At 34.7% G+C, this 144179-nt stretch overlaps 2 protein-coding genes and 2 pseudogenes across 13 annotated transcripts in view; 3 read left to right on the top strand and 1 right to left on the bottom strand.

Annotated features, from left to right (window-relative positions):
* The first annotated feature begins 1142 nt into the window (after window positions 1-1142).
* LOC120608470 (C4b-binding protein alpha chain-like) lies at window positions 1143-94748 on the top strand. The gene is made up of 16 exons (XM_039870261.1): window positions 1143-1220; window positions 2064-2255; window positions 12688-12870; window positions 20110-20298; window positions 20600-20702; window positions 23424-23509; window positions 24330-24527; window positions 44529-44711; window positions 48894-49082; window positions 49385-49487; window positions 59023-59108; window positions 59947-60144; window positions 79455-79637; window positions 91949-91999; window positions 93441-93472; window positions 94001-94748. The coding sequence occupies exons 2-16, from the start codon at window positions 2171-2173 to the stop codon at window positions 94016-94018; spliced, it is 1887 nt and encodes a 628-aa protein (XP_039726195.1). The 5' UTR covers window positions 1143-1220; window positions 2064-2170; the 3' UTR covers window positions 94019-94748.
* LOC120608610 (uncharacterized) lies at window positions 38240-38355 on the top strand (annotated as a pseudogene).
* Window positions 94749-106546: 11798 nt separating the features above from the next.
* LOC120608473 (membrane cofactor protein-like) overlaps window positions 106547-144179 on the top strand; it is a 46479-nt gene continuing 8846 nt past the window's right edge. For 8 of the 12 annotated variants that reach the window (XM_039870275.1, XM_039870279.1, XM_039870281.1 and 5 more), the window contains exons 1-8: window positions 106547-106687; window positions 125393-125581; window positions 125907-126009; window positions 132718-132803; window positions 133649-133846; window positions 141076-141258; window positions 141626-141670; window positions 144093-144140. In XM_039870275.1, the coding sequence (XP_039726209.1) occupies window positions 125425-125581; window positions 125907-126009; window positions 132718-132803; window positions 133649-133846; window positions 141076-141258; window positions 141626-141670; window positions 144093-144140 (820 nt within the window). In that variant the 5' untranslated portion in view covers window positions 106547-106687; window positions 125393-125424. The remainder of the gene's footprint in view (window positions 106688-125392; window positions 125582-125906; window positions 126010-132717; window positions 132804-133648; window positions 133847-141075; window positions 141259-141625; window positions 141671-144092; window positions 144141-144179) is intronic. The other 4 variants (XM_039870284.1, XM_039870285.1, XM_039870276.1 and 1 more) reach the window with 2 other exon arrangements.
* Window positions 126006-131757, bottom strand: LOC120608469 (ubiquitin-60S ribosomal protein L40-like; annotated as a pseudogene).

Genomic DNA, 144179 nt, shown 5'->3' on the forward strand with positions numbered 1-144179 from the left:
CCACTGTGCTAAGAGCTGAAACTGGCCAAAATTAGTGCATTTTACCCATCCAAGTCTGTTCCTGGAAGTTGCAAGTCTTCATCAGGCTCCAGAGTTCCAAAACAGTTACATAGAGAGATTCTAGCACTGCAATTGTTGTCTAGGTGGGGAGACACATTCTTGTTGTTTCCTATCCTGCCATCCATCATCCCAGAATCCTCTCCTAATACATTATGGTATAGAATCAATGAGTGAGCCTTGGAGAGAAGTCAACTGGAAGCAATCATAGGCAGTTTCACGGATTATTTTGTAGTTTAATAAGTGAAAATATCCAGTCAATAATTATAGAGAGAGAGTTTGTTACACACGTTGAGTACCAAAAAGTCTTTTAAGACATAGACTCTCCTCAAAAAGTCATAGTCTTATTGAGAAGCACAATATATACTGAGAGCTGTTAAAGGAAAGTAGTAAATGAGAAGTACCAAAGAAATAGATTTATTCATGATCATTACAATGAGAGTCCAGAGGAGAAGAGAGTACTGTGAATGTAAATCATCAGAGATTTCATCGAGTAGTTTTCCTGAGCTACTCTTAGGAGGATATTCTGAAATATATTAATAAGACCTAAAACTTGTCTAGCATTCACCATGTTCCACATGCTAACTCATCTAATACTCAGAATAATCCCACAAGGTTGTTACTATTATCCCCTTTTCATAAATGTGAAAACTGAGAAACAAAACACTAAAGAACTTGCTCAAGTTGAAAAAGCAATTCAATCCAGCGGAGCTGGAACTGGAAACCAGTCAGGTGAACTCTAAGGCCTCATCTTTCTACTCAGCTGTTGTCCATACTGCATAGAATGGCACCAGCAAAGGCAAAGAAGTGAATGTGTGATGTGATTGCCAGAGACAGCAAATACCTGAGTCACAACGGTGACAGATTTATTTAGATATTTTCTTCTAGGCCAATGTGTGTGCAAAATCTCTTTATTTCATTAAATTGCAGATTTTGTTAGAACATTCAGTATATGTTATGTAAGAAATTTATCCCTGAAACTACTGTAATGCAGAAAAACATCTATATAGATGCTTTCTTCATTATGTGCTTTTTGTAACAGATAAGAACAAAGTAATCCTTTATTTTTTCATTTAGTTATCACTTACTCGGAACAAAGCTTCTATATTGTGAACTTTCTGGAAGTAATGTAGATTGGAGTGATAATCCCCCAGCGTGTGAAAGTAAGTATTCTCTCTTTAAAATTTAAAGCAGCAGTTCTCAAACTTTTTGGCTTGGGGACCCCTTTACACTTTTAAATTGTAAAGAGCCCACAGAACTTTCCTGCAATTGGATTAGGTCTAATAATATTCCTTATATTGGAATTAAAACAGAGATGTTTTAAAATAATTATTTGTCAATTCATTTGTAAGAACCGTAAGCTCAATACATGCCAACAAATGCAAGTGGTTTTATTTTTCATAAAAATATAGTATTTTCAAAACAAACAATGAGAATTATGGCTTGTTTTATATTTTTTTAAGTCTATTTAATATCTTGCTTTAAGGAAGACTTCTGGGTTCATTGTGTTACATTATCAAACAATTTGAAGCCATTGGAGAATTTCACTGTAAACTCTTAAGAATGAAAGTGAACAAGACAATAATATCTTGGTATTACTGTGACCATTGATTTAGGAATGATATATTTATAAATTATAAAATATTTCTCAATCAACTCTGAGTTGTGTTTTTAAACATAAGCATATTGTTTTTTAAATTGTCAGCATCTCTTATGATGAGAAGTCTTAACAGGGCTTTGCAGATAAATACAGGTGTTTTATATAGGTATCTTATATAGGTATTTAAGAAAATGAGATTTCTTCTAAAAGTTCATTTCTCCATTAATGGTTTGAATTGGGATAATACATTTTCTTATAGAAATTTTCTTCTAAATGTATACTGAATTCACAACTATTTTGTAGAAATATGTCAGTGAACGTATTAAAGGCAGTTCACAAGACATTACTAATGCTGTGTTAATACTCACTGTTTCATTGGCCTTTCCTCTTTTTTTTTCTTTTTAAGAAATTATATGTCGAGCACCTGGAAATATAGCAAATGGAAAATACACCAATAGCCACAAGCCTATCTTTGACTATAATGAAGTAGTAACTTATAGCTGTAATCCTTCAATGGGACCAGATAAATATTCACTTGTTGGCGAGAGCAAACTTACTTGTCACGGAGTATGGAGTAGTGACCCTCCTGAGTGTAAAGGTAATAATATTTCCACTCCTTCATTCTCATTTTAAAATAGAGTGGGAATACTTTGTAAATACTTTTATTAACAAGTAAACAAAACACCCATATATGCTTGCTTCTCCTGGTAAATTCGTTTCTCATTTAATTTAATATGGGTCAAATAATATCAAAAATAGTTCTATTTATAGAGTCACCCACTTCTCCCCCCAAAGGTTCTTAGCATTCTTGTTTATACATTGTGTGTGTGTGTGTGTGTGTGTGTGTACGAATTACTTTTTTTGCTTGAAAGCATAAAAAACACGCACACACTGGCTTAAAAATAAGAAAGTTTTATCTCTTAATACAAGTAGTATGATAGTTATGGCTAGATGAAGTGGTACAGTAAATTGTAAAAGACCACCCCACTCACCAATAAATAAGATTGAAAAACTCTGGACAAAGCATACAGGCATGCCTTGTTTAATTGCGCTTTGCTTTATTGTGTTTCACAGATGTTGCATTTTTTACAAATTGAGAGCAAGACCCTCACCAGCAAAACAATTGTGACTTGCTTTATTCTGATATTCACTTATTGCTGTAGGCTGGAACAAACCTGCAATATTCCGAGAATTATCTGTACTTTAAAAATAATGTTTATGGCATGAGAGTGTGACCAAAACCAGGGAGACACTGGAGGGTATTTGACACTTGAAGGAAAGGAACCACTGAACAAAAGCAAAATATTTTTGTTTTCAAGTGTATATAGAACAATCTTTACTATCGTATATTAGACGATAAGATTATTTATTTATTTTTTATTAGGGTAGCATTAGTTAATACAATTTTTTAATTTTCAGGCGTACATTATAATTTGACATCTGTATTTTCTATTGTGTTTACCACCCAACGTCCAGTTTCCTTCAGTTACCATATTTTTGAATTCTTTTACCTTCACCCTCCCCCTAACCCTCACATTTGACCCCCTTTACCCCGTCTACCTCCCCACTTCTTCCCCACCCCACTAGTAACCATTAGTCTATAGTCCATGTCCATGAGTCTCTGTTTGATTGTCTTACTCATTTGTTGCTTTTAGGTTTATATCCCACATATAAGTGATATCAAGTGATTTTCAACTTTTTCTGTCTGGGTTATTTCACTTAGCATAATTATCTCGAGGTCCATCCATGTTGTCGCAATGTCAGTATTTCATCTCTTCTTATGGCTAATATTCCATTGTATATATATACAGCACCTTCTTTACCCAATCATCTATCATAGGACACTTTGATTGCTTCCATGTCCTGGCCACTGTGAATAATGCTGCTATGAACATCAGTGTGCAAATATTTTTTTGGATATGGGTTTTCAAGTCTTTGGGGTAAATACCCAGTAGAGGGATTGCTGGATCATATGGTAGATCAGTTCTCAGGTTTTTGAGGAACTTCCATACTGTTTTCCATAGTGGCTGCACCAATTTTCAGTCCCACCAGCAGTGTACGAGGGTTCCTATTTCTCTGTATCCTCTCCAACATTTGTTATTACCTGTGCTGTTGATTATAGCCATTCTAAAAGGTGTGAGATGGTATCTAATTGTGGTTTTGATTTTCATTTCCCTAATAGCTAGCAATGTTGAGCATCTTTTCATATATTTGTTGGCCATTTGTACGTCCTCCAGAGAGAAGTGTCTGTTCAGGTCCAATTCCCATTTTTTGATTGGATCATTTTTTTGTTGTTATTGAGTCATATGAGTTCTTTGTATATTTTGGATATTAGGCCCTTATCAGAGGTGTTGCTTGCAAATATATTTTCCCATTCAGATGGTTCTCTCTTTACTTTGTTGATGATTTCTTTTGCTGAGCAGAAGCTTTTTAGTTTGATGTAGTCCCATTCATTTATTTTAGCTTTTACTTCCCTTGCTTTTGAGGTCAAATTCATAAAATCCTCTTAAAGTTCAAGGTCTTTGAGTTTAGTTCTTATGTTTTCTTCTATGCAATTTATTGTTTCAGGTCTTATATTTAGATCCTTAATCCATTTTGAGTTAATTTTAGTGTGTGGTGATAGACAACCGTCCAGTTTTATTCTTTTGCAGGCGGCTTTCCAGTTTTTCCAGCACCATTTATTGAAGAGGCTTTCCTTTCTCCACTGTATGTTTTTGGCTTCTTTGTCAAAAATTACTTGCCCATATAAATATTAGTTTACTTCTGGACTCTCAGTTGCATTCCACTGGTCAGTGTGTCTGTTTTGCTGCCAATACCATGCTGTTTTGATTACTGTCTCTTTGTAGTATAATTTGAAGTCAAGCAGAGTGATGCCTCCAGGCTCATTCTTTTTTCTCAGGATGGCTTTGGCAATTTGGGGTCTGTTGTGCTTCTATACAAATATGATGATTTTTTGTTCTATTTCTTTTAAAAAGCTGATGGGATTTTGATGGAGATTGCATTAAATCTGTATAATGCTTTAGGTAATAAGGTCGTTTTAACTATGTCGACTCTTCCATTCTAAGGACATGTGATATCTTTCCATTTCTTTATATCTTATTCGATTTCTTTTGAGGGTCTTGTAATTTTCATTATATAGGTCCTTCACATGTTTCGTTAAATTTATTCCTAGGTATTTTTTTGTTGCAATTGCAAAACGAATTATTTTTTCACTTCTTTTTTTGACATTTCATTATTAGAGTATAGGAAAGCTATGAATTTTTGAACGTCGATTTTGTATCCAGAGACTTTACTGTATTTGCTTATAGTTTCTGATAGTGTTCTTGTGGAGTCTTTAGGGTTTTCTATATAGAGAATCATGTCATCTTCAAATAGTGACAGTTCGACTTCTTCATTTCCTATTTGAGTGCTTTTTATATCTTTCTCTTGCCTGATTGATTTGCTGGGACCTCCAATGTTATGTTGAATAACAGTGGCAATAGTGGACAGCCTTGCCTTGTTACTGATCTTAGAAGGAAAGTTTTTAATTTTTCACCATTAAGTATAATGTTGGCCAAGGGCTTGTCATATATGGCCTTTATTATGTTAAGGTACTCTCCTTCTATATCAATTTTGTTAAGTGTTTTGATCATAAATGGATGCTGTATCTTGTCAAAAGCTTTATCTGCATCTATTGATATGATCATATGATTCTTATTTTTTAATTTGGTTATGTGGTGTATCACATTAATTGATTAATGTATGTTGAACCATCCCTGTTTCTCTGGGATGAAGCCCACTTGATTGTGGTGTGCAATCTTTTTAATATGTTGCTGTATTCGGTTCGCTAGTATCTATCTTATTTAGGATTTTTGCATCTGTGTTAATGGGAGATATTGGTCTCTAGTTTTCTTTTTTTCTGTTATCTTTACCAGATTTTGGTCTCAGGGTGATATTGGCCTCACAAAATGAGATGGGGAGTATGGCCTCCTCTTCAATTTTTTGTAATAGTTTGAGGAGCATAGGTATTAAATCTTCTTTGAATGTTTGCTAGAATTCACTGGTGAAGCCATCTGGTCCTGGATTTTTACTTTTTGGTAGGTTTCAATTTACATGCTGCTGATTGGTCTATTTAGATTTTCCAGTTCTTCTTGATTCAACGTAGGAAGGTTCTATTTTTCTAAGTACTGGTCCATTTCTTCTAGGTTATTAAACTTGGTGTATATACTTTTTCATAGTATTCTTGCATGATCCTTGGTAATTCTGCGATATCAGTTATAATTTCTCCTCTTTCATCCCTGATTATGTTTATTTGTGTCTTTTCTCTTTTTTCTTTAGTGTCTAGCCAGGAGTTTGTCAATTTTATTAACCTTCTCACAGAACCAGCCCTTTGTTGCGTTTATTTTTTCTATTTTTTTTTTGTTTGTTTGTTTTCAATTTCATTTATTTCTGCTCTAATTTTGATGAGTTCTTTCCTTTTGCTGACTTTAGGCTTCATTTGTTCTTCCTTTTCTAGTTTTTAAAGATGAAACATAAGGTCGTTGATTTGGGCTCGTTCTTGTGTTTGGAAATAGGCCTGCAATTATATGAACTTTCCTTTTATGACCGCTTTTGCTGTGTCCCAAAAGTTTGATATGTTGTACTATCATCATTTGCTTCTATGTATCTCTTGATCTCTTTTTTTATTTCTTCTCTGACCCAGTTATTCTTCAGTAACATATTTAATCTCTATGTATTTGTGTTTCTTCCTGATTTTTTTTACAGATGATATCTTGTTTCAAAGCATTATGATCAGAGAATATGGTTGGTATGATTTCAACCCTCTGATATTTTTTGAGGCTCTCTCTGTGTCCCAGTGTGTGCTCGGTTTTTGAGAATGTTCCATGTGCAGTAGAAGAATATATAAGCAGCTGTTTTGGGATGGAAAGTTCCGTAAATGTCAATTATGTCCAGTTGGTCTAATGTGTCATTTAAGGATGTTATTTCCTTATTGATTTTCTGTTTGGATGATCTGTCAATATCTGTCAGTCGGGTATTTAAGTCCCTTGTGATGATAATGTTTTGGTCTGTTTCTCTCTCTAGTTCTGTTAGTAATTGCTTTACATATTTTGCGGCTCCCTGATTGGGAACATAAATATTAATAAGTGTTATGTCTTCTTGGTGCATGATTCCCTTTATCATTATGAAGTTTCCCTCAGTATCTTTCCTTACATTTTTATTTTGAAGTATATTTTGTCTGATATTAGTACTGCTACTCCCGCTTTTCTCTGAATGCCATTTGCTTGAAATATCATTTTCCACCCTTTCACTTTCAGTTTATATTTGTTTTGGAACCGAGATGTGTCTCCTGGAGGCAGCATATGGTTGGGTTTTGTTTTTTGATCCAATCTGCAAGTCTGTGCCTTTTTATTGGTGATTTAAGTCCATTTACATTTAGGGTGATTATTGAAATATGAGGTCTTCTTAGTCATTTCGTCTTTTGCTTACTGGTTGTTCAGTGTTTCCATTGCTCCCTTCTCCTTGTGTTTCTGTTTTCTTTATTTTGGTTGAGTTTTGTGGGTTTTGCCTCTGGTCTTTCTTGTTTTATGTTATTTACTTTGGTTTTGAATCTTTGGTATGTGGTTACCATTATGAATATGTAAAGGATAGTTATATATATACTGTTGTCCCTTTTCTTTTGTGCATACCTTATCTCCAGTCCCCTTTACGATTTTGCATCTTTGAATTTCCACTTTTTCAGTCATTGTTATCTCAGTTGGTTTCTATGTATGCTGAACGTTCATTACTATCTTGGTATAACAATTCTCTTATTATTATTTAAGCTTATAATGCACTGTTCTTAGTAAGGATTGCACTCCTCTGCTTCTATTTGTCTGATAGTCACTTTACTCCTATTTATGTTTTGTTGTTGTTGTTGTTATTTTGTTTTAGGTGAACTGATGCCTTTCAGTATTTCCTGTAGTGCAGGCTTCGTAGTGGAGAATTCCCTCACTTTTTGTATGTCTGGAAAGATCTTAATTTCTCCTTCATATCGAAAGGAGAACTTAGGTGGATACGTTATTCTACGCTGGTAGTTCTTTTCACTTAATAGCATAAATATTTGATCCATTCCTTTCTGGCTTGTAAGGTTTGCGCTGAGAAGTCCAAGGATAATCTAATGGGTTTACTTTTATAAGTTATCATTTCTTTCTCCATGGCTGCCCTGAGAATTCTGTCTTTGTCGTTGATTTTTGATTATTTAATACAATGTGTCTTGGTGAAGGCCTTTTCGGTTGATATAATTGGGTGTTCTGTTGACTTCTTGAATTCCAAATTCTAGCTCATTCCTTAAATTTGGGATATTCTCATCAACTATTTGTCTGAAAATGCATTCTAATCCAGGTTCTTTTTCCTCGCACTGAGAATGCCCATTATCTTATGTTTCCTATCCTGAGAGTATCAGCTAGTTCTTGTATTTCTCTTTCATTATTTTTCATTCTTCAGTTTCTGTCTTCTGCCTTCTGATCTATTTCTAGATTTCTGTCTTCAATATTGCCATTCCTTTCCTCCATTTGGTCAACTCTATTTTCCAAGCTTGCTATTTCATTTTTCAACTCTTGCAGTGTGTTTGCTTATCTCCAGAAGTTCTGTTTGGTTCTTTTTGAGAGTTTCAAACTCCTTGCTCTGCTCATCTAGTTGTTTTTCAATTCCTGAAATTGTTGATTTGAGTTGTTTTGGATCTCATTGAGTTTTTCAGAAAACCATCCTGAATTCTCTATCACTTAAGTTGCATATTTCTATGTCTTTAAGCTTGTTTTCTGGGGATTTTTCTCTTTCTTTCTGAAAAGACTTGTCACCTTAGTTGTTCATGGTGTTTAATAGGCTCTTTCTCTGCCAGGGCATTAATGGAGATGTATTCTGCTTTTTTTCCAGAAAGAAGATTTATTATATAAAGGTCTCTCTTTAGCCTGTTGCAAAGAAGGCACTTTTGGTTTCCAGTAGGTGGCATCTAATCTTCCTGGGTCCCTGCTTTTTATAAAGCTTTTAAAAAGCATTTTTATTTGCTGATCAATATTTAAACATGCTCGCTACCCTCTGTTTCAGTCCCTGTCAGTGTTAGCAACAGTTTTTGTAGCATTTGCTCATATTCCCCTGGGGCTATGCGATGTTCCCTCTCGAAGGGTATGGGGAGAGGGGCCATTTGGGTTGGGAGTTCAGGGCTGTGGCTCGGCCTTGGATAATTTTTTAATTTAAAAAATTGAAATTCTTTACAGTACAGAATTTTCACAATGAGATGAACATAGAAATCAAAACAAAGATATCTATAAAATCCCCAAATATTTTAAAATTATGCAAGACACTTTTAACTGACCCATTAATAAAGGAGTCACAGGGGAAATTTGAAAGTGTTTTGAACTGAAGAAAAATGAACATGCTATATCAAAATATACAGGTTTTGGAGAGACAGCAGAAACATTGCTTAGAAGGATATTTACAGCATGAAATACTTATATTAGAGGAAGAGGAAAGTCTCAGATCAATAATCTCAGCTTCCACTTTGAGAAACTAAAGAAAAAGAGCAAATATAAACCCTGAATGAGGAAACAGAAGAAAATAATAAAGATAGAAATCAGTGAAATTTAAATAAAAATGTAGAATCAATGAAACCAATAGCTTGTTCTTGGAGTTTAATAAATCTATACCCAATCCGATAAGAAAATAGATGATACAGATTGCCAATATCAATAATGAGAAAGAGGAGTCACTAAATATCCTAAAGACATTTAAAAGATAATAAGGGAATAACGTGTACAACATTATGCCAGTAAGTTTGACACTTAAATCTTCTCAGAAAGAAATGCAGGCCCGTGTTGTCACTGGGAATTTACCAAACACTTAAGGAGTAAATGATAGCAACTCTACACAAACTCTTCAAGAAAATGCAAGAGGAGGGAATACTTTTCACCTCATCTCGTGAGGACAGCATTGCCTCAATACCAAAACCAGACAAAACATTACAGGAAAATTAAAGCAATATACATTATGAACATATAACAGAATATTCTTAGTAAAATATTAACAAATTAAGTCTTATCATATGTAAAATTAAGACTACATCATAATCAAGTAGAATTTATTCCATGAACATAAGGTTGTTTAAAATTCAAAGTTAATCAGTATAATTTGCCTTATGCAATAAAAGCATTTGACAGAATTGATCATTTTTCATGGTGAATTTATCAACAAACAAGAAATAGAGAAGACCTAACTATTTCAACCTGATTAAAGGCACCTACAAGAATCTCACAGCTAACATTATACTTAGTGGTAAAAGACCAATTTATTTTCGACTGAGGTAGGAACAAGACAAGTGTGTCTACTCTTACCCCTTTATTCATCATCATATTTAAGGTTCTGTTTAGTACAATAAGGTAAGATACAGATCAATAATCTCAGCTTCCACTTTGAGAAACTAAAGAAAAAGAGCAAATATAAACCCTGAATGAGGAAACAGAAGAAAATAATAAAGATAGAAATCAGTGAAATTTAAATAAAAATGTAGAATCAATGAAACCAATAGCTTGTTCTTGGAGTTTAATAAATCTATACCCAATCCGATAAGAAAATAGATGATACAGATTGGAAAGGAAGAAATTAAATAGATTTTGGAAAGGAAGAAATTAAATAGATTTTGTTTACTTATGACATGATTGTCTATGTGGAAAATTTGAAAGACTGAATTTTATAGGGTTGCACTACACTAGCTCAACATACAGAAAACAATGTTTTCTCTATACACTAGCAATAAATCATTAGAAATTTAAATTTTTTATTGTGGATTGATAATTTTTTAGCATTTTTAAATTTATTGGGGTAACATTAGTTAGTAAAATTATATAGGTTTCACATGTACAATTCAATAATATATCGTACGTATATTAATTGCATTATGTATTCACCACCCAAAGTCAAATCTCCTTCTGTCGCCATATATTGGACACCCTTTACTCTTATCTAACTCCACTGTCCAACCTTCCCCTCTGGTAAACACTAAAATGTTGTCTGAGTCTATGAGTTTTTGTTTGTTTGTCTTTGTTCCTTTCAGTTTCATATACTCAACCATAAGAAAAGATGAAATACTGGCATTTGTGACACATGGATAGAAATTTAAATTTTTAAAGTACTGTTTACAGGTGCTCCAAACTACATTAAATATTTGCCAATAAATCTAACAGTAAATGTGCAAGATTTCAATGGTAAAAACAACTAAACACTAAAATAAATTAACCCATTTCCTGTTTGCCCCAAGTGCCATGAGGAAATGTTAGAAGTGAAGAAACTTTCCTATGTCTATTTGGTAGTAATTCCATAGTTAGCGTTTGCATTTGTGAAACCTCATACAGCTGTACACTTAAAAGGATGAATATTACTGTATGTAAATTATATCCAGTAAAACTAACTTAAAATCATTAATGTGGCTACCAGCATTTACAACAACATGAAAAAAATCAGCAAACCTAACTTCTGAACAACAGAATCCAACATGAATCAGAGGGAGTGAGTTACGGACCTGCGGAAGAGTAGTTAGCAGTCAAACATACACGTGTTATTGGAGTTACAAAAAGAGAGGAGAAACAGCCATCTAGATAATTATTTGAATAAAAATTGGCCAAAAATTTGAATAAAAATTGGCCACAATTGAACCAGAACAACAACCCCACAAGTCCCGGAAATTCAGTGACACAAGGAGGATAAATTTTTAAAATTTTACAAAGAAATCCTCACTAAACTACATACATCATAGTGAAAATACTGAAATTAAAAATTAAAGTAAAAGAAGCCGGTGAGAGGAGAGAAAAAAAAATTTACATTGACCCACCCCCCGTCACCCTAAGTGTAATGACTTCTCACTTCTGTTAAGGAACTGTGGAAATACTGCGGAAACTAGAAGACAATAATATTTGCTAAAGTCCTGAAAGAAAATAAAACATATAACCTAGAAATCTCAGTCAAGGGAAATCTTTCAGAACTGAAGGTGAAATAAAACCATTTTGAGGTTAAAGTAAGAAAATTTGTCACTACCCAACCTGCACAACAAGAATTGCTAAAGGAAGTTCTTCAGAGTGAAGGGAGAAAATACCTGATGGAAATTCACATCACAGGCAACGAGGAAGAGCACTCTTCTGGTTTAAAAGGCTATACATCATGGGCCCTTTTCTATTGCTCAGATTTAATCTCATGAGAGGTTCTCCTGCACTCACATCCCAGCCCAGTGTTCTTTGTGCTTTTTCCAAATTCTGCCAAACACATTACTGGATCCTGTAATCATTCTAGAAGGGCATGGCCAGCATTTTACTTCTTGAGAAGTAGAGTAGAATGGGAAATACCAGAGTGTAGTAAAATGAACTCTAAATATTAATTTTTAATTTATCTGAGGCCTTTGGGATTATATACTACCTTACAATGTAAAATATGGTGTTGGAGATCTAGGTTATAACCCAAAAGTTTTCGAAAACATGGCCCTAACTCCACTGGCCTTTCTATTTCTTGAACATCCCAGTTCATGCATGTTGTTGCTACCTGAGGACTTTCTTTTTCCAAATCTTTGCCTGGCTAGCTTTTTTCCAACTTCTACATTTGAGCTCATGTATTACCTTCTCAAAAGAGTCTTTCCTGCTTTATAAAATGCAGGAAACTGTAATCAGTGTCAGCATAAAATGAAAAAAAAAGTAATAATAATCTCTAGAACTAAAATGTACACCCTTGCTTTTCAGCTTCCCTGGAATTGTTATCTGGTCATCAGAACTTTCTCAAAACCAGTCAGTGATGAGGGGGGGAATGTAGGAAAACAATAAATTGTAATGACGATCTGTTCTAGGTGGAAACAGGTTATTAGATTCCTCTAAATCTGTATATGGATTTAAATTGCACGAATAGTCTTTTTAAAAAAAAAAAAAATTCAATATCCTTCTATTCCTTCTCTCTTTGTTCCTAGTGGAAATTACTAGTTTGCACTAGTGGCCTATGTCAAAGCAGCTTTTTATTAATTCTGGAATTTCTCTACTTTTCAGTGGTCAAATGTCAATATCCAGTTGTCGAAAATGGAAGACTGGTATCAGGATTTGGAGGAAAATATTACTACAAAGCGCAGATTGTATTTGAATGCAACCAGGGGTTTCACCTTAAAGGCAACAGCACAATTTTCTGTGGTGCTAACAGTGTATGGGAGCCTGAGATGCCAGAATGTATTAAAGGTACAAAAGGTGTCCCTTTCCTTCTTTCTTTATTAGATTTTATTTCTTTGACATTAAATATCAATAATATAAAATAATTGAAAACCAACAGTTTTAGCAATTAACTCTGTCATATTTATTTCCATGAAAAATGTATGACATACAATTTACAAACAACTCTGCTGTTATTTTGTATTTTTCATACAGTCTTGGTATGTCATGTATATCACATAGGAGTATAAATTTCTGGTTGGCATTTTTATGCTTTTGATGATTGTTTTAATGTCCATACTGCTGATCAGTCAATTTAGATTTTCCTGTTCTTCATGATTCAGTGTAGGAAGGTTTTATCTTTCTAAGTACTGGTCCTTTTCTTCTAGGTTATTAAATTTGGTGTGATATACTTTTTAATAGTATTCTTATATGATCCTTTGTATTTCTGAGATAACAGTCGTAATTTTCCCTCTTTCATCCGTGATTTTTCTTTTTTTAGCCAAGGCAACTTTTGGTTGACCTCACAGATTGCAAGGACCTGTCAGCTTACGCTCCCTTCTTTCTTTTATTTTTTATTTTTTACCCCTACATCTCCTGGTCTTCCTAGGTGGTCTCCCATCCAAGTTCTGAGATCAGACAGGATCAGGATTCAGGGTGGAATGGCCATAGACCTCTTCCCTGATTTTGTTATTTGTGTCCTTTCTTTTTTTTTTTCTTTAGCGAATCTAGCCAGGGGTTTATCAATTTTATTAACTTTTTCAAAGAACCAGCTCATTGTTGAATATAATTTTTCTATTGTTTTTTTGTTTTCCATTTTATTTCTGCTCTAATTTTTATTATTTCTTTCCTTCTGCTGACTTTAGGCTTCATTTGTTCTTCCTTTTTTAGTTTTTTAAGATGAAGCGTTAGGCTATTTCTTTAGTCTTGTTCTTGTTTTTTTGAGATAGACCTGTAATGATACGAACTTTCCTCTTATTACCGCTTTGCCGTGTCCCAAAAGTTTTGATATGTTGTACTATCATTATCATTCATTTCTATGTATCTCTTGACTTTCTCTTTATTTCTTTCTGACCCAGTTATTCTTCAGTAGCATGTTGTTTAATCTCCATGTATTTGTGTTTCTTCCTGATTTCTTTCTGTAGTTGATATCTCGTTTCAAAGCATTATGATCAGAGAATATGGTTGGTATGATTTCAACCCTCTTATATTTGTTGAAGCTATCTCTGTGTCCCAGTAAGTGCTCGATTCTTGAGAATGTTCCATGTGCAGTAAAAGAATGTATAAGCAGCTGTTTTGGGATGGAAAATTCTGTAAATGTCAATCATGTCCAGTTGGTCTAATGTGTCATTTAAGGATGTTACTTCTTCAATGATTTTCTGTTTGGATGATCTGTCTGTATCTGTCAGTGGGGTATTTAAGTCCCCTACTATCATAGTGTTTTGGTCTGTTTCTTCCTTTAACTCTGTTAGTAATTGCTTTACATATTTCGGGGCTCCCTGATTGGGAGCATAGGTATTAATAAGTGTTATGTCTTCTTGAATCATGATTCCCTTTATCATTATTATCAGTATCTTTCTTTACATTTTTATTATGAAATCTATTTCATCTGATATTAGTACTGCAACTCCCAATTTTCTCTGGGTGCCATTTGCTTGAAATATCATTTTCCACCCTTTCACTTTGGAACTGAGATATGTCTTCTGGAGGCAGCATATGATTGGGTTTTGTTTTTTGATCCAATATGCAAGTCTATACCTTTTTATTGCAAGTTCAGGGTGATTATTGAAATATGAGGTCTTCTTATAGCCACTTTATCCTTTGCTTTCTGGTAGTTCGGTGTTTCCATTGTTTCCTTGTCCTTGTGATTCTGTTTTCTTTATTTTGGTTGGCTTTTGTGGGATTTCTCTCTGGTCCTTCTTGTTTTATGTTATATACTTTGGTTCTGAATTTTTGGCATGTGGTTACCATTATAAATATGTAAAGTATAGTTACGCATATACAGTCGTCCCTTTTTTTCTGCGTGTGCCTTATCTCCATTCCCCTTGGCAAATTTGGATCTTCCCTTTTTCTCTCATTGTTATATCAGTTTGTCCCTATGTATGCTGAACATTCATTGCTATCTTGCTATAGCAAATTTTTTCTTATTTTTAAACTTATAATGCCCTGTTCTTAGTAAGGGTTGCACTCCTTTGCTTTTATTTGCCTGATAGTCACTTTACTCCTAATTATGTATTTTTTTGTCATTTTGTTTTAGGTGAGCTGACCCCTTTCAGTATTTCCTGTAGTGCAGGCCTTATAGTGGAGAATTCTTTCAATTTTTGTATGTCTGGAAAGGTCTTAATTTCTCCTTCATATCTAAAGAAGAGCTTTGCTGGATACATTATTCTTGGCTGATAGTTCCTTTCATTTAATAGTTTGAATATTTGATTCCACTCCTTTATGGCTTGTAAGGTTTGTGCTGAGAAGTCCAACAATAATCTAATGGGCTATCCTTAATAGGTTACCATTTTCTTTTCCCTGAGATTTCTATCTTTGTCATTGATTTTTGATAATTTTAATACACTGTGTCTTGGTGAAAGCCTTTTCGGTTTGAGATGGCTTTCTATTGCCTTCTTGAATTCCAAGCTCCAGCTCATTCCTTAGATTTGGGAAATTCTTGTCAACTATTTGTCTGAAAATACTTTCTAATCCGGGTTCCTTTTTCTCACCTTCGAGAATGCCCATTATTCTTATATTTCCTCTCCTGATGTTATCAGCTAGTTCTTGTATTTCTCTTTTATTATTTTTCACTTTTCACTTTCTCTCTTTTCCCTTCTGATTTATTTCTAGATTTCTGTCTTCGCTATCACTGATCTTTTCCTCCATTTGCTCAACTCTATTTCACAAACTTGCTATTTCATTTTTCAACTCTTGCAGTTTGTTCTTTATCTCTAGAAGGTCTATTCTGTTATTTTGAGAGTTTCATTCTCCTTGCTAAAGGACTCAGTCTGCTCATCTTGTTGTTTTTTCAGTTCCTGAAATTGTTGATATGATTTGTTTCTGATCTCATTGAGTTTTTTCAGAAGTATCACCCTGAATTCTCTATCATTTAAATCACATATTTCTATGTCTATAAGCTTATTTTCTGGAGATTTTTCTCTTTCTTTCTGAGATGCCTTGTCACCTTGGTTTTTCATGGTATTTAATGGAATATTTCTCCTCCTGGGCATTGATGGAAGTGTATTCTGATTTTTTTCCAGAAAAAAGATTTATTATTTAATAGTCCCTAGCCTGTTGCAAAGAAGGTGTTCTTTTGTTTTCTAGTAGGTGGCATCTAAGCCTCTTGGATCTCTGCTTTATGTAAAGTCTTAATAATGTCTATTTTCTTCTTCTAGATGTTTAAACACGCTCACTACCCTCAGTTTCAGTTCCTGTCAGTGTTAGTGACAGTTTCAGTAGCATTTGCTCGGGTTACCCTGATACTTCGCAGCGTTCTGTCACAGAGGTTATAGGGGTAGATGCCGTCTGGGTTGGGGAATCGGGGCTGCGGCTTAGCATCGGTTTTGAAACTCGGGCTGGTAAAAATCAACTGTTGTGTCTCTGCCATTCGTGCTTTTCTGCCATCCCCATTTCTCCGCCTTCTTCTCTGATGACTGAACACTGCCACTGATCATGTGGAGCTCACAGCACTCCCAAGCTGGGCTATTCAGGGAACTCTCCGTACCTTCTCCCCTCCCCTTCCTCCTACAGGTAGCTCCACCAGCTGCAGAGGCAGCTTGTTTCTCTCTGTCCACCGCCTGACACCAGAGGATCTAACCTATAGTAGTTCTTATGCGCAGACTCCATGCTCAGACATGCCAGTGTGCAGTTTGGGTGGTTTTTGTTGAGTTTAAGATGTTCAGCTTATTGTTGTTTCCAGGGAAAAGATCCCGGACCCTCTCTCATTCTGCCATGTTTCTGACGTCTGCATCCGTATCGCTCATTAAGGCCATGGGAATCGGCTCTGGTTTTTTAATATGTATGTTTTCTTTGTCATTCACTTTGCTCCTTATTCACTTTAAAAGTGATGTGCTGACACAGGTATCTTCCTGTGACCATTTCAGTTCTTTTTATATAGTACCATTCAAACTGGGAAATTTCTTCTGTCTCTAGAGCAAGACCCGTATTTCTATCACCAGCTTCTCCCACCTCGTACAATTATTCTTTCTACTTATGGGGTATTTTTATTTGGCAACAGAAAATAAATTTTATAGTAACTAAAAGGCAAGAAAAGTCCTTGTTTATTGAAATGAAATAATTGCATGGGCTGCTGATCAACTGCTCTGCCTAAGACCTGAGAGATTATTTTGGTATAGAGGAAGGAATTGTCTTCCTGACTTCAGTGCTGCTACCTCGGGTTGCCCCTTGGTTGCAGCAGAAGCAAGGGACAAGATCCCCCCTTATCCACAATTTCCCCTTCTATGGTTTAAGTTACCCACAACCATGGTCCAAAAATATTAAATGGAAAATTCCAGCAATAAACAATTCATAAGATTTCTATCGCACACCTTTCTGAGCATCATGATGAAATCTCACACTGTCTATCTCATCCCACCCGGAAAATGAATAATTTATTTGTCCAGTATGTTCGCCTAACTTCATCTCATCACATAGGCATTGTACCATCTCACATCATCACAAGAAAAGAGGAGAGTACAGTACATTAAGATATTTTGACAATGAGAGACCACATTCATTTAACTTTTATTATAGGATATTGTCATAATCATTTTATTTATCACTAGCTACTTTGTTAATCTCTTAGTGTGCCTAATTTGTAAATTAAATCGTATTGTAGTTTCCAAGAATCCAGTGGGGTCATGGAAGGAATGCCCTGTAAGTAGCAGGGAGCTACTGTTGTGGGAAGAACATTATACTGGAGAGACTTTATTCTGGGTTTTAGTCCGCCTCGACTTACACAGATGAAATCATTTCTTTGGGCTGAAATCTCATATCATTTAATGAGGGTTGTGCATACAGTGGGATAAGGAGCAGGACAGCCAGGTTTCATTGGGCTTCTGGTTTTAGTCAGATACCGTGATCTTCTGAAGGCGCTGGTCTGCTCAGGGGTATGTGTAACTGTGTCAGAAAATAAAGTTTAATTTTGCAGCGGGTAAAGAGTGCTTAAACAACTTTGGCAAGTGCAGAGAAGGTGAGCAGTTCTCTTGATCCATAGTAGGAAACTATTTCACTTTCCTGAAACTCACCTGGAACATTGGGGAATTTTCTGAATGCAGCCTATCATATTATAGAATGTCATCTGTGGTTAATGTACAGCTTTGCAGCCAAATAATAATTATATTTCAACTATCTAGAAAAAAATAATTCAAGATGCTATTTTTTTGGATCTGAGAATGTTTACTTTGAACATCCCCATGGGAAGAAAATTCAATGTTCTGAGCAAGGGAAGAAATTTACTTATTAAAAAGTGTGATATTGGACTCAATAATTATAGTGTAAAAGCTTATAATCAACTGGATGCCAACACCAAATTTTAAACTCTGCACATTGCTGAAAGCATCTTTCACGATGTATGTTACTGGGAAGAAATACTTCAAATTAGCCAGTGACCTTTCCTAGTGGATTAAACTAGCCGATTGACCTTTCTTTTTCCATTCAGAGCACTGTGTGTAAAAGCCATATAAGGATCCTCTTATATGCTTTCAAGACAGTTACTGAGATGAAATTCATAAAATGAAGGATACTTGTATAATTTAATCACAAGCTTGCTGTTACTTGACTTCCTTCTCGGTGGTTCTAGGAACTTCTAGAATGTTGCTGCTATCCATTTGTAGCTGAACAGAAATATACAGCATTTCTAGCCCATGTTTGTTTTCTTGTTGAAAGTGAGAATGTCTGACTGAGTGTATTCAGTAAATGTAATGTTATTAATGATCCTCACCTCTGTGCTAATCCACTTTTTAAACAATGCTTTTAATTACGGGGGCTTTTGGTTGGCTTTTTTATTTTGTTTTGGGCAACTGATTGAGGAACATTCAGATATCAAGGCCAGCACAGTGGAAATGTTGAAAACATTAGTCCAACAGGTGGATATCAGGGCACGATGGAAATGAAATGTTGGCCTGTGTATATAGAGAGAATTTTAGAATCTAGAATACGATATGAAATAAGAGTAAAATTTCACTTGTTTAGAGTTCTCTTGACCAGTCTCTCAGTCTGAAGTTAATACCAATCCAGGGGGTAACACAGGAAGGTACCTCAAGGATTAAAATAGATCTACCTCTTTTCTTCCTATGTTCTTAACCTTATAAGAGAGGCTGGGCATTCTTTTAGCCCTCAGAATTTTACTAGATGTGTGTCCATCACATTATTTTCAATAATGGTTCTAACGGATTTGTTAGGTTGTCAAGCCCACAGATCATTTAAAGAGGGAGGAATTTCTGGAGAAGAAATGCAAAATAAAAACAAAACTTTTGTTTTTATTACTAGGAAGAACAAAACTACCAGAAAAACACATCCAGAAGTAAAGAGTTCAAAAAGTTTAGCAATGTAGTAACTTTATTGTTATATTCAATACGCATATATTCAATACGCAGCCCAAACAGCCACCTCAGGGAACTTCTGAAGTCATGCATGATCCTTTGATCAGTGAAGGAAGATAAATTGTATTTAAAATACTGTTAGTTATAAAATTTAATATTTAAGTGACATCTATTCTCTTATAAAATGCTCAGCTTACTGATATGAAACATATCAAATGAAGTGTTATATTTTGAAATACTTTAGTCCATATTTATTTTGACTTTTGAAATCTACAATGCTTTTATAGTGATCACCTCTTACCATAGCATTCCTTGACCACTCTCTGGGTACAGAGTGTAGCAGAAAAGGAAGGCATATGATCCCTGACCACCAGGAGCTTACCTTCTGAGAGAAGACTGAGCCTGAAGTGACAAGTCATCACCAGTTTTGTGTCTCAAACTGTGGACGTGTAGTCTGACTAGAGTACTATATACTGTGGAAGTCTTCTTAGGGAAAAATCAAGTATGAAAGGCATTTAGAAAAAATGGGAGAGAATGCATATCTATAAATATATTTTACAACTAAAAATATTAATTTTGTTGCTTCAGTTTACTGTATTGAATATTCATCTCATTCTCTAACAAACCACAACCTAAAAATATGTTATTTAAAGCAAGCACAGAACATCCTCCACCACTTGTAGTCCCTAGCAGATGAAGAAGATAAAATAGTTTTATTTTCATATTCTTATTCTGTTATGTCCAGGTGCCTGTGGTGATCCACCGAGATTTGAATCTATGATGCTCAATGGTCTTCCTAAAACTCTTTATCATCCTGGGGACAAAATAGAATATCAGTGTCGCCTTGGGTACAAACGCATTCTGCCTTTTCTTGCCACTTCTGCTGTTTGTCAGCCTGATAACACATGGACACCTCTCCAAGAAGCTTGTGCAAGTAAGCAAACAAAACTTTTGTTTTTATTGGTCTTCACACTTTTAGACTGCATATTTCACTACTTCAATAATGATTTTCTCATGAGAATGTAGATTTTAGATAGCAATATCTTTGAAAATCAGTCCAGAGTCCTTTTCTTGGCAATTGGTCTTCAGAGTAAATGTGAATCTTAAGTTTGGGCTTTTAATAGTTAAAGACAGACAATATTTCCATGAACTCAGAAGAGTAATGTAGAATTTTGATTTTGATCTAAATCTGTTTTGAAATTGTTTTGACACAGATTTTTGAAATTTTCTTCTAGAAACATTATGTCCATTCCTAGGAGACCCCGCAAATGGCCAAATAATCTATGTAAACAGAACTTTTCAGTTTGGTTCACAGGCTCACTATGTTTGCAATGAGGGGTAAGTAAGTTGCTCCTTAAGAAGAAGGTAAATATTACTAATTTAATATTTGTTTTGCTTCTCTTCTTATGCATTCTTATAATTTCGATTCGTTTTGCTTTCTCTGTGACAACTTTACTTGTAACTGTTGTGTCCAGAATAACCAGACCCAATTTGAGTGCTCTTAACCAGGAGACAGTTTATTAGCCGGCGGCTGTCCTTGCAAAGGAGCAGCCACGAAATGCCAAGATACAAGGTTTTTAAGCCCCAAATCCCATTCCTCATTCTGTCTTAAACACAAAGGTCCATCTTTCTCCTATTCACTACCTGTCAACCCACTGGCCAGGTGTGCAAGCGGGAAGTACAGAAGCAGAAAGCTTGTGTCAGAATGTTATGTTCCTATGGGTGACCGCCTATGTTCCCATGGACAATAGTTGGTGTTCCCATGGGCGATGGCCAAATAGTAATTTTCAGCTTATATACAATTGATTATTTTTCATGCCACGCAAGCAAGCAGGGTTACACAGGCTAAAATTGGCAGTTAGCGTATGAGCTCATTGTTACAAGTTTCATGATTAACAGAATGTGGTTAGGGGTTCCAGAAACTAGGCCTAAGTTATAGACTTCCTTTGTCCAGTTTCAGGTTTTAATTATTCTTTAACCCTTTCACATTTCAGCAGGCCATTACAGTAACTAATCAACTCTTTGACTTTCTATGGAGACTGAAAAGATGTATAATGAAATAGAAGAAATTTAAATTTCAGGAAAGCAAAATTGTATAATACTTACTATATGAATAATAAGCTTATCATTAGCATTAAAAATGTAATAGTCATGACTACTTTATCCTTAACAAGTGCACCTTGTTTAAAATGGCCAACTCTCAAAGTTGATGAAGGGCTTATAGAAATCAAAGTAGAATTGCCAGTCAAATATATTCTTACACTGAGGTAACTTCTTCAGGTGTTACTAGATGAAAATAGACCTGATTAGCCTGGGACTTAATATTGATCAAATCTGACAGTTGGAAAACCTTATTTTTGAGAGTGCTACAGAGGAATGAAGCATCTCTAAAAGAGGAACTGAGCACTTAATAGTAGTCTTGTTCTATAGGAGATTAGGCAATTATGAAAAGTGTGCATGTATAAAACACTATAAAAATGCAACAGTTTTTTATATTGACTTGGTATCCTGCTACTTTGCGGTATTCATTTATTCTAATAGCACTGTGTGTGGTTGTGTGTGTGTGATGTGTGTGTTGTGTGTGTGTGTGTGTGTGTGTGTGTGTATGGCATCTTTAGGGTTTTATACATATAAAAAAGATATTCTTCTCTGCAAACAGTAATAATGTTACTTCTTCTTAACAAAGTTGATATCTTTTATTTCTTTTTTTCTTGCCTAACAGCTCTAGCTAGAACTTTTACTACTATGCCACATACAAATGGTAAAAGCAGGCATCCTCTCATTGTTCCTGATAATAGAGAAAAAGCTTTTTAGCTTTTCACCACTGAGTATGATGTTTACTGTGGGTTTTTCATGTGTGGTGTTTACTATCTTAAGGTAGTTTCTTTCTGTTTTAGTTTGTTGAGTATTTTTATTATGCAAAAGTGTTGCATTTCATCAGATGCTTTTTCTACACCAATTGAGATGATCAAGATTTTTTTTCCTTTTCATTCTATTGATATGGCAGATTACTTTGATCAATTTTCATATGTTGAGTTACCCCTGCATTCCAGCAGTAATTCTTACTTGGTCATGGTGTATAATCCTGCTGAATTCTGTTTGCTAGTAGTTTGTTGTGGATTTCTACATCAGGATTCATAAAGGACATTGATCTATACCTTTTTTTCCTTCTAGTGTCTTTGGCTTCAGTGTTCTGGTAACGCTGGTCTCAGGATATGTTCAGAAGGCTTCCTTCTTCTGCAATAATTTGGAAAAGATTGAGAAGGATTGATATTAATTTTTAAAAAAATGTTTTGTAGATTTCACCAGTAAAACCATCCAGGGCTTTTCTTTATTGGGAGTTGTTTAATTAATGATTCAATCTCCTTTCTAAGTATAGTTTTACTCAGATTGCATATTTCTTTCTAATTTTTGTCATGATCAGTTTTCTGTTTCTAGGATTTTTCCATTTTATCTAGGTATTCAATTTGTTAGGTAAAGTAGTTCACAGTACTTTATAATATTTTGTATTTCTGTAGAATAGGTATAAATGTCCCTACTTTCATTTTTGATTTAGTAATTTGAGTCTTTTCTAAATTCATCTAGCTAAATTATTATGAATTTAGTTGATCCTTTTTAAAACCAACTTTAGTTTGATTGGTTTTTTCTAACATTTTTCTTTTCTCTATTTTGTTCATCTCTGCTCTAATTGTCATTATTTATTATCTTTGGCTAGCATTTGATTTAATTCTTTTTATCTAATTCCCTAAATTGTGAAGTTAAGTTGTTGATATCAAATCTCTCCTTTTTTATTCTGTTTATAGCCATAAAACCCCACTTTTGACACTGCTTTCACTATATCTTGTAAGGTTCATATATTGTTTTCATTTTAATTCTTCTCAAAATATTTTCTAATTGCCATTGTGATTTTTTAGTTGGCATGTTCAATACACGTCATTTAAGAAACTTCTCCCTCAAATGACTATAGAGAAGGAAAACATCCATTAAAAATTTTTCTTTCTAATTATGTGCTTCTTGTTAACTCATAAAAAAACAGTAATCTTTTATTTTCTTATTTAGTTATCACTTACTTGGAACAAAAATTTTATATTGTAAACATTCTGGAGATAATGCGGATTGGAGTGATAATCCCCCACAGTGTGAAAGTAAGTATGTATATTCACTCTTTAGAATTTAGAGCAACAGTTCTCAAACTTTTATGCCTGGAGACCCCTTTATGCTATTAAATTAACAAAGACCCCACAAAACTCTTGTGCAGGTATGTTAAGTTTTTTGATATTCACTATATTGGAATTAAAACAGGTTTTCAAAATTATGTATTAATTCATTGTGAGGAATAATATGCTCAATATGTGTTTAAAAAAGTAACTTTTTATGCAAAATCAAAATTTATTTTAAAAATATGGAAATGGTGGCATTATTTTACAATTTTCAAATGTCTTCAATACCCAGGCCAAAGGAAGATCTCTAGATTCAGTTTCTTGCATTATCAAACAATTTGTAGACACTGGAAATTTCACTGTACACTCTTAAGGAAGAAAGTGAAAAAAGACAATAACATCCTAGTAAAACTGAACCATCAATTTAGGAATGAATATATTTATAAGTTATAAAGCATTTCTCAACTAGCACCAAGTTGTGTTTTTAATCAAAGCATATTGTCTCATTAAATTGTCAGCTTCTTTTATGATGAGAACAAGTCTTAACAGGGCCTTGCACATAAACAGAGTTATTTCAGATAGGTATGTTATATAGGTATTTAAGAAAATGGGATTTATTGAGTGGTTTGAATTGAGTTAATACATTTTCTCATAGAAACATTCTAAATGGATATTGGGTTCACAGCTACATTGTAGAAATCTTATGTTAGTGAATGTATTGAAGGCAGTTTATAGGGCATTGCTAATGCTGTCTTCATCTTCCACCTTTTCCTTTGCCTTTCCTGTCTTCTTTTTCCATTCTAAGAGATCTTGTGTCAACGACCTGGAGAAATATTCAATGGAAAATATACCAAAAGCTACAAGGCTACATTTGAATATAATGAAGTAGTAACTTACAGCTGTAATCCTTCAGAGGGACCAGATAAATATTCACTTGTTGGGGAGAGCAGGCTTGCTTGTTCTGGGCATAATGTATGGAGTAGTGACCCTCCTCAGTGTAAAGGTAACAATATTTCCATGTATTTTCTTCTAATTTGTAAATAGTATAAAAACACTTTGTAAATACTTTTATTAACAAGTAAACAAAACAGCCATATGTGTTTGCTTCTCCTGATCAGTTGGTTTCTAAATTAATATGGCTCATATATAATCAAAAATAGTTCTATGTGTAGAGTTCTTCACCTCTCACCTCACATGTTGTTGGCATTCCACTGTATACATTGTGAATTTCTGTGAACACGTATGAATTAAGATTATTTTTTGCTTAAAAGCGTCATAAAACACACACTGGCTTGAAAATAAGGAAGTTTTATCTTGTCAGACAAGAAGCATGAGAGTTCTGGCTAGAGGAGATGACAGATTAAATGGTGAAAGACTAACCCTCTCACTGATAATATTAATAAACTCTAGACAAAACATACAGGCATAACTTGTTTAATTGCACGTTGCTCTTTTGCGCTTCACAGATGTGTTTTTTTTATGAATTGAAAGCAAGACCCTCACCATCAAAACCATTACAACTCACTTTATTTTGATACTCACTTTATTACTGTGGTCTGGAACTAATCCACAGTATCTCCAAGGTATGCCTGTACTTAAAAAACAATGTTTAAGGCATTAGAGCATCACCAAAGTAGGGAGACACTGTAGGGTATTTGACTCTTAAAAGAAAGGAACTGCTGAAGAACAGAAAAATATATCTTCTTTTCAGGTACATATGGAACAATCTTCAATGACATTTCTAGGCAATAAGATATTTTTTTGATTCCAAAAAATTGAAATTATTTACTGTACATTATCGGATCACGAATGAATGAATGAATGAATGAGTGAATGTAGAAATTTAAAATTAGATATATGCAAAAGCCCCAATATTTGAAAATTGTGAAAGATACTTCTAACTCACCTATGAATCAAAGAAAAAGTCACAATGAAAATTAGAAAGTGTTGTGAACTCAATAAAGGTTAAAACACAGCATATCAACATATCAAAATTTCTATGCAAAAGCATAGAAAGATATTTATAGCATGAAATACTTATATTAGAAAAAGAGAAAGTTCTCAGCTCAATAATCTAAGCTTCCAGTTTAGGAAACTAAAAAGAAAGAGAAAATTCAACCCCAAAGAACAAAACAGGAAATAATAAAGTTAGAAATTAATGAAATTGAAAACAGAAAAAAATAAAATCAAGGAAACCAGCACCTGGTTATTGGAAAAAAACAATAAAATGGATAAATCCAAGGCCAGTCTCAATTGAAAAAAAAAGTTACAAATTAGCAATATCAATAACAAAAAAGAGGACATCAGTATATATTCCGGAGACACATAAAGGATTATAATGAACTAATACAAACGACTTTATGCCTATAAATCTGACAACTTAAACCTCCATAACAAGAGAACTGTCCTCAGTGTGGAGAATACTACCAAATATTTCAGGAGTAAATAATAGCAGCTCTACACAAATACTTCAAGGGAATATAAAAGGAAGGATACTCTGACCTCATTTCATGAAGACAGTATTACCCTGATACCAAAACCAGATAGAAACATTGCAAGAAAGTTACAACAATGTCCATAATAAACATAGAACCAAAACTTCTTTTTTTTTCTTTTTTCCCAGCTTTATTGAAATATAATAGACAATTAGTTGCTTGTATTTACATTGTACAATTCAATGAGTTTTTTTCAGTTATAGTTGGCATACAATAATATACCAGTTTCAGTTATATAGCATAATGATCAGAGATCCACATAACTTGCAAAGCAATCACCCCACTAAATCTAGTACCCCATTTCCCTCTTACAGATTTATTACAACATTATTAACCATCTTCCCCATGTTACAGTCTACATCTCCATGTCTATTCTGCAACTATTCATTTGTACCTCTTAATCCCTTTGCCTTTTCTGCCATCCCCCCAACCCCCTCCCATCTAGTAGCCCTCAAAATATTCTCTGTATCTATGATTTCATATCTGCTTTTGTTATCATTGTTGTTTATTTTGTTCACATATATGTGAAATCATGCACTATTTGTCTTTCTCTATCCGATCCGTTTCATTCAGCGCAATACCCTCTAGGTCCATCGAAGCAATATCTTTTTCCACTCCCTTCCTTTTAGTCTCTTTGTGTCTTTTAATCTGAAGTGAGTCTCTTTTAGGCAGCATATGTAGGGTCTTGTTTTCTTATCCATTCAGCCACTCTATCTTTTGGTTGGAGCATTTACTTCTTTTCCATTTGAGGTACTTGTTGATAGGGATGTAGTTATTACCATTCTTTATTCCTGTTTTTGATACATGTTTTTTCCTCTTAAAGAAGTCTCTCCAACATTTCCTGTAATACTGGCTTGGTATTGATAAATTCCCTTAGCTTAAAAATATATAAACAGATCAAATTCTGTCATATAAAAAATAAGAATGCATCACAATCAAGTAGGATTTATTTTAAAGGATGCAAGATTGATTCAAATTTAAAAGTTAATCAGTGAAATTTACAAATCAGGAAACAATAACGAAGAAAAGATATATGATCATCTTAATTGACACCAAAATAAGCATTTGACAGAATTCATCCTCTTTTCATGATAAAACCCTGAAAATAAGAATAGAAGGGAACTAACTGCCTGAACCTGATAAAGGCACCCACAAGACTTCACAGCCAACATTATACTCAATAGTAAAAGACTAATTTACGAAGGTTGGAGCGAGACAAGGATGTCTACTCTGACCACATTCAGCATTGTGTTGGAGGTCTTATACAGTATATTAAGGTGAGAGATAGAAATAGGTATACATATTGGAAAGGAATAAATAAAATATTCATTCACTTATGACATGATTGCATGTCTAGAAAATTTGAAAGACTGAAGTTTTAGCAAGGTTGGAAGCTACAAGTTCAATGTACAGAAATCAATGTTATGTTGTACACTAGCAATAAACCATTAGAAATTGAAAAATTGTGAGTACTATTTACATTTACAATAGCTTGGCACTACAGAAAATATTTTTCAATCTAACAATATATGTACAAGATTAGAATGGTTAAAAACAACTAAATACTTAAACGAAATTAAATAAAACATTAATAAATAGAGAAAAATTCAGTACTCAGGAATTGAAAGAATCAAGACGACAGGCATGTTCATTCTCTGTAAACTAATCTATAAATTGAGCACAATCTCAGTAAAAGTCTCAGCAGAAATTTTTATAGAAATCGACAAGCTGATTCTAAAATTTATAGGAAAAGACAAAAGAACTAGAATACTCAAAACAATTTTGAAAAAAAATAGAGGACTCATTCTACCTGGTGTTGAGACTTATTATAAAACATATTATAAAGCATGTAATCAAAACAGTTGTGGTATTTGTGAAATTATAGCCATAGCATACAATAGACAGAATAGAGAATCCAGAATAGACTGTGAAATGTCTCTAGTTCATTTCATCACAGGTGTACAAACAATTCCGTGAAAATATGGTAAAAGTACAGGCACAATTGCACATCTATATGCAAATAAAATACCCAAAACCCCATGTTATCACCATATACCTTTACTCAAAATAGATCTTAGACTTAAATTTAAACTTAAAATTATAACACTTTTACTGGAAAACATAGAAAATATTTTTGACTTGACTTGTCCAAAGATTTTTTAAATACAATCCTAAAAGCATGATCCTTTAATGAAAAATCTTAATGGATTGGATTTCTTAAAACTCAAAACTTCTGCTATCAAAAGACATTGTTATGATAAAAAAAAATGAGCCATAGACTGGGAGAAAATATTTGCAAAATTCATATTTGTTAATGGACTTGTATTTACAATATAGAAAGAACTCTCAAAACACAATAATATAAAAAACAAATCAATTGTTAAAAATTGACAAAAGATCTGAATAGACTTATTTCACCAAAGTGAATATATGGTTGGCAAAAACAGTACATGAAAAGTTGCTCAGTGTGATTAATAAATATAGAAATGTAATTTAAAATTGCAATGAGATACCACTAAACACCTACTAGAACTTAAAAACAAAATGAAAACCTTACTAGACCATGTACTGGGAAGAATATAGAGCAATTAGAACTCCCATACAGTGCTGCTAAGATTATAACTTGCTGTGACCATTTTGGAACACAATTTAGCTATTTCTTATAAAGTTAAACTATACTTACCATACAGCTCAGCAAATCAAGTAAATTAGAATATGTCCAAATAGAAACCAGTATGAGAATATTCATAGCAGCCTTAGTCATAATCACCCCACATTGGAAACCACATGTCCTTCAGTGGTGAGTGGCTGAACAATCATGGTACAACCATACAATGGAATAATACTCTGCAATAAAAAGAAATGAGCTTCTAATCCATGCAACAATAGGAATGAAATACATTGTAACGAATGAAATGCATTGTAATGAGTAGACATCGTTGTCTCACTGATAATATTGATAAACTCTAGACAAAACATACAGGCATACCTTGTTTAATTGCACGTTACTCTATTGCGCTTCACAGATGTTGTGTTTTTTTATGAATTGAAAGCAAGACCCTCACCATCAAAACCATTACAACTCACTTTATTTTGATACTCACTTTATTACTGTGATCTGGAACGAATCCACAGCATCTCCAAAGCATGCTTGTACTTAAAAAACAATGTTTAAGGCATTAGAGCACGACCAATGTAGGGAAACACTGTAGGGTATTTGACTCTTAAAAGAAAGGAACCACTGAAGAACAGAAAAATATATTCTCTTTTTGGGTGCATATGAAACAATCTTTGATGACATTTCCTAGACAATAAGATAATTTTTTTAAATCCAAAAATTAAAATTATTTACTGTACATTATCTGATCACAAGTGAATGAATAAGTGAATGAATGTAGAAATTAAAACAAAAATATATGCAAAAGCCCCAATATTTGAAAATTGTGAAAGATACTTCTAACTCACCTATGAATCAAAGAAAAAGTCACAATAAAAATTAGAAAGTGTTGTAAACTCAATAAAAGTTAAAACACAGCATATCAACATATCAAAATTTCTGGAATACAGCAAAAGCATTGCTTAGAAAGATTTTTATAGCATGAAATGCTTATATTAGAAAAAAAGAGAAAACTCTCAGCTCAATAGCTTCCACCTTAAGAACGTAAAAAGGAAGAGTTATTTAAGTTGAGAACAAGGAAACTGATGGAAATAATAAAATTAGAAATCGATGAAATTGAAAAGAGAAAACAAATAGAATCAATAAAACTAATACATGGTTCTTGGAGAGCAATAAAATTGAGAAACCTATAGCCAGTCTTTCAAAAAAAGAAGATAGAAATTTCCAGTATCTAGAATGAAAAAGGGGTCTTACCTATATATCCTAAAGACATTTAAAGAATAATAAGGTAGTGACACAAAAAATTTTATGCCTATAAATTCGACAACTTAAATCTTCTCACAAAGAGAACTATAAGCCCCATGTTGTCACTGTTAATTGCACCAAACATTTAAGGAGTAAATAATAGCAATCCTACACAAGCTCTTCAAGAAAATACAAAAGAAAACATTGCCCTTGATATCAAAACCAGACAAAAACATTGCAGGAAAATTAAAAACAATATCCATTGCTAACATAGAATCAAAACTTATTAACAAAATATTAACAAATCAAATCCTGTCATATATAAAAATAAGACTACATCATAATCAAGTAGGCTTCCATGAATACAATATTGATTCAAATTCAAAAATTAGAAAACATGGCGGAGTGAGAGACATCATCAGATCTCTCTCCTTCAAACAACAAGCTGAATATCTAAAACTGAACAAAAAACACCCAAACTGCACACCAGCGCATCTGAGCATAGGATCTGCGCATAAGAGCTACCACAAGTCAGAACCCTGGGTGTCCAGCGGTGGACTGGAACAAATAAAGACGCTGCCTCTCGCAGCTGCCAGAACTTCTTGAAGAAGGAGGGGGAGAGGTGAAGGTGCGGCAAGTTCTCTGATCAGCCCTGAAAATGCTGGGACTTTTCTACCCGAAAGTGACAGCAGGGCTCAGAGATCAGTGCAGAAAGCAGAGAAGTGGGACTGGACATCAGAGAAACAACAGTTGATTTTTACCAGCCCCAGTTGCAAAAACAAGGATGAGTTGTAGCCCGTGACCCCCAATCTAGAGGTCCCCGCCCCCCATACCCTCCAAATCGGAGCACCGCAGAACCCCAGGGGAATCTGAGCAAATGCTACCAAAACTGTTGCTATCACTGACAGGGACTGAAACTGAGAGCAGCAAGTGTGAGTAAATATCCACAAGAAAATAAAATACATTAGGCTTTATATAAAGCAGAGATCCAAGAGGCTTAGACGCCACCTACTAGAAACCAAAAGAAAAGCGCCTTCTTTACAGCAAGCTAAAGAGAGACCTTTATATAATAAAGCTTCTTTCTGGAAAAACAACAGAATACACTTCTATTAATTAATGACAAGGCAGAGAAATAGTCCATTAAACACCATGAAAAACCAAAGTGACAAGGCACCTAAGAAATAAAGAGAAAAACCTCCAGAAAATAAGCTTACTTACATAGTAATATGAGACTTAAGTGACAGAGAATTCAGGATGGTACTCAGTGAATTCCGAACTGAGTCATATCAACAATTTCAGAAATTGCAAAAACAGTTAGATGAGCAGAGCAAGGAGATTGAAACCCTCAAAAAGAACCAAATAAAACTTCTGGAGATGAAGAACAATCTGCAAGAGTTGAAAAATGAAATAACAAGCTTGGGAAATAGAGTCAACCAAATGAAGGAAAGATCAGTGATATCGAACACAGAAATCTAGAAATAAATCAGAAGGAAGAAAAGAGAAACCAAAGAATGAAAAATAATGAAAGAGAAATACAAGAACTATCTGATACCATCAGGAGAGGAAACATAAGAATAATGGGCATTCTTGAAGGCAAGGAAAAGGAGCAGGGATTAGAAAGCATTTACAGACAAATAGTGGAAGAGAATTTCCCAAATGTAAGGAATGAGCAGGAGTTTGGAATTCAAGAAGTCAACAGAACACCCAATTATCTCAGCCAAAATGGCGTTCACCAAGACACTGTATTAAAATTATCAAAAATCGGTGACAAAGATAGAATTCTCAAGGAGCCAGGGAGAAGAAAATGGTAATGTATAAAGGAAAACCCATTAGATTATCATTGGACTTCTCAGCAGAGACCTTACAAGGCAGAAAGTAGTGGAATCAAATATTTAAACTATTAAGTGAAAGGAACGACCAGCCTAGAATAATGTATCCAGCTAAGCTCTCCTTAGATACAAAGGAGAAATTAAGAACTTTTCAGACATATAAAAATTGAGGGAATTCTCCACAATGAGGCCTGCACTATAGGAAATTCTGAAAGGGGTCAGCTCACTTGAAACAAAATAACAAAAAAAAAAAAAATTTGGAGTAAAGTGACTATCAGGCAAATAGAAGCAGAGGAGTACAACCCATACTAAGAACAGGGCATCATTAGAGAATTGCTGTGGCAAGATAGTAATGAATGTTCAGCAGACATAGGAACAAACTGAGATAACAATGAGAGAAAGAGGAGGATTCAAAGATCCACATTCTCAAAGGGGAAAGGAGATAAGGCACACACAGAAGAAAATGGACAACTGTATATCTATAACTAACTTTTTCACATTTGTAATCATAACCACACACCATAGAATCAGAACTGAAGTATATAACATAAAACAAAAAGAATCAGAGGCAAAACCCACAAAAACCAAACAAAATAAAAATAAAATTAAAAATTAAAAAAAACAGAAACACAAGGACAAGGAAGCAATGGGAACACTGATCTCCCAGAAAGCAAAAGGTAAAATGGCTTTAGGAAGACCTCATATTTCAATAAACACCCTAAATGTAAATGGACTTAAATCACCAATAAAAAGGCACAGACTTGCAGATTGGATCAAAAAAACAAAACCCAACCATATGCTGCCTCCAAGAGACATATCTCAGCTCTAAAAACAAATATAGACTCTAAGTGAAAGGGTGGAAAATGATCTTTCAAGCAAATGGCATTCAGAGAAAAATGGGAGTAGCAGTGCTAATATCAGATGAAATAGATTTCAAAATAAAAAAGGTAAAGAAAGATACCAAGGGACACTTTATAATGATAAAGAGAATCATGCACCAAGAAGACATAACACTTACTAATATCTTTGTTACCAATCAGGGAGCCCTAAAATATATAAAGCACTTACTAACAGAATTAAAGGGAGAAACAGACCAAAACACTATGACAGTAGGTGACTTACATACCCCACTGTCAGATATGGACAGATCATCCAAACAAAAAAATCAATAAGGAAATAACATCCTTAAATGACACATTAGACCAGCTGAGCATAATTGATATATACAGAACCTTCCATCCCAAAACAGCTGTTTATACATTCTTCTCTAGTGCACATGGAACATTCTCAAGAATCGAACACATACTGGGACACAGAGATAGCCTCAACAAGTATCAGAAGGTTGAAATCATACTAACCATATTCTCTGACCATAATGCTTTGAAACTAGAGATCAACTGCAGAAAGAAATCAGGAAGAACCACAAATATATGGAGATTAAACAAAATGTTATTGAAGAATAACTGGGTCAGGGAAGAAATAAAAAGAGAGATCAAAAGATAAATAGAAATGAGTGATAATAATAGTACAACATATCAAAACTTTTGGGACACGGCAAAAGTGGTCATGAGAGGAAAGTTCATATCATTACAGGCCTATTTCCAAGAACAAGAATGAGCCCAAATAACGCTTCATCTTAAAAAAGTAGAAAAGGAAGAATAAATGAAGCCTAAAGTCAGCAGAAAGAAAGAAATCGTCAAAATTCAAGCATAAATAAGTGAAATTGAAAAAAAATAGAAAAAATAAATACAACAAAGAGCTGGTTCTTGAAAAGGTTTGTAAAATTGACAAACCCCTGGCTAGACTCACTAAAGAATAAAGAGAAAGGACACAAATAAACATAATCAGGGATGAAAGAGGGGAAATTACGACTGATATCGCAAAAATACCAATTATCATGCAAGAATACTATGAAAAAGTATATCACACCAAATTTAATAACCTAGAAGAAATGGACCAGTACTTAGAAAGATAAAACCTTCCTAGACTGAATCAAGAAGATCTGGGGAATCTAAATAGACCAATCAGCAGTATGGAAATTGAAACAATCATCAAAAACCTACCAAAAAGTAAAAGTCCAAGATCAAATGGCTTCACCAGTGAATTCTAGCAAACATTCAAAGAAGATTTAATACCTATACTCCTCAAACTGTTCCAAAAAATCGAAGAGGAGGTGATACTTGCCAACTCATTTTATGAGGCCAATATCACCCTGAGACCAAAATCTGGTAAAGATAACACAAATAAAGAAAACTACAGACAAATATCTCTCATGAACACAGTTGCAAAAATCCTAAATGAGATACTAGCGAACCGAATACAGCGACATATTAAAAAGATTACACACCAAAATCAAGTGGGCTTCATCCCAGAGGTACAGGGATGGTTCAACATACACAAACCAATTAACGTGATTATGTTTATACACCACATAAGCAAATTAAAAAATAAGAATCATATGATTATATCAATAGATGCAGAAAAAGCTTTGACAAGATACAACATCCATTTACGATCAAAACACTTAACAAAATCGATATAGAAGGAAAGTACCTTAACATAATAAAAGCCATATATGACAAACCCTCAGCTAACATTATACTTAATGGTGAAAAACTAAAAACCTTCCCTCTAAGATCAGGAACAAGGCAAGACTGTCCACTATTGCCACTGTTATTCAGTATAACATTGGATGTCCTAGCGAGTGCAATCAGGCAAGAGAAAGATAAAAAAGGCATCCAAAGAGGAAATGAAGAAGTCAAACTATCACTATTTGCGGATGACACGATTCTCTCTATATAAAACCCTAAAGACTCCACAAGAACACTACTAGAAACTATAAGCAAATACAGTAAAATTTCTGGATACAAAATCAATGTTCAAAAATCCATAGCATTCCTATATTCTAATAATGAAGCGTCAGAAAAAGAAGTGGAAAAAATAATTCCTTTTGCATTTGCAACAAAAAGAATAAAATACCTAGAAATAAATTTAACAAAACATGTGAAGGACCTATATAATGAAAACTACAAGACCCTATTAAAAGAAATCAAAGAAAATACAAAGAAATGGAAAGATATTCCATGTTCTTGAATTGGAAGAATCAACATAGTAAAATGACCTTATTACCTAAAGCATTATACAGATTTAATGCAATCCCTATGAAAATCTCATCAGCATTTTTTAAAGAAATGGAACAAAAATCATCAGATGTGAATGGAAGCACAAAAGACCCCAAATTGCCAAATCCAACCTGAGAAAAAAGAATGAGGCTGGAGGTATTAAAATTATACTACAAAGCGACAGTAATCAAAATGGCATGGTATTGGCAGAAAAACAGACACACTGACCAGTACAACAGAATCAAGATTCCAGGAGTAAACCCATTTTTTATATGGGCCAATAATTTTGACAAAAAGCCAAAAACATACAGTGGGGAAAGGAAAGCCTCTTCAATAAATGGTGCTGGGACAATTGGAAGGCCATCTGCAAAAGAATGAAACTAGACTGTTGTCTATCATCACACAGTAAAATTAACTCAAAATGGATTAAGGACCTGAAAATAAGACCTGAAACAATAAAATACATAGAAGAAAACATAGGAACTAAACTCGAAGACCTTAGACTTAAAGAGGATTTTATGAATTTGACCTCAAAGGCAAGAGAAGTAAAAGCTAAAATAAATGAATGGGACTACATCAACTTAAAAAGCTTCTGCTCAGCAAAAAAAAAAAAAAAAAAAATCGTCAACAAGGTAAAGAGAGAACCATCCGAGTGGGGAAATATATTTGTAAGCAATGCTTTCGATGAGGGCCTAATATTCAAAATATATATAGAACTCATACGACTCAATAACAACAAAAAAACAAACGATCCAATCAATAAATGGGGAGAAGACCTGAACAGACACTTCTCCCTAGAGGATATACAAATGGCCTACAAATATATGAAAAAATGTTCAACATCACTAGCTATTAGAGAAATGCAAATCAAAACCACAATGTAATACCATCTCGCACTTGTTAGAATAGCTATAAGAAACAGGACAAGTAATAACAAATGTTGGAGAGGATGCAGAGAAAAAGGAACCCTCATATACTGCTGGTGGGACTGCGAATTGGTATAGCCACTATGGAAAACAGGAAAACAGTATGGAGGTTCCTCAAAAAACTAAGAATTGACCTACCATATGATCCAGCAATCCCACTACTGAGTATTTACCCAAAGACTTGAAAACCGATATCCAAAAAGATATTTGCACACCGATGTTCATAGCAGCATTATTCACAGTGGCCAGGACATGGAAGCAACCAAAGTCTCTTAGATTGTTGACTAAAGAAGCTGTGGTAGATATATACAATGGAATATTACTCAGCCATAAGAAGAGATGAAATACTTGCATTTGTGACAGCATAGATGGACCTCGAGATAATCATGCTAAGTGAAATAAGCCAGACTGAAAAAGTAGAAAGTCACATGATATCACTTATATGTGGTATATAAACCTAAAAGCAACAAATGAACAGGACAAACAGAGACTCAGGGACATGGACAATGGACTAGTGGTTACCAGAGGGCGGGGGCAGGTGGGAAGAAGTTGATGGGGTAATGGGGGTCAAATATAGGTGGGTAGAGGTAGAGTGAAGTGGGTAAAGGTGATCCAATATATGGTAGCTGAAGGAAACTGGACTTTGGGTGGTAATCGCATAATAGAATATATACATGTCAAATGATAATGTACACCTGAAAATTATTTAATTGTATTGACCAATGTTACCCAAATAAACTTCATTTAAAATAATTAATTAATTGATTAATTAATTAAAAAACAAAAACAATAATGAATCAGTACCATCTATCATATAAAGTGAGTATAAAGAAGAAAAAACACATGATCATTTTAATAGATGCAAAAAGAAAAGCATTTGACAGAATTCATCATCTTTCCATGGTAACACTTCTCAGCAAACTCGAGATAGAAGGGAACTAAGTATCTGAACCTGATAAAAATTACATACAAGAATCTCAGAGTTAACATTATACTTAAAGATAATAGAATTTATTTTCCCCTAAAGTTGTAACAAAACAAAAATATCTACTCTTACCACTCTATTCAGCATTATATTGAAAATTCTAGCCAGTACAATAAGGCAAAATACAGAAATAGGCATACATATTGGAATGAAGGAAATAAAGTAGACTTAATTCACTTATTACATGATTGTCTGTGTGGAATTTATGAAAGACTAAAGTTTTAGCCAGATTACAAGGCACAGGTGTACAAAGAATTCAATAAAAATAAGATAAAAATATAAGCACAATTGGATGCCCAGATGCAAAAATATTTTTTTTAAAAACCTCAACTGTATTCTGGTCAATATTGCAGAATAGGTAGATGTTGTGTTTGCCTCCTCTCATAACCAAATCAAAATTACAACTAAACTATAGAACAACTGTTATGGAAAATCACCTGATATTTAGCTGAACAGAAGTCCTACAACTAAAGACAGAGAAGCAGCAACCATGAGATTGGTAGCAAGGGCAGAGATGCTAAATGGGCTAGTCCCACACCTGCATGTGGCAGCTAAAAATCAGGAGAGATATCTTGGCTGCTGAGGTTCCCCCCAGAGGACTGAAGGATCCAGGCTCCACACCAGGTGCTTCAGCCTAGGGTTCTAGTGATGGGAAGAGATGAACCCACCAAATCTGTATGTGAAAATAAGCAGAGACAGAGTCCTCCAGGAATCCCAAGCATTCCTCTTCTAGGGCTGAGACAGGGAGTTATCTGCTGACAAACTCACTCTGAGCTCCAGGGCTGAGACAGCAGCACAAAAGATACCAGGGATATACTGGGAGGAACTGAATTGTCTGGCTTTAGGGTGAGAGCTGGAGAGGCAGCTTTCTTCCAGACAGAAGTGCTGACGGAGGCCACTGTTCCTTTGTGGATCTTTCTCCCCTTCTGATGTGCAAAGGAAATAGAAATACAAGGCCAAGAAGAAGAGAGAGTCCCAAACAAGATGAACCCAAAAGGTCCACTCAAGGATACGTCATAATTAAAATGCCAAAAGTTAAAGACAAAGAACAGCAAGAGAAAAATAGTCAGTTACCTACAGAGGAGCGCCTATAAGACTGTCAACTGATTTCTCAACAGAAACTTTGCAGGCCAGAAGAGCTTGGCCCAAAATAGTCAGAGCAATGAAAAGCAAGAAACTACAATGCAAGATTATTCTACCCAGCAAAGTTATCACTTAGATTTGAAGTACAAATAAAGAACTTCCCAGACAAGAAAAAGCTAAAGAAGTTCATCACCACCAAACCAGTTATAGAGGAATTGTTGAAGGGGCTTTTTTTAAGAAAGAGGGGGAAAAAGAGATCGAAAATATGAATAATATAGCAATAACCACATATCTATCAACATTAACTTTAAATATAAATGGCTTTGGACATGGTTCCATAGTGTAGCGGTTAGCATGTCTGCTTTACATGCAGAAGGTCCTGGGTTCACGCCTCAGTGGAGCCCCAGTCCATGGTCTACGGCCACACCACCCTGAACAAGCCCGATGTCTCATCTCAGAACCTAAGCAGGGTCAGGCCTGGTTAGTACGTGGATGGGAGACCACCCAGGAAGACCAGGTGCTGTAGGCATAAATAATAATAAATAATAAACAAACAAACAAACAAACAAATAAATATGGCTTACATGTTTCAATCAAAAGATAGGGTGGTCAAATGGATAAGAAAACAAGACCCTTGCATATGCTGCCTGCAAGAGACTGACTTGGGATTGAAGCTCACACACAGACTGAAAGTAATGGGATGGAAAGAGATCTTTCATGAAAATGAAAACAAACAAAAAGGCTGGGATAGCAATACTTATACCAGACAAAATGGACTTTAAAACCAAGACTATAACAAGAAACAAAGAAGAATCCAGTAATCCCAATTCTGGGTATTTATCTGAAAAAAAACGAAACAAAACTACTGCAAAGGGACATGTGTATCTATATGTTTATTACATCATTATTTTCAGTAGTCATGATATGGAGACAACCTGGTTGCCCATCAATTGATGAATAGATAAAGAAGAAGTGGCACATATACACAATGGAATATTACTCAACCTTAAAAAAGAATGACATCTTGCAATCTGCAACAATGTGGGTGGACATACAGGGTACTATGCGGAGTGGAGCAAGTCAGACGGAAAGACAAATGCCACATGATTTCACTTAGATGTGAATCTAAAGAACAAAATAAATAAAACAGAAACAAACTCATAATGCAGATAACATTTCGATGGTTGCCAGATGGAAGGGACTTAGGGCACAGGAAAAAAGGGAAGGAATTAAAAAGTAAAAATTTGTAGTTATAAAATAGTTATGGATATGTAAAGTATAAGGAATATAGTCAATATTATAATAACTATGTGCAGGGTCATATGGGTACTAGATTTATTTGAGTAATCACTTTGTAAGTTAGTTAAATGTCTAATCACTTTGTTGTACACCAGAAACTGATATAATTTGGTATGCTAACTGTAACTGAAAAATTAAAAAATTATTTAAGAAAGACTTCAACTCATGTTAACCCCATATCCAACCATTTACTCAAAATAGATCTTAGACTTAAATTTAAACCTACAATTACAACACTTTTTACTGAAAAACATAGAAAATATTTGTGACTTGGCCAAAGAATGTTAGATACAATTCTAAAAGCATGGTGCTTTAATGAAAAAAATTAATAAATTGGACTTCTTAAAAACTCAGAATTTCTGTTCTCAAAAGACATTGTTATAAGAATGAAAATAAAATGAGTCAAACACTGGGATAAAATATTGGCAAGCATATACCTGATAATGGACTTTTATTTATGATTATATAAAGAAAGACAATAATGAGAAAACATCCCAACTCTTTAAATGGGCAAAAGATCTGAATAGACCTATTTCACCAAAGTAGATATAAGGATGATGAAAAAGTACATGAATAGTTGTTCAATATATTAGTAAACAGACAAATGCGATTTAAAACTGCAATGAGATATCACTAAACACGTACTAGAATGGCTGAAATTAAAACAAACAACAAAAAAAAAACCTAACGGTACCATGTACTTGCAAAGATATGGAGCAAATGCAACTCTCATACATTGCTATTAAGATTGCAAAGTGGTATGTCCATTAGGGAACACGGTTTGGCATTTTTTTATAGTGTTAAATATATATTTACCAAGCGACTCAGCAATCCAAGTAAGTTAAAAAATGTTCACATAGAAACCAGTATGAGAATATTCATAGCAGCCTTAAGCATAATCACCCTACATTGGAAATATCCACATATCCTTCAGTTGGTGAATGGCTAAACAACCATGGTACATTTATACAACAGAATAATAGTCCGCAATAAAAAGGAATGAGCTTCTGATCCACACAACAGGAACAAACCTCAAATGCATTGTGATAAGTGAAATAAGCAATACACAAAGGCTGTGATCCCATTATGACATTCTGGAAAAGCAACATGATAGGGATGAAAATGGATCAATGGTTGGATAGTTGGGAAAGGTGGTTGGGGCAGTGGAGAAAGTTGATTACTAGTGGCATGAAGAAATGTTATAGGTAATGGAACTTTTCTATGTCTATTCTGTTGTAATTCTATGGTTAGCATTTGCATTTATGAAACCTCATACAGCTGTACACTTAAAAGGATGAATATTACTGTATGTAACTTACATCTGGTAAAACTAACTGAGAATCATTAATGTGGCTACCAGCATTTACCACAACATGAAAAAAATCAGCAAACCTAACTTCTGAACAATAGAATCCAACATGATTTGAAAAGAATATTAAAATAAGAGGGAGAGAGTTACAGATCTGGGGAAGAGTAGCAAGCAGTCAAACATATATATTATTGGAATTACAAAAAGAGAGAAGAAACAACAGTATAGATAATTATTTGAATAAAAATTGGCCAAAAATTTACCACATGAAACAAAATAACCCCGCAAGTCCAGGAAATTCAGTGATAACAGGATAAATAAATTTTTAAAATTTACCAAGAAATCCCCAATAAACTAAATGTATCATAGTAAAATTACTGATATCAAAAGTTTAAATAAAAGAAGCCAGTGAAGGAGGGAGAAAAAAATATTACATTGCGTTTCCCCCATGCTGCCCCGCCACCCGCCAAGTGGAATGACTTTTCTTAAGGAACTGTGAAAGAACTGTGGAGACTAGAAGACAATATTATCTGCTAAAGTGCTGAAAAATAAAATAAAATAAAACATGTAACCTTGAAATCTCTGTTAAGGAGAAATCTTTCAGAACTGAAGGTGAAATAAATAAAAATATTTTGAGGTAAAGGTGAGAGAATTTGTCACATCCAACCAGCACTACAAGAGTTGCTAACGGAACTTTTTCAGGCTAAAGGGAAAAGATATCTGATGGAAATTCAGATCACAGACAAGGAGGAAGAGCTCTGTTCTGGCTTAAAAGGCTCTACATTATGGGCCCTTATCTATTGTTTGGATTTAATCTTATAAAATGTTCTCTTGCACTCACTACCCAGTCTGTTTTTAAATTTTTTTCCAAATCCTGCCAAACACATTAATGGATCCTGAAATTAATCAAGAGGACCATGACCAGCATTTTACTTGCTAATTAGTAGAGTGTAATGGAAAATACCAGCATACACTGGTATGAAGTCTATGTATTAACTTTTAGCTGTATCTCAAGCCTATGAGATTATATACTGGTTTACAATGTAAAATGTGGTGTGTGACCCAATAAACCCATGTGGAATAAAAATCATATGATTATATCAATAGATGCAAAAAAAAAACCATTCGACAAAATTCAGCATCTATTTATGATTAAAAAAAAAACCTCTCAGCTAAGTTTAATAGAAGGAACATACTTCAATATAAAAAAGGCCATATATGACAAACCCACGGCTAACATATTCAGCAGTGAAAAGCTAAAAGCATTTTCCTCAAGATTAGGAACAAGACAAGAATGCCTACTTTCACCACTCCTCTTCAACATTTTGTTGAAGTCTTGGCCACAGAAATAAGACAAGAAAGAGAAATAAAATGTATCCGAACTGGAAAGGAAGAAGTGAAACTCTAGTTATTTGCCTATGACATGATACTATATACAGAGAACACTAAAGATTCCACCGAAAACTGTTAGAACTGATCAATGAATTCAGTAATGTAGCAGGTTACAAAATAAATATTCAGAAGTCAGTGGCATTTTTATACACCAATGATGAACTTTCAGAAAGAGAAATTAAGAAAATAATCCCATTTATAATTGCACTGAAAACTATAAAATACCTGGGAATCAAATTAACCAAGAAGGTAAAAGACCTGTTTTCAGAAAATCATAAGTCATTAAAAAAAGAAATTGAAGAAGATACAAATAAATGGAAGCATATATCATGCTCATGGGTAGGAAGAATCAACATCATTCAAATGGCCATACTACCCAAAACAATCTATAGATTCAATGCATTCCCTATCAAAGTACTAATGGCATTTTTCAGAGAGCAAGAACAAATAATCCTAAAATTGATATGGAACCATAAAAGACTCCATATAGCCACAGCAATCTTGAGAAAGAAGAACAAAGTTGAAGGTTTCACACTACCTGATATCAAACTATACTACTAGTCTACAGTAATCAAAACAGCATGATACTGGCATAAAAACAGATCCATTGATCAATGGAACAGAATAGAGAGCCTAGAAATAAATCCATACCTGTTTACTCATTTAATATATGACAAAGGAGGTAAAAATATGCAAAGGGGCAAAGACAGTCTCTTAAGTAAATGATGTTGGGAAAACTGGACAGATACATGCAAAAAAAAAATAAAGAATCTGGATCACCTTCTTACACCGTATACAAGAATAGATTCAAAATGGATTAAATACTTAAATGTAAGACCCAAAACCATAAAACTTCTAGAAGAAAACTTAGGCAGTAAACTCTCTGATATTACTAACAGTAATTTCTTTTCGGATATATCACCCCGGGCGAGGGAAACAAAAGAAGAAATAAACAAATGGGACTACATCATACTAAAAAGTTTTTGTACAGCAAAGGAAACCATCAACCAAACAAAAAGACAACCAAATGATTGGGAGAAGATATTTGCTAATGATACATCTGATAAGGAGTTAATATCCAAAATATATAAAGAACTCATGCAACTCAACAACAAAAAAATAATCCAATTAAAAAATGGGCAGAAGACCTGAACAGATACTTCTCCAAAGAGGAAATACAGATGGCTAATAGACATATGAAAAAATGCTCACGGTTGCTGATCATCAGAGAAAAGCAAATTAAAACCACAATGAGATATCACCTCACACTTGTCAGAATGGCTATCATCAATAAATCAAAAAACAATAAGTGGGGAGAAAACGGAACCTTCATACATTGTTCGTAGGATTGCAAATTGGTACAGCTGCTATGGAAAACAGTATGGAGGCTTCTCAAATAATTAAAAATGGATATATCTTTTGACCCAACAATTGCACTTTTGGGTATTTATCCAAAGAACATCAAAACAATAATTTATAAAGATCTATGCACCCCAAAGTCCATAGCAGCACAATTTACAATAGCCAAGATATGGGAGCAACCAAAATGCCCATCAACAGACAATTGGACAAAGAAATTATGGTTCATATATGCAAGGAATATTACTCAGCCATTAAAAAAATGAAATCCTACAATTTGCAACAACATAGATGGATCTACAGGTTATTATGCTGAGTGAAATAAGTCAGGCAGAGAAAGATAAATACCATGTGATTTCACTTACATGCGGAATCTAAGGAACAAAAAAACAAACGAATCAAAAACAGACTCACAAATATAGTGGACAATTTGGTGATGGACAGAGAGGAGGGAGATTGGGGGTTTGGGAGAATGGGGTGACGGTCTAAAGAAGTACAAATTAGTAGTTAATAGATGGTCACGGAAATGGCAAGCACAGCATAGGGAATACAGTTAGTGATAATATGTTGGCTAGGTGGAGGTTCAGGGGAGAGAAGGAGCAATTAGGGGGATCATTTTATGAAATATATAGATGTCTAACAAATGTACTGTATGCTTGAAACTAATTAAGATTAATAAATTTTTTTTAAAGGAAAAATGTAATTTTGGCTTATAAACAAACAAACAAACAAACAAACAAACAAATAAATGTGGTATTTCATCTCTGGGTTATAGTCCAAAACTTTGGAAAACGTGGCTCTAACTGCACTGGCATTTCTATTCCTTGAACAGCCCAGTTCACGAATGTTGTTGCTACTTGAGGACTTGGTTTTCCCCAATCTTTGCGTGGCTAGCTTCTTTTCAGATTTTACATTTGAGTTCAAGTATTACTTCCTCACAAGAGTCTTTCCTGTCTTTCTAAAAAGGAGGACATTGTCATCAGTGTCAGCATAAAATTTTTTTTAAATCTCTAGAGCTAAAGAGTATCAAAAGGTGACTTGATCATTTCCCATAATTTGTATCTGTTAATCAAACCTTCTTAAAAATTCTCGGGAATGAAGAAAAAATGTAATAAACCAATAAACCGTAATGACAGTCTGTTCTATGTAGAAAAAGATTACTAGATTTCTCTACATCTGTTTACCTGGAATTAAAATACATAATTCAACACTTTTTTTCAGAAAGTAATATCCTGCCTTCTATTTCTTGTCTCTTTGTTCACACTGAAAATAGCTACTTTACACTAGTTTTTCTGTGCTATGTCAAAGCAGCTTTTTATTAATTCTGGAATTTCTCCTTTCAGTGGTCAAATGTCAAGATCCAGTAGTCGAAAATGGAAGACTGGTGGCAGGATTTAGAAAAGACTATGACTACAAAGCAAAGGTTGTATTTGAATGCCTGGAGGGTTTTAAACTTAAAGGCAACAGCACAATTTTCTGTGGTGCTAACAATGTATGGGAGCCTGAGATGCCAGAATGTATTAAAGGTACAAAAGGTGTCCCTTACCTTCTTTCTTTTTTAGATTCTTTTTTGACATCAAATATCAATGATATAGAATAATTGAAAACCAGTAGTTTTAGTAAATAACTCTGTCTTATATTATTTCCATGAAAAAAAATGTATAACATACAATTTACAAACAACTCTGCTGCTGTTATTTTGTATGTTTTCATAGGGTCCTTCACACAGGTATATAAATTTCCAGTTGGCATTTTTATGTTTAAAAATGTAGAGTAGCCATTTTTCAATAAATTGAGGCATGGGATATTTTACCTAAATAAGTGAAGAATGAAAGGCATAATTTCATATAAGTGAAAATAATAACCAAATGGTAAGTCAGTCTACAATATTTTGTTTTGTATTTTTGATTCTCCCCAGGACAAAACCTATAATATCCCACCTGTCAGGTTTACTAACTTCCTGCTTTACTTTTCAAAGGTGTTTAAATAACAGGGCATTATTTTTTTAAAAATTCATTGAATGCCTGGTGATTTATACTCATTCATCATATTTAGTAATAAAAGTAAAAAGTACATATTTACAATCATTCTAATTGTTATACTAGTGATTCTAAAATGATTTGCCATAGTCCGCAGATAGAAAGAGGTATGTAAATTTGGCAGGATATGTAAACCTTGCATGTGTTTACTTTATGTAAAATGATTTAATGCCTTTTTCACTGGGTGATAGGTAAGTTAAAATGAGATGCACCACAGTGCCTGGCACATAGGAAGTTCACATGATTGACAGCATCTCTCCAATTAATATTAAAGAAGAAGAATGTCCATGCTCCTGTTTTTTAATATGTATGTTTTCTGTGTTACTGACTATGCTCCTTATTCATTTGTAAAGTGATGTGCTGACACAGGTATCTTCCTGTGACCATTTCAGTTCTTTTTATATAGTACCATTCAAACTGGGAAATTTCTGCTGTATCTAGAACAAGACTCATATTTCTACCATCCAGCTTCTCCCTCCTCATACAATTTTTCTTTCTCCTTACGGAGAAAGAAAATAAATTTTATTTTCAACAGAAAATAAATTTTATAGTAACTAAAAGGAAAGAAAAGTCCTTGTTTATTGAAATGAAATAATTGTATGGACTACTGATCAACTGCTCTGCCTAAGACTTGAGAGATTATTTTGGTATAGAGGAAGGAATTGTCTTCCTGACTTCAGTGCTGCTACCTCGGGTTGCCCCTTGGTTGCAGCAGAAGCAAGGGACAAGATCCCCCCCTTATCCACAATTTCCCCTTCTATGGTTTAAGTTACCCACAACCATGGTCCAAAAATATTAAATGGAAAATTCCAGCAATAAACAATTCATAAGATTTATATCGCACACCTTTCTGAGCATCATGATGAAATCTCACACTGTCTATCTCATCCCACCCGGAAAATGAATAATTTATTTGTCCAGTATGTTCGCCTAACTTCATCTCATCACATAGGCATTGTACCATCTCACATCATCACAAGAAAAGAGGAGAGTACAGTACATTAAGATATTTTGACAATGAGAGACCACATTCATTTAACTTTTATTATAGGATATTGTCATAATCATTTTATTTATCGTTAGCTACTTTGTTAATCTCTTAGTGTGCCTAATTTGTAAGTTAAATTGTATTGTAGTTTCCAAGAATCCAGTGGGGTCATGGAAGGAATGCCCTGTAAGCAGCGGGGAGCTACTGTTGTGGGATAACATTATCCTGGGGAGACTTTATTCTGAATTTTAGTCAGCCTTGACTTACACATGTGAAATCATTTCTTTGGGCTGAAATCTCATATCATTTAATGAGGGTTGTGCATACAGTGGGATAAGGAGCAGGACAGCCAGGTTTCATTGGGCTTCTGGATTTAGTCAGATACCGTGATCTTCTGAAGGCCCTGGTCTGCGCAGGGGTATGTGTAACTGTGTCAGAAAGTAAAGTTTAATTTTGCAGTGGGTAAAGAGTGCTTAAACAACTTTGGCAAGTGTAGAGAAGGTGAGCAGTTCTCTTGATCCATAGTAGGAAACTATTTCACTTTCCTGAAACTCACCTGGAACATTGGGGAATTTTCTGAATGCAGCCTATCATATTATATAATGTCATCTGTGGTTAATGTACAGCTTTGCAGCCAAATAATAATTATATTTCAACTATCTAGAAAAAAAATCATTCAAGATGCTGTTTTTTTTGGATCTGAGAATGTTTACTTTGAACATCCCCATGGGAAGAAAATTCAATGTTCTGAGCAAGGGTAGAAATTTACTTATTAAAAAGTGTGATATTGGACTCAATAATTATAGTGTAAAAGCTTATAATCAACTGGATGCCAACACCAAATTTTAAACTCTGCACATTGCTGAAAGCATCTTTCACGATGTATGTTACTGGGAAGAAATACTTCAAATTAGCCAGTGACCTTTCCTAGTGGATTAAACTAGCCGATTGACCTTTCCTTTTCCATTCAGAGCACTGTGTGTAAAAGCCATATAAGGATCCTCTTATATACTTTCAAGATGGTTACTGAGATGAAATTCATAAAATGAAGGATACTTGTATAATTTAATCACAGGCTTGCTGTTACTTGACTTCCTTCTCGGTGGTTCTAGGAACTTCTAGAATGTTGCTGCTATCCATTTGTAGCTGAACAGAAATATACAGCATTTCTAGCCCATGTTTGTTTTCTTGTTGAAAGTGAGAATGTCTGACTGAGTGTATTCAGTAAATGTAATGTTATTAATGAACCTCACCTCTGTGCTAATCCACTTTTTAAACAATGCTTTTAATTACGGGGGCTTTTGGTTGGCTTTTTTTATTTTGTTTTGGGCAACTGATTGAGGAACATTCAGATATCAAGGCCAGCACAGTGGAAATGTTGAAAACATTAGTCCAGCAGGTGGATATCAGGGCACGATGGAAATGAAATGTTGGCCTGTGTATATAGAGAGAATTTTAGAATCTAGAATACGATATGAATAAGAGTAAAATTTCACTTGTTTAGAGTTCTCTTGACCAGTCTCTCAGTCTGAAGTTAATACCAATCCAGGGAGTAACACAGGAAGGTACCTCAAGGATTAAAATAGATCTACCTCCTTTCTTCCTATGTTCTTAACCTTATAAGAGAGGCTGGGCATTCTTTTAGCCCTTAGAATTTTACTAGATGTGTGTCCATCACATTATTTTCAATAATGGTTCTAACGGATTTGTTAGGTTGTCAAGCCCACGGATCATTTAAAGAGGGAGGAATTTCTGGAGAAGAAATGCAAAATAAAAACAAAACTTTTGTTTTTATTACTAGGAAGAACAAAACTACCAGAAAAACACACCCAGAAGTAAAGAGTTCAAAAAGTTTAGCAATGTAGTAACTTTATTGTAGAGATATATTCAATACGCAGCCCAAATAGCCACCTCGGGGAACTTCTGAAGTCATGCATGATCCTTTGATCAGTGAAGGAAGATAAGTTGTATTTAAAATACTGTTAGTTATAAAATTTAATATTTAAGTGACATCTATTCTCTTATAAAATGCTCAGCTTACTGATATGAAACATATCAAATGAAATACTTTAGTCCATATTTATTTTGACTTTTGAAATCTACAATAGTTCTGTAGTGATCACCTCTTACCATAACATTCCTTGAACACCCTCTGGGTACAGAGTGTAGCAGAAAAGGAAGGCATATGATCCCTGACCACCAGGAGCTTACCTTCTGAGAGAAGACTGAGCCTGAAGTGACAAGTCATCATCAGATTGTGTTTCAAACTGTGGAAGTGTAGTCTGACCAGAGTACTATATACTATAGAAGTCTTCTTAGGGTAGAATAGTGTATGAAAGGAATTCTTAGGGTGTGAAAAGAATTTAGGAAAAAATGAGGGAGGATACATATCTATAAATATATTTTACAACTAAAAATATTACTGTTGTCTCTTCAGTTTGCTGTATTGAATATTCACCTCATTCCCTAACAAACCAAAACTTAACAGTATGTTATTTAAACAAGCATAGTACATCCTCCACCACTACTACTACTTGTATAAATTCAGGGAAAAGTCATTTAAAATCTTACTAACAACTTTCCATTTATTCTGTACTTCCCACCTAATACCAGACCATAGTCCTTTGCTGATGAAAAAGATAAAATACTTTATTTTCATGTTCTCCTCCTGTCATGCCCAGATGCCTGTGATGATCCACCAAGATTCGAATCTATGATGCTCAAGGGTACTCCTAAATCTATTTATCATTCTGGGGACAAAATAGAATATCAGTGTCACCTTGGGTACAAGCATGTTCTGCCTTTTCTTGCCACTTCTGCTATTTGTCAGTCTGATAACACATGGACACATCTCCGGGAGGCTTGTACAAGTAAGTAAACAAAACTTTTGTTTTTATTGCTCTAGAGATCTTCACACATTTTAGACTGCATATTTCATTACTTCAATAATGATTTTCTCTGAGAATGTAGATTTTAGATAGCAACGTCTTCGAAAATCATCTTGGAATCTTTTTCTTGGCAATTTGTTTCTTAATGTGATTCTTAAGTTTGAGCTTTTAATAATAAAGAAAATATTTCCAAGAGTTCAAAAAAGCAATGTAAAATTTTGATTTTGATTCAAATCTTTTTTTGCAATGGGTATAAAACAAGAAATTTGAAATTTTTCTTTTAGAAATATTATGTCCACAATTAGGAGAACCCCAAAATGGACAAATAATCTACAGTCATGGAACTTTTCAGCTTGGTTCACAGGCTCACTATATTTGTAATGAGGGGTAAGTTGCTTCTTGGAAGAGTAAGGTAAATGTTACTAATTTCATTTATGTTTTGCTTCTCTTCTTAAATTTTTCCATAATATTGATTTCATTTTTTTTTGCAACAGCTTATAACTCATCAACGCTTAGGTTTTTATGGAGATGCGTAAAGAATAAAACAAATTAAAATTGAAGGGCAGCAATATTGTATAATACTTACTATATTTAATAGTGTGTAATGAATGGAATGAAAAGCTGTATAATGATAGGATAAAATTTAAATTGAAGAAATGCAAAATTTATAATACTCTATGTCATAATAGTTCTATCGTTAACATTAAAAATATAGTAAACATAATAACTTTATCTTTAACATCAAAGCACACCCTATTTAAAATGGTCAACTCTCACAATTGAAGAAGGGCTTATAGAAATGGGAACTAGAATTGTCAAGCAAAGATATTCTCATATCAAGATAACTCTGCCAGGTGTTACCAGACCAAAATTGACCTAATTAGCCTCGATTATAATGTTGATCAAGATCTCTTAGTTGAAAAACCTAATTTTTGAGACTGCTACAAAGGACTGCAGATCTCAAAAAGAGATGCTGAGCACTTAATAGTTGCTTTTGTTCTATAGATTTCTTTAAATAGTATATTTGAGATATTAGACATTTATGAAAAGTGTGCTTTTAGAGAGTAAATGTAAAACACTATAAAATACAATAGGTTTTCATATTGACTTAGTGTCCTGCTACTTCGCTGTATTCATTTATTTCTTCTAACAGGATTTTTGTATGTGTGTGTGGTGGTGTTAGGTTTTTCTACATATAGATCTCATTATCTGCTAACAGAATTTTACTTTTTCCTAACTTATTTGAATGTCTTTTTTTTTCTTTTCTTCTTATTCTGGCTAGAATACCCAGTACTATGTTGACTAAAATTGGTAAAAGGGGGCATCTTGCATTGTTCCCAATCATATAAGAAAAACTTTTAGTTTTTCATCATTGAGTATGTTTGCTGTGGTTTTCTTTTGTATGGTGTTTATTATCTTAAAGTAGCTTCCTTCTGTTCCTAGTTCATTGAGTATTTTTATTATGCAAAATTGTTGAATTTTATCAAATACTTTTTCTATATTAATTGAAATGATCATGTGTTTTTTTCCCCTTCATTCAGTTGACATGGCAGATTCCATTGATCATTTTTCATGTGTTGAGTTACTCTTGCATTCCAGGAATAAGTCTCACTTGGTCATGACATAAAATCCTGCTGAAGTCTGTTGCTAGTATTTTGATGTATATTTTTGTATCAAGGTTCATAAGCAATATTGGTCTGTAGACTTCTCTTGAAGTGTTGTCTGGCTTTGATGGCATGGTAAAGCTGGTCTCATAGAATGAGTTTGGAAGACTTCCCACCTCTTCAAATTTTTGGAAAAGTTTGAGAAGGATTGGTATAAGTTTTTCTTTAAATGTTTGGTAGTATTCACCATTAAAATCATGAGGTCCAGGGTTTTTCTTTGTTGGGAGATGTTTAATTACTGACTCAATCTCCCTACTAATTATAGGTCTACTCAGATCTCATATTTCTTTGTGATTTAGTCTTGGTCAGTTTTGTGTTTCTAGGAATTTTTCCATTTTTACTAGGTTATTCAATTTGTTGGCATAGTGTTATTTATAGTACTTTATAAAATTTTGTATTTGTGTAGAATTCGTAAAAATGTTACCACTTTCATTTTTTATTAAATTTATTGTGGTGACATTGGTTAATAAAAGTAAATAGGTTTCAATGTACAGTTCAATAATACATCATATGTATATTGTTTGTATTGTGTATTCACCACCTAAAGTCCTATCTCCTTTCGTCATCATGTATTTGACCCTCTACACATATGTACTCCCCACTCCCTCTTTTCTCTCTAAACTGTCTGTGTCTATGAGTTTTTGTCATGTTCATTTGTTACATTCAGTTTGTTTTACATATGAGTGAAATCATATGGTTCTTGACATTTTCTATCTGACTTAGTTCACATAGCATGATAATTTCAAGATCCATTGATGTTGTGCAAATAGCAGTGTTTCTTCTTTTTTTATAGCTGAATAATATTTCATTGTATATATATGCCATATCTTTTTTATCCAGTCATGTGACAAAGGGCACTTTGGTTGTTTTCATATCTTGGCCACTGTGAATAATGCTGCAATGAACATAGGAATGCATATATCCTTACAAATAAATGTTTTCAAAATTTGGGGGTGGATATCCAGAAGAGGGATTGCTGGGTCATATGATAATTCTATTCTTAGTTTTTTGAGAATACTCCATACTGTTTTCCATAGTGGCTGTACCAATTTATATTTCCACCCGCAGTGTATGAGGATTCATTTTTTCCCCACAACCTCTCCAACACTTGTTATTATTTGTTCTGATGATAGTTATTCTAGCAAGTGTGAGGTGGTATCTCATTATGGTTTTGATTTTCATTTCCCTAATACCTAGTGAAGGTGAACATTTTTTCATATGTCTGTTGGACATTTGTATATTTTATTGAGAGAAATGTTTGTTCTTGTCCTCTTCCCATTTTTTGATTGGATTGTTTGCTTTTTAAAAAATATTTTTAAAGTACTTTTCCCTTTATTATCTCATTTGAGACTGACAATAACTATGTAATGTCACTTAGGTCATTTTAGAGATGAGGAAACAGAAAGATTAAATGCCTTGCCAAACGTCACTCAGCTAGTTGGCTGAATATTCTATTACTTTTTTATTGTTGTTGAGTTGTATGAATTCTTTATATGTTTTGGATACTAGCCCCTTATTGGAGGTGTTGTTTGCAAATATTTTCCCCATTCTGATTGTTGCTTTTTGTTCTTTTGATGGTTTTGTTTGCTGTGCAGAAGCTGTTTAGTTTGATATAATCTCATTCATTTAATTTTGCTTTCATTTTTTTGCCTTTGAGGTCAAATTCATAAAGTCTTTTCTAAATCCAAAATTCATGAGCTTAGTACTTATGTTTTCTTCTATGTAATTTATTGTTTCAGGACTTCTATTTAGGTCTTTCATCCATTTTGAGTTAATTTTAGTCTATGGTGACAGGTAGCAGTCTAGTTTCATTCTTTTGCATGTAATTTTCCAATTTTGCCAGCACCATTTATTAAAGATAACTTCTTTTCTCCATTGCATATTTTAGCTCCTTTGCCAAAAATTATTTGCCCATATATACAGGGGTTTATTTGTGGGCTCTCGATTCTGTTGCATTGGTCTGTGTGTCTGTTTTTCTGCCAATATCATGCTGTTTTGATTATTGTACTTTGTAGTATAATTTGAAGTCAGGGAGTGTGATACCTCTGCCTGTTTTTTTCCTCAGGATTCCTTTGGCTGTTCAGGTCTTTTGTGATTCCATACAAATCCGATAATTTTTTTTGTTCTATTTCTTTTAAAACTTCCATTGAGATTTTGATGGGGATTGCATTAAATCTGTATATTGCTTTGAATAATATGGCCATTTTAACTACATTGATTCTTCCAATCCATGAACACAAAATATCTTTTCATTTCTTTGTGTCTTCTTCAATTTCTTTTAATGTCTTGTAATTTTCAATGTATAGGTTCTTCACATTCTTTGTTAAGTTTATTCTTAGATATTTTATTCTTTTTGTTGCAATTGCATAAGATTTTTTTTTCATTTTTTTTCTAAAATTTCATTCTTACTGTACAGAAATGCTATGGATTTTTGTATGTTGATTTTGAATCCTGCAACTTTACTTTTTTCTTTATTGTTTCTAATAGTATTTTGGTGGAGTCTTTAAAGTTCTCCATACAGAAAATCATGTCATCTGCAAAAAAAAATGATAGTTTGACTTCTTCATTCCCAATTTGGATGCCTTTTATTTTATTTCTTTCTCTTGCCCAATTTCTCTAGCTAGGACTCCAATACTATATTGAATAAGAGTGGTTAGAGTGGGCAACCTTGTCTTGTTCCTGATTTTAGAGGGAAACTTTCTTTTATATAATCTTAATGGTAACTAAAAAAACAGATGTGAGACATATAACATAAAAAAGAGGGAATTGAGATGAAAACCATAGAATACACCAAACTAAAATAACAGACAGAAATACAGGGCAAAGAAACAATAGAGACTCCAAGCTACCAGAAAACAAAAGATAAAATGGCTATAGGAAAACCTCATATATCAATAATTACTCAAAATGTAAATGGACTTAACTCATCAATAAAAGGCACAGAGTAGCAGATTGGATCCCAAAAAAAAAAAAAAACAACAACCATATGCTGCCTTCAAGAGATGCATCTCAGGTGCAAGGGCAAATATAGACTCAAAGTGAAAGGGTGGAAGACAATTCTCCAAGCAAATGGCATCCAGAGAAATGCAGGTGGTAGCCATACTTATATCTGATGAAATAGACTTCAAGATGAGAAAGATAAGGACACTTTATAATGACAAAAGAGACCACTTTAATTTTTGATTTTAGTAATTTCAGTAGTTGATCTTTTTGAAAAACTTACTTTTGGTTTGATTCATTTTCTCTATTATTTTTCTCTTTCATGTTTTGTTTATTTCTGATCTAAGTTCATTATTAATTTTGGGCTAGATTTGGCTTTAGTCCTTCTTTTTCTAGTTCCTTAAATTGTGAAGTTACATTGTAGATTTCAGATCACCTGTTTTTTTTTTATTGTAAGATTTTATAGCTATAGTTTTGCCTTCTAGCATTGCTTTCATTGCATCCCATAAGTTGTGCAATGTTGTTTTTTCATTTTAATTCTTCTCAAAGTATTTTCTAATTTACCTTGTGATTTTTTTCTTTTATCTGCTGGATGTTTAAAAGTGTGTTGATTTGTTTCACAGTTTTTGAATTTCCACTTTTCCATTTGATACTGATTTCTAACTTTAACAAGAGAAAGATTCTGAAATGTCCAAAATTAAATTACAGCAGATAAAGGGTAGGAAGAAGAGACAAGGACTTCATCAGTTAACGGAGCCAAGAGCAGAAACCAATGAGAAAGGCTGCTTGCTCACTTTCCTGAATGTATGTTGAAACTTTGAATCAACTTCCGGACATATTTCAGCATAGAGTTTAAATTAAGGGCTGTTTCAGGAAAATGTCTAATCTGCCACATTCTAGACTGTTTCAGGAAAATGTCTAATCTGCCACATTCTAGACTGTTGCCCACAACCAATCCAAAAGCAGCAAACACTTCTTCCTTACAAACTAACATCTATCCCAGACTAGACCACTTCACCTTCTCCCGCCCTGTTTATCTATAGCCAATGTCAATTTTTCCTAAAAAACCTACATCTCTCTTCTCCAAACTATAACAGAGCCCTGTCAAACCCAGGATGGTGGACATGTTTCCCACCTCCATCTACCTGCCTGCTGGTGATTTAGACTGCACGCCCCAGGACCTGGTCCTTTTTCTGGCTAGCATCTGACTTAATGAAACATTTCTTTCAGAAAAACTTTTGGCTGTGAAGGTTTTAGTTTAACAACTTCATCCTGTTATGTTCAGTGAAGATATTTTGTATCATAGCTGCCTTTTTAAACTTCTAGATTAGTTATTATTAATTTGTGGTTTAACATATGGTCTAGCCTGGAAGATGTTTCATGTGCACTTGAGGAGAACATGTATTCTGTTGTAGTCTATGGTGTTCTATGTCTGTGGATTCTTATAATAAAATGTTGGAATTTCTTTCTCATTTCCTTTCGTGTATATTCTATAGCAATTTTGTCTGTGGTTCCCATGGGGATTACATTTAAGGTAAATACATACAGCTGTAACACTCCAATTTGAATTTATACCAGTCTAACTTCAATAAATTACAAAAAAGGATCCTTTACAGCTCCATTCCCATGCTTTCTGGTTGTTAATGTCATACTAGCCTCTACGCTAACAATTGTAATATTAGCTTCTACACTATTTTCTTTTAAAAGTTTAGTCTCTGAAATCACATAGAAAACAAAAAATGCAGAAACAAACCATTGTTACAATAAAACTAGCTTTTATAATTGCCTATGTATTTACCTTTAGTGAGATATTTATTCAAGTTAATGTCTAGTATCTTTCAATTTCACCTTTCAGGACTCCTTTGAGCAGTTTTTTCAGGATAAGTCTAGTGGTAACAAATTTCTTCAACAAATAAGTAGTTACAGAATAGTCATAGGAATATAAAGTACAGCATAGAGAATAGAGTCAACAACATTCTATTAACTATGTGTGGTGCCAGATGGCTACTAGACTTATCAGGGCAATCAGTTTATGAATTATATAAATGTCTAACCACTATGCTGTACACTTGAAACTAATATAAAATAATATTGAACAACAATTGCAATAAAAAAATTTTAATCTGTTTATAAATTAATTTGTTTAAATGTTATTTGAATATTTGGTAAAATGTAAAGGAAAATACTGCTTCAGCTTTTATTTCTGGAGATGTCTTAATATCGCCCTCACTTGTGAAACACAGTTTTGCTATATAGAGGATTTTTGGTTGACAGTTTTTTCTTTTATCACTTTGATTCTATTAGTTTTCTGTCTTTAGGCTTCCAAGTTTCTGATGAGAAATCTGCTGATAATCTTATTTAGGATCCCTTGTATATGATGAGTCACTTCTCTCTTGCAACTTTCAAGATTCTTTGTCATTGATTTTTAAAGTTTGATTATTATGTGTCTTAGTGTAGATCTTTAGAGTTTTTATTACTTGGAATTTGTTGAGCTCTTTAGATATTCATAATCATGTCTTTCATCAGATTTTGGAAGTTTTCAGCCACTATTTTTTCAAAGATTTTCTACGCCCCTTTCTCTTTATCATTTCCTTATAGAAGTCTCAAAGTGTATATTGATCTGCTTATTGATGTCCCACAGGTCCGTAAGGCTCTGTTCCCTTTTATCCTTTTTCTCTGTGTTCCTTAGACTCAATAATTTCAATTATCCTATTATTAAGTTCATGGATTCTTCCTTCTGCCTGCTCAAAACTGCCTTTAATTCCTCCAGTAAATTTTTCATTTTGATTGTTGTACTTTTGAACTCCAGAATTTTCTTCTGGTTTCTTGGGGTTCTTTCTCCTAATTTATATTATTATTTTGTTCACACATTATTTTCTTAAATTTCTACACATCTTGCATTAGTTCTTTGAGTTCTTAAGGAAGTTTTGTGTTTTTTTGTTTTTGTTTTTTTTCAAATTTTGTTAAGGCCCAAGGGCCATGTGGCTCTGGCAGGAGAACCCACTGTGAAACAAAGATGATCCAGTGGAGAGGCCACTTTTGACCATCTTCCTTTGTTGCAGGTTGTTGGTGTCTACATTTCTTCTTGAAACAGTTGATCATGCCGGATCGCAGGCAACATCATCTTGTGGATGTAGTATTTCTGGGGAGCTGGTGGAAGAAAACCTCATTGATTCCACCCCAAAATATGAGGCACCACAGGGTGGACTGCTTCTGGATATTGTAGTCTGACAGAATGTGGCCCGCCTTCATGTTTGCCCAGAAAAATCAGATGCTGTAGTCCAGAGTGAAGCCCTCCTTTGCTTGAAGTTTTCCTTTAACATTCTCAGTGTGTTCACTGAGCTCAACCTTGAGAGTGATGGTCTTCCTCATCAGGGCACTCACAGTGATCTCTGTGTCTGCCACTCAGCTGCTGTGGGAAAAAAAAGAGGACTGTGGAACCAGAAACCACAGTTTTGCCACCAAGAGTACCTACGAAAGATGTACACACAGTTTCAATGCCAATATTAAAGTCTTTGTGGAGTAGATCTACCTTCAGTTCTTTTTCAAGGATCATTTTTGTGATTTATCGTTTTCTATGAATGGGCAATACTTTCCTGTGTCCTTGTAGGCTTTTTGTTGTTATTGTTGAACTGGACATTTGAATCTAATAATGGGGTAACTCTGGGAATCAGATTCTTAACTTTCACTACGATTCTTATTTCATTTTTGTTGTTTTGTTTTGTTTCGACTTTTGAATGGCGATTTTATGATGAAAATCTGACTGACACACGAATTGAAGGTCTTCTCAAGTTTTTTCTGACTTTTCCACAGACACTCCTTAATTTCCCTGACATATACAGTTGTTTTTGAATATCCCAGTTTTCATGTCTGCCTCCTGAAAGGAGAAAAAGTGAAAAATGAAGGAACAGCAATGCTCAATGGATCTTTAAATCTCTGGGAAGTCACTTTTTTGGGCAAGGAAAGAGCTTGCAAGAGTTGGGGTAGGTGTGACCACAGTGGTTGCCCACCTCTTTGCGTCTCTGTGATCAGAAGGAACAGTAAATAATAGAGCATAGAACTCCAATATTTGGAAGACACAGTACTTTTTGCTCACTCTGCTCCTTCAGACTGCTTATAAATTGCTTCAGGAACACATGCACAGGCTGCCTGCTATGGGAGTGAAATGGATAGCTGCCATTGTGTTAAGAGCTAAAATTAACCAAAAGTAATGCATTATACCTGTCTAAGCTATTTCCTGGAAGTTGTAAGCCTTCAGCAGGCTCCAGAATTCCAAAAACAGTTACATAGAGAGATTCTAGCACTGCAATTGTTGTCTAGATGGGGAGTCACATTTTTGGTGTTTCCTATCCTGCCATCCATCATCCCAGAATTCTCTCCTAACACATTAAGGTATAGAATCAATGAGTGAGCCTTGGAGAGAAGTCAGCTGGAAGCAATCATAGGCAGTTTCACTGATTATTTTGTAGTTTAATAAGTGAAAATATCCAGTCAATAATTATAGAGAGAGAGTTTGTTACACATATTGAGGAATACCAAAAAGTCTTTTAAGACGTAGGCTCTCCTCAAAAAGTCGTAGTCTTATTGAGAAGCACAATATATACTGAGAGCTGTTAAAGGAAAGTAGTAAATGAGAAGTACCAAAGAAATAGATTTATTCATGATCATTACAATGAGAGTCCAGAGGAGAAGAGAGTACTGTGAATGTAAATTGTCAGAGATTTCATCGAGTAGTTTTCCTGAGCTACTCCTAGGAGAATTCTGAAAAATATTAATAAGACCTAAAACTTACCTATCATTCACCATGTTCCACATTCTAACTCATCTAACACTCAAAACAACCCCACAAGGTTTTTACTATTATTCTCTTTTCATAAATGAGGAAACTGAGAAAAAGAAACAATAAGTGACCTGCCAAAGCTGAAAAAAACAAGCCAGTCATGGAGCTAGAACTGGAATCCAGTCAAGTGAACTCTAGGGCCTGATCTCTCTACTCAGTCGCCCTGAATGAACAGAATGGCATAAATGAGGACAGAGATTTGAATGTCGTAATGCCTGCGGGACATAGCAAACACTTGACTGACAAGCATGACAGGTTTACGTACACATTTTGCTTTAGGCCAATGCATTCTCAAATGCAAAAATCTCTTTATTTCATTAAACTGCAAATTTAGTTAGCATGTTTGAAACACGTATGAGAAACTTCTTCAAACTACTGGAGTGTAGGAAAACAACCATATAAAAATTGTCTTCATAATTATGTGCTTCTCGTTAACTCGTTAAAAAAAATAACAGTAATCTTTTATTTTCTTATTTAGTTATTATTTACATGGAACAAAAGTTCTATATTGTGAACATTCTGGAGATCAGGTGGATTGGAGTGATAGTCCCCCACAGTGTGAAAGTAAGTATATTCTCTCTTTAGAATTTAAGGCAGTAGTTCTCAAACTTTTATCCCTGGAGACCCCTTTATGCTATTAAATTAACAAAGACCCCACAAAACTCTTGTGCAGGTATGTTAGGTTTATTGATATTCATTATATTGGAATTAAAACAGGTTTTTAAAATCATTATTAATTCATTGTTAAGAACAATAAGCTCAATATGTGTCTAAAAAAGTAACTTTTTATGCAAAATCAAAACATTTGTTTCAAAATATGGAAATAGTGGCATTGTTTTACATTTTTCAAATGTCTTCAATACCCAGGCCAACAGAAGACCTCCAAATTTCAGTCTCTTGCATTATCAAACAATTTGTAGACACTGGAAATTTCACTGTACACTCTTAAGGAAGAAAGTGAAAAAAGACAATAACATCCTAGTAAAACTGAACCATCAATTTAGGAATGAATATATTTATAAGTTATAAAGCATTTCTCAACCAGCTCCAAGTTGTGTTTTTAATCAAAGCATATTGTCTCATTAAATTGTCAGCATCTCTTATGATGAGAACAAGTCTTAACAGGGCCTTGCACATAAACAGAGGTATTTCATTTGGTATGTTATATAGGTATTTAAGAAAATGAGATTTATTCTAAAAGTTCATTACTCCATTAGTGATTTGAATTGAGATAATACATTTTCTCATAGAAACATTCTTCTAAATGGATATTGGGTTCACAGCTACATTATAGAAATCATGTTAGTGAATGTATTGAAGGCAGTTTGCAGGACATTAGTAATGCTGTCTTAATCTTTCACTTTTTCTTTTGCCTTTCCTGTCTTCTTTTTCTCTTTCTAAGAGATTTTGTGTCAACCACCTGGAGAAATATCCAATGGAAAATATACCGATAGCCACAAGGCTATGTTTGAATATAATGAAGTAGTAACTTACAGCTGTAATCCTTCAAAGGGACCAGATGAATATTCACTTATTGGGGAGAGCAGGCTTGCTTGTTCTGGGCATAATGTATGGAGTAGTGACCCTCCTCATTGTAGAGGTAACAATATTTCCATGTATTTTCTTCTAATTCGTAAATAGTATAAAAATGCTTTGTAAATGCTTTTACTAACAAGTAAACAAAACAGCTATATGTGTTTGCTTCTCCTGTTCAGTTGGTTTGTAAATCAATATAACTCATATATAATCAAAAATAGTTCTAGTTGTAGAGTTCTTCACCCCTCACCTCACATGTTGTTGGCATTCCACTGTATGCATTATGAAGTTCTGTGTACATGTATGAATTAAGATTATTTTTTGCTTAAAAGCATCATAAAACACACTGGCTTAAAAATAAGGAAGTTTTACCTTGTCAGACAAGAAGCATAAGAGATCTGGCTAGAGGAGATGACAGGTTAAATTGCGAAAGACTAACCCTCTCACTGATAATATTGATAAACTCTAGACAAAACATACAGGCATAACTTGTTTAATTGCACGTTGCTCTTTTGCGCTTCACAGATGTGTTTTTTTTATGAATTGAAAGCAAGACCCTCACCATCAAAACCATTACAACTCACTTTATTTTGATACTCACTTTATTACTGTGGTCTGGAACTAATCCACAGTATCTCCAAGGTATGCCTGTACTTAAAAAACAATGTTTAAGGCATTAGAGCATCACCAAAGTAGGGAGACACTGTAGGGTATTTGACTCTTAAAAGAAAGGAACTGCTGAAGAACAGAAAAATATATCTTCTTTTCAGGTACATATGGAACAATCTTCAATGACATTTCTAGGCAATAAGATATTTTTTTGATTCCAAAAAATTGAAATTATTTACTGTACATTATCGGATCACGAATGAATGAATGAATGAATGAGTGAATGTAGAAATTTAAAATTAGATATATGCAAAAGCCCCAATATTTGAAAATTGTGAAAGATACTTCTAACTCACCTATGAATCAAAGAAAAAGTCACAATGAAAATTAGAAAGTGTTGTGAACTCAATAAAGGTTAAAACACAGCATATCAACATATCAAAATTTCTATGCAAAAGCGTAGAAAGATATTTATAGCATGAAATACTTATATTAGAAAAAGAGAAAGTTCTCAGCTCAATAATCTAAGCTTCCAGTTTAGGAAACTAAAAAGAAAGAGAAAATTCAACCCCAAAGTACAAAACAGGAAATAATAAAGTTAGAAATTAATGAAATTGAAAACAGAAAAAAAATAAAATCAAGGAAACCAGCACCTGGTTATTGAAAAAAAACAATAAAATGGATAAATCCAAGGCCAGTCTCAATTGAAAAAAAATGTTACAAATTAACAATATCAATAACAAAAAAGAGGACATCAGTATATATTCCGGAGACACATAAAGGATTATAATGAACTAATACAAACGACTTTATGCCTATAAATCTGACAACTTAAACCTCCATAACAAGAGAACTGTCCTCAGTGTGGAGAATACTACCAAATATTTCAGGAGTAAATAATAGCAGCTCTACACAAATACTTCAAGGGAATATAAAAGGAAGGATACTCTGACCTCATTTCATGAAGACAGTATTACCCTGATACCAAAACCAGATAGAAACATTGCAAGAAAGTTACAACAATGTCCATAATAAACATAGAACCAAAACTTCTTTTTTTTCTTTTTTCCCAGCTTTATTGAAATATAATAGAAAATTAGTTGCTTGTATTTACATTGTACAATTCAATGAGTTTTTTTCAGTTATAGTTGGCATACAATAATATACCAGTTTCAGTTATATAGCATAATGATCAGAGATCCACATAACTTGCAAAGCAATCACCTCACTAAATCTAGTACCCCATTTCCCTCTTACAGATTTATTACAACATTATTAACCATCTTCCCCATGTTACAGTCTACATCTCCATGTCTATTCTACAACTATTCATTTGTACCTCTTAATCCCTTTGCCTTTTCTGCCACCCCCCAACCCCCTCCCACCTAGTAGCCCTCAAAATATTCTCTGTATCTATGATTTCATATCTGCTTTTGTTATCATCGTTGTTTATTTTGTTCACATATATGTGAAATCATGCACTATTTGTCTTTCTCTATCCGATCCGTTTCATTCAGCGCAATACCCTCTAGGTCCATCGAAGCAATATCTTTTTCCACTCCCTTCCTTTTAGTCTCTTTGTGTCTTTTAATCTGAAGTGAGTCTCTTTTAGGCAGCATATGTAGGGTCTTGTTTTCTTATCCATTCAGCCACTCTATCTTTTGGTTGGAGCATTTACTTCTTTTCCATTTGAGGTACTTGTTGATAGGGATGTAGTTATTACCATTCTTTATTCCTGGTTTTGATACATGTTTTTTCTTCTTAAAGAAGTCTCTCCAACATTTCCTGTAATACTGGCTTGGTACTGATAAATTCCCTTAGCTTAAAAATATATAAACAGATCAAATTCTGTCATATAAAAAATAAGAATGCATCACAATCAAGTAGGATTTATTTTAAAGGATGCAAGATTGATTCAAATTTAAAAGTTAATCAGTGAAATTTACAAATCAGGAAACAATAACGAAGAAAAGATATATGATCATCTTAATTGACACCAAAATAAGCATTTGACAGAATTCATCCTCTTTTCATGATAAAACCCTGAAAATAAGAATAGAAGGGAACTAACTGCCTGAACCTGATAAAGGCACCCACAAGACTCTCACAGCCAACATTATACTCAATAGTAAAAGACTAATTTACTAAGGTTGGAGCGAGACAAGGATGTCTACTCTGACCACATTCAGCATTGTGTTGGATGTCTTATACAGTATATTAAGGTGAGAGATAGAAATAGGTATACATATTGGAAAGGAATAAATAAAATATTCATTCACTTATGACATGATTGCATGTCTAGAAAATTTGAAAGACTGAAGTTTTAGCAAGGTTGGAAGCTACAAGTTCAATGTACAGAAATCAATGTTATGTTGTACACTAGCAATAAACCATTAGAAATTGAAAAATTGTGAGTACTATTTACATTTACAATAGCTTGGCACTACAGAAAATATTTTTCAATCTAACAATATATGTACAAGATTAGAATGGTTAAAAACAACTAAATACTTAAACGAAATTAAATAAAACATTAATAAATAGAAACATTAATAAATGTGTATTAATTCATTAATAAATTAAATAAAACATTAATAAATAGAAAAATTCGGTACTCAGGAATTGAAAGAATCAAGAGGACAAGCATGTTCATTCTCTGTAAACTGACCTATAAATTGAGCACAATCTCAGTAAAAGTCTCAGCAGAAATTTTTATAGAAATCGACAAGCTGATTCTAAAATTTATAGGAAAAGACAAAAGAACTAGAATACTCAAAACAATTTCGAAAAAAAATAGAGGACTCATTCTGCCTGGTGTTGAGACTTATTATAAAACATATTATAAAGCATATAATCAAAACAGTTGTGGTATTTGTGAAATTATAACCATAGCAAACAATAGACAGAATAGAGAATCCAGAATAGACTGTGAAATGTCTCTAGTTCATTTCATCACAGGTGTACAAACAATTCCGTGAAAGTATGGTAAAAGTACAGGCACAATTGCACATCTATATGCAAATAAAATACCCAAAACCCCATGTAATCACCATATACTTTTACTCAAAATAGATCTTAGACTTAAATTTAAACTTAAAATTATAACACTTTTACTGGAAAACATAGAAAATATTTTTGACTTGACTTGTCCAAAGATTTTTTAAATACAATCCTAAAAGCATGATCCTTTAATGAAAAATCTTAATGGATTGGATTTCTTAAAACTCAAAACTTCTGCTATCAAAAGACATTGTTATGATAAAAAAAAATGAGCCATAGACTGGGAGAAAATATTTGCAAAATTCATATTTGTTAATGGACTTGTATTTACAATATAGAAAGAACTCTCAAAACACAATAATATAAAAAACAAATCAATTGTTAAAAATTGACAAAAGATCTGAATAGACTTATTTCACCAAAGTGAATATATGGTTGGCAAAAACAGTACATGAAAAGTTGCTCAGTGTGATTAATAAATATAGAAATGTAATTTAAAATTGCAATGAGATACCACTAAACACCTACTAGAACTTAAAAACAAAATGAAAACCTTACTAGACCATGTACTGGGAAGAATATAGAGCAATTAGAACTCCCATACAGTGCTGCTAAGATTATAACTTGCTGTGACCATTTTGGAACACAATTTAGCTATTTCTTATAAAGTTAAACTATACTTACCATACAGCTCAGCAAATCAAGTAAATTAGAATATGTCCAAATAGAAACCAGTATGAGAATATTCATAGCAGCCTTAGTCATAATCACCCCACATTGGAAACCACATGTCCTTCAGTGGTGAGTGGCTGAACAATCATGGTACAACCATACAATGGAATAATACTCTGCAATAAAAAGAAATGAGCTTCTAATCCATGCAACAATAGGAATGAAATGCATTGTAACGAGTGAAATAAGCTATACTCAGAGGCTGTGATCCCATTATGACATTCTAGAAAACAACATTATAAGGATGAAAACAGATCAATGCTTGGATGGATGGGGAAGGAGGTTGGGGGAGGTAGTGAGGGTTGATTACAAATTGGCAGGAGAAAATGTTGGAGGGTAATGGAAGTCTTTTATGTCTATTGTGGTAATTACATGATTAATGTTTTCATCTATTAAACTTCCTACAGCTAAAATATTTAAAAGGTAAGTTTTGCTGTATATAAATTATATCCAGTAAATCTAATTTATAAAACTCATTAGTGTGATTAGCCACAGTTTAGTACAATAAAGAAAGATCAGTGAACCTGGTCAGGAGAATAAAAATTTATTGATTTGAAAGCAATATTAAAATAAGAGGAAGACAGTTATAAACCTGGGGTAGAGTAGCAAGCAGTCACATATACATGTTAATGGAGTTTTAGAAAGAGAAAAGAAACAATAGTATAGACAATTATTTGAATAAAAAATTGGCCGAAATTTTACCACATCTGAACCAAAACAACAACCCCACAAGTCCAGGAAATTCAGTGGTGCTAGCAGGATAAATAAAATTTTTAAATTTACCAAGAATCTTCAACTAAACTAAAACATCATAGTAAAAGTTCTGAAAACAAAAGGGAAAAGCAGCCACAATCCTTCCAAGTAAGTATGACAGCTGAGATCTCTTAAGGAACTGAGGAGACCATAAAACAATAATATCTGCTAATGTAATGAAAGGAAAATACAACATGTAACCCACAATTCTCTATCAAGAAGATCTTTCAAAACTGAAAGTAAAATAAATAAAAACATTTTGAGATAAAAGAGAATTTGTCATTAGCTGAACTGAAATACAATAATTGTGAAAGAAAGTTCTTCAGGCTGAAGGAAAAAGATACCTGATAGAAATTCAGATCCATGGAAAATGAGGAAGAGCACTTTTCTGGCTTAAGAGCCTGTACATTATGGGCCCTTATCTATTGTTCAGATTTAATTTATAAGATGTTCTCTTGTAGTTACTGCCCAGCTCAGAGTATATTGTTCGTGTTTTCTTTTTCTAAATTCTGCCAAACCTACTATTGGATCCTGAAATCAATCCTAGAGGGTTGGTGATCAGCATTTTACTTCTCGAGCAGACTAGAATGGGAAATATCAGCATACATTGGTATGAAGGCTCACATACACTTGCCCTAAGCCTCAGCAAAGGAGCAGTAGCTATAAAAGAGTCTGGTACATACAGGGAGGAATTGTACTGTCTGGCATCAAGGTAAGAGCTGACAGACAGAAGTGATAGCAGGGACCACTTATCTTTTTTGAGCCCTCCCCCAATACAGCAGTCAGGCACAGACTGAGCCATATCTGAATCTTTATTAACTTGGCTAACACTACTCACCCCACTCTGGTGATTCCCTAAGACCATGCCCTATCCAACCCATGCATCAACCCAAACCTCTTTCAGTGTCTGTCCCTTACAAGCTATAGAACTTGCCCATCTTACAGACTTTTCTAAAATCTCACAACACTCCAAAAAACCCAAAAAAGAAGCAGAGGGCCTTGGCATGCCCTGTACCTCTAACTAAGTGGCCCCCAGCACTGGTACCAGCAGTGGCTGGGCCTGGGCTTACACTGAAGCCCCTCCCAAGAGACCCCAATTCACCTGGTGTCAGATTTCAGACTATACCAGAACACCACCTAATTAGCTCCACAAACAACATACCCAAAGAATGGATTTGTCAGGCACCAAAGCCTCACTATAGCAAAACCTATCCCATAAGATTAGCCCAAACACTACATGTCATCTGCTAGAGTCATATTCCTCACATCCAGCCGGCCTGAATGTCCATCCCAAGCACTGAAGTGCTAACAGCAATCAAGGTCAATTACAACAGGAGGGCACACACAAACCACACATGGGACAGACCTGGAACACCCAGCTCAAGTGACCAGGGAGTCTATACCACTGTGCCCCACAGGACAACTACTACATAAGGCTACCATGCCAAGACTGGAAGATGTAGATCTACCTAGTACATAGAATTGCACACAGAGAGACAACCAAAATGAGGATATACCCCAAATTAAATAAGAGGACAAAAATCTAGAAAAAGAGTTTAACAAAATGAAGGCAAGCAATGTACCAGATAAAGAGTTCAAAACACAGTTTATAAGGATGTTCAATGAACTTAGAGGAAGAATAGATGAAATCAGTAAGAATGTACAAAAAGAGATAGAAAACATGAAAAAGAACCAGTTAGAAATGAAGAATACAACAACTAAAATGAAGACTATATTAGAGGGAATCAATATCACATTAGATGAAGCAGAGAATTGAATCAGCAATCTGGAAGACAAGGTAATGAAAACACTCAATCAGAAGGACAACAACAAAAAAAATAAGAACCAAAAATAAAGATGATTTCCAGTCAGGATGGCAGAGTTAAGTAAAACACTGTGATTGCCTCCTCTCGTCGCCACATCAAAATTACAACTAAACTACAGAACAACTATCATTGAGAACAACCTAAAGCCTAGCGGAACAGAAGAAGCCCCGTTGAGACTGGTAGGAGGGGCAGAGACATGGAATGGGCTGGTCCCACACCCATATGGGGCAGTTAAAAATTGGAGGAATATCTCCACTGTGGAGGTCCCCCCTGAGGAGTGAAGGGTTACAGCCCCACACAAGTCTCCCCAGCCCAGGGTTCCAGTGCCAGGAAGAGAAGCCCCCATAACTTCTGACTGTGAAAACCAGCACAGATGGTAGCTGAGTGAAATGGGGGCAACTAGAGTTCCAAGCCTTCCTCTTAAAGGGTCTGTGCACAGACTCACTTGCTGATGGACTCACTTGCTCTGAGCTCCATCTCTGGGGCAGCAGATCAAAAGGCACTAGCTGCTAGGAACCAAATTGTCTGGCTATAGGAAGAGGACTGAATGGGCAGCTTCCTCCCAGACAGAAGTGCTGGCAGAAGCCATTGTTCCTTTGTTGTGCCCTCCTCAACTCAGTTTGCAGACACAGGCACATGCCATATCAAATCTACATCAACTTGGCTAATACTATTCACCATCAGCCCTGCCCTGGTGATTCCCTGAGACCCTGCCCCACCCAACTTGTATGTACACCCGATCCACTTTTTCTGGCCTTTCTTAGCTCATGTCGCAGACTTTCCTAAAATCTCTCAAAGGTTTACAAACCCCAAACAAGTAGCCTCTGGCTTCAGCATGCCTTGTATCTCTTGCTGAGTAGCCTCAAGCCCAGCACTGACAGCAGCCAGCTTCAGATCAAGACTTTACCTTTCCCTGATAACTTTAAGCTTAGTGCAGGTGGTGGCCATCTGTGGATCACTTTGTGCCTCATTCCAGGTGGCTCTGGACAGAGTACATGTGGTGGCTAAACGTGGCCTGTAGCAGGGCCCTCCCAGCAATCTCCATGTACAACACATCCAAAGGGCAGACTGGGCAGGCACCAGGACCTGCTGAATCATAATCCTGCTTTAGTTCTATGCTCTAGGTCAGCCCCTGCACAACAGCTCTTCCACTGTAGTCACAGCCAGTCCTTAGAACCAATTACAACCTGAGGATCAATTGCTTTCACTGGCCTTCCAACAGTAATCAAGGCTCAACTACAACAGGAGGGCACACACAACCCACACAAGGGACAAACCTGCAGCAACACTCTCAAGTGACTTAGAGAGACTGCACCACTGGGCCCCACAGAACACCTGCTACATAAGGCCACCCTACTAAGATCAGGAGACATAGCAACTCTACCTAATACACAGAAACAAACGCAAGGAGGCAACCAAAATGGGGAGACAAAAAAAATGTTCCAAATGAAAGAACAGAACAAAGCATCAGAAAAAGAACTAAACAAAATGGAGATAAGCAATCTACCAGGGTTCAGTATATTGGTTATAAGGATGCTTGATGATCTCAGTGAGAACTTCAACAGAGATAGGAAACATAAAAATGGAGATTTAAACCAAACAAACAAACAAAACACAAATGAAGAACACAATAACTGAAATGTAGAATACATTAGAGGGAAACAGTAGTAGATTAGATTAACCAAAGAATCAAATCAGTGATTTAGAAGATAAGGAAGAAGAAAATACCCAATCAAAACAGCAAAAGAAAAAAAGAATCCAAAAAAAAATTAGGATAGTTTAAGGGTCCCCTTGGACAACATCAAACATATTAATATTTGCATAGTGGGGGTAGCAGAAGGAAGAGAGAGAGAGCAAGGGATTTAAACCTATTTGAAGAAATAACAGATGTACAAATGAAATAGATGTACAAACCAGGAAATGCAGAGAGTCCCAAACGAGATGAACCCAAAGAGGCACATCACAAGTAAAATGGCAAAGATTAAAGACAATTTTTAAAATAGCAAGAGAAAAGTATTTATTTATGTACAAGAGAGTTCCCATAAGGTTGTCAACTGATTTCTCAACAGAAACTTTGCAGGCCAGAAAGGATTGGCACAAAATATTCCAAGTAATGAAAAACAAAGACCTACAATCAAGATTACTCTACCAGGCAAGGCTATAATTTAGAATCAAGGGATTCTAAAGAGCTTCCCAGACAAGAAAAAGATAAAGGAGTTCATCACCACCAAACTAGTATTATGAGAATGTTAAAAGGACTTAAGAAGAAAAAGAAAAAATAAATAATTAAAAATATAAATAATAGTGACATCAGAAGCATGGCAGCATGAGAGGCCCCTTGATCTTTTCCCTTAAAGTTACAACAAATTGAACAGATACAATTCAACAAGAGAATCCCTGCAGAACACACATCTGAGATCCAAGCACTGACACATCTGAAAATGGGCAAATAGAGGTGACTAAGGGAAGGACAGAAGAGAGAAGAGCAGAGACTGGTGCCTCGGATGCAGCCCAGAGCTTACTGCGGGTCTCAGGTGAGGGAAAGAATCAGACTATAGATGCTCTCTTTGTAGCCCCAAGCATTCCTGTCTGAGGGATCAGCACAGAATATGGGTGATCCCAGTGATAGGGGCAGAGACCAAATACAGAAGTGTGACAGCTGTGTTCTAGCAGCTACCATTGCCAGGCAGAAAACAAAGCTACAGAGCCTGGCCACCTCCCCCAACCCGCCCAGAGCTTGCCTTTCCATACCCATCCAAAGCTAGCAGTGGGCCCCAGAAGAAACTCTAGCAGGAGTGTTGGGTTACAAAGCAGAATATCTAAAGCCATGAGAACTGGAGAGAGAGCTCCTGAGTGGCAGATGCACACTGCAGCTAATCCCAGTGATAAGGGTGGAGATAGAGGTGTGGGCTGGCAGCAGTCATTTCTGGAAAGAAAACAAAGCTTCAACACACCAGCAGCCTCTCCCAACCCTCCCCCTTCCCACCCATCAAGGTTGATCCCAGCACAGGCACCTGGGACACCTTAGGCAGCACAACACTGTGTCTTCCTGCTATGGCAGTTCTGGGATTTCACAGGCTCTCTCGCCATATTTTCCCCTGGGGGTAATGACCTGAGACTGAATCAACCTGGTCACAGAGGAGAGGCCTACCTCCCCAGGAAGTATAAGGCATTTTCCACCACCAAACAGATCCAAGAAGTCTGAGCAGTGCAAGAGAAAATAATGCACTTGTGCTTTAGTGCCACTTGCTGGATAACAAGAGAAAAATCTCTTCTTATTAACCTGCTTAAGAGGTAACACTCTTAGTTTATCCCCATAAGTGCCTAGGCAGAGAAATAAGTCATCAAATATCATGAACAACCAAGGTGACAAGGCAGCTCAGAAAAAAAATCTCCAGAAAATAAACTTAAAGACATGGAAATATGTGATTTAAATGACAGAAAATTCAAGATTGCAGTTCTGAAAAAACTCAATGAGATGCAAGAAAACTCAGAAAGGCAGTTTAATGAACACAGAAATACAATCAACAAATAAAAAGAATATTTTACCAAGGAGATTAAAACTTTAATAAAGAAACAAATGGAAATCTGGAGCTGAAGAACTCAATAAAAGAAATGAGGAATAAAATGGCAGGTTTAGGAAATAGAGCTGACCAGATGGAGAAAAGAATTAGTGATATCAAAAATAGAAATCTGGAAATTATGGAAATGGAAGAAAAAAGAGACTTGAGAATAAAAAAAGAAAAAGGAAGAACTCTATAAGAACTATCTGACTCCATCAGAAAGAGCAATATAAGAATAATGGGCATACTAGAAGGAGACAAGAGGCAGAAAAGAATAGAGAGCCTATTCAAGGAAATAGTTGACAAGAACTTCCCAAACCTATGGAAAGAGCTGGATCCTCGAATCCAAGAAGCAAACAGAATACCTAAAAATCTCAATCCGAAGGCCTTTTTAAGGCACATTTATATTAAAAATGTCAAAAACTAATGACAGAGAAAGAATCCTCAAGGCAGCCAGGGAAAAGGACACAGCACCTATAAAGGAAAACCCATTAGATTACCACTGGATTTTTTAACAGAAACTCTACAAGCTAGAAGGGAGTGGAATCAAATATTCCAACTATTGAAAAAGAGAAATTACCAGCCAAAAATAATATATCCGGGAAAGTTATCCTTTAGATATGAGGAAGAAATAAAGATTTTTTGCAACATTCAGAAGCTGAGAAAATTTTCCACCACAAGGCTTGCATTACAGGAAATACTGAAGTGGTTATTCTACCTGAAATTAAAAGGCAAAAGGATACAAACTATGAATAAATGACTAACAGACAGAAGCAGGAAATCGCAACATTGATTCAGAAGAGGGCACTATACACTTAAATATTACATAAAGGTTAAAGGAAGAAAAAAAAAGGGGAAAAAGACAATAATTACTGCAACTTGGAAATGAACTTACAGCAGGAATAGGGATAATTTGTGACACTGAAAACATAAAAAAGCAAGAAATAAAAGTCTGAATTTGCAAAGAAGAATGGAGATAAGATATATGCAAAAGAGGCTACTGTATATATGAAACTTTCTTTTACTTAAACTTAATGATAACCACACGCACACACCACACACACACACACACACACACACACACACAATCCAGTACTGTGACACATAACAGAAAAAAAGAGAAAACAGAGGAAAAATTAGAACACCACCAAACTAAAATAACACACAGAAAGACAAGGACAGAGAAACAATGAAAACAATGAAGACATAGAGGTACCAGAAAACAAAATATAAAATGGCTATAGGAAATTCTCATATGTCAATAATCACCCTAAATGTAAATGGACTGAAATCACCAATAAAAAAGCACAGAGTAGCGAATTGTATCAAAAAACAAAACCAACCAGGAGAAGAAAAAAAATGATGTAAATAATATGGTCTATTCACCCCTCTGGCAACCAAATCAAAGTTGTGACACAAACAAGGAACAAACAGCAAGGAAAAATCACCTGGGATCTAGATAAGCCATACAACTAGGGAGAAATCTAAGAAATCACCCTGCAATAGCAGAAGGTAGGACAGAGCGAGGACGCAAGGCTGCCCGGCCCCGAGCAGCTGGGTGGAATAGAGGCTGCAGCAGCAGCAGCAGCAGCAGCAGCAGATGCCTCTTAAAGGGGCTGTGTCCGTGAGTGGACTTTCACAGTGACAGACATCCTCGCTCTGAGCACTACTGCCAATTCAGCTGCATATAGGGGGCACCAGGGACTTACACGGGGACACTGAATTGTTGGAGTGAGGGCCGAGGTGAGACTTGCTCTGTATAGAAATGCCGGCGGTATCCATTGTTCCCTGTTGAGCCCTCCCACCTCCTACTGCACAGACGCAATGCCACCATAGCAGAGACATCATCAAACTGGATAACAGAGGTCGCTCCACCCAGAAGATTCCCTGAAACTCTGCCTCCCCCAAATCACAACCCCACCCAAGCCACATCCTGGTTTATCCTCAGCGAGTCAGGTGCTCTATGCTAAGCTGCGCCTAGACTCACACTGGTGGCAACTGGCCTTGGTTTCTGGTGTGGCCTTTTGAGGCAACTATAAGCACAGCATCTTTGGGTTGTTTGCCACTAACAGGTGCCCCCAGAGGGGCAGAGGCTTGGTCTAAATTTGGCCTGCAGCTGAAATCCTCCCAGGACTGTGCTACTGGACACCTACAACACAAAGCCAAGCTAATAAGACCGGAGACTTAGGAGCTTCGCTTAGTACATAGAAACAGACATGGAAAGGCAGCCAAAATGGGAAGACAAAGAAGCAGAAATCTTATGAGAAAACAGAACAGAGATCCAGATATAATGAAGTCAAGTAATCTAACAGGTGCAGAGTTCAAAACACTGGTTATAAAGATGCTCAATGAACTTTTGGGAAGTGTAGATAAATTCAGTAAGAACTTCAACAAAGAGATAAAAAACATAAAAATAGAAATGGAAATTATAAAAGGGAACCAGTCTGAAATGAAGAGCACATTGTCAGAGATGAGAAGTATATTAAATGGAATAAACAAAGGAATAAACAAAGTGAATAAAGAAGAGGATCAAATGACGTATATAGAGGACAGGAAAGCCAAGGACACTCAATCAGAATGGCAAGAAAAAAGAGACCAAGACTAAATAATTTAATGAGCCTATCGGACACTATTAAGGATCAAAATATCCATCTCATCGATGTACCAGAAAGAAAACAAGATGTTGAACAGCTTTTTGAAGAAATAATGATGGAAAACCTGGTGAAGGAATTAGACATACAACCCCAGGAAGGTCAGAGAATCCCAAAAACCAGGAATCCAAAGAGGCCCATACAAAGACACATCATAATTAAAATGCCAAAGGTTAAATACAAAGAGAGAATTTTAAAAGCAGCAGGAGAAAAGCAGTTAGTTGCCTACAAGAGAGTACCCATAAGACTGGCAGCTGATTTCTCTAAAGAAATTATGCAGGACAGAAGGGCTTGGCACAAAATATTCGACATGATGACGACCCAAGATCTACAATCAAGAATACTTTATGCAGCAAAGCTATCATTTAGAGTCGAAGGACAGATAAAGAGCTTCCCAGACAAAAATTAGCTGAGGGAATTTATCACACCAAGGCAATTTTACAAGAAATGTTGGAGGGACTTCTTTAAAAAGAAAAAAAAAAACATATATCAAAAACAGGAAGAAAGAATGATAACAACTACATTTCTATCAATAAGTACCTCAAATGGAAAAGAATTAAGTGCTCCAACTAAAAGATAGAGTAGATGAATAAATAAGAAAACAAGACCCCTACGTCGTGCTGCCTACAAGAGACTCACTTCAGATTAAAAGGCACACAAAAAATAAAAAGAAGGGGATGGGAAAAGATATTGCCTTGATGGACCTAGAAGGTATTTAAGTCAGACAGAGAAAGATAAATACCATATGATTTCACTTATATGTGGAATCTAAGGAACAAAAAGAACAAACTAATCAAAAACAGACTCACAAATATAGTGGACAATTTGATGATGGACAGAGGGAGGGTTGGGGGATTGGGAGAATGGGATGAAGGGTTAAAGAATAACAAATCAGTAGCTGATGGATGGTCACAGGGATGGGGAGCATGGCATAGGGAAGGCAGTTAGCATTAATATGTTGGCTAGATAGAGGGTCAGGAGGGAGCAATTGGGAGGATCATTATGAACTATGTAGATGTCTAACCAATGTACTGTATATTTGAAATTAATTAAAATAAATAAATAAATTTCTTTAAAAAACAACCATATGCTGCCTTCAAGAGGCCCATCTCAACTGAAAAGACAAATGTAAATTCAAAGTGAAAGGATTGAAAACAATACTCAAAGCAAATGGCGTCCAGAGAAGAAAATATATAGCTGTACCTATATCAGATGAAACAGACATCATAATAAAAATGGTAACAAGAGGCAAAGATGGAAATTTCATAATGATAAAGAGGAAAATAATCAAGAGACATAACACATCAATATATATGCTCTCAATCAGGGATCACAAAAATATGTAAAGCAACTACTAACAGAACTAAAGGGAGAAACTGACAAAAACACAATTATAGTAGGGTACCTAAATACTGCATCCATCTGTCAATTGAGCAGCCAAACAGAAAATCAATAAGAAAATTTAGGTCTTAAATAACACATTAGACCAAATAGACATAATCAACACTTACAGAACTTTTCAGCCCAAAATATCAGATTATATATTTTTCTATATTGCACATGGAACGTTCTCAAGGATAGACCATATGTTGGGACACAAAACTAGCCTCAACAAATTTACAAAGATTGAAATCATATCAGGTATATTCTCCAACCACAATGCTTTGAAACTGCAAAAAGAAAGAGGGAGAAACCACAAATATGTGGAGATTAAAAAATATGCTACTAAAGAAAGTTAGGGTCAAAGAAGAAATAAGAGGAGTGATCAAGAGATACATAGAAACAAATGAGGATAAAAATAAAACATATGAAAACTTTGAGGATACGGCAAAAGGGGTAATAAGAAGAAAGTTTATATCATTACAGGCCTATCTCAAGAAACAAGAAGATTCTCAAGTAAACAACCAAACATTACATCTTAAAGAATAGAAAAAAAGAGCAAATGAATCCCAAAGTTGAGAGAAGGAAGGAAATAATAAAAATTAGAGCAGAATTAAGTGAAATAGAAAACAAAAATAGAAAAAAATAGTACAACAAAGAGCTCATTCTTTGAAAAGATTAGTAAAAGTGACAAACCCTGACTAGACTTACCAAAAAAAAAAAGAGAGATAATATGAAAATAAATGAAATCAAAAATTCAAAAGGAAAAGTTACAACCAAAACCACAGAAATACAAAAGATCACACAAGAATACCGTGAAAGACTACATGCCACCGAATTCAAAAACATAGAAGAAATGGACAAGTTGTTAGAAATATACAGCCTTCCTAGACTGAATCATGAAGAACTGAAAAATGAAAATAGACTGATCGACAGTAAGGAAATTGAAGCAATCATCAAAAAATAAAAGTCCAGGACCAAATGACTTCTCTAGTGAGTTCTACAAAACATTCAAAGATGATTTAATACCTATCCTCAATCTTTCAAAAAATTGAAGAAGAGGCAATACTTCTTGACTGATTTTATGAGTACATTATCCTGATACCAAACCTGATAAGGATAAAACCCACACACTCAAATACACACACACACACACACACACACACACACACACACACACACACAAACTATAGACCTATATCTCTGATAAACACAGGGCAAAAATTGTATACAAAATGCTAGCAAATAGAATACAACAACACATTAAAAGGATCATATATCACAATAAAGTGAGATTCATTCCAGGGGCACAAGTATGTTTCAACGTCTGAAAATTGATCAATATGATACATCACATAAACAAAATAAGGAATATAAATCATATGATCATATCAATAGATGCTGAAAAAGCATTTGACAAAATACAGAATCCATTTATGATCAAAACACTTCATAAAATGTGTATAGAAGGAAAAATATGTTAACATAATGAGGCCATATACTACAAACCCTAAGCTAATATACTTAATGGTGAAAAACTGAAATTTTTTCTCTAAAATCAAGAACAAGACAAGAATGCCTTCTCTTATAACTCTTATTCAACATCGTATTGGAAGTTCTACCTAGAGAAATCAGGCAAGAGAAAAAAATAAAAAGAATTCAAATTGAAAATGAAGGAGTCCAATTGTCACTTTTTGCAGGTGACATGATTCTTTATATAAAAAACCATAAAGACGTCACCAAAAAACTATTAGAAAAAATAAACAAATACAGTAATGTCACAGGATACAAAATCAAGGTACAAAATTCCATTGCATTTCTATATATTAAAAATGAAATTTCAGAAGAAAAAAATTTTTTAAATTCCTTTTACAACTGTAACAAAAAGAATAAAATACCTAAGAATAAACTTAACAAAGCATGTGAAGGACCTATACACTGAAAACTACATGATGTTTTTAAAAGAAAATGAAGAAGACACAAAGAAATGAACAGATATTCCATGTTCATCGATTGGAAGAAACAACATAGTTAAAATAGCCATATTACCCAAAGCAATGCAGATTTAATGCAATCTCCATCAAAATCCTAATCACATTTTTAAAAAATATACAACAAAAATGTATTGGAATTGTGTGGAATCACAAAGACCCAAAAAACCAAAGCGATCCTGAGGGGGATAAAAAAAGAACAAGAGCCGAGGTACACAGTCTCTGACTTCAAATTATACTACGAAGCGACAATAACCAAAACAGCATGGTATTGGCAGAAAATCAGACACATAGACTAATCAATGTAACATAATTGAGACCCCAGAAATAAACCCACATATATATGGGCAAATAATTTTTGACAAAGGAGCCAGAAACATACAATGGAGAAAAGAAAGCCTCTTCAATAAAGGGTGCTGGGAAAATTGGAAAACCACATACAAAAAAATGAAACTAGACTGCTATCTGTCACCATACACCAAAATTAACTCAAGATAGATCAAAGACTTGAATATATTACCTGAAACAATAAATTGCATAGAAGAAAACATAAGTACTGAACTCATGAACCTTGATCTTAGAGGGAATTTTACGAATTTGACCTCAAGACAAGGAAAGTAAAAGCAAGAATAAATGGGACTATATCAAACTAAAAAGGTTCTGCACAGCAAAAGAAACCATAAATAAGATAAAGAGGCAACAATCCAAATGGGAGAATATATTTGCAAACAATTCTTCCAATAAGTGCCTAATATCCAAAATATATAAAGAACTCATACAACTCAACAGTAAAAAAGCAAACATTACAATTAAAAAACAGACAGAGGACCTAAACAGACACTTCTCCCAAGAAGATATGCAAATGGCTAACAGACATATGAAAGATGCTCAACTTCACTTGCTATTAGGGAAATGCAAATCAAAACCACAATGAGGTATCATTTTACATCTATAAGAATTGCTATTATTAACAACACAAGAAATAAGTGTTGGAGAGGTTGTAGGGAAAAAAAGATACCCTCATATATTGCTGGTAAGAATGTAAATTAGTACAGCCATTATGGAAAACAATATAGAGGGTCCTCAAAGAACTAAAAATAGAATTATCACATAACTCAGCAATCCCTCTTCTAGGTATCTACTCTGAAAACATTTATCCATAAGGATATATGCACCCCTATGTTTATTATAGCATTATTCACAGCATCTGAAACATGAAAACAAACAAAGTGTCCTTTGATAGATAATTAGATAAAGAAGATGTGGTACATATATACAATGGAATAGTACTCAGCCATAAGAAAAGATGAAATATTGCTATTAGCAACAACATGGATGGATCTTGAGATTACGATGCTAAGCAAAATAAGTCAGACAGAAAAAAGTTGAAAACCGTATAATTTCACTCATATGTGGGATATAAGAACGAAAGTAACAAACAAGACAAACAAAAACTTAGAGACACAGACAACAGTATGGTGGTTAGGAGAGAAAGGGCAGAAGGGAGGAGGTAGAAAAGGTAAAGGAAGTCAAACATATGGTGATGGAAGATTTGTCTTTGGGTGGTAAACACACAATGCAATATAGATGATGTATTACAGACTTGTACACTTGAAACCTATATGATTTTATTAACCAATGTCACCCCAACAAATTTAATATAAAAAATAAAAAATAAAAATATGAATAATAAAATGGTAATAACTATATACATATCTATAATTACTTTAAATGTTAATGGATTAAATGTTTCAATCAAAAGACATGGTGGCTTAATGAAGAAGAAGACAAGACCCATACATATACTATCTACAAGAGACCTACTTTAGATGAAGGAGATATACAAACTGAAAGTAAAGAGATGCAAAAAGATATTTCAGACCAATGGAAATGAAAAGAAAAGCTGGGGTAGTAATACTTATATCAGACAAAAGACTTTAAAACAAAGGCAAACAAGAGACAAAGAAGGACATTTCATATACAATAGCCAAGATATGGAAGCCACCTAAGTGTCCCTTGACAGACAGTTGGATAAAGAAGATGTGGTACATATATAAAATAGAATATTATTTGGCCATTAAAAAAAAAAACAATGAAATCTTACCATTTGTAAAAACACAGATGGAACTAGAGGGTATTATGATAAGTGAAATAAGTAAGAAAGATGAAGACATATACTATATAATTTCACTTATATGTGGAATCTAAAATTAAAATAATCAAAACAAAAATGAACTCATTGATATAGAGAATGAACTGATGGTTAGTTACCATACGGGGGGCGGGCTAAGAAAGGTGAAGGAATTAGGAGGTTCAAATTGGCAGTTACAAAATAGTCCCAGGGATGTAAAGTACAGGTACAGCACAAGGAATATAGTCAATAATATTGTAATAAATATATATCGTGCCAGGTGGGTACTAGACTAATCAGAAGAATCACTTCATAAGTTATATAATTGTCTAACCATTATACTGTACAACTAAAACCAATATAATATTGAATGTCAACTCTAATTGAAAAAAAAAAATCCCTAAAGCTAATGAGTATCAATAGTCATGTTTGTACTTAGCCAGAATTTCTTTCCGGTAGTCAGAACTTTCACAAAATTTGCAGTAGAAAAAAAAAATGTGGGAAACCAATAAGCTATAATGACAGTTAGCTCTAGGTGGGAAAAAGTTGTTAGAGTTCTCTAAATCTGTTTGCCTTGCATTAAAATGCATAAATCAAGTCTTTTTTTTTTTTTTAATTAACATCCTGCCTTTCATTCCTTGTCTCTCTGTTCCCACTGGAAATTACTACTTTGTACTAGTTTTTCTGTCCTATATTAAAGCAGTTTTTCGTTAATTCTGAAATTTCTCCACTTCACAGTGGTCAAATGTGAAAATCCAGTCCTCAAGAAAGGAAAACTGGTGTCAGGATTTAAAACTAAATATTACTACAAAGCGAAGGTTGTATTTGAATGCCTGAAGGGTTTTCACCTTAAAGGCAGCAACACAATTTTTTGTGATGCTAACAGTATATGGGAGCCCGCGATGCCAGAATGTATTAAAGGTACGAAAAGTGTCTTTTTTCTTTTCTTTTTTATATTTCATTTCTTTGACATTAAATATTGATTATACTGAATACATGAAATAAAGCCATATTGGTATTTAACTTTCTTGTATTCATTTCCATGACATGTATGACATACAATTTGCAAACAATTCTGCTGTTGTTATTTTGTATGTTTTCATCACAACAATTCTGCTGTTGTTATTTTGTATGTTTGCATCACACAGGCGTATAAATTTCTGTTTGGCAGTTTTATGAATAAAAATATATAGCAACCATTTTCAGAGTAAATCAAAGCATGGGAATTTTTAAGTAAAGAATGAAAAGCATAATTTATATAATGAAAATAAAGCATTAATTCCCAAGTATTTGCTCCAATCTATATTTTTATCCAGTGTCAACTTGGCCTAGTTCAAAACCTATAATTTACCATGCCTCAGCTTTAGTAACTTCCTGCTTATGTATTTCAATATTGTTTTAATTCTTCCTGATTTTCAAAAAGTTCTTAAATTTCTGGTGATTTGCACTTATTCATCATTCTTAGAAATGTAAGAGGACGTACATACCTACAACTACTTTAGTTGTTATACTTAGTGATTGTAAAATTATTTGCCATTGTCAGCAGATAAACACAAGTATGTAAAATTGGCAAGTTATGTAAACTTAAATTTGTTTACTTATATGTAAAAAGATTCAATGCTTTCCTCACTGAGTGATAGTAATGTAACATTGAGATGTATTTCAACCACTTACAGTGCCTAGCATATAGGAAAGTCTAAAGGGAAGCTCATATGACTTACAGCATCACTCCTATTAATATTAATAAAGAGGAAGGTCCATGTCTTTTTTTTCAATATGTATGTTATTTCACCATTTTATTCGCCTTTTAAGTGATCTGGTGACACTTTTACAGGTTATTTTCCTGGTAAAGGACTATGTTTTATTTCCTAGACTGCAACCAGTTTAGTTTTTTTTATACAGCACCATTTAAACTAGGAAATATTTGCTGTCTCTAGAACAAGACTTGTATTTCTACCACCCTCACCTCTCCTTGCTTCATGCAATTATTCTTTTTATCTTTATGCATTTACTGGCAAAAGAAAGTAAATTTTATAGCAACTGAAAGTTAGGAAAAGTTCATATTTATTAAAATGAAATGGAGGATTTCTTGTATGGATGACTGATTAACTGCTCTGCTTAAGACCTGAGAGATTATTTGATATAGTGGAAGGAATCGTCTTCCTGCTTCAGTACTGCTATCTCTGGCTATCCTTTTGTTGCAGCAGAAGCAAGAGACAAGAGGAATACTGTAATCCCCCTTTATCCACAGTTTCACTTTTTGTGGTTTCGGTTATCTGCAACCACCATGGTCCAAAAACATTAAACGGAAATTTCCAGAAATGAACAGTTCATAAATTACTTACTATTCTGAGTAGTGCGATTAAATCCCAAGGTGTCCCTCTCTGTCCCACCAGAGACGTGAAACATCCTTTGTCCAGTGTATCCACATTACTTCTTCATGTAGGCATCATATCATCTTACATCATCACAAGAAGAAGGGATAGTAAAATATAATAAGATATTTTGAGAATGAGCAACCACATTCACATCAGTTTTATTACAGGATATTCTTATAATTGTCCTATTTTGTTATGATTGTTGTTAATCTCTTACAGTATCTAATTTGTAAATTAAGCTTTATTATAGGTATGTCTGTATAGGAGAAAACATAATATATCTATAGTGTTTGATACTATCTGGAATTCTAGGCATTGACTGGGTGTCTTGGAAAGTATCCTTCATGGATAATGAGGGACTACTGTAATAGAAAGAGTATTAACCCGTGCTGACCTTATTCAGGGTCCTAGTTTGGCTCTGCTTACTCAAGTAACATCCTTTCTGTAGGCTTAGTTTCCTGTTTTTTAATAAGGGTGATGAACTCAAACAAATTTCAATTACTGGCTTCTAATTTTTTTGTATATTTTCTACTGTCCTAATATTTTAAAGGATTGAGGGGAATTGTGTATGATAACATCGTAATTAGAACACCTTTTCATAATTTCTGTTTACCTGGTACCTAGTAGCCTCCTTGAGTACATTAATTCAGTGCTCTGAGATTTGGGGGTGGGGAAGATTTTTTTTTTTAGTGGACTGATACATTAAGATAGCATATGCTGTTTATTCTCGTCAACCCATCCATGTTTACTCACATAGTCCTAGTGAGTCTATGCATTGTGAGATACTATGTTTGCTGATATGCTCTTCTAAAAGACTTGATCGTAAGAATTCATAAAGGATGTATAAAATACTGATACAGTTTACTGTCTCAAAGAAGATAGAATTGATTGTGAGGAAATGCTTATAAAGAAGATAAGCTGCAGGGATCTTTTCTCAAATATCTTAAACCTTTTCTTATTGATTTGTCAGAACTCATAAATTAAAGCCCTTTAGACACAAAGTGAACATATTTTTTCTAGGTTTTTTTCTTTGCCTTATTCTTACTAGTCCCTTTTCTTTTAAGATTTTATACTGTTGGATATAGATTGCTTTGTATAATTTTCAATTACATAAGTAGTATATGCATATTAAATTGTAAAACTTCTAACATTAGGAGAGTATACAGAGTTAAAGATTAGTCTCCTTCTCTTTCCCCTAGTACATTACCTGAATTAGTAACTGAATAGTGTAGGTGTCTTTTTATCTGTTTCTATACATCAGTATCCTTATATGTGTAGATACACATACTTTAGCATTTTTTACTTTTTTCTTAAACTGAAATGGGATCATGCTGTTCATATTTTTCTAAAACTCTCATGTTTTACACTTACTGTCTTAGATTAGGGTTGTATTTAGATTTATGTTCATCCTTTTATTTTTTGTTAAATTTATTGGAGTGACATTGATTATAAAAATATATTTCATGTGTAGAATTCAATCATACATCGTCTGTATATTGTATTGTGTGTTCACCACCCAAAGTCAGATCTACTTCTGTCAATATATATTTGACCTTCTTTACCCTTTCTACCTCCTCCCTCCTCACTTTCTTTTTAATAATAACTTTAATATAGACCATATTTATTTAACTCTTCTCCCATCAGTGGTTATGTATATGCGCAGAAGTTTTACATTAATAGTTGCATATATCAATTTTTTCTCCAATGGCTATGAGTGTTGTGTCTCTATCATAAAAGTGCGATGTCCCCATGATGAAATTATGTAAACTTTTCAGCCATATGTTCCGATTGCATTCTTTGCATTTAAATCATTTTGTTCCATCTGAAATTGATATATACACTATGGTACATTGAATGAGACAGGGTTCTTTTCCACTCCACTCATCTCCATTTGTTGTATAAATTATCTTTTCTCCAACAGTTTTGAAGTTCCAGTTTTTAGCATACATTAAATTCTTAGGCATTCGAGTCATCTTTCTGTTCCTTGAACTCTCCCCATGCATATGCCAGCACCAAATTGTTTTATTTTTCACTGTAATAGTATAATATGTTTTAATATTTGTCAGAACACTACCTTTACAGAAATTTTCAGGCCATTCTTTATGCAAATTTTTATAGATCACTTATTTTTTTACATTTTAACCATTTTAAGTGTACCTTCCAGTAGTTTTTAGTACTTTCACATGGTTGTGCAACCATCTCTACTATATCTCCTAGACTTTATCATCTCAAACTGAAATATTATGCCCCTTAAACAAAACTCTTCATTCCCCCTCTCCTAGCCCTTGTAAGTACTATTCAATTTTCTTCTTTTTTTTTTTTTAAATTAAGTTTATTGTGGGTAACATTGGTTAATACAATTATATAATTTTCAGGTGTACATTATAATTTGACATTTGTATATTCTATTGTGTTTGCCACCCAAAGTCTTGTTTCCTTCAGCTACCATATATTTGATCCCCATTACCAACTTCACCCATACCATATCCTCTTATATTTGACCCCCTTTATCCAATCTACCTCCTCCATCCTATTTCTCCCCACTAGTAACCACTAGTATATAGTCCATGTCTATGCTTTTAGGTTTATATCCCACATATAAGTGATATCATGTGATTTTCAACTTTTTATGTCTGGCTTATTTTCTTAGCATGTTTATGTCTAGTTCCATCCATGTTGTCACAAATGGCAGTATTTCATCTCTTCTTATGGCTGAGTAATATTCCATTGCATATATCTACCACAGCTTCTTTAGCCAATTATCTATCATAGGACACTTCAGTTGCTTTCATGTCTTGGCCACTGTGAATAATGCTGCTATGAACATCAATGTGCAAATATCTTTTTGGTTATGGGTTTTCAAGTCTTTGGAGTAAATACCCAGTAGAGAGATTGCTGGATCATATGGTAGATCAATTCTCAGTTTTCTGAGGAACCTCCATACTGTTTTCCATAGTAACTGCACCAATTTGCAGTCCCATCAGCAGTATATGAGGGTTCCTTTTTCTCTGCATCCTCTCCAACATTTGTTATTACTTGTCTCGTTTCTTATAGCTATTCTAATAGGTGTGAGATGGAATCTCATTATGGTTTTGATTTGCATTTCTCTAATAGCTAGCGATGTTGAGCATCTTTTCATATATTTTTTGGCCATTTGTATGTCCTCTAGGGAAAAATGTCTGTGCAGGTCCACTTCCCATTTTTTGATTGGATCATTTTTTTGTTGTTATTGAGTCATATGAGTTCTTTGTATATTTTGGATATTAAGCCCTTGTCGGAAGAATTGCTTGCAAATATATTTTCCCATTCAGATGGCTGTGTCTTTACCTTGATGATGGTTTCTTTTGTTGAGCAGAAGCTTTTTAGTTTCATGTAGTCTATTCATTTATTTTAGCTTTTACTTCTCTTGCCTTTGAGGTCAAATTCATAAAATCCTCTTTAAGTCCAAGGTCCTTGAGTGTAGTTCCTATGTATTCTTTTATGCATTTTATTGTTTCAGATCTTATATTAAGGTCCTTAATCAATTTTGAGTTAATTTTGGTGTGTGGTAATAGACAATAGTCCTGTTTCATTCTTTTGCTGGTGGCTTTCTAGTTTTCCCAGCACCATTTATTGAAGAGGCTTTCCTTTCTCCACTCTATGTTTTTGGCTTTTTTGTCAAAAATTATTTGCCCATATAAATATAGATTTACTTCTGGAATCTCGATTCTATTCCACTGTTCCATGTGTCTGTTTTGCTGCCAATACCATGCTGTTTTGATTACTACCGCTTTGTAGTATAATTTGAAGTCAGACAGAGTGATGCCTCCAGCCTCATTCTTTTTTCTCAGGATGACTTTGGCAATTCAGGGCCTTTTGTGCTTCCATACAAATCTGGTGATTTTTTGTTCTATTTCTTTAAAAAATGCCAATGAGATTTTGATGAGGATTGCATTAAATCTGTGTAATGCTTTAGGTAATATGGTCATTTTAACTATGTTGATTTTTCATTATATAGGTCCTTCAATTGTTACGTTTAATTTATTCCTAGGTATTTTATTCATTTTGTTGCAATTGCAAAAGGAATTATTTTTCCACATTTTTTTCTGACACTTCATTCTTAGAGTATAGGAAAGCCATGGATTTTTGAATGTTGATTTTGTATCCAGGGACTTCACAGTATTTGCTTATAGTTTCTAGTAGTGTTCTTGTGGAGTCTTTAGGGTTTTCTATATAGAAAATCATGTTATCCACAAATAGTGACAGTCTGACTTCTTCATTGCCTTTTATATCTTTCTCTTGCCTGATTACACTCGCTAGGACCTCCAACGTTACATTGAACAGCAGTGGCAATAGTGGACAGCCTTGCCTTGTTCCTGATCTTAGAGGAAAAGTTTTTAGTTTTTCACCATTAAGTATAATGTTGGCTAAGGGCTTGTCATATATGGCCTTTATTATGTTAAGCTACTTTCCTTCTATACCAATTTTGTTAAGTGTTTTGATCATAAATGGATGGTGTATCTTATCGAAGGCTTTTTCTGCATCTATCGATATGATCATATGATTCTTATTTTTTAATTTGTTTATGTGGTGTATCACATTAATCGATTTGCATATGTCGAACCACCCCTGTGCCTCTGGGAAGAAGCTCACTTGATCGTAGTGTGTAATCTTTTTAATATGTTGCTGTATTCGGTTCGCTAGTATCTTATTTAGGATTTTTGCATCTGTGTTCATGAGAGATATTTGTCTGTAGTTTTTTTGTGTGTGTGTTATCTTTTCCAGGATTTGGTATCAAAGTAATATTGGCCTCATAAAATGTGTTGGGAAGTATTGCCTCCTTTTCAATGTTTTGAAAGAGTTTCAGGAGAATAGGTATTAAATCCTCTTTGAATGTTTGGTAGAATTCACTAGTAGAGCCATCTGGTCCTAGACTTTTACTTTTTGGTAGGTTTTTTTAATGATTGTTTCAATTTACATACTGCAGATCAGTCTATATAGACTTTCCCGTTTTTCTTGATTCGCTCCAGAAAGATTGTATTTTTCTATGTATTGGTCCTTTTCTTCTAGGTTATTAAATTTGGTGTGATATACTTTTTCATAGTTCTTGTATGATCCTTGGAATTTCTGAGATATCAGTCGTAATTTCCCCTCTTTCATCCCTGATTTTGTTTATTTGTGTTTTTTCTCTTTTTTCTTTAGTGTCTAGCCAGGGGTTTGTCAATTTTATAAACCTCTTCAAAGAACCAGCGCTTTGTTGTATTTATATTTTCTACTGTTTTCTGTTTTCAATTTCATTGATTTATGCTCTAATTTTGATCATTTCTTTCCTTCTGCTGATTTAGGCTTCATTTGTTCTTCCTTTTCTAGTTTTTTAAGATGAAGCATTAGGTTGTTTATTTGGGCTTGTTCTTGTTTTTGGTGATAGGCCTGTAATGATATGAACTTTACTCTCATGACCACTTTTGCCATGTCCCAAAAGTTTGATATGTTGTACTATTATTATCATTCATTTCTATGTATCTCTTCATCTCTCTTTTTATTTCTTCTCTGACACAGTTATTCTTCAGTAGTATATTGTTTAATCTCCAGTATTTGTGTTTCTTCCTGATTTCTTTCTGTAGTTGATCTCTAGTTTCAAAGCATTATCATCAGAGAATATGGCTTTGATTTCAACTCTCTTACATTTTTGAGGTTATCTCTGTGTCCCGGTATGTGCTTGATTCTTGAGAATGTTCCATGTGCACTAGAGAAGAATGTATAAGCAGCTGTTTTGGGATAGAAGGCTCTGTAAATGTCAATTGTGTCCAGTTGGTCTAATGTGTCCTTTAAAGATGTTATTTCCCTATTGATTTTCTGTTTGGATAATCTGTCCATATCCGACAGTGGGGTATTTAGGTCCCCCACTACAATAGTGTCTTGGTCTGTTTCTCCCTCTAGTTCTGTTAGTAATTGCTTTACATATTTTGGGGCTCCCTGATTGGGAGCATAGATATTAATAAGTGTAATGTTTTCTTGGTGCATGATTTCCCTTATCATTATGAAGGGTCCCTCAGTATCTTTCTTTATCTTTTTTATTTCGAAGATTATTTAGTCTGATATTAGTATCGCAATTCTCGCTTTTCTCTGAATGCCATTTGCTTGAAATATCATTTTCCACCCTTTGACTTTGAATCTATATTTGTCTTTGGATCTGAAATGTGTCTCCTGGAGGCAGCACGTGGTTGGGTTTTGTTTTTTGATCCATTCTGCAACTCTGTCCTTTTTATTGCTGAGTTCAATTCATTTACATTTAGGGTGATTATTGAAATATGAGGTCTTCTTATAGCCATTTTGTCTTTTGCTTTCTGGTAGCTCGATGTTTCCATTGCTTTCTTGTCCTTGTGTTTCTGTTTTCTTTATTTTGGTTGGCTTTGTGGGTTTTCCCTCTGGTCTTTCTTGCTTTATAATACATACTCGGTTCTAAATCTTTGGCATATGGATATAATTATGAATGTGTAAAGGATCGTTATATATATATATAATATATATATATATTATATATATATCTAATATATATATATATATTATATATATATCATCCATTTTCTTCTTCACGTGCCTTATCTCCATTTCCTTTGTGAATTTGGATCTTTGACTCTCCACCTTTTCAGTCATTGTTATCTCAATTTGTTCCTATATATGCTGAACGTTCATTACTATCTTGTTATAACAATTCTCTTATTATTATTTAAGCTTATAATACCCTGATCTTAGTAAGGATTGCACTCCTCTGCTTCTATTTGCTTGATAGTCACTTTACTCCTAATTTTTTTTTTTTTGTCATTTTGTTTTAGATGAACTGATGCCTTTCAGTATTTCTTTTACTGCAGGCCTCGTAGTAGAGAATTCTCTCAATTTTTGTATATCTAGAAAAGTCTTAATTTCTCCTTCATATGTAAAGGAGAGCTTAGCTGGATACATTATGTTAGGCTGGTAGTTCTTTTCACTACTAGCTTAAATATTTCATTCCATTCCTTTCTGTCTTGTAAGGTGTGTACTGAGAAGTCCGAGGATAATCTAAGGTGTTTACCTTTATAAGTTACCGTTTTTTTTTCTCCCTGGCTGCCCTGAGACTTCTGTCTTTGCCATTAATTTCTGATAACTTTAATACAATGTGTCTTGGTGAATTCCAAACTCGAGCTCATTCCTTAGATTTGAGAAATTCTCATCAACTATTTGTCTGAAAATGCTTTCTAATCCCTGTTCCTTTTCCTCGCCTTCGATAATGCCCATTATTCTTATGTTTCCTCTCCTGAAGGTATCAGCTAATTCTTAAATTTCTCTTTCATTATTTTTCATTCTTCGGTTTCTCTCTTCTTCCTTCTGATTTATTTCTAGATTTCTGTCTTCGATATCACTAATCCTTTCCTCCATTTGGTCAACTCTATTTCCAAAGCTTGCTATTTCATTTTTCAACTCTTGCAGTGTGTTCTTCATCTCCAGAAGTTCTATTTGGTTATTATTGAGGGTTTCAATCTCCTTGCTCTGCTCATCAAGTTGTTTTTTCAATTCTTTAAATTGTTGATTTGAGTTCTTTTAGATCTCATTGAGTTTTTTCAGAAGTAAGTACCATCCTGAATTTTCTGTCATTTAAGTCACATATTTCTATGTCTGTAAGCTTATTTTCTGGAGATTTTTCTCTTTCTGAGATGCCTTGTCACATTGGTGGTTCATGGTGTTTAATGGGCTATTTCTCTGCTAGGGCATTAATGGAAATGTATTCTGCTTTTTTTCCAGAAAGAAGATTATTATATAAAGGTCTCTCCTTAGCCTGTTGCAAAGCACTTTTCTTTTGTTTTCCAGTGGGTGACGTCTAAGCCTCTTAGATCCCTGATTTATATAAAGCTTTAAAAAATGCATCTTTATTTTCTGATTGATATTTAAACATGCTCACTACTCTCAGTTTCAGGCCCTATCAATGTTAGCAACAGTTTTGGTAGCGTTTGCACAGATTTCCCTGGGGCTCCACAGTGTTCTGTCTCGGAAGGTTTTGGGGGAGGGGCTCTCTGGGTTGGGGGTAGGAGGCTGTGGCTCAGCCTTGGTTTTGCAACCACAGTCGGTAAAAATCAGCTGTTGTTTTTCTGCGGTCCCACTCCCTTCTCTGCTTTCTGCCTTGATGACTGAGCCCTGCTGCCAGCTGTGTATAATTCCGGGCACTTCCAGGCTGGGTCATACAGGGAAGTGGCTGTGCCTTCACCCCTTCCCTTCCTCCTACAGGGAGCTCCGGGGAGCTACGTAAGCAGCTTCTTTATCTCCCAGTCCACCGCCCAACACACAGGGTTCTGACCTGTAGTAGGTTTTATGCGCCGATCCCACATTCAGTTGTGCTGATGTGCAGTTTGAGTGTTTTTTGCTGAGTTTTAGATGTTCAGCTTATTGTTGTTTCAAGGGGAGAGAACTGGAGACATCTCTCACTCCACCGTGTTTTTTCGCCTGTCTGCTATTCAATTTTCTATGTGAACTTTCTATTAGGTATCTCATAGAAATAGAATAACTCCTGGCTTATTTCACTCAGCATAATGTCTTCAAGGTTTATCCAACATGTAGCATATATCAGAACTTTATTTTCTTTTATGGCTGAATAATATTTCATTGTTTGTATATACGTTTTTTTTATCTATTCATCTTTTGATAGACACTTGGGTTGTTTCCAACTTCTGGATATTCCGAATATGCTTCTCTGAATACTGGCATTTGAGTAACTATTTGAGTCTCTGTTTTCAGTTTTGGAGAATATATACCTAAGAGTAGAATTGCTGAGTTATGTGTAATTCTGTTTTTATTTATTTATTTTTTTGAGGAACAGCCATACTGTCTTCAGTGGCACCTACACCATTTTACATTCCCACCAGTGATGTACAAAGGTTCCAGTTTCTCCACCTCTTTCCCAATACTTATTTTCTGTATTTCGATAATAGGCATCCTAATATATATGAAGTGTTAGCTCATTGTCACTTTCATTTCATTCTCATGACTAGCGACTGATCATCTTTTCATGTGCTTGTTGGTCTTTTATGTATTTTTTTCAGAGAAATATCACTTAAATTCTTTGCCTATTTTTAAATTGGGGTTCTTTTTGTTGTTATTTCCGAGGTTCGTTATATATTTTGGATAGTAATCCCTTATTAGATAGACAATGTGCATATGTTTTCTCCCATTCTGTGGATTGACTTTTCACTCTACTGATAGTAATCAGTGATAAACAAAAGTTTTTAATTTTGATTAAGTCCAATTTATTTTTTTTTCTTTTGTTAACTGCGCTTTTGGTATCAAATCCAGGAAATCATTGTAAGATCTAACATCATGTATCTTGTCCTCTATGTTTTCTAAGAGTTTTGTCTTTTAGCTCTTATGTTTAATTCTTGATTCCATTTGGACATAATTTTTGTATATGGCTTAATGTAAAGATCAAAGTTTATTTTGTATGTGCATATCCAGTTTTACAAGAACTATTTTTTGAAAAGACTGTCCTTTCCCACTTAAATGTTCCTGTAGACAATTATCTGAATATATTTATTTATTTATTTCTGGGCACTGTATTTTATTCCAGTGGTTTGCGTGTTGTCTTTATGCCAGGACCACTCTGTTGTAATTATTGCAGATTTTGAGTATATTTTGTATCCAAAAGTGTGAGTTCTCTCAACTTAGCTCTTCATTTTCAAGACTGTCTTGGCTAGCCCTAGTCCCTTGAGATTCTATATGAATAATATATTGGATTTTCCTACTTTTGCAAAATGCATATTCAAGATGGTGATAGGGATGGCATTTAACCTGTAGATTGCTTTGTGTAGTTTTAACATCTTAACAATATTAAGTCTTCCAATTCTATGAACACAAGATCTTTCCATTTATGTCATCTTCAATTTCTTTCAGCAACGTTTTGTAGTTTCCAGTGTCAGAGTCTTTCACCTCCTTGGTTAAGTTTATTCCTAAATATCTTGTTCTTTTTGATGCTACTGTAAATTAAATTGTTTTCCTAATTTCCTTTTTGGATTACTAGTTAATCCAAAAAGGAAATTAGGAAATTAGGAAATTAGTTACTAGTTAGTTAATAGAAATGCAATTGATTTTTGCTTACTGATTTTGTAGCCTGCAACTTTGCTACATCTATTTATTAATTCTTACAAGTATGTGTTTCTCTCTCTCTCTCTCTCTCTCTCTCTTTCTCTATGTGCATGTGCACATGCTATTCTGTGTGTAAACTTTAGATTTTTCTACTTAAAAGATCATGTCATTTGGAACAGATAGTTTTATTCCTTCCTTCATAATTTAAGTGCTTTTTATATTTTTTCTTGGCTAATTGCTCTAACTGGAACTTCCAATATTATGTTGAACAGAAGTGACAAACACAGATATTTTATCTTGTTCCTGTTCCTGATTTTAAGGGAAATCTTTGTCTTTCACCATTGAGTATGACGTTAGCTATTGATTTTTCATAAATGGAATTTATTATCTTGAAATTTTCTTCTATTGCAGATAAACTTCTAAATTGTTTTTTAAGCTTTCCTGTATTTTTAATTTTACGTAGAATCACATTGAATCCACAGCTAATTTTGGCAATACACTAATGAAAAGTTTGCTTGCTGTACCACAGACTATTGTTACAAGAAATGTTACTGGACAGGAAGAAAAATGCTGATAACATTGAATTTAAATTTATAATATTTTATACTACTTTTAATAAGAAACATTAATATAATTTATATAAGGAGAATGAAATTATAAGGGGTTTTGTACAAAGGCAAAAAAAATCAAAACCTATGAATTTAGAAGTCTTTAAACTTTATTATTTTCTACTTCTTTTTACTTATTTTCGTTTTTTCTGTTTTCCAGAGAATCTCACTCCCAATGATGAATCACAACCTAATGACGTTAAGGATTTAGGTATTATTTTGGTTATTAATAAGTCGGCATTATGAGATCTTACAGTTCTACATGGAAATATCATATTTAAATTACCTGTACTTAGAGTAGAAACATTTGTCCCAAATGGGTGATAATTGACATTTGTGCTTATTTAAATAGTGCAGATACCATGACGAATGTAACCAGTTGTAATGTGTAGACACATAGATAATACAGTTTTCAAGAGATGCTCCAAATTAGGATTCCTAGTATGGTGAGGTAACTTTATTAAATATTGTGTTTATATGTAGGTTAAAATATATAAAACATAACTTCCTTTCTATGTGATAATTTTGTGATGGCAATTTATAGGTAAATTTTCTTTTTATTCATACTTTGTATACACAAGCCTTAAAATATTACAAGTGGGGTTAGTGTTTTTCTAGAACATGTTGTTATACCACACTTTATGTAGACTCACAAGGTTCTCCCAATATATATTAAGAAAATGATAAAGTATAGCTGTATAGTTAAATTAAATATAATATTTCTTGATGAGTAAATGAAAAATATGTATTTTATTTACATTAGACTAATAAGGTAATCTTTTTATAAAATGTGCCTTAGGCTTTTTATGTTTTCCCACTGAACAATGTGGTCAAACTGTTATCGTGCCAGTTAATCCAGTGCCGTCTTAAGACATTAAACACTTGATAATTTTTTTCTGAAAAGAAAAGAGCAGAGGTAAACATGACACTGTGTATTTTGCCATATAAAAATTTCATAAAAATAATGGAAACTTAGAAGCAGAGGTAAAAGTCACCAACATTTCTAAGAATTAAGATTTGGTGGTATTATTTATTGCTCCTTAGATAGTCAAAAATGCATGTTTAAGTTTCTATGCATAGTTTTCATCCATGTGTCCCAGTGTTTCACGTACATGCTTAGAATCTCCTTCATAATTAAGACTATGTCTTAATTTTCTTTGGATGGAGAGATAAGGAGGTGTTGATAATAAGATAAATATTGTTTGTGAAGATTGCACCTGGGTGATAGATTAAGAGAACTTCATTATGACATTCCACAGACCCACTTTTGGTGAGAAAAGGATACATTAAATTTCTATAAATCATAAGAAATATAGACTGAATACTGGACTAAACCAACTATAATGAGATAATATGTTTTTAAAATGACTTTCCTCTAATCAATGAATTCTAATTGTTCTATTAATAACTTTCACTAAATAACCTAGTGCGGAAACTATAGCACAAAATAATGTTGGACCCTAAGCCTGGAATCGGATTAGAAAGGTTTTATGATCAAAATTACCTAGATGCACTAACAGTGTCACTAAACTGGATTGAGAAACATTTTCTTTGCTATAATTTATACATGATCTGGTCAAAATTAAAATGTAAATGCTATCTGGAGACCCATATATGGTCAATTATATCAAACTGGTTTTATTTTTTCTCAGATGGAGGACTCACTGCTGTGATTGTTCTTACTGTAAGTGCCCCATACTGTTCTTACTATAAATGTCTCAAACTTGGATACCATTTGAATTAAAATATTACCATGAAGAAGTACATAATTTTTTAAATGATTTTCAGTTTCTACACATTTTGTAGCTTGAAATTTAGTAAACCCATCTAGAAACACCCGACATCTTAAGTGATAATCACCTTGTATTGACAATTGAATATATTTTATTCTATATGTCCTCTCTGTGACAAATCTTAAATAATACACATTTTTTGAGATGATTAGTCAGATGAGTTTGCGTCCTAAATATTCTTTGTGTAATTTTCGAAGTTAAGCCATTAGGACTCTTCTCTGATTTACTGTGGACTGTTTGAGTGAGTTCAGAGTCTTGCTCTTGGCGAAGAACCCAGAAGGAATATAAATATATATGTACTTAAATTAAATTACATTTTCTGACTACTGAATTGTAACCATTAATTTCTTCTGTTATATTTTGAATTTTGGTATTAGCTTTTAGAGTTACACATCATTTGTTTCTTGGTTTTCTTGTAGTTGTTGGTGTTGCAGTAGCTGGCATCTACGTGTACTAATTTCTTCTCATCAGGAAGAGAGGGTAAATTAAACATGTTTCTTGAATGTTTTGGTGCTCCTCATACATAACATACATTTTTGAAGCTTTCGTTTGTACTCTGTATTGCATGATGCCTCTTTTAAAAATGTGCCTGTCTGAGTGTGCCATCAGAATTGCATGCATTTCTTTGCTAAAAATATTTTCAGTTACTTTTAATATTATTGTCACATGAGTAGTCTGTGCAGAGTTGCATCAGCTATTGTGACTGTAAGAAAATTTTTTGTGAAATTTTTGGTTTAAGTTTTACAGCAAATTATGGACCATGATGGGGACTTTCTTACACTATGTATACCCTATTTCTAAATTGGACTCGTGGCCAAGATAAAATTTACAACAGGAATCTGTGACAGGTATAGTCACTAGAATTTTTAGGATGGAAGTTTCCATTTGTCTATATAACTTTGGTTATTGTTAGAAACTATATAGGGGTCTTCACTCAAATACACAATTTTATTTCATTTGGAGTTATTATTTATATAAGTTAAACTTGGGAATTAAAAAGCAACACTGACGTTCTCTTAATTTCTTAGGTTGCAGTAAAACTGAAGGCTAAAACTTAAAAGTTGCTGAGAGGGGTTAGATTCGTAAGCCACCTCATCAACTTTAATTATCTTTTCATCTACAAAGATGAAAAATGGGGAAGCTTAACACTGAAAACAGTACATCTTCTAAGGACAATATAGAGTTTTTAAACTTAAATTTTAATGAAATCATTTACACTGTAATGAAAGACTTAGAATAAATACTGGAGTGTAGACCAAGATTAAGTGTTTTGAAATTTCTGATTTTTAGTTGTTTTTCCCTACTGCTTTGGAAATAATGTTGAAACCAAACTATTAATTTTAAGACTTTTGGTATTCATGGTTTAATTTTATTTTATTATTTTTATATTAATCATTTTATTTGAACTATGTAATAAAGATACATTCTTCACTCATAACGAGCTCAAGCTTTTTATTTTACTAGTTACTTTTTAAATACCCCAAATTTATGGGATGCAGCAAGAACAGTTCTAAGAGGGAAAGTTCATAGCCATAGAGACCTAGCTCAAGATATGTTAAAAATCCCAAATGAGCGATCTAACTTTACACCTAAAGAAATGAGAAAAAAAGAACAAGCAAAACCCAAAGTAAACAAAGGAAAGAGATAATAAAAGTTAGAGTGGAAATAAACAAAATAGAAAATTTTTAAAAGATTATAAATGAAAGAGAAGAATTGATAACTGACACTACAGAAATACAAAGAATCATTAAAGAATGCTACAAACAATTGTATGCCAAAAAATTCCACTATCTAGAAGAAACAGATCAATTTCTAGAAGCACATAACTTTACAAGACTGAACAAGGAAGAAATACAAAATCTAAGCAGGTCAATTACTAGCAAAAAATTGAATCAGTAATCAAAAAAGTCTCAAAAAAATAAAAAGTCCAGGATGAGTTGACTTCGCAGATAAGGTCTACCAAATATTTAATAAAGAAGTAATACCTATTTTTCTTAAACTGTTTCAAAACAAGAGGAATGAATGCTTCCAAATTAATTACATGAGGCCGGTTTAGTCTGATACCAAAACCAGAGAAAAACATACAAATTAAAAGAAAATTACAGTCCAATATGCTTGATGAACATGTAGGCTGAAATTCTCAACAAAATATTAGAAAACCAAATCCAACAATAAATAAAAAAGATTATACTCCATGACAAAGTGGATTTATACCAGGGATGCAAGGATGGTTCAACTTCTGTAAATCAATCAACATGATATATCACATTAACAAAATAAAAAATAAAAATTATATTATTGTCTCAGCAGATGAAGAGAAAGCAATTGACAAAATTCAACATCTTTTTATGATAAAAACTCTCAACAAAGTCATTATAGAAAGAACAAGCCTCAACATAATAAAGGCTGTATATAACAAACATACTCAATGGTGAAAACCTGAAAGTTTTCCTCTATGGTCAGGAACAAGACAAAAATGCCCCCTATCACTGCTATTTAACACAGAAGTCCTAGCCACGGGAATCAGACAAGAAGAGGAAATAAAAGGCATCCATACTGGACAGGAAGAAGTAAAATTCTCAGTATATGCAGATGACATGATTCTATATATTTATAAAACCATAAACACGCCACCAAAAAATTATTAGAACTAATAAATGAATTCAGCAGCTTCAGGATACAAAATCAATATAGAAAAATCTGTTGCTTTTCTATACAACAGTAACAAATGATAAGAAGGAGAAATTAAGAAAACAATCCTATTTATAATTGCATCAAAAAGCATAAAATATATAGGAATAAATTGAACCAAAGAGATGAAAGACCTGTACCCTGAAAACTATAAGACATTAAAAAAAGAAATCTAAGAAGATACAAATAAATGGAGCGCTATACCATGGACATAGATTGGACAGATTAATATTGTTAAAATGTCCTTAATACCTAAAGCAATATATAGTTTCAGTGCATTCCCTATTAAAATACAAATGACATTCTTCTTAGAACACTTACCTCAAAAAGTTATATGGAGCCACAAAAGGCCCTGAATAGCCAAAGAAAACTTGAAAAAGATCAAAGTGGGAGGTATCACATTCTTGGATTTGAAACTATACTACAAAGCTACAACAATCAAAACAATATGGCACTAGCATTAAAGCAGATATATAGATCAATGGAATGAAATCCAATGCCCAGCAATAAATCCCTGCTTGTACAGGCAATTAATCTATGACAACGGAGGCAAGGATATGCAATGAAGTAAAGGCAGTGTCTTCAACAAATGGTTTTGGAAAACTGGACAGATACCTGAAAAATAACAAAATTGAACAAATTTCTTACACCACATACAAAAATAGACTCGGAGTGGATTAAAGACTTAAAAGTACTACCTGAAACCATAAAACTCCTAGAAAAAAACATAGGGAGTAAACTCTTTGACATTGGTCTTAGCAGTATGTTTTCGGGTATGTCTCCACACACAAAGGAAATAAAAATAAATAAACAAATGGGACTAAATCAAACTAAAAAGTTTTTGAACATTGAAGGACAGCATCAACAAAACAAATGACAACCTGCTGAATGGGAGAAGATATTGACAAATGATACATCTGATAATGGGTTGATATACAAAATATATAAGAACTCCTATAAGTTAACACCAAAAAGCCAACAATCCAATTAAAAAATGGGCAGAGGACTTGAGTAGACATTTCTCCAAAGAATACTTAGAGATAATCAAGAACATGAAAAAATGCTCAGCATCCTAATCAGCAGAAAATGCAAATCTAAACCACAATGAGATATCAATTCACAACTGTTAGATTGGGTAGCATCAAAATAAGTGGTAGTGAGGATGTGAAGAAAAGAGAACTCTCATACATTGTTGGTGGGATTATATATTGGTGTAGACACTTGGGAAAACAATATGGAAATTTCTCAAAAAATAAAAATAGATCTGACATATAACACAGTAATTCCATAACTGGGTATTTATCTGAAGAAAACAAAAACACCCATTTGAGATGGTATATGCACCCCTACGTTCATTGCAGCATTACTTAGAATAGCCAAGATATAGAAGCAGCCTAGGTGTCCATCAAAATATAAATGGGTACAGGAGATGTGGTAAATATATGCAATGACGTATTATTCAACAATAAAAAAGGAAATCTTGCTGTTTGTGAAAACATGGATGGACCTAAAGAGTATTCTGCTAAGTGAATAAGTCTGATAGAGAAAGACAAATACAATATGATTTCATTTATATGTGGAATCGAAAAAAATAACACGAACAAACAAAAAAACAAAAACAAACAAATAAACAAAATGAGTAAAGAAAACAAAACAGAAACAGACCACAGAACAAAATGCTTTCCAAAGGGGTGGGGTGTGCGTAGGTGGGTTAAGTGAAATGGAAGGAAGGAAGGAAGGAAGGAAGGAAGGAAGGAAGGAAGGAAGGAAGGAAAGGAAGGAAGGAAGGAAGGAAGGGAGAAATAGTAAAACAAAATATCTGTATCAATCCACATGTAAGATTTGATTATACCTAGACTTCTCTGGTGAAATTATTGCTAGAATATGCAAGGCAACGTGTAGAAAGAGGTTTGTGAATGTGGGAGAATACATTATATGTCACTGTATCATTTCCTAAAACGTTTATGATTAGAAAGTCTGTATAGGAGACTGTCACCAAAAATTATTACAATAAGAAAACCACTGTCAAAATAAAATTCATCCGTCGGCTACATAAAAAAAAAAAGCAAATAATGAAAAACCCAAAATATAAAATAGTATAAGAAGTTATGTTTAAGATTATTAAACTTTATTTACTTTATAGCCACAAGTTAAAAGTACCTACTACAATTTTCTGTTACTTAGCTCTCAGCAAGGAGTAGAATAGGATCCCATTTGCTCCACAATGGGCCCCATCTACACCCTGCTTCCTTTTCCCTCCAGTCTCCTTTCTCAGCTAATTCTTCTACCATATCTTCTGTCTTGGAATCCACAGCTCTCGCCCTGTACTTCGTACTGCTTGAATCCATTTTACATGTCATCACTGTGGTTCCAAAAATCAGATGCCTATCGTTTACATTATTTTCATTTATTTGTAGTGAATACTTTTCAAAAATTCATGATTTTCTTTAATCTCATTATATTGTCTATGGATGAGTAAGAGTTTGCTAAATTCATTAGAATTATTTGCATAATTTATGTATTTTATTATCTGTAAAAATAGTATTTTTTTCATTAAGAATATTTATCATTTGTTATAATTTAAACCTATTTTTAATAGTAGAAAAAATGACTGATGTAGTAAATTTGTAACATTTAAGCTGTCTGCTTAAATGAATGTCACAAAGGTTTTTGGATTTACTGTATATAGTGGCCAGGTCCAGTGGCGGGGAGTATAATAACATGGGGCAAAAACTTGAAGGATCAAATTAGTTTCAACATTTTTTATTTGACTCTCAAATTCTTGAGTACTCAACAAACTACTCAAAATATTTTAAACAGAAAAATAATTTCAAAAAGATTTTGTAGTTAGTAGAAAGAGCACATTACAAGATTTCGATCAATCTTATAAGTTTTACAAAGATCTTCCCTCAGGTTGAAAACAAAGTGCCACAGGAAGAAACTGTGCTCAGTGCAGAAGTTAAGATGCATCGGAAAATGTGTGAGTTGTCATAAAACGGATTTCTAAGACAATGGTATATGCGTTTAATATATGCTGCCTGCGTATTCTCTCAAAATCTAAGGTGCTAGAGACCAGGACCATCTCTCCCTCTACAATCTGTTCTTATGTGAAAGACAGTTCACATTATTCGCTTTAGGCTAGATGTTTCCATGGTAAACAGATTGCACAGAAATTTAGAATCTGTTCATCTGCTGGATGACCTACAAGAATTCAAGGCTAAAGTAGCTTTGGCACAAAATTACTCCTTCCAGTTCCTAAATGAGAGTCAGAAAAGTCATAACGTATGAACCTAATTGTCAGCTTTACTTCCATTCTCATCTAGCATTGATTTTGTCCCACTTATTATGCCACTCGTCCTTCCTTTAGGTTCTATGCCACCGTCTTACTCAGCCATTTTCCCTTCCTCTGTTGAGCACCTACCAAACTGGTGAGAGCCACAGAGAAGTAGAGTTTATTTTTCTCTGAGAAGAGATGAGAGAAAGGCTTGTTTTTATCATTAAAAGGTTTCTTTTCAGCGATGTCCTTTCTTTTGAAAAGTACTCAACAAATAGGTAGATGTCAATAACCTGAGCTCAGATATGACAGTAAACCTCATCCTGTTTCCTTTGCTAAATTATCAATATTTTCTTATACCATTCCTGCTTTGATGTAAAATAACACATAATGACAGGCTTTTCTTTGAGGTGGGTGCCAGTAGAATAATGTCCCCTTGTCCTTTCATCAGACTGTCTAGCTTCCTCTACCCTCTAGCAGCTGTAATTCCACAAGTGGAAGAATTTTTAGCCCAATGATTAATAATCATAGAATCTCTTTCTTTTAAGTACAGGGAGGAAAAATGTCCTTTTACAGAAACCAAAATACATGTTACTTAATTTTGTAAATGTGTTTAATTTCAATTTGTAAATATTAATTCTGTAAAGGCATTTATCTTTTTCTTTGATGAGAATATTTGTAGCGTATAAAGAGAAACCAGCAAAAAATCCTCAGATTTTGACAAATTATGAATTGCGTTGCCTTAAACCCTTCGACCACCCAGCCCTTCTGTCTTTGAGTGAAATGAGGTGGAAGTTTCCTCTCTTTGTGCCAGAATGGGTGTCTGCATAGCTGGGAAGAGGGGGCTATATGTGATCCACCACTTACAAAGTGAGGCGCTACCCTAGATTCCCATCAAGAGTCTGGGAGCCGATTCCACAAAGGCCAATGGGAAGGGCAGTTTCTTGGTAAAAGCAAAGTGGTGCCTTTGATCCCAGGGGCAAAGGGCAAGACAAGACATCCCTACTAGATCTCCTTGGTCTCTTAAGATTCCTTCGAGGCTGAAGCCAACCAGGAAAGTAGTTTTCAGACTGTCATGAGCTTCAAGGAGCCTATAAACACTTGAAGTTAATTTGATGAATGCTGAAGTTAATAGAAAATAACTAGAATTAGGAATTCAGTTTTAGATTTTCATTATTTCAAATTGCTTCATTTTTATATCAAACCTTTCTTTAAATTTATATTAATTCTTATTATATATTGGATTTCTATTTTAAAATCTATTTGAAGAAAAATATCCTACTACAGAAAATAAAATGAATTGACTTCAAAAGATAGAAAACTATAGGGGTTTTGGAGAATTCAGTGACAGGCCTAACTGCATCTTCTAATTCAAAAGTAAATGGCAATGTGTGGCTACTCAAGACTTCAAAAGTGGCTATTGCAATGTAATATGTACTGTACATGTGAAATATACACCAGATTTTAAAAAGTTAGCACAAAAATGCAAAATCATGGCAAATGTTAATATTGTGGCTGTATTGGGTTAAATAAAATATGTAAAACTCAATATTGTCTATTGCTTTTACTATTTTTAATGTGCCTTCTAGAAAATTTTAAATTACTCATGTGACATATTTTTTTGGACAGCACTTGACTAGAATAATAGATTTTAGAAAGACGTCTATTGTTATAATAGTGTGATGTAAACTAGTTATTTAGGAGAAGGTCTTACCGGAGCACACGATTTCCTTGACAGTAGGTATAGATGAGGTATTACCGAATGTGAACAATACTGATATCGTTACCTTTATAAAAGTTTCATCTCAGAGCCAAATTTAAAATTGCAATGTTAGGAAAACACATACTTCTGTCCAGTCATTCCCAATGGCGCTTAATCAAAGTAAGGATATATTTAATAAGTACTGTATATGAGACTTCTCCATTTTTTGTTTGCAGGGAATAAAAAATATATTACACATGCATAGAAGAAGGGTTTCTAGAGTGTGGCCAGTTGAAAATTTGAAATCATTTTCAAAAGAATAATTGACTTCCTAGCTTGCGGACTAATAACAGTTTTTTTAATGGTCAACTTTCTAAATGGGCTTCTGGAGTTTAATTTTTGTACTTAATTATATTTATCTCTGATTATGTCTCTTTAGGGGAACAGGTTAGTGCTACATACAGCATTTACCAGAATAAATCAAGCACTGCAGCAGAGCAGACACACTAAATTGCTTCTACAAAACAGTGTATCATTTTTTTCTCTTAATTTGTTAAAATATTAAGATCTACTATAAATTTGCATAGCTACTATAGAAAAATGTATGGCGGTTCCTCATAAAATTAAAACATGTTTTCTAGCAATTCTGTTTTGGGTATACATCCTGAGGAAATAAAATCCCTCTACAGAAGAGATATCTGCACCTCCCTGGTTTATTTACCTCTCTGCAGCATTATTTACAATAACCGAGACATGGGGATGACTTAAGTGTCCATCAACGGATCAGTGATTAAAGTAAATGTTATTTACTTATGCACACGCACACACACACACAGAGTACAATTCATTCATTAAAAAGAAGGAAATTTGGACGTTTCCAATACATAGATGGACATCCAGGGCATCATGTTAATTGAAATAAGGCATACAAAGAGAGACAGATAATGAATGATCTCACTTATATGTCAAATCTAAAAAAACAAAGAAACAAACTCACAGAAAAAGAAATCAGATTTGTAGTTTCTGGTGGCAGGTCAGAGTGGGGTGAAGGAATTTGGTGAAGATGGTTAAAGGTATAAATTTCCAGTTACAAGATAAGCAAGTATTGGAATTTAATGAAGAGTATGGTAACTATAATCAGTATTATATTATATTATAATTATATCGTAATTATATTATAATACTGTATTGTGCATTGGCAGATTGCTAAGAGAATAGATCTTAAGAGATCTGAGCTCAAGGAAGAAAAAAGTTTTAACTGTGAGGTGATGAAAGTTACCTAAATTTATTGTGGTAATCATTTCACAATATATACATTATCAAATCATTATAATCATTTCACAATATATACATTATCAAATCATTATATTTAATTTTATACAATAATAGATGGCAAATATATCTCACTCAATAATGGAAGTAAAAAAGATTTACAAACCTATTCTCTAGTCCTTTTCACTCTCATGAATACAGCTGTTAAGACATAAGGCTAAGATTCTATTGTTCAAAAGTAGTGACCATCCTTTGATGCTTCTTTGAATCGGTATGAATCTTGCCTGTTTTCCCCTAAATGACACTTGCATTTATAGAGCAAGTCAACACAATATCTCTGGTAGTATTAAGGTGAAAATATTACTTTTTTAATAAAATCTCCAAATTTAGGGAAATATATTTCAAGACGAAATTACATTTCATTTGTGAAGAAAGTGATTTCGAAATATTTTTGTTCAAAGATTAATGCCAACTAATAAGGTTCATTCTTTCAACAATTCTAAAATGTGCTTTGTGTATTACTTACTGTAAAAAGTCTTTACATGGATGTGCATACTACATCAACCCTTAAAAATTAAAAATAAGAACACTGAAAAATTGGAAACTAGAACAAAAGTTGACTTCCTTAACTAAGAATATTATTGGAAAACACTCTTATAGTAAATAGAGTAAATTTTTCCTTTTTAAAATTCTTTGTAACTTCTTGGTGATTTAAAGAAGTCATAAAATTAATGTATTTCTTCATCATTTTTAATATCAATAAAACAGTCTAAGAAATCAGTAATACTTGGGAATTATTTGCATACTTCTGTAAAAGTTAGAGGGTTCTAACACCCACAACAAGAATGCCAGCTCGGTACAAAGTGAACACAGTGGCCTTGTCTTTTCAAGGAGAATTCCACTTTTTAAGACGTAGACGCCACTCTAAATTCTGGCGTAGGTGGTTTTCTCTCCCTCTTTGAAGAGATGACTCACTTAAACAAGTCATCTAAATGCAGGCCGTTCTGCAGGGAGTAAACTCATCAGATAACCTCACGTTCTATCAGGATCTCGGTCTGTGTGTGCATCCCACCTCACCTGCTGAAAGGCAGGGTAGACCGTAAGCCATGTATTTCAGAAAAGAACGCTTAACTTTGTGTGCTGGTTGTTGGTGCTAGGAAGGGAAGAAAGAACCCCCAGGTCAGGCAGAGCTCTCCGCTCAGGTGGAATAGATGCCCCCTCTTCTGAGTCCTCACACCAGGCAGGGCACTTGCAAATGAGCCAGCTGGCAAAGAGGAGGAACCGCCCCTCTCATTCATCTTTACAAGTTTTGTTTCACACTTTTATATTTAGTACCACAAATTGGGCCAAGAAATTTGCCTTGAGAAGGACGTGATTGGGGAATCAGAGTGGGCCAGGGCAAATACTGTTTTACTCTTATAAAGGCATGTTTATAATGCACCACAAGTGTTCCTTCCCTTTGTCATCTCTGGTGCCAGACTTTAGAAAGATGAGTTTGAGCAGAAATAAACGTTTTCTGAATTAAATATAGAGAAATTTACTACACCCATTTTCACATGCTTATTTTCAAGAATTAGCTCTTGCTTAGAAACAGAGATGGCAATATTTTTTTAAGTCTCACTGACATATTTTCAACCAAAGATTGTTATTCCTACCAACAGAAATCAACTTTTATAGTAGGTTCTGCTTCAAATTTAGTTTTTTTTCATTTGAATATATTTATATGTGATATTGATATATATGTGTAAATATTGTTTGTCAAATAATTTGTCAATTACTGAATTATAGGGCAAACCAGTTTTCTGTAGAGAAGTTTGTTTACAGGGAAAGAAGCATATTTGAACTAAAAGTTTCTTAAAGCTGGAAGAATGTATCTGCAGTGAAATGGGAAGTCCCATTTATAGAGGCCCTTATTGTTCATTTTTTGAAAACCTGATTTTCAAATCTGATAAAAATAAAATATAGGATTACAGAAGATTTATTTGTGACAATGTGTTTATTTTGTTTCCAGTGTATTTTATCCCACATCAGAGTATGTTTCTAATCGGGGGCCCATCTTCTGTAGCCATTGCACTCCCACAGTCATTACTCCTGCCCCTCACATCCCAGAGCCTGAGGTGTTGTCTGGGCTGCTCCACTCCCCAGACATGTGTCCGATGACACCACATCACCTACAGCAGGGAGTCCACACTTCTCAGATGATATTTGAAGACCTTCTACAATTAAATCCCAACTCTTCTTCCCAAGGTGCGTCTTTCTGCTGCGTTTCTTCAAATAACCTACTCTCGGTCAAGCCGGACCATCTGCCCTGTGCTGTATTCCTAGTTCCCTGGTACCTGGAACACCTGTGGCTCCTGGGCATCTGCGAGGCCGGTGCATAGCACCCATTCCGTGACGCTTTTCCTCATTTCTGCCCAGCACTCATAGCCTTTGTTGTTACCTAGCCTTGAGTATCTGAGTATCTATATACACGTGTCTAGGAGAAGACATATCTTCCACATCAGTTTAATGCATGGTGTGGCTAAGTGATTAAAACTCCAAGTCCAGTAATGAAACTATAAACTTTGAATTGTGTAACTAATATTAGGATTTGATTTTGTTTATGCAAAAAAAAAAAATTCTTGTTCTCGTTGCAGATTTGATTTAAATTCAATTGCTAAACCTCTGAGCTCGTGACTCAGTGTGTCCCAACCATGGCTGCACACTGCAGTCACTTGATTTACTGATGCCTGGGTCCCAACCCGCAGAGGTTCTCACATCACTGATCTGGGATGTGACCTGAGCACACGGATTGTTTAAAGATCTCAAGTGCTTCTGATATGCCTGCTGCATAGAATTCCATCCCATAAAAACATCCTACTATAAATTCCTTAATGCTATTACTAAACACCTAGGTTTTATATTGTTTCCAAAATTATACACCCTTGCTCACAGCTCTGATGATTTCTTTGGGATAAACTCTAATTGGAATTTGTGGTTTAAAAGTCATGTCTATCATAACTTTTAACTTACAGAAAAGTTATATTAAAAACTAAAAATTTGCGGTCGCTGCTATTCCCAGTGTTTACTCACCTTTTTGTTCTTTGCCAATAGAAAATGTCAGCGCTTTCTGCGTGTTCTTTATACCCGTCATGTTATTTTTTCTTTTACTAGTCATTTAGGTTTACTCACAACTCTAAAAATAAATCTTGCTCAATTTTAATGTTCCAGAATTGAGATTTTCACCAGAAAAGTTCTCCTTCATTATTTCCTACCCATCCCACCAATCATGGCATTCATTGCATCCAGGAATTTGGCACTTAATAGATCCTTGTCCTTACCTTTTCCACACAGTTATATTTCCTTTTCAATGAAACTTTTACTTGTTCAAGGGCAAGGGCCCTTAGTTCGAGGCCCACAATGCTTATTGTCACAGCGTTGTTTAAGATTTACCTTCCCTGGGGTCCTCTCGAAGGAGGGGCAGAATCATTTACATTAGGGTTTTGGGAGCCTATGGTCAAACATCTCTGTGATTTAGAATTCTAGCAGGCTTGGATGGAATTCAGAAGTAGACATTCGACCAAGGAAATCACAAGTACTGTCCGTAATTATGCCTGATTGAAGCCGAAGATTAAGCAAAGACCTTGCTTGGTAAACCTGCCAGTCTGGGGGCCTCAGGACAAAAGTGGAGCCCTGAGGGGGTGTTGGCTCCAGGGCGATCCACTGTGTGGGATCTGGGTTTCTACTTTCAGGTCGATGCGCTTTATTCTTCAATCTAGCGTTCCAGAAAGCGCACGATCATGTTCCCGCCAGCAACTGTTTCTTTTCCACCCTTCCTAAGTGGGATAGTAACTGTCTGTTTACGAACGCAGTGGTGAACCAGCTGTTTACCGCAAGCCGCAGTGATGCTTCCAGTTGGGTAAGCAGCCAGAGAACCGCCAGCTGGATGTGGACGCCGAAGGAGTCGGAACTGCCCACCGGACCCGAATGGGTTAAATCTCGATCGGGGCCACGCCCCGTTCCCTCCAGGACAAAAGCACTGCCTAGCGCCGAGGCCCCGCCTTGTGCCGGCCGATTGGCCACGCCCGGCTCCGTAACGTCACGCCTCAGGCCACGCCCACCTGCGGTACAGCGCTTGACACTTTTTGAGTCTGGGGATTGTTGCGTCTGATAGCCGCACTCAAAAAGGTAAATTCTTACTGTCTTTGAGGTCCCCCGCTGATATCTTCAAAAATGACGGCTTCTTCCGCGCCGCGCACTGCACCTCTCCGTCTCCCCGAGAGCCCCTTTGATTCTTGGAGCTTCCTTGGGATCCTTTTGATGGCTCTAGTCCTGCTGTTACCCACATCCTCCGGTAGGGGCCTGGAGCGGGTGTGCGCTCCGAGGGCAAACTGGAGCGGGCTGTGGAACAGGCCGACTGGAACCAGGGCGGGGAGGGAGCTTGGCTTGGTGGGTCGGGTCGGAGGCGCGGGGTTGGTCCGACCCGGGTGTTAGGGAGTTGGGGTGAAGGCCTAGCCAGAGATTCCCTGGACTGTGCTGTGCGCGGATCTGCGGGAGTGGGGACCACGTAGTGGGCGCGGCGGACGTTGTTCGGTGGTGGGCGTAACCGGTATTTGCCCCGGGCCAAGGTGTGTCCTTTGAAATTCGAGTTTGCAGGTGTTTGGGGATTGAGCCAAAGGGGCTGGGGAGCACGGACCGAACGTTCAAGGTGAGGGCTCGTCCACGAGTGCACTGGAATGTTAGGTCCCTTCTGTGCCCCTGAGGATATTTGCGCTGTATTCGGTGGACGGGTGATGCCTTGGTGAGTGGCCGGGTTGGGCTGTGTAACACGGTCCCAGTGTTACCGGGTGCTTGCTTTAGAGAGTGGCGAGACCATCGATATGGAGTGTGGGCAAGGACCCTTTGCTTGCTTTTTGTGGCATCTGGGGAGTCTTGTGCGTGGAGCCCTTGAGTGAGAGCAGGTTCTGGGTGCCTGGGGTTCAGAGGGAATGACGCACGGTGCTTTTTGTATATAAAGGTAATAGGCTCCTTGTGGCCCCCAAATCGTAATGGTTTGCTGTGCAGGTGTGCAGGCTGTTTTGTTTTGGTTTAGCTTGGTTTCCTGCCCCCCCGCCACGCCCATAAATCAATATAGGCAGTATCCTATTCTATTCCCTAATGTCTTTTGGACGTTATTTTTCTTTTTTCTTTCTTTCCTTTTCTTTTCTTGCTTTCTTTCTTTTTCTTAATTAGGTTGGGTCCTGTTTGAGGGGAAATGCAAAACAACCTAGAAAAACCTACTAAGAAATGAGACTCTTAAGAAATGATCGATAAATAACGTTAACAGAGTTTTCTCCTAACAGCTCATAAACTAAAGTAGAAGGCCATCCACTAAGTTTGATTCGTGTTTTATTGAAAATAATGAGTATTAAAATATATGTATGCTAAGAAAACATGCTTATTTTATAAAACATACACAATCAAAGGACAGCCATTCTTAAAGTCTAGTGTATTTCCTTTTATCTTTATATGCATGTGGGATTCTATGCCCAACTTATTTTTAGGCTCTCATTACATGTAGAAGTTTATATGCTGCATTCTTTTCTTAGCAGCAGCCTTGCATGTGCCAGGTCCTGTGCTGGTCTTGAGGATACACTGGTGAGCCATAATAGGCCCTTCCTATTTTCATGATCCTTATTTCTCTATTTGTCTGTCTGCAAGCATGCACACACACAAAGGTTAACAGGGACTGCGTTTTGCTCACTGTTAGATCCCCAGTTTCAGGCACACAGTAGGCAATCAGTAAATATTTGCTAAAATTTATTGGTAGTGGTGGATGGTAACCATGCCGTAATACCAACATCTTATAGCCCAAGAGATGTGATTTGGAGGGAAGGAGCATGATTCTCTGACAGCATTTAACAAATGACTGGTGGAAGGAAGGACTTTTCTGCTCATCAGACAGGCCAAACTGCCACTCTGCGGCTTCTGTATGTTTCTTCCTTCAGTCTAGAAGCATTCTCCTCCTGCCTCTTGCATTTTGGATTCCTTATTTTTCAAACTCAGCTGCAATCTTACACTCTCAGGGACTTCTCTAGGCAAACTACATCAGTGAGAAACACCCACTCCAGCTTAAAAACCCCTTAACTTATCACTCTTCCAAAACTCTTCTGTTCTTTCTCCACTAGAATACAGAGGTCCTGTCTGTCTTGTCACACTTGTGGTTGCCAATGCCCAATTTTTTGCCTTGGTCTCAACATATTTTTATAGCTATTAAGTACCAGGAAATTAAGTATAACGTCAGCTGGGACTTGGAGCCCAGGAAAAATTCCTTCTGTCTTTCCCTGTTAATGAAAAGTCTGCAGGCCTGTAGACACTCCAGATATGTTGTAATTGATGATTAAAAAGTTCATTTCTATGGGGGGAGGGGAGGCAACCATGGTGGTAAGAAGGAAATGAGAGGAATTTTTAAAAGAAGAATTAACTTTAGAATAGACCTAAAGCTAGCAGCTGAAGGAGCTGTTGAGAGCTTTTGCAATAGAGGATAGATAAATTGAATAGGGTCCAACAGGGAAGGTGGCAAAACTAGAAATGAAGAGGAGGAAAAACAAGGTTAAGTTGAAGATTAAAAGGTAAAATCGGGATAAACTAAAACTTAGAGAAAGTAAAAAAATGAGAACTCAATATGCTGGGAAGGGAACATATGTGGATAAAATAAACATTTTACCTTCGAAGCAGCTCAGGTGGAGAAGGTTCTGTAAGCAGACAATGTTGTGCCTGGGAGGCTTGCCATTTCAGAGGTAGTGGCCAAATGGTTTAAAGTAGCAGCAGAGAACATTTGTCAAATTTTGGAGACCAATCTCATTTCTCCAGGAGAAGTTTGCTTTTTTGGATAAAACCCAAATCTCCTGTTATGTGTGGTGTCTTCTGCCTATTGTCTTTTCTTTCTTTCTAATTAAAGAAGACAAGGTCAACACGTGCTTACACAGTAGTTTTCTAAGTCTGCATATTACAATGCAAAGACAGCAGTCCTTATCCTGTCAATTGCTAGGTTGCCGGACACTGGGAGATAGGCAACAAAAGACATTACATGGCCCCGAATTTCTCCAGTGCATAAATCTTCAAAATGATGATTTTAAATATTCATTATAGTATATCCTTCACCATTGTTTTCTGTTTGACAGCAGTGGTACATTGAGCACCAAAGTTTCTTGAATAGCGACTATGAGGGACACACTGTGCTATGTGATTATGAAGTTTAAGTTAGTAAAAAGCACTTAAAACAATGGTTGGCACAGGTAGTGCTTAATATTTGCAATTTTAAAGTTATAAAGGAACATGGGGAAACATGGTAGAGTGAGAGATGTCCCCAGATCTCTCCCCTTGAAACAACAATAAGCTGAACATCTAAAACTCAACAAAAAAAACACACCCAAACTGCACACCAGCACATCTGAGCGTGGGATCTGCGCATAAGAGCTACCACAGGTCAGAATCCCCGGTGTCTGGCGATGGACCAGTAGTAATAAAGAAGCTGCCTCTCATAGCCCCCCGAGCTCCCTGCAGGAGAAGTGGGAGGGGTGAAGTTACGGGAACTTCCCTGAACAGCCAAGCCTGGGTCTGCTATGAGCTGCCACGCTGGGTGGAAAGGCCCAGACATCAGGTCAGAGGACAGAGAAGCAGAGGAGACAGCAGAGAAGCAGCTGATTTTTACCGACCCTGGGTGCAAAACAGCTGTGCTGCAGCCGCCACACTCCAACTCAGATGGCACCTCCCCCCATACCCCGGAGTCTGATTACCGCGGAACCCCATGGGAATCTGAGCAAACCCTACCAAGACTGTCAACAGGATCTGAAACTGAGGGTAGCAAGCACGATTAAATAACTACAAATTTTTTTTTTCTTAAATGGCGTTTTAAGGCTTTATACAAAGCAGGGATCCAAGAGGCTTAGACGCCACCTACTGGAAACCAAAAAAAGGCGCCTTTTTTCCAACAGGCTAAAGAGATACCTTTATATATAATATATCTTCTTTCTAGAAAAACAACACAATACACTTCCATTAATGCCCAGGCAGAGAAATAGACCATTAAATACCATGGACAACCAAAATGACAAGGTATCTCAGAAAGAAAGAGAAAAATCTCCAGAAAATAAGCTTACAGACATAGAAGTATGCGACTTAAATGACAGAGAATTCAGGATGATACTTCTGAAGAAACTCAGTGAGATCCGAAACGAGTCATATCAACAATTTAAGGAATTGAAAAAACAACTGGATGAGTAGAGCAAGGAGATTGAAACCCTCAAGAAGAAAGTAATAGATATTCTGGAGATAAAAACCACACTGCAAGAGTTGAAAAATGAAATGGCAAGGTTGGGAAATAGAGTCGACCAAATGAAGGAAAGGAATAGTCATATCGAAGACAGAAATCTAGAAATAAATCAGAAGGAAAAAGAGAGAAACCAAAGAATAAAAAATAATGAAAGAGAAATTCAAGAACTAGCTGATACCTTCAGTAGAGGAAACATAAGAACAATGGGCATTACCAAAGGTGAGGAAAAGGAGCAGGGACTAGAAAACATTTTCAGAAAATAGTTGACGAGAATTACCCAAATCTAAGGAATAAGCTAGAGATTGGAATTCAAGAAATCAACAGAACACCCAATTATCTCAACCGAAAAAGGCCTTCACCAAGACACATTGTATGAAAGTTATCAAAAATCAACGACAAAGATAGACTTCTGAAGGCAGCCAGCGAGAAAAAAATGGTAACTTATAAAAGTAAATCCATTAGATTATCCTCAGACTTCTCAGCGTAAACGTTACAAGCCAAAAGGGAATGGAATGAAATATTTAAACTACTAAGTGAAAGGAACTACCAGCCTAGAATAATGTTTCCAGCTAAGCTCTCCTTTAGATATGAAGGAGAAATTAAGACCTTTCCAGACATACAAAAATTGAGGGAATTCTCCACTACGAGGCCTGCATTACAAGAAATACTGAAAGGCATCAGTTCATCTAAAACAAAATGACAAAAAAATACATAATTAGGAGTAAAGCGACTATCACGCAAATAGAAGCAGAGGAGTGCAATCCTTACTAAAAACAGGGCATTATAAGCTTAAATAATAAGAAGAGAATTGTTATAACAAGATCGTAATGAACATTCAGCAGACAGGGACAAATTGAGATAACAATGACTGAAAAGAGAGAGATTCAAAGATCCAGATTCTCAAAGGGGAATGGAGATAAGGCACGTGCAGAAGAAAATGGACAACTGTATATATATATATAACTATCCTTTTCGTATTCATAATGGTGACCACACACCAAAAATTCAGAACTAAAGTATATAACATAAAACAAGAAGAACCAGAGGGAAACCCCACAAAAGCCAACAAAAATAAACAAAACAGAAACACAGGGAAAAAGAAGCAATGGAAACACTGAGCTACCAGAAAGCAAGAGATAAAATGTCTATGAAAAGACCTCATATTTCAATAATCACCCTAAATGTAAATGGACTGAACTCACCAACAGAAAGGCACAGAGTTGCAGAATGGATCAAAAAAACAAAACCCAACCATATGCTGCCTCCAGGAGACACATCTCAGTTCCAAAACAAATATAAACTGAAAGTGAAAGGGTGGAAAATGATATTTCAAGCAAATGGCATTCAGAGAAAAGCGGGAGTAGCAGTACTAATATCAGACAAAATAGACTTCAAAATGAAAAAGATAAAGATACCGAGGGACACTTCATAATGATAAAGGGAATCATACACCAAGAAGACATAACACTTATTAATATCTATGCTCCCAAAAAGGGATCCCCAAAATATGTAAAGCAATTACAGAACTAAAGGGAGAAACGAACCAAAACACCATCATAGTGGAGGACCTACATACCCCACTGTCGGATATGGACAGATCGTCCAAACAGAAAATCAATAAGGAAATAACATCCTTAAATGATACATAGACCAAATGGACATAATTGACATTGACAGAGCCTTCCATTCCAAAACAGCTGTTTATACATTCTTCCCTAGTGCACATGGAACATTCTCAAGAATCGACCAAATACGGGGACACAGAGATAGCTTCAACAAATATAAGAGGGTTGAAATCATACCAACCATATTCTCTGATCACAATGCTTTGAAACTAGAGATCAACTGCAGAAAGAAATCAGGAAGAAACACAAATACATGGAGATTAAACAACATGCTATTTGAATAACTGGGTCAGGGAAGAAATAAAAAAGATTAAGAGATACATAGAAACGAATGATAATGATAGTAGAACATATCAAAACTTTTGAGACACAGCAAAAGTGGTCATAAGAGGAAAGTTCATATCATTACAGGCCTATCTCCAAAAACAAGAATGAGCCCAAATAAACAACCTAACGATTCATCTTAAAAAACTAGAAAGGAAGAAGAATTGAAGCCTAAAGGCAGCAGAAGGAAAGAAATATTCAAAATTAGAGCAGAAATAAATGAAGTTGAAAACAAACAAAAAAATAGAAAAAATAAATGCAACAAAGAGCTGGTTCTTTGAGAAGGTTAATGAAATTGACAAACCCCTGGCTAGACTCACTAAAGAAAAAAGAGAAAGGATACAAATAAACAAAATCAGGGATGAAAGAGGAGAAATTATGACTGATAGCATAGAAATACAAAGGATCATACAAGAATACTATGAAAAACTATATCACTCCAAATATAATAACCTGGAAGAAATGGACCAGTACTTAGAAAAATACAACCTTCCTAGACTGAATCAAGAAGAACTGGAAAATCTAAATAGATGGATCAGCAGTATAGAAATTGAAACAATCATCAAAAACCTACCAAAAGTCCAGGACCAGATGGCTTTACTAGTGAATTCTACCAAACATTCAAAGAAGATTTAATATCTATTCTCAAACACTTCCAAAAAATTGAAGAGGAGGCAATACTTCCAAACACATTTTATGAAGCCAATATTACTCTGATACCAAAACCTGGCAAGGATAACACAAATAAAGAATACTAAAGACCAATATCTCTGATAAACGCAGATGCAAAAATTCTAAATAAGATACTAGCAAACCGAATACAGCATCATATTAAAAAGATTATACACCATGATCAAGTGGGCTTCAACCCAGAGGCACAGGGATGGTTCAACATAAGCAAATCGATTAATGTGATACACCACATAAACAAATTAAAAAATAAGAATCATATGATCATATCGATAGATGCAGAAAAAGCCTTCAACAAGATACAACATCCATTTATGATCAAAACACTTAACAAAATAGGTATAGAAGGAAAGTACCTTAACATAATAAAGGCCATTATGACAAACCGTCAGCCAACATTATACGTAATGGTGAAAAACTAAAAAATTTCCCTCTAAGATCAGGAACAAGGCAAGGCTGTCCACTATCGCCACCGTTATTCAATATAACATTGGATGTCCTAGCGAGTGGAATTAGATAAGAGAAAGATATAAAAGGCATCCAAATAGGAAACGAAGAAATCAAACTGTCCCTACTTGCAAATGACATGATTCTCTATATAGAAAACCTAAAAGACTCCACAAGAACACTGCTAGAAACAATAAGCAAATACAGTAAAGTCTCTGGATAAAAAATCCACGTTCAAAATCCATAGCTTTCCTATACTCTAATAATGACGTGTCAGAAAAAGAAGTGGACAAAATAATTCCTTTTGCAAAAAGAACAAAATACCTAAGAATAAATTTAACGAACAAGTGAAGGTCCTATATAATGAAAACTATAAGATCCTATTAAAAGAAATTGAAGAAGATATAAAAAAATGGAAAGATATTCTATGTCCTGGATAGGAAGAATCAACATAGTTAAAATGACCTTATTACCTAAAGCATTATACAGATTTAAAGCAATCTCCATCAAAACCCTATTGGCATTTTTTAAAGAAATAAAACCAGAAATCATCAGATTTGTATGCAAGCACAAAAGGCCCCAAATTGCCAAAGTCATCCTGAGAAAAAAGAACGAGCCTGGAGTCATCACTCTGCTTGACTTCAAATTATACTACAAAGTGGTAGTAATCAAAATGGCATAGTATTGGCAGCAAAACAGACACACTGACCAGTGGGACAGAATCGAGAGTGCAGAAGTAAACCTATATTTATATGGGCAAATAATTTTTGACAAAAAAGCCAAAAACATACAGTGGAGAAAGAAAAGCCTCTTCAATAAATGGTGCTGGGAAAACTGTAAAGCCACCTGCAAAAGAATGAAACTAGACTGTTGTCTTTCACCACACACCAAAAGTAACTCAAAATGGATTATGGACCTGAATATAAGACCTGAAACAATAAAATGCATCAAAGAAAACATAGGAACTAAACTCAAGGACCTTGGACTTAAAGAGGATTTTATGAATTTGAACTCAAAAGCAAGACAAGTAAAGCTAAAATAAATGAATGGGGGTATATCAAATTAAAAAGCTTCTGCTCAGCAAAAAAAATGGTCAACAAGGTAAAGAGAGAACCATCTGAATGGGGAAATATATTTGCAAGCAACACCTCCGATAAGTGCCTAATATCCAAAATATACAAAGAACTCATACGACTCAATAACAACAAAAAAACAAATGATCCAATCAAAAGATGGGAAGTGGATCTGAACAGACACTTCTCCCCAGAGGACATACAAATGGCCAACAAATATTTGAAAAGATGCTCAACATCACTAGCTATTAGGGAAATGTAAATCAAAACTACAATGAGATACCATCTCACACCTGTTAGAATAGCTATAATCAACAGGTCAAGTAATAACAAATGTTGGAGAAGATGCAGAGAAAGGAACCCTCATACACTGCTGGTGGGACTGCAAATTGGTACAGCCACTATGGAAAACAGTATGGAGGTTCCTCAGAAATCTGAGAATTAATCTAACATGTGATCCAGCAATCCCTCTACTGGATATTTACCCCCAAAGAATTGAAAACTCATATTCGAAAAGATATTTGCACACCGATGTTCATAGCAGCATTATTCACAGTGGCCAGGACATAGGATCAACTGAAGTTTCCTATGATAGATGTTTGGCTAAAGAAGCTGTGGTAGATATATACAACCGAATATTACTCAGCCATAATAAGAGATGAAATATTGCCATTTGCAACAACATGGATGGAACTCGAGATAATTATGCTAAGTGAAGTAAGCCAGACAGAAAAAGTTGAAAATCACATGCAATCACTTATATGTGGAATATAAACCTAAAAGCAACAAATAAATAAGCAGGACAATCAAACAGAGACTCATAGACATGGACTATAGGCTAGGGGTACCAGAGGACTGTAGACCAGTGGTTACTAGTGGGGTGGGGGAGGAGTGGGGAGGTGGATGGGCTAAAGAGATTCAAATGTAGGGGAATAGGGGGAGGGTGAAGTGGGTAAAAGGGATCAAATATATGGTAACTGAAGGAAACTGGACTTTGGGTGGTAAACACATAATAGAATATACAGAAGTCAAATGATAATATACACCTGAAAGTTATATAATTTTATTAATCAATGTTACCCCAATAAACTTAATTTAAAAAAAAGAAAAAATAAAATAAAGTTATAAATACCATCAGTATTATTGAAGAAGGAAGTACTAGAATCTTTCATTACCATACTTTAGCAAAAAAGATAACACCTAGTATTTGGAGTTCACCTTTGATAATATTAAAATATTATTTCTAATCATAGCAGTAAAGGAGAATGGGTTCATAATAAACTAATAAATATTTTAATGTGAAAGAAAAACTGATAAGGGAAATGTCTATAAGTAAATGAAAAAAATGAATGACTACAAGCATGAAAATAGTAACAAAAAGAATTATGATTTGGACATATCTTAAGAACAAGTCAACTGAACAGTAAAGAATTTTGATCTAAGAGTATATAGAACGGGTACTGGTGCTCATTCAGCTCTGACATTAGGTACTAGAAATGTAGTGATGAATGAGGCACTTAAGAAGATGACAGTCTGGGGAGTATAAATAATAAACAGTTATGATATTAAACGTGCTATAGTGAAGAAAGTTAGGGCAACATGAGGACACTTAACTCAATATTTTGAGTTCGAGCTGTCAAGAGCTACAAGGAAGTGTCACCTAAAATGAATCTGAAGGATAAGTGGGTGGGAAGAATGGTAGGTTGTCTGGTCAAAGCAGAAGTAAAATGTTGTATGGAGGCCTAGCGTGCTAAAGTAATTTTAGTAATTTAATGGACACTACAAGGAATTGAGAATAGTGTGCAAGAGTGAGTAGGGTCCTGATAATCACAGATTTTAAACGTTTGTGAGCCTTGTTAAGGAGCCTTAGACATTACCTTGAGGGCATTGGGTGGCCATCGAAAAGCATTTGACTAGGAAGAGCATTAGTCACTGTATCATAGCAATATCCTTATGGTAGCAGTTTGAGAAATGAATGGTAGTGACATAAGCTTCATGGAAGAGTGAAGAGACTCCTTGTTTCTCCCATTAAATTTATAATAAGTTGGATGGACAACTGTAACTCAACAAAAGATCCCCTGCTCAAAACACCAACATGTCTGAAAGATCCACACAGTGGGACATCTAAAGTGGGAGTACTGGAAGAAGTACAGGAGGCAGGCTGGGGAGAAGGATGGACAGTGGCCGCTGATGCAGTTTGGCCCGCCACATGGCTCCAGCGAAAGCAGTAGCTGCGCATAGGTCGAGCAGCAGCCTTTACATGGCCTGGAGCATGAGAGAGTCAGAAGCAGTTTCTCTCCCAGAAAAGACATCTTTCCACGCTCCTCATTGTGGAAGAGCTGGGTAGAGGTGGGCTAGGAAGCTGGAAACAACACAGTGGGGCCAACTGCCATTACTAGAAGGGGCAGAGCTGCCACACTATGAACTTGCAACTCCTCTGCCCCACACACCCCACAGAGCCCGGTGGAAAACACATCAGAAATAGGAGGTAGTTCTGGGAACTCATAAAACTGGTTCTACCCGCCTCCACATTTCCCGCCACACTTGTGCCCCATGACTGACACAAGTTGGTCACAGAAGGGCAACCCACCATTTCAGTGAGTACGGGGCATTTTTATTCATGCAAAGCTATGCTGATCCACTCCAATCCCATAGACACAAATAGTGCGGGTAAGAGAAAACAAGAATTTGCACTTTACTACCATCTACTGGAAAACAAAAGAAAGCACCAGAACCTATCAACTTGCAGAATTGTTAATAGCAACACAATATATTAACAAGAAAAAAGACCACTACCTCAAATGCACAGACAGAGAAACAATCCATCAAATACTATGAAAAAAACAAGGTAACCAGAAGCCCAGAAAGAAAATGAAAAGTCTCCAGAAACCAAATCTCAAAGTCATGGTGGACTGTGATTTAAATGATGGAGAATTTAGGATTGTAGTTATGAAGAAACTCAATGATATACAAGATAACTAAGAAAGACAGTTTAATGAGCTCAGGAATAAAATTAATGAACAAAAGAGATACTTTACCAAAGAGATTGAAACTATAAAAAATAACCAAACAGAAATTCTCAATAATTAGAGACTAATTATGGAATGCATTAGAGACTGCATTAGAGACTACTGGAAATAGATCAGTGCAGATGGAAGAGAGACTTAGTGAGCTCAAAGATAGAAATCTAGAAATGATCCAGGAGGGAGTAAAGAGAGAACAAAAAGTTAAAAATATAAAGAAAGAACTTCATGAAAACTATCTGACTGTATTAAAAAAGGCAACATAAGGAAAATAGATCCAGAAGAAGAAGAGAGGGAGAGGAGAAGAAAAAGCCTATTCATAGAGATGACTGATGAGAACTACCTAAGCTTAGGGAAATAACTGGACTTTAAAATAGGCAAAGCTAACAGAACACCTAACTGCATGAATACCAAATTCATTCTTCAAGACACATTTTATTCAAATCATCAAAAATTGACAGAGGATTCTAAAGGCAGCCGAGGAAAAAGTTCTATAACCTACAAAGGAAGTCCTGTTAGATTATCATCAGATTTCTCAGTAGAAACATTACAAGACAGGAGATAGTGGAAGGAAATATTCAAAATATTGAAAGAGATGAATCATCAGTCAAGGGTAATATATGCAGCAAAGTTATCTTTTCAATGTGAAGGAGAAATAAAGGCTTTCCCAGTCAAACAAAAGGTGAGAAAATTTTCCACCAGAAAACCTCCATTACAAGAAATGTTGAAAGGAGCTCTTCTACCAGAAGCAAAAAGACAAAAGTATACAAAACATTGAATAATATGATTGACAGAAGCAGGAAACTTTAGAATAGGTTATTAAATAATTATAACATAAAGGTTAAAGAGGAAAGGGAGCATTAAAAATAACTACAATTCCTGCAATTTGGTAACCAATGCATAGCATATTGAAGGATAATTTCTGACAAGAAAATCAAAAGAGGAGGTCGAAAAAGACTGAAGGGTATAGGTGAATGAAAATGAGAGATAAGAAAGGACTGTTACTAGAGGTAACCACAAAACAAACAAAACAGTGCTGAGACACAAAATATAAAAAAGAGGAAAAGGACAAAAAAATCATAGAAAATTATCAAATGAAAGAGACAGAATCACAAGGGAAAAGAAACAATGAGAGATACAAAGCAACCAGAAAACAAAACATAAAATGACTGTAGTAAGACCTCATATATCAGTAATCACCTTAAATGTAAATGGACTGAGCTCACTAATCAAAAGGCACAGAGTAGTGGGATGGATTAAAAACAAGACTCAACTTTATATTGCCTTCAGGAGACTTCTCTTAGCTCCAAAGGAAAATATAGGCTCGAAGTGAAAGTGTGGAAGATGATACTTCAAGCAAATAGCATCCAGAGAAAAGCGAGTATACGCATACCTATATTAGACAAAATAGATTTCAAGATAAAAAAAAAAAAAACGTAACAAGGGACAAAGATGGATATTTTATAATGATAAAGGGGACAATTCATCAAGAAGACATAACACTTATCATTTTGTATGCACCCAACCCAAGATCATCAAAAGGTATAAAGCAATTGCTAACAGACCTAAAGGGAAAAACTGACAAAAATATAGTTACTTATAGTAGGGGACCCATTGACAATGATAGACAAACCATCCAGACAGAAAGTCAATGAGGAAATATTGGCCTTAAATATGACACATTAGTGTATATGATCTTAATTGATATTTATGGAACTTCCTTTCCCCAAACAATAGAATAAACATTCTTTTTAGTGAGCATGGAACATTCTCAAACATAGACCACATGTTGGTGCACAAAATTGTTCTCAATAAATTTAAGGAGACTGAAGTCATACCAAGCAAATTTCCCGACCACAGTGGTATGAAACTAGAAATTACAAGAAGCAAGCTGAGAAAAAAACACAAATAGGTGTAGATTAAACAACATGCTACTGAACTAATTTGGGGTCAAAGAAAAAATAAGAGGACAAAAAAAATGTAGAGACCAGTGAAAATACAACATATCAAAATTTGGGGGATGCAGCAAAAATGATACTGAGAGAGAAGTTTATAAGTATTACAAGTCTACAAGAAAAATCTCAAATGAACAATCTAATATTACACCTTAAAGAACTAGAAATATATGAATAAGTAAAGCTCAAAATCAGTAGAAGGAATAAAAGAATAAAAATCAGGGTGGAAATAAATGAAGTAGAGAAAAAATAATAGAAAAAAATTAATAAAACAAAGAGCTGGTTTTTTGAAAAGATAAAAAAAAATCAGAAATGAAAGAGAAGAAGTTACAATGGACACCACAGAAGTACAAAGGATTATATGAGAATATTATGAAAGGATATACACCACCAAGTTTGATAACCTAGAAGTAATGGACAAATTCTCAGGAATCCACAACCTTCCTAGACTAAATTATGAAGAATTGGAAAACCAGTGCAAGATGGCAGGCAGCGTAGATGGACACTGAGCTTGCCCCCTCCTAAGAACACATTGAATGTACACCTACAGTGAAAGCTATTCCGCTGAGAGACAACTGTGAGCCAATTGAATAACTTATGCACAACAAGCAGGAGAAAGAGAGAAAGTGAGTGAAAGAGCGAGAGAGGAAGCAAGAGAGAATATAGAGAAGGTTGGAGAACTACAGGAACTCTCTGAGAGCTGAGGGAACAACCTAGGACTGGTGAAGCCATTGTTTACATTTACCTTGCATGTGTATAGTGGCCAAAAGCTCCATCTGGGTTCTCTGACCAACCTGCAGGGCACTGTAGTGCATCCTCAGACACTCTTCCCATACGTATATCCAGCTGAAACAGGAGGGCCCTATAGCATATATGCAAGAAGCTGCTACACCAAAGGATTGATCCAAAAGGTATAGCAGGATGCTGCTTTATGCACTCACTAAACTGTGCTTGCACACAGGGCTCCCACACCTGGAGAGAGTGTGGAGCTAGCAAAATGCTATGGTGCCCATCTGTAGGGCTACCTTTTCCAGAGAAAGTGCACAGATAGTGAGGCACTACTGTGTGCTCACGCGCAGCTGCCCGCTAGGAGAAAGGGTGGAGCTACCAAAACACTGTGGTAAACACACAGGACCCATCCAGAAAAACTGCAGAGATAGTGGGGCACTGCTGCTCACACATGTGGGGCTGCCCTTCCCAAAGAAGTGTGGAGCTAGTAAAACTTTGCAGTACCAACATTCAGGGCTGCTCCATGCAGAGTGAGCGGAATGCTGCAGTACACTAGCTGAAGGCTGCCCCTCCTGGAATGGGTGCATAACTAGCAAAGTATGACCATGCACTTTCACAATACTGCCCAACAAAGAGGAAGGGCGGAGCTAATAAGGAGTTGAAATCCAAGCATTCAGAGCAGCCCTGCCCAGATCCTGCTCTGATAACAAACAATTAAAGAAACAGGGCATACCAAGCATGCACTCAGCAGCCCTGTCTACACCAGGCAGCTCTACTCAGATTAGAAGGGCAGGAAGCATGCACTTCAGGCTATCCTACCCAGAACCCACTCCTTCAGACCAGACTGTACACCAGGCACCACACACACCCACTTTGACTACAGCCACCCTGCCCAAACTATTTGACACACAGTCAGTCTACACAGAAGCCACACTGTCAAGACTGGGAGAGAGAGCTATTTCATCCAACTCACAGGAGCAAACACAGAAAGTCAAATGGGGAGACAGAAGAATAAGCCCCAAATGAAGGAACAAAAAAATCTCCAGAGGGAAACCCTAATTAAATGGATATAAGTAATTTGCCTGATAAAGAATTCAAAGAAATAGTCATAAGGCTGTTCATCAAATTTGATAGTAGAATAGAGGAACTTAGAGAGCTCTTCAACAAAGAGATAGAAAATGTAATACCTGATCACAGATGAAGAATACAATAACTGAAATGAAGACTATATTAGAAGAAATCAACATCAGATTAGTTAATACAGAACAGATTACCAACCAGGGAGACAGAATAGTGGAAATCACCCAATCAGAATAGCAACTGAACAAAGAATTCTAAAAACTAAAGATAGTATAACAAGATCTCTGGGATAACATCAAGATTCCTAATACTTGCATTACAGGGATTCCAGAAGGAGAAGAGAGAAAGAAAGGGGTGGAAAGAATATTTGAAGAAATAATGGCTGAAAATTTTCCTAGTCTGGGAAGGAAATCCAGGTCCAGGAAGCACAGAGAGTCTCAAACAAGATGAACCCAAAGAGGTCCACACCAAGACACGTCATAATTAAAATGCCAAAGTTTAAAGACAGATAATTTTTAAAGCAGCAAAAGAAAAGCAGTCACTTACCTATAAGGTAGCTCTCATAAAACTGTCAGCTGATTTCTCAACAGAAACTTTGCCTATCAGAAAGTATTGGCATGAAATATTCAAAGTGATGAAAAGCAAGGACTTACAACCCAGCTATCATTTAGAATCAAAGGACAGAAAAAGAGATTTCTAGATAAGAAAAGGCTAAAGGAGTTCATCAGCACCAAACTGGTATTACAAGAAATATTAGACTTCTTTAAGAAGGAGAAGAAAAGATCAAAAATGTGAATAATTAAATGGCAATAACTACATATCTATCACAATTACTTTAAATGTAAATGGATTAAATGCTTCAATCAAAAGACATAGGCTGGCTGAATGGATAAGAAAAAAAGACCCTTACATATGGTGCCTATAAGATACTCACTTCAAATTGAAAGACACACAGATTGAAAATGAAAGAATGAAAAAGATGTTTCATGAAAATGGAAACAAATGAAAATCTGGGGGGCGGCAATACTCATACTAGACAAAATAGACCTTCAAACAGGCTTTCACAACAAACAAAATAGGACCAGTAATCCCACTTGTGGGTACTTACTGAAGAAACTCAAAACACTACTTCAAAGGGACATGTGCATCCATTTGTTCATTGTGGCATTATTTACAATAGCCAAGGTATGGAGGCAACCTAGGTGTCCATCAATGGATGAACAGATTAAAAAAAAAAGAGGTAGTACATACATACAATTGAAGATTACTTAGCCATGAAAAAGAACGAAATCCAGCCATCCACAACAATATAGATGGACCTAGAGGGTATTGTGCTGAGTGGAGTAAGTCAGGTAGTAAAAGACCAATGTCATATGATTTCACTTATATGTGGCATCTAAAAAACAGGATAAATGAATGATCAAAACATAGACAAGCTCATACGTGCTGAGAGCATTTTGATGGTTGCTAAACTGGGTGGGGGTAGGGCTAGGGAAATGGTTGAAGGGGGGAAGGGGATTAAGAGGTAAAAATTAGTAGTTAAAATAGTCATGGGGATGTAAAATATAATATGGGTGATACAGTCAGTAGTATAATAACTATGTATGGTGTAAGATGGGTACTGGATTTATCAGGTGATCACTTCATAAGTTATATAAATGTCTAATCACCATGCCGCATACCTGAAAATAATATGATATTGTATGTTAACTGTAATTGAAAAACAAAAATATATATTTTTTAATAAGTTAAACTGTAAAAGTGAAAAAAAAGTATGATATTGGACTCAATTATTTCAGTATATAAACCTTGTAATCAACTGATTGCCAAAAGAAAATTTAAATACTACGCATTGATTAAATCATGTCTTTCATGATTCACGTTAGTGGGAAAAAAATGCTTCAAATTAGTTGAATAGATCAAACTAGCCAATTGACTTTTCTTTATGCATTCAGAGCACTGCAAGTGAAAGTCACATTAAGAATTTTCTTTCTTTTATATGCCTTCAAGGTAGTACTGAGATGAAATGCATAAAATGAAGGATACTTGTATACTTTAATCACAGGTTGCTGTTACTTGATTTCTTTCTTGATGGTTTCAGAAAACTCTAGAATGATGCTATCTATTTGTCTCTGAAGGGAAATATATAACATTTCTAGCCCATGTTTGTTTTCCTGTTGAAAGTGAGAATGTCTGGCTCAGGATATTCAGTAAATGTAATGTCGTTAATAAAACTCACCTCTATACTAATAGTCTTTTTAAACAATGCTTTTAATTACTAGGACATTCGGTTTCCTTTTTGCTTCTGTTTTCTTTTGGGCAGTCGATTGAGGAACATTCAGATATCAGTGGAAATGCTGAAAATATTTTGACAATAGGTGAATATCAGGACATGATGGAAATAGAATGTTGGACTGTGCATATAGAGAGAATTTTAGAATCTAGAATATGATATGACCTAAGTAAAATTTCACTTGCTAAGAGTTCTCTTGACCAGTCTCTCAATCTGAAGTAAGACCAATCCAAGGAGTAAGACAGGAAGGTACCTCAGGGATCAAAATAGATCGATCTTTTTTCTTCCTATATCATTAACGTTTTAGATAAGACTGCATTCTTTTAGCCCTTTAGAATTTTACTTGATGTGTCCATCACCTTCTTTTACAGAATAATTCTAACAGATTTGTTAGGTTTTCAAGCCCATAGATAATCTAAAATAACAGGAATTGCTGAAGAAGAAATGACACTATTCTAGAAAGAAAGAAACTACCCCCCCCAAAAAAATACCCGAAAGTAAAAATTCTAAAAGTACAGCAATATAGTAGCTTTACTGAAGGAATATATTTGATACACAGCCCAACAGCTACATCAGGAAACTCCTGAGATCATGCATGATTGATTGATCTGTGAAGGAAGATTAAATTATACTTAAAATGTCAAAATTATAAAATTTGATATTTAAATGGCATCTATTCTCTTATAAAATGTTCAATTTACTGATATGAAGCATATGAAATGAAGTCATATTTTGAAATACTTTGGTTTATATTTATTTTGATCTGTGAAATCTACAATGCTTCTGTAGTATTCACCTCCTGCCATAGCATTTCTTGAACATCCTCTGGGTACAGGGTGTAGTAGAAAAGGAAGGCCTATGATCCCTGGCTTCCAAGAGCTTGCCTTCTGAGAACACTGAGCCTGAAATGACAAGTCATCATCAGTTGTGTTTCAAACTATGGAAGAGTAATCTGGCCAGAGTACTATGTACTATATACTATAGAAGTCTTCTTAGGGGAGAGGTGACTATGAAATGAATTTAGGAAAAATGAGGAAGGACACATACCTATAACTATATTTTAAAACCATAAACATTACTGCTGTCTCTTCAGTTTACTGTTGAGTGAATATTCACCTTATTCTACAACAAACCAAATCTAGCATTATGTTGTTTAAAGCAGGTACGCCACATCCTCCACTACTAGGACCACTTGTGTAAAAGCAGAGAACAGTCATTTAAAATCTTGCCTAGGGCATTTCCATTTATTCTGTACTACCTACCTGCTGCCAGGCCATAGTCCTTGGCTGGTAAAAATGAGAAAATACTTTATTTTCACGTTTTGATTCTGTTATTTCCAGATGCTTGTGATGATCCACCAAGATACGAATCTATGATGCTCAAGGGTAATTCTAAAAACCTTTATCAGCCTGGGGACCAAATAGAATTTAAGTGTCGCCCAGGATATACACCTATTACACCTCTTCTTCCTACCAGTGCTGTTTGTCAGTCTGATAACACATGGACACCTCTCCAGGAGGCTTGTACAGGTAAGTAAACAGAACTTTTCTTTTTATTGCTCTAGAGATTTTCTCACATTTTAGGGTTCATATTTTACTATTACAATGATGGTTTTCTCATTTGAATATAGATTTTAGATAGTAATTTTTTTTAAGGCTTTAAAAATCTCCAGGAAATCTTTTATTTGGCAGTTGGTTGTCTTGGTAAATGTGAATTTTAAGTTTTGCCTTTTAATAGTTAAAGAAAGAAAAAAGTTCCATGAATTTATATTAAGAACAATGTAGAATTTTGATTTCCATTCAAATTTGTTTTGAAATTGGTATAAAACAACAAATTTGAATTTTTTTCTTTTAGGAAAATTATGTTCACAGCTAGGAGAACCTGTAAATGGCCAAGTAGTCTATGTAAATGGAAGTTACAAGTTTGGTTCACAGGCTCATTATTCTTGTAATGAGGGGTAAGTAAGTCGCTCCTTAGAGGAATAAGGTAAATGTTAACAACTTCCATTTTTGTTTTGTTTCTCTTCTTAAGCATTCTCATAATGTTGATTTCACCTCACTTTCTCTATGACAACTTGTACTTATAGCCTATCAACTCTTGAGCTTTTCATGGAGACTAAAAAGATACGTAATGAATAGAAAGAAATTTAAATTAAAAGAAAATAGAATTGTATAATATGAAATGTGATAACAAGCCTAGTGTAAACATTACAAATGTAGTAATCATGGGGAATTCATCTCTAACAACAGAATGCACCCTATTAAAATGGCCAACTCTCAGGGTTGAAGGAGGGCTTACAGAAGTGGGAGGTAGAATTGCCAGTCAAAGATGATCTTATATGGAGGTATCTCTGTCAGGTGTTATCTGGTTAGCCTGTGCCTTAATGCGGATCAAGACATCTTAGTTGGAAAGCCTTATTTTTGAGATTTCTACAAAGGAGTAAAGCACCTCAAAAAGAGGTACTGAGCACTTAATAGTAGCCTTTTTCCGATAGAGCTCTTTTAATATTATATATTCAGGATATTGAGAATTTATGACAAATGTGCATTTTGAGGGTAAATGTAAAACAGTATAAAAAAGCAACTGATTTCTTATATTAACTTTGTATCCTGCTACTTTACTGAATTCATTTGTTAGTTCTGTCAGGGGGGGGTGTGTGTGTGTGTGTTGTGTAATCCTTAATTTTTTACATATTTAATTCTTCCCAACAAATTTGGATGCTCTTATTTCTATTATTTCTCTAATTGCTCTAGTTAGAATTTCAGTACTATGTTGAATACAAGTGGTAAAAGCAGGCATCCTTTCATTGTTCCTGACTTAGAGGAAAAGCTTTTAGCTTTTCACCATGGAGTATGATGCTTGCTGTGGGTTTTTCATGTATGGTGTTTACTATCTTAAAGTAGTTTCCTTCTGTTCTAGTTTGTTGAGTATTATTAAAGACTGTTGAGTTTTGTCAAATTCTTTTTCTGTATCAATTGAGATGATCATGTATGTTTTGTTTTGTTTTTTGCTACATTCTGTCCCTGTGGCATATTACATTGATCACTTTTTGTATGTTGAGTTTTTCTGTGGCATATTACATTGACCATTTTTTGTATGTTGAGTTTCCCTTGCACTCCAGAAATAAATATATCTTGGTCATGGTATATAATCCTGCTGAATTCTGTTTTGACGTATTTTGTTGAGGATTTTTGCATCAAGGTACATAAGGGATGTTAGTCTATACATAACTTTTTTTTTGTATTGTCTTTGTCTGGCTTTGGTATCATGTTAATGCTGGTCTCACAGATTGAGTTTGGAAGCCTTCTCTCTTCAATTTTTTGGAAAAGTTTGAGAAAGATTGGTATTTTTTTTAAATGTTTGGTACGTTTTACTAGTAAATCTATCATGTCCAGGACTTCTCTTTATTGGGAAATGTTTGATTACTGTCTTCTTACTAGCCATAGGTCTACTTATATTTCTTATTTCCTTATCATTTACTCTTGGTCAGTTTTGTGTTCCTAGAAAATTTTCCATTTTCCATTTTATCTAGGTTATCCAATTGTTGACATAAAATTGTTCATAGTAATCATATAAAATTTTATATTACTATAGAATAGATATTATGACCCCGCTTTCATTTTTTATTTTAGTAATTTGAGTCTTCTTTTTTCTTGGTCTATCCTGCTAAAGTTTCATCAATTTAGTTGATCTTTTCGAAAAGCCTACTTTTAGTTTTATTAACTATTATTTTTCTCTTCACTATTTTTATATCTGCTTTACTCTTTATTGTTTACTCACTTCTGTGATTTTTGGGTATATTTCTTCTTTTTCTAATTCCTTAAGTTGTGAAGTTTGGTTCTTGATTTCAGATATTTCTTTTTTTTATTGTGTTTATAGCCATCTCAGAGTATTTTCTATGGTCCTTGTGATTTCTTCTTTGATTCACTGGCTGTTGAAAAGTATGTGTTTGTTTAATTTTCACGGTTTGGGGGATTTTCCAGTTTTCCTTTTGATACTGATTTCTAACTTTGACAAGAGAAAATTCTGAGATGTCCTAAATTATTTTATATAAGGCCAGAGGGTGAAAAGAAGAGACAGGGAGTTAATCGGTTAACAAAGTGAAGGACTGAAACTAATGAAAGTCTTCTCACTTTCCCAAATATATGTTGAAACTTCAAATCAATGTCCAGTCCTATTTTAGCATTGTGTTTAGGTAAGAGCTCTTAAAAATATTACAGCTCTTATCTAAAATAGATAACTAACCTCCAGATTCCACCACATCCTGCTTACACATGAACTTTTCATACTGTTGCCAACAAACAATCTGAAAGCAGCAAACACTTCTTCCTTACAGACTATGGACCTGTTTGAGAACTAGCCCCACTTATCTTTCTTCTGCAACTCCTTATCTGTAGCCAGTGTGAATTCTTTCAAAATAATTTACATCTTTCTTTTCAAAACTATAAAAGGGCTCTGTCAGACACAGGACGGGGGACATTTTTGCCTTCTCCATCTATTCCTGCTGACCGTGGTGTAGACTGCATGCCTCTGGACCCGGTTCCTGTGAGTGGAGTCTTGAAGTCTCCTACTATTATGGAGAAATGAGCATTCTCCCTTCATTTCTGTCAGTTTTTGCTTCATATCTTTTGAATGTCTGTCATAAGCTAAATAACTATAATTTTTATGTCCTTGCAGTATGAAAAACTTATTAAAATATATTGTACTCCATGTCTTTTGTATCCTTTTTTGATTTAACATCTATTTTGTTTAAATTGGTATAGCTACCCCTGCTCTCTTTTGGTTACAATTTGCACAAAATATCTTTTTCCATCCTCTTACTTTCTACTCGTTTATGTCTTCCAATCTCTTGTAGATAGCATATAGTTGGATCATTTGTTCTTATCCATTCTGCCAATATCTGCTTTTGATTGTAGAGTTTAATCCGTTTTAAGTAATTATTGACAAAAAGGTCATTGAGCTATTTGTTTTCTATTTGCCTTAAAGCTTTTGCAATTGTTTTGTGTAGTACGGCATTCATTCCTGTTTTGGTAATGAAATGTTGGAATTGCTTTCCATTTCCTTTTGTGTAGATTCCATAGTAATTGTGTCTGTGGTTCCAATAGGGATTACATTTAACATTCTATAGTTATAACACTCCAATTTGAATTTGTACCAGTTTAACATCAATAAATTACAAAAAACAGATCCTTATCAGGTACATCCCCACTCTGTTGGATTGTTAATGTCATTCTAGCCTCTACAATAATTGTAATACCGGCTTCTACACTATTTTATAAGATGTCTTTTAAATCGCATGGAAAATAAAAATGCATTTTCAAATCATTGGTACAATAGTACTAGCTTTCATAATTGCCCATGTGTGTATCTTTAGTGAGATGTTTATTCAACCATAAAGCTTCAGGTTACTCTCTAGTTTCCTTTAATTTCACCTTTCAGCACTCCCTTGAGCATATTTTGCAGTGAAGGTCTAGTGGTAACACATTCAATCAGGTTTTATTGCTGGAAAAGTTCTTAATATTTCTCTCATTTTGAAGCACAGTTTTGCTGTATAGAGGATTTTCTTTTATCACTTAGAGTGTATCAGTTCACTATCTTCTGGCCTCTAAGTTTCAGATGACATATCTGCTGATAATCTTATTTAGGATCCCTTGTACATGATGATTCGCCTCTCTCCTGCAACTTCGAAGATTCTCTCTCAATGGCTTTTGAAAGTTTGATTATTATTTGTCTTAGTGTGGGTCTCTTTGAGTTCATTTTACTTGCAGTTTTTGAGTGAGCTATTGGGGTACTTAGATTCATTTCTTTCATCACATTTGGGAAGTCTTTAGCCATTATTTCTAAAAAAGATTTTCTCTACCCCTTTCTCTTTATCTTCTACTTCTGAGAGTCCCACAGTATATGTAGTATATTGGTCTGCTTACTGGTGTCCCACAAAATCACTTAGGCTCTGTTCACTTCAATCTTTTTTCTCTCTGTTCTTCAGACTCAATAATTTCCATTTTCCTAGCTTTAAGTTTGCTGATTCTTCCTTCTGCCTGCTCAAAACTGCCTTTAATTCCCCTAGTGAATGTTTCATTTCAGTTATTGTACTTTTGAACTCTAGAATTCTTTTTATTTTTTTTTTAGAGTTTCTGTCTCCTAACTTACATTTCCATTTTGTTTACACACTGATTTCTTAACTTTTTACATTTCTTTTAGTATTTTGAACATCCTTAAGACAGTTCTGTATTTTTTTCTGATTTTATTGAAACCCAAGGGATATGGGGCTTTGGCAGGAGGCGTTCCTAGAGACAGTGGAGTAACCAGTGGAAAGGCCTCTTTTTGCCTTCCTCTCAGTTACAGGTTGTAGGTGTGGTCGCATGTCTTCCTACAGCTGTTGACAGCACGGGGGTGCAGCAAGCAAAACACCTGTGGCACATCTTGTGGCAGATGAATTCCTGGGGAGCTGGTGGAGGAAAGGCTCACTGATGTCACCCCATGGGCGAGGTGCCAAGTGCAGGGTGGATTATTTCTGGAAGCTGAAGTCTGACAGAGTGTGGCCCTTCTCCAAATGTTTGCACAGAAACATCAGATGCTGTCGGTCACGAGGGATACCCTCCTCGTCTAGATTTAGGCTTTTACTTTCTCAGTGATGTCACTGGGTTCAACCTCGATAGTGATAGTCTTGCCTGTCAGGGTGATCACAAAGATTTGCAGCTCTGCATCTGTTGCTCAACAGACTCATGAAGAAAACAAAGACTGTGGAATCAGAAATTGCAAGTTTGCCACCAAGAGTGCTTGCAAACTATGTACACACAGTTTCAATGACTATTTTAAAGTCTTTGTCTAGTATATATTCCCTTAGTTCTTTTTCAGGGATAATTTTTGCTGATTTATTTTTTTCTTTAATCGGCCATACTTTCCTGTGGCTTTGTATGCTTCATGATTTTTTGTCGAACTGGACATTTGAATCTAATAACATGGTAACTCTGGGACTTATATTGTTACCCTTCCCTACTGTTTGTTTTTTAATGCTATCATTTGTATTTTCTTTTCTTTTCTTTTCTTTTTTTTTTTTTGATTGTTCAATCATGTCTCTGTGCTGAGAATCAGCCTGACATGTAACTGTCTTCTCAGATCTTTTCTGAGCCTTCCTCTGGGCATGTGCAGTCACTCTCTAATTTATTTCACATATACAGTTGTTTTTGAATGTCCCAGTTCTTAATGTATGGCTCTCAAAAGAGAATACAGTAAAAAATCAATGAGAGAACAGTAGTTGCTGGTTCTTCAATTCCCCTGGAAGTCACCTCAATCAGCAAGGATGAGACTTGCAGGAGTGCGGAGACATGTAACAACAATGGCTGCCCAACTCTTTGTCTGCTTCTCTGTGATCAGAAGCAGCGATCAATGATAAGAGCACAGATCTCCCATATTGAAAGACAAAGTCCTTTTTGCCCACCTTACTCCCTAGGGCTGATTATAAGCTGCTACAGGAAGACACACACAGCTGCTTGCTCTGGGAGTGGACTTTGTGGCTGCCACTGTGCTAAGAGCTGAAACTGACCAAAATTAGTGCAATTTACCAGTCCAAGTCTGTTCCTGGAAGTTGCAAGTCTTCAGCAGGTTCCAGAATTCCAAAACAGTTACATAGAGAGATTCTAGCACTGCAATTGTTGTCTAGGTCAAAAGACACATTCTTGTTGTTTCCTATCCTGCCATCCATCATCCCAGAATCCTCTCCTAATACATTATGGTATAGAATCAATGAGTGAGCCTTGGAGAGAAGTCAGCTGGAAGCAATCATAGGCAGTTTCACTGATTATTTTGTAGTTTAATAAGTGAAAATACCCAGTCAATATTTATAAAGAGAGAGTTTGTTGCACACGTTGAGGAGTACCAAAAAGTCTTTTAAGACATAGACTCTCCTCAAAAAGTCATAGTCTTATTGTGAAGCACAATATATACTGAGAGCTGTTAAAGGAAAGTAGTGAATGAGAAGTATCAAAGAAATAGATTTATTCATGATCATTGCAATGAGAGTCCAGAGGAGAAGAGAGTACTATGAATGTAAATCATCAGAGATTTCATTGAGTAGGCGTTTTCCTGAGCTACTCTTAGGAGGATATTCTGAAAAATATTAATAAGACCTAAAACTTGTCTAGCATTCCCCATGTTCCACATGCTAACTCATCTAATACTCAAAACAACCCCACAAGGCTTATACTATTATCCCCTTTTCATAGATGGGGAAACTGAGAAAGAGAAACAGTAAGTAACATGCCCAAGTAATAATAAGACAGTCGTAGAGTTGGAACTGGAATTCAGTCCGGTGAACTCTAAGGCCTGAACTCTGTACTCAGCTGTTGTCCTTACTGGGTAGAATGACACCAGCAAAGAGAAAGAAGTGATTGTGTGATGTGATTGCCAGAGATAGCAAATGCTTGACTGACAAGTGTGACAGATTTACTTAGATGTTTTCCTCTAGGCCATTGCGTGTACAAATGAAAAATCTCTTCATTTCATTAAACTGCAGATTTCGTTAGCATGTTTAATATATATGTTGTGTAAGAAACTTCTTGAGACTACTGTAGTACAGAAAAACCACCATATAAATTTTGTCTTCATTATTATGTGTGTTTTGGTAACTGATAAGAAAACAGTAATCCTTTATTTTCTCTTTTAGTTATTCCTTACTTGGAACAAAAATTCTATATTGTGAACTTTCTGGAGATAATGTGGATTGGAGTGATACTCCTCCACACTGTGAAAGTGAGTATATTTTCCTTTAGAATTTAGAGTAGCAGTTCTCAAACTTTTTGGCCTGGGGACCCCTCTACGCTTTTAAAGTATAAATTGCTCACAGAGCTTTTCTTTAAGTGAGTTAGGACTAACGATATTCTTTATATTGCAATTAAAACAGAGAAGTTTTTAAAATAATTATTTATTAATTTATTTTTAAGAACATTAAGCTCAATACATGTCAACAAATACAACGTATTTTTTCGTAAAAATCAAATATTTCCAAAACAGTGAGAATAGTAGCTTTGTTTTACATTTTTTCTGATTTCTTCAATATCTGGCTTAGAGGAAGGCCTCTGGTTTTATTCAGTTACATTATCAAACGATCTGAAACCACTGGAAAATTTCACTGCATACTCTTAAGGACAAAAGTGAAAAAAAGACAATAATATCCAAGTAAAACTGAACCATCGATTTAAGAATGGATATATTTATAAATTATAAAGCATTTCTCACTAGCACTGAGTTCTATTTTTAATCATAAGCCTATTGTCTCATTAAATTGTCAGCATCTCTTATGATAAGAACAAGTCTTAGCAGGGCCTTGCAGATAAATATAGGTATTTCATGTACGTATGTTATATAGGTATTTAAGAAAATGAGTTTTATTCTAAAAGTTCATTTCTTCATTAGTGGTTTGAATTGAGATAATACATTTGCTCATAGAAACTTTCTTCTAAATGGCTATTGGATTCACAACTAGATTGTAGGTGTCACGTTAATGAATTTATTGAAAGCAGTTCATAGGACATTACTAATGCTGTCATAATCTTTCACTGTTTCTTTGCCTTTCATGTCTTCTTTTCCTTATTAAGAAATTTTGTGTCAACCACCTGGAGAAATATTAAATGGAAAATACACAAATAGCCACAAGGATGTATTCGAATATAATGAAGTAGTAACTTATAGTTGTAATCCTTCGCAAGGACCAGATGAATATTCACTTATTGGAGAACGCAGGCTAATTTGTTCTGGGAAAAATATATGGAGTAGTGACCCTCCTGAGTGTAAAGGTAATAATATTTCAATGTATTTCCTTCTCATTGGAAATAATTTGGAAACATTTTGTAAATACTTTTACCAACTAGTAAAAAAAGCAGCCATGTGAGCTTGTCCCATTGGTTAAATTGGTTTCTCATGTGATTTAATATGGGTCAAAAAGAATCAAAAATAGTTCTAATTGTAGATTAGCCCATTCCTCACCACACAAGTTCTTGGCATTCCTGTTTATACATTGTTATTCACTATGTGTATGCGTGAATTTTTTTTTTTTTTGCTTGAAAGCATCAGAAAACAAACACTGCCTTAAAATAAGAAAGTTTTATCTCTTAATACAAGTGGTATGACAGTTGTGGCTAGAGGAAGTGGTACAGTAAATTGTAAAAGACCACCCCTTCACCAATAAGATTGAAAAACTAGACAAAACAAACATACAGGCATGCCTTGTTTTATTGTGCTTTGCTTTATTGCACTTTATAGATGTTGTGTTTTTTACAAATTGAAGGCACAACCCTCACTCGCAAAACAATTGTGACCTGCTTTATTCTGATACTCACTTACTGCTGTAGGCTGGAACAAACTTGCAATATATCTGAGGTATGCCTGTACTTAAAAAACAATGTTTAAGGCATCACAGCATGTCTAAAACCAGGGAGACACAGGAGGGTATTTGACACTTGAAGAAAAAGAACCACTGAACAATAGCGAAATCTTTACTGTTTTCAAGTACATATAGAACAATCTTTAGTACCATATGTTAGGCAATAAGGTAATTTCTTATTTCAAAAATTTAAATTTATTTACAAACTACAAAAGAAGAGCAAATTATACCCATAACAAAGAAGCAACAAATAATCAAGGTAGAGCTCAATGAATTTAAAAGAGAAAAAAGGAGGGAGAATCAATGAAACTAACACTTAGTTGTTGGAGAAGATCAATAAAATGGATAAATCTATAGCCAGTCTGACAAGAAAATAGAAGATACAAATTACCAATATCAAGAATGGAAAAGAAGACATTACTAAATATCCTGCTGGCATTTAAAGGATAATATGGGAATAATCTGTATAACTTCATGTCAATAAATTTGACACTTAAACCTCAGAAAGAGAACTTCAGGCCCCATGTTGTCACGGGAATAATACTAGCAGCTCTATTAGAAACTCTTCAAGAAAATACAAGAGGAGGAGATACTTCTCACCGCATCTCATGAGGAAAGCATTTCTTTGATACCAAAACCAGACAAAGACATTGCAGGAAAATTTTTAAAAATACCCATTACTAACATAAAACCAAAACTTATAAACAGAGTATTAACAGAAAAAAAAATCTGTCATATATAAAAATAAGAATGCATCAGAATCAAGTAGGATTTACTCTATGAATGCAAGGTTGTTTCAGATTCAAGAATTCATCAGTATACTTTACCATATTGGGAGACTATAAAGAAAAAAATGCATGATCATCTTAATAGATGCAAAAAAAAAAAGGATTTGACAGAATTAATTATCATTCATTATAAACCTTCTCAGTATGCTAGGAGTAGAAGGACCTAACTATTTCAACCTGATAAAAGGCACCTTCAAGAATCCCATAGCTAACATTATACTTACTGGTAAAAAACTAATTTATTTCTCACTGAAGTAGTAATGAGAAAAGAATGTTACTCTTACCATCCTATTCATCACTGTAGTGAATATCCTCTTCAGTACAATAAGACAAGATGTAGAAATAGGCATACATATTAGAAAGGAAGATGTAAAATAGACTTTGTTCACTTATGACATGATTGTGTGAACAACATGAAAATAAGACACATGCTTAACATACAGAAATCGATGTTATGTCTATACACTAGCAATAAACCATTAGAAATTAACATTTCTAAAGTACTAATTACAACAGCTCCACAAAATATTTGCTGATAAATCTAACAATACATGTGCAAGAATTGAGTGGTAATAAGAACTAAACATTTAAATAAATTAAAGAAGACATTAATAAATAAAGAGAAACTCAGTGTTTATGGATTGGAAGGCTCAATATAATAAAGATATCAATTCTCTGTAATTGATCTATAAATGGAGCATAATCTCAATAAAAATTCAACCAGAAGTTTTTGTTAGAAATTGATAAACTGATTCTAAAATTGATATGGAAACACAAAAGAACTAGAATAGTCAAAATAATTTAGAAAAAAATTAGAGAACTCATTCTACATGGTGTCAAGACTTATTATAAAACATACTCTAAAGCATTTAATCAGGACTATGTGGTATTGGTGAAAGAATGGCCATAGAACATAATGGAACAGAATATAGAGTCTAGAATACACCCTTTCAAATGTGTCCAGTTGATTTCATCACAGGTGTACAAACAATTCAGTGTTAAAATGGTAAAGGTACAGGCAAAACTGAACATCCTTAAAAAAGAGAAACACAACCTATGTTCTCACCATATTCAAACATTTACTAAAAATAGATCTTTGACTTGATTTAAACTTAAAATTATATCTTTTTACTGGGAAAGATAGAACATATTTATGACTTGGCCAAATATTTCTTAATTAAATTGTAAAAGCATGATCTTTTTAAGCAAAAAAATTAGTGAACTTGACTTCTTAAAAACTTAAGAAGGCCGGAAGTATCACACTGCCTAACTTCAAACTATACTACAAAGCAACAGCAATCAAAACAGCATAGTATTGGTAGAAAAACACACACACACACACAGACCAATGGAACAGAATTGAGAGCCCAGAAATAAGACATCCACGTATATGGGCAAATAATTTTTGACAAATGAGCCAAAAATATATGATGGTACAAAGAAATCCTCTTCAATAATGGTGCTGGGAAAATTGGAAAGCCATGTGCAAAAGAATGAAACTAGACTGCTGTCTGTCACTATACACCAAAATTAACTCAAAATGGATTAAAGATCTAAATATAAGACCTGAAACAATAAATTGCATAGAAGAAAACATAGATATTAAACTCATAGACCTTGATCTTAGAGGGGATTTTATGAATTTTACTTCAGTGGCAAGGGCAGTAAAAGCAAAAATAAATAAATGGGATTATATCAAACTAAAAAGTTTCTGCATAGCAAAAGAAACTATCAACAAAATGAAGAGGTAACCAATCAGATGGGAGAAGATATTTGCAAACAATCCTTTGATAAGGGTGTAGTATCCAAAAATGTAAAGAATCATACAATTCAACAATATAAAACAAATAATCCAATTAATAAATGAGCAGAGGACAAGAACAGACACTTCTCCCAAGAAGACATACAAATGGCCAACAGACACAAGAAAAGATGCTCAACTTCACTGGCTATTAGGGAAATGAAATCAAAACCACCATAAGATAATCATCTCATACCTATTTGAATGGCTATCATCAACAGGACAATTAATAAACATTAGAGAGCTTGTAAGCAAAAAGGAACCTCCATACACTGCTGGTGGACATGTAAATTAGTATAGCCACTATGGAAAACAGTATGGACATTTCTCAAAAAAATTAAGAATAGAATTACCATATGACACAGCAATCCTTCTTCTGGGTATCTACCCAAAAAATTTGAAAACATTTATCCATGAAGATATATGAACCCTGATGTTCATTGCAGCATTATTCACAAGGGCCAAGACATGGAAACAACCAAAGTGCCCATCAATAGATGATTGGATAAAGAATGTGTGATATAATAGAATATTACTCAGCCAAAAGAAAAGATAATACTGCCATTTGTGACAACATGGATGTATCTTGAGATTATCATGCTAAGCAAAATAAGTCAGCAAAAGTTGAGAACCATACGATTTCATTTATATGTGGGATATAAACTGAAAGCAACAAATGAACAAGACAAACCAACAAACAGAAACCCATAGACACAGACAACGGTACAGTGGTTACCAGAGGGAAAAGGGGAAGGAAGAGATAGGTAAAGATAAAGGGAGCCAAATACATGGTGATGGAAGGAAACTTAACTTTGGGTGGTGAACTCACAATGCAATCCACATAGGAGGTACTATTGAATTGTATACTTGAAACTTAAATAATTTTATTAACCAATGTCACCTCAATAAATTTAATTTAAAAAACTGTGAACTTCTCTCAAAAGACATTGTTTTAAGAATTAAAAAAAAAGAAAAAATGGGCCAGACACTGGGAGAAAATATTTGCAAAGCACATATCTGATAATGGACTTGTATCTGTGGTTATGTAAAGAACTTTCAAAATACAACGATAAGAAAACAACTCAACTTTTTTTAAATGTGGAAAAGATTTGAATAACTTATTTCACCAAAGTAGATATTTGGATGACAAAAAGTACATAAAAAATTTGCCCAAAATGATTAGTAAATACTGAAATATAATTTAAAACTACAATTACATAAAACTAAATACTGGAAACAACAACAAAATACTAACAATTCCATGTACTCACAATGATATGCAGCAATTGCAACTCTCATATACTGCTGTTAAGAATGCAAAGTGTATCCAAAGAAAACCAAAACAATAATTCGTAAAGATCTCTGCGCTCCTGTATTCATGGCAGCACAATTTACAATAGCCAAAATATGGAAGCAACCTAAATGCCCATCAATAGATGATTGGATAAAGAAGTTATGTTTCATATATACAATGGAATATTACTCAGACATTAAAAGAAATGAAATCCTACCATTTGTAATGACATGGATGGACCTAGAGGTTATTATGCTGAGTGAAATAAGTCAGACAGAGAAAGATAAATACCATATGATGTCACTTATATGTGGAATCTATGGAACAAAAAGAAAAAACGAATCAAAAACAGACTCACAAATATAGAAGACAATCTGGTTTGGCCAGAGGGGAGGGGGTTTGGGGACTGGGGGAAAGGGGTGAAGGGTTAAAGAAGTACAAATTAGTAGTTGATAAATGTTCACAGGGATGGGAAGCACACATAGGGAATGCAATTAGCGTTAATGTAATGGCTAGGTGGAGAGCCAGAGGAGAGAAAGAGCAATTAGGGAGATCATTTTATAAACTATATAAATATACTATATACTTGAAACTAAAAGTAAAATTTTAAAAAAGAATGCAAAGTGGTATATCCATTTTGGAACATGGTTTGGCATTTTCTTATAGTGTTAAAATATATTTATCATACAACTCAGCCACCAAGTAAATGAAAAGATTTTTACATAGAAACCCGTATGAGAATATTCATAGCAGCCTTAATCATAATCACCCCACATTGGAAACATCCACATATCCTTCAGTTGGTGAATGGCTGAACAACCATGGTACATTTATACAACAGAATAATACTTCACAATAAAAAGGAATGGGCTTCTGACCCACACAACAACAGGAACAAACCTCATATGCACTGTGATAAGTGAAATAAGCAATACTCAGAGGTTGCGATCCCATTAGGACATTCTGGAAAAGCAACATTATAGGGATGAAAACAGATAAGTGGGGAAGGTGCTTGGGAAAGTTGGTTGATACAAAGTGGCAGGAATTAATGTTGGAGAGTAATGAAAGTCTTCTATGTCTATTGTGGTAATTACATGATTGGTGTTTGCATTTATTACGCCTTATACAGCTGTACACTTTAAAAAATGAGTTTTGCTGTCTTTAAATTTTATCCAGTAAATGCAACTTAAAACTATTGCTGTGATTAACAGCAGTTTAACATAACAGAGAATAGATAAGTAAACCTGAAGTGAAGACAATAAATACAACAGGGGAAGAATAGCAGTCAAACATACATGTTAATAGACTTTCAGCAAGAAAAGGTAAACAATAGTATAGATAGTGATTTGACTAAGTAATGGCCAAAAATTATCCACATTTGATACAAAACAACCCCGTAATCCAGGAAATTCATTGACCCTCATAGGAAAAATAAGTTTAAAAAATTTACCAAGAAATCCCTACTAAACTAAACTACTAAACTAAATATATCATGGTAAAACTGAAAACAAACAAACAAAAAGAAAAGCAGCCAGTAAGAGGGACAAAAAAACACATTACACTGGCCCACCTCCCTAAGTAAATATGACAGCTGACTTCTCCTAAGGAAATATGGAGACTAGAAGACAATAATATCGGCTAAAGTGCTGAAAGAAAAATAAAATACATAGCCTAAAAATCTCTGTCAAGAAGAAATCTTAAAACTGAAGGTGAAATACAAGGGGGGAAAAAAACATTTTGAGATTAAAAAAAATTCTGAGAGAATTGTTACTACCCAGTTTGCACTAGAAGAATTGCTAAAGAAAGTTCTTCATGGTGAAGGGAAAAGTACACCTGATGGAAATCCAGATCCACCGGCAATGAGGAAGAGCACTGTTCTGCTTTAAGAGTCGGTACATTATGGACCATTATCTGTTGCTGAAATTTAATCTCCTAAAATGTTCTCTTGAACTCACTGCCCAACCAAATGTTTTTTGTATTTTTCCAAATTCTGCCAAACCCATTACTGGATCCTGAAATCAATCCAGGGGATTGTGACCAGCATTTTACTTCCTAATTAGTAGAGTAGAATGAGAAATATCAGAGAACACTAGTATGAAGTATTAGCTTTTAACTTTATCTCAGGCCTGTGGGATATACTGGTTTACAATGTAATGTAGTGTTGGAGCTCTGGGTTATAATCCAAAAGGTCTGGAAAAGACAGCCCTAACTGCACTGGCCTATTTCTTGAATGGCCCAGTTTATTCATGTTGTTGATACCTGAGGACTTTCTATTTGCATATCTCTGCATGGCTAGCTTCTTTTCAGCTTTTACATTTGAGCTCAAAGATTACCTTCTTCTCACAAGAGCCTTTCCTGTCTTTCTAAAAAGCAGGGAACTGTAATCAGTGTCAGCATGAAATTAAAAAAAAAAAATCCCTAGAACTAAAACGTTCAAAAGTTGCTTTTCAGATTTCCCAGAATTGGTATCTGGTAGTCAGACCTTTCTCAAAACTAGTCAGTAATGGGGGAAAAAAACATAAGAAACCAATAAACTGCAATGACAGTCTGTTCTAGGTGAAAACAGGTGATCAGATTTCTCTAAATCTATTTACCTGGAATTAAAATGCACAAATAAAGTTTTTGGTTTTTTTTAATTTAACATTCTGCCATCTATTCCTTGTCTCTTTGTTCCCAATGGAAGTTACTACTTTGCCCTAGTTTTACTGTCTTATGTCAAAGCAGATTTTTATTAATTCTGGAATTTCTCCACTTTTCAGTGGTCAAATGTCAATATCCAATAGTCCAAAATGGAAGGCAGGTGTCAGGATTTGGAGGAAAATATTACTATAACGCGGCGGTCAGATTTGAATGCGTCCAGGGTTTTCAGCTTAACGGCAGCGACACAATTGTCTGTGGAGCTGACAGTATGTGGAAGCCTGCGATACCACAGTGTGTTAAAGGTACAAAGGGTATCTTTTTCCTTCTTTATCTTTTCGATTTCATTTCTTTATAAATACTAATGATGCAGAATAATTGAAAAGAAGAAGCTTTTGTAAATAACTGTCTTGGATTCATTTCCTTGGCAGATGTGTGACACAAATTTAAATGTTTTCTTAGGTTCTTAGCATGTCATGTATATCACATGGATATACATTAAGCTTTGACTTTTTTTATGTGTAAAAATGTACAGTAACTGTTTTTCAGAGTAAATTGAGGCATAGGAATTTTACCTTAAAAAACGTCAAGATCGAAAGGCATAATTTATATAAATGAAAAAATATAATAATTCCCAAGTGGTTGATCCTATTTACATTATTTTTTTTCTAGTGTCAACCTCTCCCAGTACAAAACCTACGATTTCCAGTGTCTCAGGTTTAGTAACTTTCTACTTATATTTTTCAAAATTCTTTAAATTCCTGGTTATTTTTTTAAATCCTTAAAATGTGATATACTCATCATCATGTTTTGTAATGAAAGGAGGACAAACATATTTGCAGCTTATTTAGTTGTTAAACCTAGTGATTATTAAACTGTTTGCCAGTCTACAGATATAAATAGGTATGTAACCTTGGGCAAGTTATATAAACCTTGAATGTGTTCATATAAAATGATTTAATGCCTCCTCATTGGGTGATAGGAAAGTAAATGGGATACATTTAAAGCACTTACCACAATGCTTGGCATATAGGAAGCTCTTAAATGAAGCTCATATGACTTATAGCATCACTCCAACTTATATTAATGAAGAAGAAGGTCCATGGCTCCTGTTTTTTGATATGTTTGTTTTCTGTGCCATCAACTTGCCAATTTACTATTTTCAAAACGATCAGCTGACACCTTTACAGAGTATCTTCCTGATCCAGGACTATGTTCTATTTCCTGGACTGTTACCAGTTTAGTTCTTTCTATATAGTACCATTAAAACTGGGAAATGTCTGCTGTCTCTAGAACGAGACCTGCATTTCTACCACCCCCACTACTCCCACCTCATGCAATTATTCTTTTTCTCTTTACTGGACATTTTTAATTGTCAACAGAAAGTAAATTTTACAGAAACTGAAAGGCAGGAAAAATCCTTATTTATTAAAATGAAACGGAGGATTTCTTGTACGGACAACTGATTAACTGCTCCAGTTAGGACTTGAGAGATTATTTTCATATGGAAGAAGGCGTTGTCTTCTTGATTTCAGTGCCGCTATCTCTGGCCACCCTTTTGTTTGGCAGAAACAAAGGACGAGGGGAATATAGTTATCCCCTCTTTACCGCTGTTTCACTTTTTGTGGTTTCAATTACCTGCAACCACCATTGTCCTAAACCATTAAATGGAAAATTTCAGAAATAAAAATTCATGTCGCCATTCTGAGCAGCATGATGAAATCTCATGGTGCCTCACTATGTCCCAACTGTGATGTGAACCATCCCTTTGTCCAGTGTAGTCCCCTCACTTCTCTCACATAGTCACTGTATCATTTCACATCATCACAAGAAGGGAAAGGATAGTACAGTTAGGTATTTTGAGAGGGACAGACCACATTCACATTACTTTTATTGTTATAATTGTTCCATTAATTAATACTTATTGTTGTTAATCTCTTATTGTGCCTAATTTTAAATTAAACTTCATTATGGATATAAATGTATAGGAGAAAACATAATAAATGTAGGGCTCAGTACTATCCAGGTTTCCAGGCATGGACTGGGGGTCTTGAAATGTATCCACATAGATAGTGGCGACTACTGTAATGGGAAGAGCATTAGCTTGGGCTGACCTCACTCAGGGTCCTAGTTTGGCTTTGCTTACTTCAGTAATATCTCTGTAGGCTTAGTTTCCTATTAAACATGAGGTTGTTGAACTCAAATAAATCTTAATTACTGGCTTCTAATTAGTTTGCATATTCCCTGTTGTCCTAGAATTTGAGAGATTGGGGGGAATTTTGCATGTTACCACAGTAATTAGAACACTTTTTTATAATTCCTGTACACTTGGTACCTGATAGCCTCCTTTAGAACCTTAGCTCATTGCTGTGAGGTTTGAGGGGGGAAAGCGATGGTTTTGTAGTGGACCGATATATTAAGATTGCGTGTGCAGTTTATACTCATCAGCCCATCCATGTTTACTCCCATGGTCCTAGTGGGTCTGTGCACTGTGGGATACTGTGTATGTTGACATGCTCTTCTGAAAGTTAATCATAGGGATTCATAAAGGATGTATAAAATACCGATACAGTTGACCGTCTCAAAGAAAAGAGAATTGATTGTGAGGAAATATTGACAAAGAAGATAAACTGCAGGGATCTTTTCTTAGATATCAACAATCAAAATTCTTTTGGGGACTGTCAGTCATTTTTATCATCAGATAGAGAATGACTGTACAAAAGAGATCAGTAGCAACAGATAATGATGATAAGGTAGATGTGATTGTGCTCACATGAGATAATGTCTGTGAAATACTAATCAGAAAACAAAAGGATAAGAAGTGTGTGGTATGATACCACTTGAGTGGTAATTTTTTAAAATTTATTTTCAACATATTTATGATTTATGATTAGTTAACTTCTAGGATTTCCATTATAAAATACAAATCTATAGTGACTATTCTTATGCAAACATCCTATGTGCTTGTGTAACTAACTATATGTTTAGGTAAATTTACAGAAGTAGAATTATAAAGTTTGGAACTATGTGTTGTTGTTATTGGTTTTTTTTTTTGAGAAATAATTAATCTTTTTAAAAAATAAAAATTCAAATTTTGTATTGATAAAGCTGGTGAATGTAATCAAATTTATTTTTCCAGGTGCCAATCCTACTGTTTCAGCCAAACCTCCAGTTTCAAGTCATCCAGGTTCAGTAACTCTTTATACTACTCATATTGTTAAGAACT

Source organism: Pteropus medius, unplaced genomic scaffold, assembly GCF_902729225.1.
Source record: "Pteropus medius unplaced genomic scaffold, Ma_sr-lr_union100, whole genome shotgun sequence".
NCBI lineage: Eukaryota > Metazoa > Chordata > Mammalia > Chiroptera > Pteropodidae > Pteropus > Pteropus medius.

Bases quoted from the DNA above. Each gene is read 5' to 3' on its own strand.
- LOC120608470 (XM_039870261.1), top strand. From the start codon at position 2,171: ATGGGACCAGATAAATATTCACTTGTTGGCGAGAGCAAACTTACTTGT. The intron at 2,256-12,687 runs GTAATAATATTT...TCTACTTTTCAG, and splicing joins TGACCCTCCTGAGTGTAAAG to TGGTCAAATGTCAATATCCA. The intron at 92,000-93,440 runs GTATTATTTTGG...ATTTTTTCTCAG, and splicing joins TAATGACGTTAAGGATTTAG to ATGGAGGACTCACTGCTGTG.